This window comes from Phaseolus vulgaris, chromosome 11 (assembly GCF_000499845.2).
Source record: "Phaseolus vulgaris cultivar G19833 chromosome 11, P. vulgaris v2.0, whole genome shotgun sequence".
Lineage (NCBI taxonomy): Eukaryota > Viridiplantae > Streptophyta > Magnoliopsida > Fabales > Fabaceae > Phaseolus > Phaseolus vulgaris.
The window spans coordinates 48,287,083-48,431,261 of NC_023749.2; the positions used below are offsets into that span (position 1 = coordinate 48,287,083).

Below are 144,179 nucleotides of genomic sequence, written 5' to 3' on the forward strand. Positions count from 1 at the left end.
TTGTTGAGTGTGAAGCCAGGACCAATAGGGTTGGGCTGACTAGACACCATGTTTTAGTGAGTGGGCTTAATTATTGTGTCCCCTCTATAATCTCTATTTAAGATATCTTTGTGCTTGTAATAAAAGTGTAACAAACAGAATGAAAACCTAATTAGTTGCCCATGGACGTAGGTTGCAGATTGGCGACCAAACCACGTTAAATCCTGTGTTGTTTATTTTCTCCGGTTGATTCGTGATTGTGTGTTGCTTTCGCTGCGTTGTTTCCCATCAACTGGTATCAGAGCTTGGTTTGTTTACACACCAGAGATTCGATCAGCAGAAACTAACAAGAACAAAATTCACCTGAGTTCTTGGAGAAGAACTGTGCGCAGCAGCTGGAGCCAGACAGAGAGCCGCTGCTACCAAAGCACCACCACCGTCGCCGTGTCGCACACCCAGAGTAGAGACACTCGTTGAATCGTTGTCGTCTGGTTAGGGTTCGCGAGCAGAGACGTTGCACGCCCTCTGCGTCGCAATAGCCATCGTCGCCCATGCACCAGATCCGCACCATGTCACAGAACCGTCACGTCGCGACCACAGATCGGTTCCAACGCCGCAAAATTCGGTGGCGGAGAAGAGGCATAAACTGCTCGGCACGTTGTAGAGATGCGACGAGCGTCTCAAAGTGTTCAAGAAGATAATCAAGGTCGTGCATTTAATCTTGTAGAGAACAGTGACAGAGGTGTGCTGGTGTGGAGTGGAATGGAAAGTGCGGGGGTGCGATTTTTTTAATGGTGGGTCCACGCCATGTGTACTGCTCTTTCCGGTAGGAGGATACCTCTCCCTTTGCGGATATTAGTATGAGTTGGTGCTTGTCTAAAAAAACTTGTGTAGATGACCCGCTTGGATAAGTTCTTCTATTATGTCCTTTAGCGCTTGACACCCTTTCGTCATATGGCCGAAGTTACGATGGTACTGACAATGCTTGGACATATTTGCGTTTCTTGGAGTTTGTAGTTTTTTTAAGGCCCTGATCAGTTCGATCTGTAGTGCCTCGTCCAGCATTTTACCCCTTGCAACATTCAATGGGGTGTAATTAAGAAACCGAGGTCCTCGATCTTTTCTAAATCTGTCTGACCGACCAGATGTAGGTCGATTTCCCTTTTCTTTCTCCTTTCCTTTATCTCCTCCATTCTCGAATTGAACACTTATGTCGAAGTCGCTTAATTCCTCTATGTACATGAACTTTGTTGCCCAGTTCCTCAATTCGTCAAGATATTTGGTTGGTCTCTTTATCAAAATTTTGGTGAATCAGCCTGGTCGAATTGTCGAGACCAGGTGATGCATGGTTATTTCTGGCATGAGATATTTGATACTCATACAAAATTTATTGAACCTTTCCATTAATGCCCGCAAGGATTCTCCCTTTCCCTGCTTTATGTTAAGAAGGGCCATTAACGACATATGATGCGATCGGCTCGTTGCCTATTGCATAGTAAATTTAGCCGCCAAGGCTTTGAAACTATCCACAAATTAGGTGGGAGCCGGGTGAACCAGTTGAGCGCCCCTTCTTGGAGAGAGGTGGGGAAAACCTTACACGATACGACCTTGTTCATCGTGTAGAGGTTTATCTGTGTCTTGAAAATGTTCATGTGCTCGTTCGGGTCTGTGGAATCGTCATAAAGCCTGATACTCAGTCTCTTCCATTTGGAGGGGAGTTGTGCTTCCATTATTTCATCCATAAAAGGATGTCCTTTCGAATCCTCATCATCATCGACCAAATGGAACAGATCAGTTCACCTAGATCTTTGATGAGTCTGTGTTCAGGCAATTGTCGTCCTTTTGGTGTGAGTACCTGGAATTGTTGTACAATTGATGACGTGTCAGTGATCTTCTTATTCTTTCCTTTGAGTCTCCCACCGCAAATGCTGATGCTCGGTCAGAGGTGACTTTAAAAAGGTACTCCAACGATCAAGTAAGTACTCTGTGTATGGAGTGTATATTTGTAATTTATAAAAGCGTACCTTATACCTCTGCAAAAGGTTTATTTATAGTATTGGTTATGGGTCCTTGTTGTGATGGGTCGGATATCAATCATTCACTGATGTGTATGGAGGTCCTTGATTAGTACGGAGATATATTAGTATAGAATTATGTTGGAATATCTGAAGAATATATATTTGTACCTTCTTTCAATTAATCAGTATTTAGCTTATTTGTTGAAGATGTTTCCCACATATTTCGAGATATGAATGCGACTCATTTAGTGCTACTATAATTGTCGTTTCCATCATTGATTGCATGTCTTGAGGTGTTCTTGGACTTGGTCGATCGGTCACCATAGCTAAGACCACTCGCTCGGTATCAACCGGTACACTTCCGAAGACTTTTTGACAATAACTTTGAAAATTACGCTCTCTCTAGTTTGGCCTCCATGATGAAGCATTCTAGGTGTTCGATGAAATGCAGCACTAGGACCGCTAATCTTTTGAAGTGGAAATTGCGGAGTCCACATTCATTAGAAGGATGCATGACACCCCTTGATACCTTCAATCTTTGCCCATTTTTTAAAAGTTACACCCTCAATTTATTTCTTAAAAATTAATTAACATAAATTTTAAGATCTTCCTTAGATTACTAAACCGTTGTCGTTTTACTATTGCAAAAATAAAGATTAAAAGGTTATTGATATTTTTCTTAAATTTAAACATTGAAAATAAAATGAAACATAGGATGGAGTAATTTAAGGGAAACAAAAAGAAAGTACAGTAATAATTGTATGCATTCACATAATAAATAGTTTTTACAGTATTATTATATTACATCACAAAACATTGGTGTACTTTTATAATAAGTATTTTAAAAATTCTTTCAACTAGTGTTCCTATTGTTTCACCACTATATTTTACACTAATAAATTCATGGAAATTGAACTTAAAAAATATTTCTTCAAATAAAGGAACTTTAGATTCCACTAAATTTTGACCTTCCTCAATTGCTTCTTGCATCACCTTAATGTCACCTGGTGGGTTACAAGACATATTTACTTAGTTCAACAAATAGTTATGTTTATCATTGCTTTATATACACTTAATAGTTCAATTATTTGTAACATGTGGGCCTAATTTTCAAAGTCATGTGTGTTTTTTTGACTACAGGGATTATTTAAATTTCACATTGTAAGCGACTTCGAATGCATTATATTCTTCTTCTTCCATACTTAAATTGAAATACGGATACGTTTTTTTATAATTAATAATTTTAAAATACATATATTTTCTTTATGCTTGCGGACCTACACACAATTTTTTATACTGGACGAATCAATAAAATAAATTCATACTCCTTCTGCAGGGCGGACTTATGCTGGACAGGTCAGTCTATATTTTCACCTTTAATCAATCCCACTCTAAGTAGAAATAAAATATTATAATATTTTAAATTTATCGTGAGTTTCATCGACGCTAAAAGAAGAAAAAAAAAATTGATAGCATCCTAGAAAACAATATTATTTAAAAAAAAATTGTGTATTTGGCCGACAAAAATGTAAAATAAAAGTATTTTAAATTAAGTTTAGATCACACATAAGCAATGCTATATAAAGTTATAGAAAAAAAAATTGTAATTTGGAGCAAATGAGTGGACACGTGATCATATAATAACATTCAAACCATCAAAATTTAAATTTCAACCCATCAATTTTCAATTTCAAACCTCCGGTTTTTTTTCAAACCATTTAACAATGAATTTAATCCTCCATCTAAATTTAATTCAATTTAAAATAATGAAACTTACGTTTTGGATTAACTTAAAAACAAAAGATTAATCCTGAGTTTCAAAATATGATAAAATAAGTTATTTATAAATAAAAAAAATTATGGTTGAAGCAACATTTAATAGAGGACAACTAAGTAGGGCAGTATTTTCACAAACACTAATTAAGGCTCCACCTAGTACTAGGTCCAATATTGCTTCTTACATCATCTTAATATCTCCACTTGGGTTACAACCTAAAGTTACCAAGCTCGACAATTACGGTTGTTTATCATTGTTTATCAAAATCCGTAGTAGGTATCAAAATCCGTAGTAGGTAACGAAAACAGCATTACCCACCAACTGCAGTCCGTAGGTAATGTTAATATACTTTATTTTTAAAATTTTAATTATTATTTGAATCTTTTTTTTATTTTCAATTATTATTTACAAATATTATTTTTTGCCAATTATAATTAATGTTAGAATTAAACATTTGCAGCAGGTGGGACTCGAAGCCAAGTCCCTTGATATATGTCCATAGAAGTTTTAACCACTACACCAGTCAAGTTTTGCTGTCATGTTGTGATTATTATTATATTTATAAGTATGATTATCAATATTAATATAATTAATAAAATAAAAATTAATAAAATTCTTCATATATTAAATATCATCATTATTATTAATATTATTAATATTGTTTTTAAATATTATTAATATTATTAATATTATTAAATATTACTAATATTATTAATATTATTAATATTATTAAATATTACTAATATTATTAATATTATTAATATTTAATATTAATAATATTAATAATATTAATAATATTATTAAATATTACTAATATTATTAAATATTATTAATATTATTAATATTATTAAATATTACTAATATTATTAATTATTATTAAATATTATTAATTATTATTAATATTATTAAATATTATTAAATATTATTAATTATTATTAATATTATTAATAATTATTAATATTATTAAATATTATTAATATTATTAATGATTATTAATATTATTAAATATTATTAATAATTATTAATATTATTAAATATTATTAATATTATTAAATATTATTAATATTATTAAATATTATTAATATTATTAATATTATTAAATATTATTAATATTATTAATATTATTAAATATTATTAATATTATTAAATATTATTAATATTATTAAATATTATTAATATTATTAAATATTATAAAATATTATTAATATTAATATTATTTATATTATTAATATAATACTATTTATATTATTTAAATTATTATATTAATATTAATAATAGGTATAAATTAGCTATGGTTATTATTATTTATGAATATGAATTATGTTTTTATAATTTTTCATATTATATTAATGTTTTTAATATTATGTATATAATTATTATGATAATAGTTGGTAGGTAATAGAGATCAGTGGGTGATAGTTCGTAGGTAATAGAGATTTGTGAGTAATAGTTGGTAGGTAATAGAGATCCGTAGGTAAAAGTTGGTAGGTAATAAGATCCGTAGGTAATAGTTGGTAGGTAATGTTGAATTTACCTACGGATTCAAAATTCGTGGGTAATAGTTCGTAGGTAATGCTGAATTTACCTACGGATTCAGAATCTGTAGGTAATGTCCGTAGGTAATGTTGTTCGTAGGTAATATCCGTAGGTAATGCTGAATTTACCTACGGACTCAGATCCGTGGGTAAAAATCCGTAGATAATACTGATTTTTTTTGTAGTGAAAAGTCATGTGTGTGTTCCTTGCTATTAGTATTGTTTGCATGGATTTTTTCCTGTTACTTAATTCTCACCAAGGAGCATGTATCTTCCATAGAAAGAAATGTGGAAAGTTATTGCCTTACCTGATTTAAGAACATAATTTTTGTTGCGAAAATGAACTTCACCTCTTCAGACTTTTACACTTAATTCATTATTGCATGTAATTTAAAATAAAATATTTAATTTAAAATATTGAAAAATTAAGTGTTTTAAGACAAATTTTGATGCAATCCAAGAAGATGGATTGGAGAATTCATGGAGTCGCAACAGAATGATTGAAGGTTTTGCACCAAGTTTGAGAGTGAATTGGTGGGGTTTGATAGTGATTTAGGTGCTATAAGGTAGAAAGAGGTGAGACCAACTTTCTAAGGTTTTCATTAGTCTTAGAAGTAGCAAAGAGAGATTGGGTAGAGAATCAAGCTCAATTATAAATACTTCATTCATTTAATGCAAACTTGAATACATGGTCTTCATTTGAGATGAAGGTAGCTTGCCTTGGATGGTCCCCCATTAGGCTCACTCCCTTCAAAAGGATATCCCTCAGATCCGCCTAAATTGATACCTTATTTTTAAACATTGGGTTCAATATCCACCCGATTTGTGGATCCACCTTAAAAAGATAGCAAACATAAGGAGAATGCAAAAGAATAAAAGTGTTTGGGTATGTAAACAAAATGCAAAATTAGTTTGTGTACCTTTATCGTGGTTCTTATTTCCTAAGGCATGTAAATGAGATACCGCAGGGAATAAAATAAACAATGTAGAAGAAAAAAATACATTTCTTACAATAAGATTGTAACATGAAAAGAGGTTAGGTTGAGAATGATACAAGAAAAGTGAGAAAAAGAAAAATACAGGCAAGATATACCCAAGAAATACTCTCTTGTTTTTCAATCTTATGAAGTTGCTTAATATTTTGATTTAATTGTTTTATGTCAAACAATCTTTCCCGAGGTTTTTTAGAAGAATTTATGTTCTTGTCTGATTCAGTCCTACACAAAGATTTGTAAAAAATTAAATATGTTTGTAGTTGGTTTTCCACTACTTGTGAAGGTATTACAAAACTAGCCACAAGTTTCTATAGGCACAATGTGAGTTAAAACATTTTTAGCATAGTGTCCTGAAGAAGGTTGGACTTTCCCTTGTTGACTCAACTAAATTCCTATCATTTGGAAGCCAAAAAAGGTTTATAAGATTGAAAATGGGCATGTATGTTGTATTTCAACATTTGAATAAACAAAGGAATAAATTGATAACTAGCCATAAGAGAAAACCTTTTAAAAATTTAACAAGTATTTTGAAAATCATTTTTCTCCAATGGAGAATATAAGTTGATTAACATTCTTAAACAAAATATTTGTATCTAGGAAAAAGTCATTGGGAATAATATAAACAATACTAGTACTAGACACTTGTCAGTGTGTCTAAAATGTGAGGTACCTCTTGTTGAGTTTCTAGGGATGGAGGTTCTTGTTTCTTTTGAAGATATTCTAATTTTTCTCTAAATTCTTTTTCTCTTTACAGGTATTATCTTTTTGTCCATTTATAAATTTTTGACCTATTGTAATAAATTTCTTTAGATCTTGAAGACTAGGTTTAGAAACAATAGGTTTAGCAAAAGATATGTTGTGATAAGGCTTCTTCCTAGAATGTGGTTTGGATGAGTAACCCTCCCTCTTGAAGTCCTTTCTAGGGTAGGATGAGCTAGGATTTTGATCCATAAAATGGGCGTTTGGGAATACCTCTTCTCTTGGAGTATAAGGTTTCTTATACAGTTCGTTGTTTGGATAATACGATTCCCCCTATCTGCTCCTAGGTCTATGTAAGGTTTCTTCATGTTTAATTTTAGACCTATGTGTTTTACTTTCCTGAGATTAAGCATATTTTATAAGCATTTATTTTATCTCAGGGAGGCTTCTATCGCTTTTGTCCAAAGACGAAAGTATCTTATGATCACCTATAGTTAAATTTGGAAATTGGAAAATTTTCTCAAAAAGATTTAAAATTTGAACTAGGGCGAATAAAATTGTTTTAACGCGTTTAGATAATTTTTGGTGAAGTTAATCAAGGAATCTAAAGTGTGAAGTCTTCAAGTACACTCCAGGAAAGCGAGGTAAGTCACACTTGACTACTTAAATAGCAAGGCTTTCCTAGTCAGATATTTCCTTAAATATGTCTAACAAAAGTCTCCTTAAGAAACTTCAAAACAATTTGAAAGCAGTAAAGTGTGTGTGGATGCGCAGATGAACTTAAGACCAAAGAAAGGTCAATTAATCGTAATAAAAGAAAAAAAAATATCATAGAGACGTAAAAAAGAAATAAAAAAAGAAGAAGGGAGTAATACAGAAAAAATTAATTACGATGAGAGTTAAGAGTAGGGCTGAGCAAAAAATCCTCTTTTGTCAAATTGCTCTATTTCTGCACTGCTCTAAAAAATTAAAAATCCATTTATTTAAATCTAGATTTTAGTTTGATCCAAATTTTATTATATTTTCATAGCAGATCTCCATTTTGTTTATAAGGATCTTAAAACTTAAAAAATCCAGATTTCCAATGCAAATTTTTGAAATTAATCTCTTTCTATTACATCTACCCAAACCATCTTTCTATATTTTCTCTCATTTGTGATTCAAATGTTTGAAGGTGGTGTTTCAATTTTAAACCTGGAGATTCAGTTTGGTAGTACTATACTTCTAATATTCAGTTTCCCATAGTAAACCATAAATGAACATCACTTTGAAATTACCATAAATGAACATCAACGCAATATTTTTTATAGATCCCTTTACCATAAAATCTTCAGATCTCTTTATGCATGGTTTGAAGGTGGTGTTTAGAGAAGTGTAAAAAGGTGACGGTTGAGGCAATATTATTGAGGAGAAGAAGTTAGTGCAACATTTCCTCTACGTTGTGGAGTGTGCGATTTTCGTAGGTGCACACTTCTTATGTCTATTATATCAAAGAGAAACTGTGTCAAAAATATAATATTATTTGAGTTTTTGATTATCAAACGAATTCAAGATAGACAGTTTTCTCCGTTCTCTCTCTTCTTTTTTCTCTTCGTCTTCCTCGCATTCTTTCTGCACAATCTTCAGATGGCTAAAGACTTTCATCATAGAGCACGACAACCGCAACAAGAATCCCGCAATCACACAACGTTCTTCTTCTCTAATTTCCCGAATGGTTGGGGAGAATACGAAATGTTAAAAACTTTTCAGAGATGGGCTAAAGTTAAAGAAGTATTTATATCCCGCAGATTAAATAGATGGGGAAGAAGGTTTGGATTTGTGAGATTTTTTGAGGTTACAGATGTTTTCCGCCTTGAGAAAGAACTGGATCAGATTTATATAGGGCATATGAAATTACATGTCAATCTACCAAGGTACAGGAAGGATGAATATGATTCACATAAGGAGGCACCAAAACACAGAATCTATGATACAAAAGGAATGAGTTATAAGCAGGGGAGGAAGGATAAGGAGGAAGTAAAATATAAGGAAGTATGGAAGGAAAAGAAAGGGAAGAAACTATATGTAGAGGCTGTTAGAGGTTCATCTTCGCAGGAGATATGGAAGGGGCCTATCATCGAAACTCAAAAGCAAATTCTGCCATGGATGGGAAACAGTGTGGTTGGGCATATGATAGCAGATTTAGACTTCTCTCAACTGTGTGAGGAACTTGTGAAGGGTGGGATAAGTAAGATTAAAACAAGGTATATGGGGGATAATATGGTGATGCTAACGCCTGTGGATGGTGAATGCATGGAGAATTTGATAAAGGAAAACAGAGACTGGATGGAGAGTTTTTTTGAAGTCATTAATCCTTGGTCTGATGAATATCTATCTGGACACAAAATAGTATGGGTAAGATGCACTGGTCTCCCTTTATCTCTATGGAATAGAGATTGCTTTGCAAAAGTGGTAGGAGAGGTGGCCTCTTTGATGTCCATTGATGAAGACACTATGAATTGGGAAAATCTGGAGTACGCCAGACTGCAAGTTAGACTTCTTAGGAGCTGTAATGTAAGATTGAGTAAAGCCTTCAAGATCAATGGGCAGATCTATAACATTAATATTGAAGAAGAGGTGCCATACGGTAGGGAAGGGAAATGTGATTGTAGGTACAACCAATGTTACTCATCTGATAGTATTACTTCGTCGGAATCATTTGTGGAGGAAACCATATTTTCTGAAAACAATTTCAATGAAGAATTTCATGGTATAATTGCGGAGGAGGAGATGACCGGAGGACAAGAACGGAACGAGCAAGAACACCCTGGATCACCGTCTGGGGGGTCTGACACAGAAGGTGGGAAGATGCAGGTTACCGTTGAAAATACAATCATGGGAAAGGCATCGTGTGGGCAGGGGGAAAGTGAGATAGCACCAGACCTAATGTCTAGCCCTATACAATCTAAGCCTAAATCAGTCCAAGATGTAATAAACAATCTTTTGGTAGCTGTAGAGGCTGTAAAAAGTATTCAACCCATGTTGGGCTCGGCCCACTCAGTTATCAACACAACCCAATCTCACTCCATCAAGGGAAATAACTTTGTTAGGATAAGCGGAAAAACTGGATTGGGGGAGTGCGAATCGGGAAATGAAGAAACACCCAAGAAGCAGGTCTCGAAGGATGTAGGCGAGGAAGATACTTCTCCGGTAAAAAATCGGGGATCGGTATCATCAACGTCTAGCAATAAAGTGTGTGGTGCGGTAAATCAGAATGCAGTTGAAGCAATTGAAGGACCGCAGACAAGTGTCATTAACCATGGTGAAGTTGGAATGGAAGGTGGGAAAGGAGCTCCGAAAACGATACTGCTGGCTAGATTCTCGGGAGAGGATGAATTGGAATGTGGAGGTAATTACTTAACCCCGCCATATGGATGGAGGCAACGAGGACTATGCGAGATTGGGGAAACAAGCAGAAAACCCCGATGGAAGTATCTTACAAAAAAAGGGGATATACAGAACGAAACCATCTGTGAATCTAGGTTAGTGCTTAACTCTATTAGCAACTCTTTCTCTGAGGATGGTATTAATAATTGTAATAAAAGGTTTTGGAACTCTATTGATATTGATAGACCAGTTAAATTATGGGAGTTAGGCAAACAAATAGGTATATCCTGTGAAGCAAATGAGGTAGAAGCAATTAATGAGATGGTTCTTATGGAGAAGAAGGACCTTAAGGGTAAGAAAAAGGGTGGGAAGGGACGTAAATATATTTGATTATGATTATTATAAGCTTAAATATTAGAGGATTAGGAGGGGGCACGAAGCTTAGATACATGAGAAAATTAATTGCTAATGAAGGTGCAGTATTAGTATGTATGCAAGAAATAAAATCTACATCCTTAACAGAAGCGAAATGTTTTGATTTGTGGGGAGATAATAATATTGGCTGGATTTTTAACGAAGGGGATGATGGTGCTGGGAGTATGTTAACTATGTGGCATAAGGAAGCTTTTACTTATATAAATCATCAAATAGGTAAAGGGTATATAGCCTTTTTTGGTCATCATTTGAAGTCTAAAAAGAATGTCTCGGTGATCAATGTATACTCTCCCTGCATTTTGAATGAAAAGAAGTCTCTCTGGGAGGAAATAAGTAACATTAAGATTTCAAAACAGAACTCTGCTTAGTGTATTCTGGGAGATTTCAATGCGGTCAGGAATGTGAATGAAAGGAAAGGGATTAATATTAGGAACTCCCAAGAGAATGAAATTAAAAACTTCAATCTTTTCATTGAAAATAATCTCTTGTTGGAATTACCATCAGTTGGAAGGAAGTACACATGGTATAGAGCGAATGGTTCAGCTAAGAGCAGATTAAACAGGGTTCTTGTATCTGAAGAGTGGCTCCAAGAATGGCCATTGAGTAAACAGTACACCCAACCAAGGGAAATATCATATCACTGTGCTATTGTGGTGAAATTTGTGGTCAAGGATTGGGGTCCTAAACCATTTCGGTCTATTGATGCGTGGCTACTGGATGGTGATTTTAAGAATCTGGTGAAAGAAAAATGGAACTCCTATAATGTGCAAAGTGATGATATAAGAAAATTTAAAGAGAAGCTGAAACTCCTAAAGGCTGATCTTAAAATCTGGAATAAGGAAGTATTTGGGCATCTGGAAACATCAAAGAATAAAATTTTGCAGGACATAGAGGATCTTGATAATAAAGATGATGACAATATGCTGGAAGATATGACTAGATTAGAAAGATTGAATCTTATTAGACAATTGAGGGTGATTGACAATAAGTTAGAATCTCTGTATCGCCAAAAGGCTAGAGTAAATTGGATGAAGAATAGCGATTCTAACTCAAAGTATTACCATTCGATTATTAGATGGAGGAGACTTAGAAATGGAATTAAAGGTGTAGAAGTGGGGGGTATATGGACGGAGGAGCCGAAAGTGGTACAAATGGAAGCAAAAAAATTATTCGAGGATAGGTTATCGGCTACAAAGGATTTTGGGGTCAAACTGGGGGGAGTGGAATTTCGCTCAATTTCCCCACAGGACAAAGTAAACTTAATCTCGGATTTTACAAAAGAGGAAGTAAAAGAAGCAGTGTGGCAATGTGATGGCTCAAAAAGCCCGGGACCAAATGGATTCAATTTTAAATTTATACAACATAATTGGGAAGTGATGGAAGATGATATCTTTAAGGCTGTTAGACTATTCCAAGTTTCTGGGAGGATACCTAAAGGTTGTAATGCATCTTTCATTACTCTTGTACCTAAAGTTAAGGATCCACTAAAGATTGAACAGTATAGACCTATAGCCTTAGTTGGGGTATTATACAAGATTATTGCGAAGCTGCTAGCGTGTAGAATAAAGAAGGTTCTTCCATCGGTGATTGATGAAAGTCAGTCTGCTTTCTTGAAGGATAGAGGAATGTTAGATAGTGTACTTTTAGCAAATGAAGTACTAGAAGACCTTAAGAGAAGGGGAAAGAGAGGTGTATGCTTGAAAGTGGATTATGAAAAGGCTTATGACTCAGTCAGGTGGGACTTCCTATATGATATGCTAAGAGCACTAGGTTTTCATGACAAATGGGTGAACTGGATAAGAGGGTGCTTAGAATCTGCTTCGGTGTCAGTGTTGGTAAATGGGAGTCCCACAACGGAATTTAAACCGACTAGAGGACTGAGACAAGGTGACCCACTTGCACCGTTCCTGTTTATTATTGTAGCTGAGGGCCTCACAGGACTTGTGAAGCAAGCTATGAAGAGGAATATGCTTAAAGGTGTAAAAGTCGGTAGACTTGAGGTTGAGCTGGGTATTCTGCAGTTTGCAGATGACACTCTTCTTATGTGTGAAGATAATGTTCAAAACGTGCTTACAATCAAAGCTATTCTTAGATGTTATGAACTTGCATCTGGATTAAAAATCAATTTTCACAAATCTAATCTAGCAGTTATAAACATTGAAAAAACATCTTTTGATTGTTATGCAAGGATTTTGAACTGCTCTCAAATGTCTTTACCTTTTAAATACTTGGGTATGGTTATTGGTGGTAACCCAAGGAAAGGCCAGTTCTGGGAACATGTAGTGAACAAGATAAGGATCAAATTAAGTTCCTGGAAAGGGAAACTGTTATCTTTGGCAGGAAGAGTATGTCTTATAAAGTCGGTTTTATCCGCTATCCCTTTGTTTTATTTCTCTGTATTCAAAGCCCCTGAATCGGTATATAAAAAATTGATTAGTATTCAAAGAAGATTCCTCTGGGGATGGGGAAGGGACAAGCGAACAATTCCATGGATTAGCTGGGAAAATATCTGCAAAACAAGAGAAGAAGGTGGGCTTGGTATTAAAGATATTCGTTGTTTTAACTATGCGTTGTTGGCCAAGTGGAAATGGAGAATTCAAGGAGAAGAAAGAGGGAAATGGAAGGAGATAATTGAGTCGAAGTATGGAAGTGGAGTAGATCAGTCACCTATCCCTATTAAATACCAATCGTGGTGGTGGAGAGACCTCATTAAGGTGTGTGGAGAGGAGAATTCGATGGGGTGGTTCCATAAAGAAATCAAGTGGAAGATTGGTGTTGGGGATAAAATAAGATTTTGGGAGGACTCTTGGGTCAATAACAATAGTTTAAAGTCAATTTATCCTAGACTATATACTTTATCAGCTGATCAGGGGTTAAAAGTAAAAGAAGTTGGTAGTTGGGTGGAATCGGTATGGATCTGGAATCTAAGATGGAGACGTCCTGGATTTGAATGGGAAGTTGAATTACAGGAAGAATTATCAAGAACTTTGGCTGGACTTAAACTAGATAGAGGGATGAAGGATTGTATGACATGGAAAGGCGAAGACTTCTCTGTTAAATCTGCATATGAATGTGTTACAAAAAGTGGTTCATGTAATAAGAGTATAATTTTCGAACATCTCTGGATGTCCAGAGCATTTCCAAATGTTCAAATTACAGCATGGAGGGTCTTATTGGATAGGTTACCAATAAGGATAAACCTTTCCAGGAGAGGTGTAGGGGTAAATACATCTTGTGCTCTGTGTCAGAAGTGGCCTGAATCGGCTCAACACCTGTTCCTAGAGTGTGAATTTGCAATACAGGTATGGAACTGGTGTTTTAGATGGATTGGAATTATATATGTACAACAAAAAATCCTCAAAGACCACTTTGAGAGCTTCTATTTGATGCAGATGAATTATAAACAAAATCTTGTGTGGAAAGGAGTATGGACAGCTATAGTATGGAGCATTTGGGATCAAAGGAACAGAACTATCTTCAAACAAGATTGTGTTGATACGGAGGAAATATTCCATATGGCTCAACTTAAGACTTGGTTATGGTTGAGGTATAGAATGAAGTCCTTTAATTATTCTTTCTCTGATTGGCTTTTAAACCCTATATTGTGCATTAAAAGTTGCTAGTAGATGGAAGGAGTATAGGGAAGGAGTCGCTACTTGCATAGAGATGAAAGGAAGATAGGTTAATGGTGGAAGGGAATGAGGGGTTATGTAGGAGGGATGGGTGAAGGGTAATATAGAATTCATTCTAAGATTGTTATAACTGTTCTGTATCAATTTGTATCACTTATATCCTAGCTGAAAGCTAGGAAAGGTTTTCTGGTTTTTGATTGGAACAGGATACCATGGTTTGCGTGGACAGAATGGTACAAGATGGGGAAACTATGGTTAATTGTTATGCTGGAAGGTGTGTACTAATACAAGGAACAGCTTGTGGAGATCATGCACAAAGGACTAACGCATTGCTGCTGCCTTTATTCTTGGTGTGGCTGGTATGGGGGAATGGTGCTGTCAAAGGTTATTCTGCTGCACGAAATTCTAAGTAGCCAAATACAATTTGTGTTTTTAGTGCAGACCTTGAGCTACTATTATTTTGGTTTATTGCGGATGTTGATAATAGTATTAGGAAAAACTGGTACAGAATTTACCTGTGTACACCAGTTTGGAATCATTAGTTGTAGGTTTTTGACATCTAAAGTTTCAGAACCTTTGGGTAATTGATTTTGCTCAATACCACAAGGAATGGAACTTTGTGATTGTGTATACGGGTTGGGTTACCCCTGAAGTAACCCTCTAATTTAATTTATTCATTGCTGATCAAAAAAAAAATATCAAAGAGAAGAAACATTAAATAAGGCTCCATCTTTTTCTTCCTTCAGCATTGCTTCTTCCTTCACCTTATAGCCTCCATTCGGATCACAAGCTATCGTTACCTAACTCGACAATAATTAGTGTTTATCATTGCTTTATATACACTAAATAATTACATTATCTGTAAGGTGGCTAATCTTCAAAGCTAGCGAGCCATGTGTGTTCTTGGGGTTGTTTGCATGGCTTTTGTCATATGCTGTCATTCTCACCAACCTACCAAAGGAATGAGATACTGCATCATCACCTCAAACCTGTCACCGGGATCAAAGCTGTGACAGGGATATAATTAAGAAGCATGGATCTTCCATAGAGACAAAGCATACAAAGTTTAATGTATTCCAGAAATCTGGAAAGTTATTAAGAGGAGAAGAAGATAATTTTAGTTGAGAAGTTAACTTAAGACTTCCGCAGTGAATTTAAAAAAAGTTAATTCGATTTAAGAATATGTTATTTAATATTCTTATTTTTATTTCCTTCGCTATTTTTAAATATTTCTAAAAGAATATATGAAAAATAAATTGTTTTCCCACAAAGTGAAAACTGGGAACAATTCAACGAAATTAATTGTTTACACACAATCATTATAATGTTATGATGTAATATAATTAGTTTTTTAATCCGCTTGTACTATAATACATGCTCTCTGTTATTAGATCAATTAACCATTTATAAGATTGGACAATGATTACCATATTTATGTAAAATATGGTTGAAGCAATATTCTTAATGAGAACATTGACTAATAAAATATTATAAAATGCAACTGTAATATAATATCCAGTGCAATAGTTTTAGATATTTATCCTAGTAAAAATTTAAAAAAAAATTGTTGATAAAAAAAATAGTTGAAGCAATATTAGTAATGAGGATAAGCAGGAAGTGCACCTTCCTCAAGACAAGACTTACAATATTAATTCAATATTGCTTTATTTATCATTAATTTATATATACTTTTTTTTATCAGCAATGAATAAATAAAATTAAAGGGGATACTTCAGGTGTATCCCAACCCATATACAGTAACCAGAAGTGGACTTCCTATACCATCCACAAGCGAAACAATCCTTTATGGTTGGAGCAGAACAACCTTAAAGTGAGAAAACCCTACCAAAAAAAAAAAAAAAAAAAAATAACCAACATCGGCGACCACCGATTACACATATGGTGAACGCCGCTTCATCGATCGGTGATCCTGTTGACATGGAGAACGCCGCTTCATCAACCGGCGATCATGTTGATCTTTGCATACCTACGGCAACCACCGACTACTCACATAAGGGGAACGCCGCTTCAAGTAGCTACGGCGACTACCGACTACTCACATAAGGGAAACGCCGCTTCCTCGATCGGTGATCATATTGACCATCGCCGTTTTATATAACCGGCGATCATGTTGAGCGTTGCCATCTACGATCACTGTCTGCAAGAAATGGAGAGCGTCGCTTCATCAACCGGCGATCATGTTGAGCTTTGCACAATTGGCGATCACCGACTACATACAAATGGGTCATGCCGCTTCACCGATCGGCAACCAAGTTAACCTATGTAAAGCACCACTTCACCGACCGGCAATCATGTTGACTTGCATACCTTCGACGATCACCGACTGTGGTATCATCCTCTCCAGATTTGCTACTTCAGAGACCTACTGTACCCATTTCACTTCCTTTCTCTGACCATAATGGCTATTACCCAGTCCTTACCCTCCTTCTTTCCAGCAGCACCACCATTATCCCGTCTAGCCTGCTATATGCCTCCCCTTGTTATTTGATACTGCAAATGCATGTCAGCGGGTTCATAACCCATTCTGCATAGGAGTAACAAAAATTATTTTCCTTGTGTTTCAACCATAACCACGATTTAAGTTGGGCATTGTGGAAAACTTCTTCTACATCTACAGCTCTTTGATTGAAGACAATGGAGTTTCTATGTTCCCATAGACATCGGACTACGGTTGCCCACACACCTTTCCATACCAGGTTTTGTTTATAGGAGTGTTGGGGGAGGGAAAAACCTTCAAAATTGGTCCTAAGATTGTTGTGTTGGGCAGACCATATACCGACCCATCTAAAGCATAAGTCCCACACCCGTACTGCATACTTGCATTCTATAAAGAGGTGCTGGCACGTTTCCTCCTTGGTCTGGCAAAGGGCACATTCTGTGGTGTTCACCGTCACCCCTCTCTTGCTCAAACACTCCCTTGTTGGTAGTCTACCCAAGAGCACTCTCCACGCAGTGATCAGCACATTAGGAAACGCCTTTGTCTTCCATAGATAGCCAAACGGCGATATTTGTGTTCCTCCGTCGGGCTCTTCAAGGCATTTATACGCAGACTTCACTGTAAAGTTCCCTGATTCGTCCCTCCTCCATACTTGCTTATCCTGTTCATCCTTTTTCATAGTGACCCTAGAAATGAGCATACCAAGCTCGGTTTCGAGGGGGATCTCCCACTCAAATCTGTTGCGTCTCCACCTTAAATTCCACTGCCACTCTGACTCCTCCCACATTCCAACCTCTCCCACCGTTTGGCCCTGATGTAATGACAGGGAGAATAGTCTAGGAAACAGGGCCTTAAAGCTAGTATTCCCAGTCCATATATCCTCCCAGAATCTTGTTTGATCTCCTTTCCCTACTTTCCAGCTAACCTCTTTTTTAAACCAACCCTCTCCCCCTCCCTGCCGGCATACCTTTACTACATCTCTCCACCACCAAGATTGATGTTTCAGTGGGGTATGGTTTCCATCTTGTTCCGTACCATACTTCGACTCCAAGCACTCTTTCCATTTCCCTTTCTCGTTCGATATACATCTCCACTTCCACTTAGCTAAAAGTGCTATATTAAACTTCCGGATATCACGAATACCTAACCCTCCTTACTCCCGCGGTTTACAAATTTTTTTCCAACTTATGCAAGATATCGGTTTACTATCCTTCCCCCAGCCCCACAGGAACCTCCTTTGAGTGTTGATGATGCTTTTGTATACCGACTCCGGAGCTTTAAACAGAGAGAGGTAATAGAGTGGTACCGCAGAAATGACAGATTTCAGCAAACATACTCTGCCTGCCATAGATAGGAATCTCCCTTTCCATACGCTCAGTCTAGACTTCAACTTATTCATGACAGGCTCCCAGAACGTTTTCTTCCTTGGATTACCCCCATTAATTTATATATACTTAATAATTGAATTATTAAATGTATTGTTGAAATATTTATTATTTAAGGTTATTTTGCTAAGTTTTAAAATAAATTTTTTAAATTTTAGAAAACTTATTTGTAATGTAAAAGTTACACTTTCAAAATTTAATGTTGTATAATAAATTTTTGGAATTTAATGAAGGTTAAAATAACCTCCATTATTTTGTTGAGATTTTAGAATAAACCTTTCAAATTTAACAAAGGTTAAAAAGACTTTCATTAATTTTTTGAGGTTGTAGAATAAACTTTTGGAACTTACTGAAAGTTAAAAAAAAAAAAAAATCTCTGTTATTTTTATAAGGTTTTAGAATAAAATAATAATACTAATAATATTTTATTAAACTTTATGTAAATTCAAAAAATCATTGATAAAAAGATGATGCTTGAAGCAATATTATTAAAAAGGATAAGCAACGGGGGTAAACCTTCCTTGTCGAAGGAGTAACAATAGACACCACCATAATCTTAATCCAAGATTGCTTCTTGCATCACCTTAATGCCCCCTGGTGGGTTACAAGCCATATTTACTTAGCTCAACAAATAGTTATGTTTATCATTGCTTTATATACACTTAATAGTTCAATTATCTGTCAGATGTGAGACTAATGTTGAAAGGCATGTGTGTTCTTTGGCTGCGGGGGTTGTTAGCATGCCGTTTTTCCATGTGCTATAATTCTCACCAAGTAATATAACAATATAATTACTTCCTTAAAAATATTTATTGAAACATGATTTATAATAACTTTTTAGTATTTTGCAGCATTTTATATTTCTCGTCGCATTTTATAAATTACCTAAGTAAATCATTAAATATTTCTCTAGTATTAATATACTCCACTGTATGTTTTTTTTCTTTTCCATTTAATGTTAGCTACTTTTCTTATGTACTTGTCATTTTTTCTTTGTAATATTGTTTAAAAAAACGCTAATACTTACAATAAAAAAAAAAAGCTTTTTCCCTAACTTTTCCAAATATACTCTTCAGGTTAGTGTAATGTTTTATAAAATTGTTAACGGTTAATAATAATAATAATAATAATAATAATAATATTTTATTAAACTTTATGTAAATTCAAAATATCGTTGATAAAAAGATGATGGTTGAAGCAATATTATTAATAAGGATAAGCAACGAGTGCAGACTTTCCTCAAGGAATACACTTAATAGTTCAATTATCTGTCAGATGTGGGACTAATGTTGAAAGTCATGTGTGTTCATTGGCTACGGGGTTGTTAGCATGCCGTTTTTTCAGAGATTGTCTAAAAGAGATAATCCACCGTCATGTGCTTCTCTAACAAGAGATTGTCTAATAGAGCTTTGGGGCACACAAAGTCTTTTACCTTTAAAAAGAAACCCATCTTGTATAAAAAAATCTTTGTGTCCTCCCTTAGCACACTCTTGATAGATAAGAGAAAAATCAAAGTTATCATGATAAAGTTCCTTGATGTGATCAAACCCAAGATATTGGGTACCTAAAAGATTGAGCAAGGTATAGCGTCTAGAAAGTGCACCGGCCACAATATTAATTTTTTCTTGCTTGTGTTTGATCACATAAGGAAATTGCTCAAAGAATTCCACCCACTTAGCATGCCTCTTATTGAGCTTGTTTTGGCTTTTCAAATACTTAAGAGATTCATGATCACTATGAATCACAAATTCTTTAGGAAAAAGATAATGTTGCCAAGTATACAAAGCTCTAACAAGTGCATATAATTCTTTATCATAAGTGGAATAATTGAGATGACTACCTTTCAATTTCTCACTAAAATAAGCTATGGGGTGACCCTCTTGAAGGAGAACAACCCCAATGCCTATATTTGAAGCATCACATTCTATCTCAAATGTTTTAGTAAAATTAGGAAGGGCTAAGATGGGAGCATTAGTTAATCTTTCTTTCAAAATGTCAAAAGCCTTTTGTTGCTCTTCTCCCCACTTAAAAACCACATCCTTTTTTACTATGTCATTGAGAGGTGCGGCAATTGTACCAAAGTCTTTCACAAACCTTCTATAAAAAGAAGCAAGGCCATGAAAGCTTCGTACATCATTCACATTTGTGGGTGTTGGCCAATTTTGAATTGCTACAACCTTTGATTGATCTACATGCACCCCTTTAACACTTACAATAAACCCTAGGAATTGTATATGATCAAGTGCAAACATACATTTAGTAAGGTTAGCATACAAATGTTCTTTCCTAAGGGTTTCTAACACTTGTCTAACATGCATCTTGTGGTCACCCAAAGACAAGCTATAAATGAGGATATCATCAAAATAAACAACCACAAACTTGCCAATGAATGGTCTTAAAACATTATGCATGAGACGCATGAATGTACTTGGTGCATTAGTTAAACCAAAAGGCATAACTAACCACTCATACAAGCCAAAGTTGGTCTTAAAAGCGGTTTTCCATTCATTTCCCAGTTTAATACGAATTTGATTATACTCACTTTTAAGATCAATTTTGGTAAAAATTTGTGAACCATGAAATTCATCCAACAAATCATCTAGCCTAGGGATGAGATGCCTATATTTGATTGTAATGTTGTTTATGGCCCTACAATCGGAACACATCCTCCATGACCCATCCTTTTTAGGGACACGTATGATAGGCATGGCACAAGGGCTCATACTATCTTGAACCCACCCTTTGGCAATTAATTCTTCTACTTGTTGGCGAATTTCTCTAGTTTCACTTGGGTTGGTCCTATATGCGGGACGATTTGGTAAAGAAGATCCCAGAATTAAATCAATTTGGTGTTCAATCCCTCTTAAAGGTGGAAGTCTTTTAGGAGGATCTTGAAACACATCATGAAATTCCTCTACAAAATTATCCAAACAATGTGGACTATCCTCAAGTTTTTCGCACTCAAGAGGTCTAGGAATAGCTAAAAGGATAGGATTGTGAGAAACTATTACCTTGTTGACCGCATGGCTAGAGATAAGAAGAGCCTTCTTAGAACTTTTTGTATTTTCACTCTCCCTCTTTTTCTTCATAAGAATTTGGTCCTCATGGACTTCTCTTGGAGAGAGAGATTTTAATATGACCTTGTGTCCATGGAAGTCAAAAGAAAGTTTATTTGTAAAGCCATCATGAAAAACTTTTCTATCAAATTGCCATGGCCTACCCAAAAGAACATATGTAGCTTCCATTGGCACAACATCTCACAAGACCTCATCTTTGTATTTACCAATAGAGAAATTTATGAGGACTTGTTTGTTAAAAATGATCTCGCCCACCTCACTTAACCATTGTAATTTGTAGGCTTTGTATGAGAGATAGTATACAATCCAATCTTATCTACTACTCTTGTACTAGCCACATTGGCACAACTACCCCCATCCACTATCAAAGAACAAATGTTGTTTTGAATAAGACATCTTGTATGAAAAATATTTTCTCTTTGACTTTCATTAAAGGGTTGTAAAACTTGACCAAGAAGACGTCTCACAACCAACAAATCTCCTTCAAGTGGACTTTCGCTCTCATGCTCATTTGATGGCCTAGAAGGTGAAGAATGCCTAGATGAATCAAAATCATGCTCACTAACTACTATGCCATTATGCACATACATATTCCTTTTAGAAGGACAATTAGAAGCAATGTGACCATATCCCAAACATTTAAAGCATTTCTTACTAGACGATTTGATTGGTGATTTAGGAGTAGAAGTTGAAGGCTTAGACTCCATAGGTTTGAAAGAAGAATCCTTAGAAGGAAGTTTTGAAAAAGCTTTTTTATTTTTTCAAGAGTTGTTGTAGTAACCATCATTGAGAGAGTTTTTGAAAGCATTTTTCTTTGCAAGTTGGGATTCAACCTTCATTGCAAGGTGAACCAAAGATCCCAAAGATGAATACTCTTGAAGTTCAACAACATCTTGAATATCCCTTCTTAGACCACTCACAAACCTAGCTATCATAGCTTCCTCACTCTCATCCATGTTTACTTTAAGCAAAAGCGTTTCTAACTCCTTAAAATAAGTATCCACACTTAGCGTGCCTTGTTGAAACCATTGGAGCTTCAACAATAGGTCTTTCCTAAAGTGTGGTGGCACGAATCTAAGGCGCATACACTCTTTCAAATCGTTCCAAGAAACCACGGGAGGTCTCTTGTTATATCCAATGTCCATTACAATGCTATGCCACCATTTCATGGCATAATCTATGAATTCTAAAGAGGCTATTTTCACCTTTTGGTCATCATTGACCTCATAGGCCTTAAAAATTTGTTCACATTTAGCCTCCCAATCTAAATACACATTAGGATCACTATCACCACTAAAGCTAGGTACTTTGACAAAAGGAAGTTGAGGCTTTGCTTCTTGGTGATGTCTTTGGTCACGGTGATAGCTCTCTCCATGAGAATGATGGTGATGCCTCCTTCTCCTATGTTCTTCTCCATGGCCGTGAGCATTGGAAGAACTTTTGGAAGAATGTCTAGGAGAATGATGTCTTCCATGGATGGATGTGAGGATCTTTCGTGCTTCAATTCAAGTTTTGCTAATCTTTCTTCCAATTTTAGCATAACATCATCTTTGATTGCTAATCTATCTTCCAACTTTTGCATAGCTTCATCTTTAAGAGCAAGGGCTCGTTTTGCTTCTTTTAACTCATTAAGAACATAAGCTTTATGAGTAGAATGTGGTTTGGAAGATTCAGCACTTGAATATGTATCCATTGGACAAAGAAAACAACAAACACAATAGCAAACAATATTAAGAAAAACAAGGTTAGCAAAAGGAACAATTATAGGGATGTACTGAAAATTAAAAGTCACTCAAGTCACTCCAAGAAAGAATACTTCCCTCAACCAATCTGCTCTTGAGGTCTTGTAACTCTCAAATGAAATATGTCAAAGCAAAAACACTCTTTCTCAAAGCCAATACACCACAAAACTTAAAGAACAATAAAAGACAAGCAAGAAAAGGTGTAAATAAGAAAGGCTATATCAAAAGGAATACAAGATATATGACAAACTCAAAGAATAGAGAAGAAAAGACAAGCAAGAAAAATAAGGTACTCAATTAAAGGATGGCACACAAAAGAAACCTAAAGAAAAGCATTAGAATAGATGAAGAAAACAAAAACAGAACTACTGGAATTTTTTTTTTATAAACTGTGCGTGACTTTACAGATTTATCTGGAACTTTATAATGCAAACTGGATTATGAAATTTAACCCACAGAAAGTTCAAGATCTTATCTCAACAATGGCACTGGAATTACACAAAAACAGTAAGCCAATTAATTCTAATAAATTTTGCAAAATCACTGCCAGATTACTGTATTTTTGGTGCCAGAATTACACACTGGAAGTATTTCATTTATCATTTTTTCTGTACTTGGAATTTTGATGTACTTCTTTTTTCTACTTTTTTATAACACTTTCAAGAACTCAAATCCAGAATTTCAGAAATTTCCAGTAAGCAAAGAAATTGCAATAAATCGAAACAATCAGCACGTTTTCAAGAAAACAGAGGAAACCTAACTGGAATGAAAAACTGAATTAAGAACTTCAAAAGACATAATAGAAGTGATGTTTAAGAACTTGTATAGGTCCATTACACAAGTATGAACTCAAAACTAAAAAGAAAAGGCACCAAAGGATCAAGAAAGCAAACACATAAAACTGTACTCAACACAAAATCAAGAAACCAAAAGTATCAACAAAAGGACTACATAGAATTGATAACATTGTTTGGAGAAACATGACTTTGACAAAACTTATAAGGATTCAAAAATCAAAATGACAGAAACACAGTGTAATAAGAACAAGAAAACAGCAAGAAATACTAAAAAATAAACCTAAAACAGAAAGGTAACAACAAGAATGTAAAGTTCTTGAATTAAAAGTGCCAAAACAACTCAAACACACACAAGAACAAACCTAAGACTCATAATACCACATGATATGATTCTAATAACATGATATGGATATAATATGAACATGTTATGGATTCAACAAGAGTTGGAATATGATTAGGCACTTTTTAAGAATTGGATCAATGTTCTTAACATTCAAGAAGTCACCAAAACATAAGTAACCAAGCCAAACTCATATAGAAACCCATAATATGGCATATGAACCGATTAAAACAAGAAAGAACACAAATGAACCGATTAAAACACAAGGAAACACAACCAAAACCACAAGAACAACAAACTAGAAGAAACTAACGAACAAAAACACAAAACAAGCAAGTTCTACCGATTGAAATGACTAGAAACATCAGAGACATGTTTTAGAGTTTGTTTAGGAATGGAAATGGATGAAGAAGATGAAAAGAACTAGGAAAATTATGTGGTTGTAGCTCTTGGATATGTGCACGCCACTTGAAGGATGAAAGACTTCAAGATGAGTGTAGTTGTCGCCACTTGAGAGTCCAAGAATGCACTCAAGATAAGACTAGAAGAGAAGAAGACACAAGTCTCTCTCAATTCACTCACCAATTTGGGAGAGGTTCTTTACTCACAAAATCAATTCTATTATTTCAATGACCCAAGCCCTTCTTTTATAGGGAGAAGGACCGGTCATCTATTACAAATAAGCTTACAAGAGAAGCTTTACAAGGTAGCCTATAACTCTTCCACTTCTAGCGCCTAAAATGGAGAGTGAAGAGGCACCTTCTAGATTTTTCCTAAAGCTAACGCCTATAGATGCTATACACAAGAGGTGTCTTAGGTTTCCCTCTTTAGCACCTTCCTAAACACTACTCTATGTATTTTAATTTTTATACAAAAGAAACTACAAAAAGAGAAAACATTTGAAGCCTACTTCCTAACTCTTTAGCTTTGCTCCTTGTAATCCTTTGAGGTAAAAAAGATGATGAGCTAATATGTCTTTGAGCATCTTCAACTTCAACCTCATTCTCTTCTTCTTCTTGATCTCCATCACACATAGGCCAACATTGCAGCCATTCTTCGGATACAAGGACTCTATCAATTCTACTCTTCGTTGTTCCATTTGATCTGAACCATGTAAACTTTTTCCCCACAATAGGCAAGTCCAAGAGTAAGTTTGATTCAATGAACTCATTAAACCCCTTTATCTCACTAGCAAAATCACCCTATCTGCCCCTTGCCTTTCGGTTCGACTTCTTATTGCATTAAAGTCCCCACAAAAACACCACAATTCAATTTGAGAGACTTCTTTACACTTAGACAAATCCTCCCAAAGTCGCTTTTTCTCTTTCAAGGAGCATGTTGCATACACATTTACCACACAACACCTTTTGGCAGATTTAACACGTTGGCCCACCGTAACAATGTAACCCTTCCCCAATGAGTGACTTTCATAGTTGAAAGCATCTTTATGCCACATAGATAGTACTCCTCTGTTTCCATTAGCCCCTCCATTGTGAATCCACCCAATATTATTATCTCCCCATAGTGAAAAACATTTAACGTCCGTTATTTCAACTATTTTTGTTTCTTGAATGCACACGAATTCCGCTTCCTTTTAGCTATACACCTCCTCAAGTACCTAGCTTTTGTTCCTACCCCCAGTCCTCTTATATTTAAATTAAAAATCAGCACATAAAGCATTCAGGGTACCCACCTTTTGTATTCTTCATAACCTCCGAATCTCGCTCTTCCATGCAATGGAATTCTTGAATGACCTCCTCTTCCTCTCGACAGCAAGCTAGCCCAATCTGTTTACCAAGAATCCATAAATCTGTAGGTTCCTCCGAGGGTCCAGAGATTCGAATACGAGTATTACAATTGTTGATGTCACCATCAGAAATAGATATTGCCGCTAGGCCATCGTTTAGTGACAAATTCCTCCTCACCTGAGACGTTCTCGCACTCAATCTAACGGACCGTCTTGGGAGGGTATTTGGTTCCCCTAACTCACTCAGCCCTTTCATCTTGCCCCGCCTTGGGAGAGATATGTTTGAACATCCCACTACTCCACATTGATTCCTAATTTCTGTTTCCGTCATCGGATCTTGTGATGTCGACCCACATTGATTCCTAATTTCCACTGAGAGTCCATAAGGTTGTTCGTGAATGGGGAGGTTCGAATGAATGCCATCCTCACAACCTTCTTCCATGCAATCTGATGTCACCAAACCTACCATATGGCTGCCATCGTCTTCCTTCATAGCGATTTCCTTCGTTCCGTTAGATTGCCTAACAGATTGGGTTCTCTCCAAAGATTCCCCCTATACACGAGTGGGCCTCCTGCACTCGTTCCTGACCCAGAGACCCGTTGGTTTCACTCAGTGTACCCCTACTTTCAATTTCCATTACAAACTTTGCCAACTCAGCATGCACATAATGGTAATTTTGTAAACAAAGACAAACTTTTTCATCCTGAATTGTCAGAGCAGCATCTGCCGCTCCTTCAGGCCCTTTGTTTCCCCTTTTGTGAAACACAAGTTTTCTTTTCTCTGCACGACAGCGCTACCCAAAGCAGAGACCTTAGAAGAGGTATTTTTTGTCTTATTCACACTTGAAACCTCACCTTCCTCCATCTCCTCCTCTACACGGGGATCCTCTCCTCCACACATAGTCACCTTCTCACTGCTACACCTCCGTAGAGCAATTTCCTCTACATAGGTCTCAGAAGAAGAGACGCTATCAGAGGAGTCATATAGATTCCAGTTGCACATACATTGACCTCCAAGTCCTGTAGGATGTTCTTCTTCAATATAAATACTCAACCCTTGATAATTAATATTCATGCTCTTAGCCATTTTTGCGTTACAATTTTTAAGCAGACGAACTTGGAGTCTTGCATACTCCAGGTTTTCCCACATCGTCGTCGAGTCATGTACTGCTACCAATGTTGCTACCTCTCCTACCACTTTAGAGAAGCAATCCTTATTCCAAAACGTCATAACATCTCACTCATACAACTTTGTGGCCTGCAACGTGTTCCGCCGTCCATGGTTCAATGTTCAGAAAAACACTCTCAAACCTTTCCCTGTTAAGTTTAAACAGCTCCTCCATATTTATATTTTCTCGCGGAGTGAGAAGAACGAGATTATCCCCCATATACCTTAGTCTTACCATACTCATGCCTCCTTTCACAAATTCGTCACTCAACTGTTCGAAGTCCAGCTCTTCCCTAAACTGCCCAACCATACTGGATTCCATCCAAGGTGCAACCTGTTGTTCTATATTAATTATTGGCCCATTCCACCTCTTTTGGGGATCATCTTTAACCGCGTCTGCATATGATTTTCTTCCTGGTTTCACCTGCCAAACCTCCTTTCTCTTCTGATAAGTTTTGCCACGACCCTTCTCTTGTAACCACCTTGGATTCCTTGTCTTCTCCATTTGCTTCCCCGTGTTTTCAGTCACCATCCTTTTAGGTTCCACCTCATTCCTCCTGTACCTCGAGATGTTTACATGCAACTTCTTATTACCAATGTATATCTGGTCTAAGTCCCTCTCTAGCCTTCCCACATTCCTCACTTCAAAGAATCTAAAAAACCCAAATCTTCTCCCCCATTTGTTAAGTCTTCTTGATATGAACACTTCCTTGACTCTAACCCATCTTCTGAAGATTTTAATCATGTCTAATTCCCCATACCCGTTTGGTATGTTTGCAAAGAAGAACGTAGTAAAATCATTCTGGTTTGAACTAGATCCTCCATGACCTCCCTACGCACCTTGCCTTTGAGTCATTTGCTAACTCACGATTCAAAGTAAAAGACACTTGTTGATAAGCTCCAAATCACTTATTCATCAATTATTTTGTCGTCCACAACAATTTTGAAAGCATTAAAGTTTGATTGATCAAGGTCGGTTGTTAGCATGCCGTTTTTTCATGTGCTATAATTCTCACCAAGTAGTATAACAATATAATTACTTCCATAAAAATATTTATTGAAACATAATTTATGATAACTTTTTAGTATTTTGCACCATTTTATATTTCTCGTCCCATTTTATAAATTACCTGAGTAAATCATTAAATATTTCTCTAGTATTAATATACTCAACTGTAAGATCTTTCCCTAACTTTTCCAAATAAACTTTATGTAAATTCAAAAAATCGTTAGTTGATAAAAAAGATGATGGTTGAAGCAATATTATTAATAAGGATAAGCAACGGGTGCAGACCTTCCTCGACGGAGGAGTAACAATATGCACCACTATAATCTTAATCCAAGATTGCTTCTTGCATCACCTTAATGCTCCCTGGTGGGTTACAAGCCATATTTACTTAGCTCAACAAATAGTTATGTTTATCATTACTTTATATACACTTAATAGTTCAATTATCTGTCAGATGTGGGCATAATGTTCAAAGCCATGTGTATTCTTTGGCTACGGGGGTTGTTAGCATGCCGTTTTTTCATGCACTATAATTCTCACCAAATTGTATAACAATATAATTACTTCCTTAAAAATATATTGAAACTTAATTTATGATAACTTTTTAGTATTTTGCAACATTTTATATTTCTCGTCCCATTTTATAAATTACGTGAGGAAATCATTAAATATTTCTCTAGTATTAATATACTCAACATTTCTCTAGTATTAATATACTCAACTGTATGTTTTTTTCTTTTTTATTTAATGTTTGGTACTTTTCTTATGTACTTGTCATTTTTTCTTTATAATATTGTTTTGAAAAACGCTAATACTTACAATAAAAAAAAATCTTTCCCTAACTTTTCCAAATATACTATTCAGTTTAGTGTAATGTTTAATAAAATTGTTAACTGTTAATAATAATAATAATAATACTAATAATATTTTATTAAACTTTATGTAAATTCAAAAGATAAAAAGATGATGGTTGAATCAATATTAATAGTTTAATATAAATTGAAAAAATGATGATAAAATTCGAAAATTTTAAAAATTCAAATTTAAAACCAACAACCATCGGTGAAAATTAAAGAAATGAAGATATATTCCATAATTTAAATTAAAAAAACTACTCTACATTCAAAATTGTTTTTCATAATTGTTTAATATATTTTAGAAAAAATAAAAATGACGCAATACACATAATATAATAATAAAATTAAATACAAATATAATAATAAAAAAAATTGATAATAATTAAAGAAGGAAATCCTCTTTATATAGATATAGATTATTTGTTTTAATAATAAATTTTCATAAAAATTTTAGGCGCATTAACATAGTAATAAACTCAGAATTTGATTTTTTTTCATCAATTTTTTTTAAATATAATCATTACTATTATATAAGAAAAATATATTTTTTAACCACCTGTAGTGTCTTTTTTTTTAAATTAACAATTTTACACTTAAGACTGTATTTTTTAAGTATTTCTATATATAATTGTTTAACTTTTCCATCAAATAATATGTTTACATTATTTTTTTTCACTTAAAATAATATAAATATTTTAAATTTATTTTATACCATTATATAAAAAGAGATATGTTTTCTTAAGCACACCTTTAATATTATCTTTTCCTTTGACAATTTTATACTTTACTAAAAGGATGCTTTTTTGGTTTTTTTTTTTTTTTCTAGAATTCTATAACTTTCTCATTTAAAATAATATAAAAATTCATTGCGAGCCTACACTGTTGCCGTGCACCTCCAAGCAGGAGATCCGAACGCGGAACCAAACCGTTAGTTTCAGAGCCGAACAAAAGGAACCACCAACAAGCCAAACACAAACCCCAGAAAGAGGAAGAGAAGGAGAAAGAGAAAGCGAAAGACTTTTCCACAACGCAGAGAACCCCACTTTTGATCACACACAGAGATGAACAGTGATTCAGTGGGAAGTGAAGGGTACTCTCTGCTGAAGGATTTGAGACTAGAAATTGAAGCAAAGGACGCAACTTTCTCTCTCTGCTTTTGGCTTTATTTCACCAGTTTTTCTACATTCCCCGTTACCATTATTCAACAGGTCAAGCATTTTTCCTTCTCTGCCTTTCACATTGTTGCTTTTTTCCTTTTTTCTGGGTTTTGTGTGTTAGTGGGGTATTGAGTTTTTTTCTGAATCTTCTTGATCAACCGTTTTCACGGTAGTGTTGTTTGAGGTTCATATATCGTGGGCTTCAACATTCTGTTTTCCGTGTTCTGTATAATTGGGTACTCTCGTTTGAGAAACTTGTGAGTTCTGAAGTTGGTTCTGTGTTTTCATTGCACATTAGATTTGTTTTGGTTTTGATACTTGATGGACTACTAAACGTGTGGCTCTCATGGCTCACTTTGGTGGTTTAGGTTTTATAAGGGGTTTTCATTTGTGCTATCTAGTCTGAAATCTGCTTTCAATTTGTAAATTTGTTACCTCTTGTTTTGCTAAACCTTTTTGCGTTAATTCAAAGTTGGAGTTTTGATGGGATTAACCCAGTTTTTGCAGAATGTTTTGTTGGTTTACTTCGTACTCAAATCATAATTAGTAAATTGGGGATTTAGAATTTAGAATAGACCTATTCAGTTGTGTATGGCTAAATATATGATGCTCTCATTATATGAATAATGCCTGCTTGCTTTAGAGTTGGATAAAATTGATTTTGATTGAACTTATTTCGAACTGTTTGTTGGATGAAATTAGAGCCGTTCTCATTTTAGTCATAAATTTACATCAGAACATGTGTCTCTTTAGAAGGTGTGAGAATTGATTTTTCATTGCGCAAATGAATAGGGCCAGCAATGGTAAAACATCTCCAATCCACCATTTGAGCCTGTGCCATCTCTCTAGTGCAAGGTTTAATGTTTTGATATTTGATCATACAATTTTAACTGTTTAGCATTGCGGCTTGCTTAGTGATATTGGAGGGGATAATTGTTTTGTTTAATATGTTGTTCTGCTGTCTTGATGTTTAAGGTTGAAAATTTTCACATGCTAGTTACTTCCAGCAGTAATTATTTGTCATTTTCTTACCTTTTGGGGGAATAATACTTAATTTTTTTAATCATTGAATGGACAGAAATATAAATTAATTTGCTTTGCAGGTTTACTCTGATATCTCGGAAAGTGCTCCATTTCTTGTTATTGATGATAATAAGAGAATCCATTTGTTACCACTTCTTCTCTTACACGAAGAAGCTCCTGATACTGGCAATATAAATTCCTGGGCAGAAGTTCCACATGCAACTGTTGATTTTAAGTTCCCTTTGGAAAAATGGGTTCATGTTGAATGTCAGGTATCTTATATAACTATTTGAGAATTACCTTTTGTAAACTACTTTAATGTTTCTTTGTTGATGGCTTTCACTGAGATGGCATCTTACTATGCTCCTAAAAATGACTTATGTTTAAGGCACTGACCCTAATGTGTGTATTCTTCTGTATGGCATCAATTTTTTTTATTTTTAGTTTTTCTTGCTGGAATATAACTGTGGTAATAATAGAATGGAACAGAAAAACAAATTCTTTCTGGTAAGAAAGAACTTGTGTGGCAAACCATAGAGCGCTTTTCTTGCTGCTACTAGTAGAGTCCATTCCTTTCCTTTATATTTTTTAACTTTATTTAATTGAAATATCAGATGGCTACCTTCTTGTGCAGGTTTTTCCAGATTATATCCAGCTTCGGATTAATGGAGAGATTATAGGAGAAAAGTCTTTGTGTTCCTTGTTAAATGAGAAATCTGGTTCAAGTGATTTGAAGAAACTGACGTTGGCAAATGTTGGTGGAGATGGAAATAGTGTACAGGGTTATGTGCACAAGTTTGAAATATTTCCTAATATTTCCTCTACTAAGGATTACCATTTAAAGGTATTCCATGCTCATAATTTTTCAAGTACATGGTAGATTAACATTTCTTTGTGCATCTTTGTTTATAAGAATCAACAAAGATTTTATTAGTTTCTTTGTTGACATTTGACAACTCTGTATCACTGAATGCCAGGACCCGCCTTTGAAGTTATCAATTGATGAATCATCTGTCTCTGAGATTGAAGAAGAAAGTGATGGTGTTTGGGCTGTTGTTGGTGGCAAGGTATGAAAGATGTTTGATAAAGGATACCCTGTTAATCTTATTGTATGTGTTCATCTTTATTGTCACAAGTTATAAAGAGAAAAGTCCAAACTAAGCCCTGCATTTTCTATTGGAGTTTAATTTTGGATATATGTGATGTGATGCAAGTTATATTTAACATTTTAAATGTTCTTGTAAACCAACCATATATATGCAAGTTTGCAAGTGTTAAAGAGTTAAGTCAAACTTCTCTCTTACCATGAAAATAAATATGAACAATCAAAATAGATGATAGAGAGGTGAAGCAACTGCTATGTTTGTAGTATTTGCAGATATACTATTTCTACTTCTGAAATGTTACTATTAATGCTCACTCTTTTCTTTCCAATGCTCATACTTTTGACAAATGCACAAATTAGTTCCAGTGTTAAAATTTTCCTGTAGGTTGAAAATTTAATCTCAAATTCATTTGCATAATTTTGGCACAGGCATCTTGTCGTAGGAACTTCTCTTTGGATGTTGTTCTATCAGATGCTTTTGGACAGCCTGTAGATAAGGATAATGAGGTTTACAATCCTGGCTTTTATTCTGGGCAAGTTAATGCTCTCTGGAAAAAGGTGCTTGAATTTGTAATATTCACATTATCATTGTTGATTGTAGCAGGTTTTTGCTTCACTTTTGTATGCTGATACCAGAGCACCAGTGGAGAATACAACTGATGATGAAGCACCCCTTTTAGCTAGTTATGATGGAATTGAATTTTCTTCTTGTGAAAGACCAAGTAAGCTTTTGCTGGGTCGTGCTTCATTTAAGCTCAAAATATCTCAGGTGAAGATGCCAACAACGAATGTTTGCTTATGCTATCTTCTCTAACTTAAAGTTTTTCTACTGCTACTTGATAACTCCTTCAAAATTTTTAGTCGGAAGGTAACAGGATGGCCTATGTTAAGAGCCATGCAAAACAATTCATACTTTTATATCATTATTGTTAGAATAACTCAAGTTGAGAAAAATACAAAAGGAATAAAGAATGAATTTGTGTGAATTTCCCTCTCTTAGGATCTCACATTTATAATACTTGAGAAAAATAAAAAAGAATAAAGGATGATTTTGAGAGTGAATTTCCCTCTCTTAGGATCTCATATTTATAATAACTTTGGAGATTTCAGATACAATGTATGAGAGGGAAGAGAAGAGCAAAGGAAAGGTCATATCTACAAATTAGGTACTACACAAAGCACACATCAGCTTTTCAATAAATTCTATTTAAGATAATTTATTCTAACACTCCCCCTCAAGCTAGAGCATAAAAATTGTATGTGCCATGTTTGGAACAAATGAATTCATCTGAGGTCCTCTCAGGGATTTTATTAATACATCTGCAAGTTGGTCATTTGATTCGACAACTCAGTGAATATTTCTGTGTATTTAGTCATCTCATGAAACACTAGATTAGAAGCAATGTAGCTTGGTTATCACAATACATCTTCATTTACTTAATCTCACAAATCTAATTCTTGGAAGAACTGTTTTGCCCATAGAAGCTCACCAATGAGAGATGCCATTGCCCTATATCAGCTTCAGCAGTTGATCGGGCAACAACATTTTGTTTCTTGCTTTTCCAAAACAACATTTTGTTTCTTGCTTTTCCAAGAGATAATATTTCCTGGAAAAAACAATATCCTATAGTAAAGCATTTGTCCATTTACCAGCCCAATCAGCATCACAATATCCAAAGATTTGGTTGTTCCTTTCATCTTCATAAAGTAGTAGTCCTTGTCCTAGAGCCTTTTTGAGATACCATAGTATACAGATGACAACATTCCAATGATCAATACAAGGATTTTGCATGAATTGACTTCTCCCTACATGAATTTCTGATTTGGATCCATAGGACAAACCGACTAATTTACAATCAACCATGCGTTTTTTAGTATTTCAAGAGCATATTTTATTTGAAAGATTACTTTTCCTTCCTTTGATTGGCTACTTCCATGCACAAAAAATATTTGAGACTTCCTAGATCCTTGATTCGAAAATGATCGTATATCCTTTCATTGAGATGTTCTAGCAACATCATTCTCTATAATGACTATATCGTCAACATACACTATTAAGTACATAAATTTTCTAGGGGAGGGGTGACAATAGAAAACAAAATTATGTGCCTCACTATATTTCAGCCCAAAGGATTGAACAATGTGGTTGAACTTTCCAAACCAAGCACGTGGAGATTGCTTGAGACCATAGAGAGAGTTGTGCAACTTACAAACCAAAGCGGACTCTCCCTGAGCAACAAATTCAGGAGGTTGCTCCATGCAGACTTCCTCTTCTAGATTGTCATGGAAAAACACATTTTTAAGTGACCTTCGCCATGGGTCAATTGATGCAACCTACAACAATTTCTCTCTCAACAATTTTCCCACCGGAATCAAACTCATGACCTTAGCTCTATTACCAATTGTTGGATCCAACGCTAATCACTATACCAAAAGCTATAGCTAATAGTCACAGCGCAACCCTTTCTACTTGAGATTGTATTGTGTCATGATTCAATTGTGACTTGACCCACCTGACCTATGCCACATGACAATTGATGCACTCTACAAGATTAAGTTGTAGACATTCCATGATAAAAGAGAGAATCAGGGACAAATAATAGGCTGGAACTATGAATCTAAATGACACATTGCAACTAGTTTATATGGTGATTTTGTAATAATTAGAGGATATTTAGTTTCTTCTAATGTTAGATATTAAATCATATCAAATCTCTTAAGTAGAATTTAAGTCTAATTCAATTTCACAAAATCGGCTTAGTAAGGTGAGGTTTGCACCTACATATTATAATTTGGTCATTTCTCAAGACGATGTGAGATCTTCAACACACCCCCTCACACCAAAGACTGAACATCTTGAGCATGAGACAAAATATTTGTGAGCAGTTCGATAGCGATCTGATAGCAGGTGACACGATAAGTCTAACAAATCTTGCTAGGATAGACTTGGATACCATATTAAGAAATGGACTTAAGTAAGAAGATATCACGGTCATAAAGGCATACATCATTGAAACAACGGTGGGGAGAACCTCAACACCCGACTGAAGATATTCCACATTATGCATAGACTGAAGTTTAACTCAATGGTCCACTAGTTTGTCTGGAGCTAAACATTAGCCTATACCTAACATTGAATATATCCAACCAGGCACTGAGATTCTCCCTAGTTGTTTCAGTGATGCATGCGTGCCTCTATGACTACTGCATCTTCTAGCTTAAAGTCTACTTCCTAATATGATATCAAAGTCTATCCTAATAAGATTGTTGGACCTATCGTGCCACCTGCAATGGGGTTTCTATTGGATCATCCACAAATATCTAGTCCCGCACTCGAGATGTCCATTCATTGGTGTTAGGACATCTTGAGCGTGGGACTAGGGGGGAATCCGATAGCTAATGACACAAGGCTCAACACCTTGCGAGGATAGACTTTTGATAGCTATGATATTTAAGCCATCCTCACAAAAGTGTCTTAGTAAGGTGACATTTGCACCCACCTATATATTATAACTTGGATATTTCTCTAGATGATGTGGGATCTCCAACAAAATCAATCAATAGTACTTGTATCCAATGTTATCACTTTTCCAACTTTTAACTAATAAAACCCTAAAACTCTAATTATTCAAATAAAATTTGAATATGTTGTGGCTGCATGAACTGTTAAACGTAATTAAGAGTTCAAAACCTACTTAAAATTAGTTTTTTTTTGCCCTATTTTTGGCCCAATTAAAACATTATACCTATTGCAATCCACATCACATTTTTTTTATCTCTGCCACAACACCTTCCACCATAACCCGTTATGATTTCCATTATAACTTTATAAAGGATTTATGGGGTCTCCGATATGATTTGTTATCCGATATCGATAACACTGCTTGTATTACACATCTAATGCATGGGTCATTTTGTTTGTTTCAATGGCTTGTGCAACACAATGAGGCACAATTCTTAAGGTGAACCAATGAAACTATGATCTCATATTTTTGCTTTGCCTAGGTCTTTTATGTCAATAATTTTATGGTTTTCTCTTTGTGATATTGTTTTCCTTGAAAATTTAGAAAAACACTAGATCTTGTAATAAGTATAATATGATGATATAAAATTATTATATTTATCCATATCAATGTTGCTCGTTGGTCATTTTGGAAGTTGTACATGGTGTCATGCTCTCCTTAAAACCAAAGATGATAATATGTTAATTTTATTGACATGGGGTTGTCCTTGTATTTATCAGCAATTTCGGATCATAACATATAAGCATGTTTCATTACGAATTCATAGTGTAGTATGCTTGAATTAACTCTGCTCCCAATCTGATATTTATGCACTTGTAATTTCAATCCAATATTCCTTGGCACCATGTAACTATTCTCCCATTTGCCAGCTTTCATCCAAGTGTGATAACAGGTTCTTCCTCATCAGATTTTGTGTCCCAAAATTAGGAAATTATCCTTTTCTTGAGACATACTCCCATCCAATTCGATGCATCTCCAGAAGCCGTAACACAAGATTGTCCACTCTGGTGTGGAAGAGGTCAACTGCTCATAATTGCTCTAGTGTATCTCAATCTTCAGCTTTGGATGATGGGTCCTTGGAACTTCAGCATTCAGGTCATGACGCACAAGCCAATCCACTAATGAAGCGGTTTAGATTTGGTCAAGACAAGATATCTGTATCAGTGAAGACTGACCCCACCACCTTAGAACAACCTGACGAAGAATGTAACTCTCATGTCCAGACTGCTAACCAGGTGTTTTATTTTTCAATATTATTTGCTATATACATGGATGCTCTGTTGAATAAACTTTAAATGTTAGTTTGTGTGTTTTAAAATTAGAAGTTACTAGAATATTATAGAATGAAGGTTTGGATAGTTGAAAGGTCAAAAGTTGTAAGTGGGTTTTTAATTATGTTGTTAGTGGGTTTTTAAGGTCATAATGTAGATCTTTCTAGAAGAGCTTCCTAAAGCCTATAAAAAGGATGCTCTCTCATTTGTAAGATGCACCACAGAAAGAAATACAATAGAGAGAATTACAAAGAAGAGTGTTTCTTTTAGAGAGAATTTAAGTGTGAGTGAGTGTCTGTTTTTTTACAATTTGGTATCAAGAGCCAATGGCGAATGTGACGGGTCAAATACCGCTACCACGGTTAACGAAGGCGACCAGATATGACAACTGGAGCATTCAAATGAAAGCTCTTCTCGGTTCTCAGGATTCATGGGAGGTGGTCGAAGAAGGTTTTGAAGAACCAACAAATACCACGGGTTATACGGCAGCTCAAACCAAGGCATTGAAAGAGATGCGATCGAAAGATAAGGCAACTTTGTACATGTTGTATAGAGCTGTTGATGAGGCAATTTTTGAGAAGATTGCTGGTGCGTCCACTTCAAAGGAAGCATGGGACATATTGGAGAAGGTGTTCAAAGGAGCTGACCGAGTTAAGCAAGTGCGTCTACAAACTCTGCGTGGCGAGTTGGAGAACATGAAGATGATGGAGTCAGAAAGTGTATCTGACTACATCACGCGTGTACAGGCTGTGGTGAATCAACTCAACCGAAACGGTGATACTCTGACCGATGCACGAGTTGTGGAGAAGATTTTGAGAACATTAACAGACAATTTTGAGAGTATTGTGCGCGCGATAGAACAGTCAAAGGACCTTGCGACACTCACAGTCGATGAGCTCGCCGGTTCTCTCGAGGCACACGAGCAACGGAAGAAGAAGAAGAAGGAAGAAACACTCGAGCAAACACTTCAAACCAAGGCGTCAATCAAAGACGAAAAGGTACTCTATTATCAAAATTCTCAATATAGAGGGCGTGGTCGTGGAAGTCGTGGAAACGGTCGTGGTGGAAAAGGCAGCAACCATGAAGGGTACTATAAGGAGAAGGAACAGTCGAGCCAACCAAATTGGCGTGGAAGAGGACGTGGTAGAGGAAGAGGCGGCCGATCGAATTATTCCAACATCGAGTGCTACAAATGTCACAAATATGGTCACTATGCGAAGGATTGTAACTCTGACAAATGTTACAATTGTGGTAAAGTGGGGCATTTTGCAAAAGATTGTCGTGCTGATATAAAGATAGAAGAAACAACCAACCTAGCCTTGGAAGTCGAAACGAATGAAGGTGTTCTCTTGATGGCTCAAGATGAAGTCAACATTAACAATGACACTTTGTGGTACCTCGACTCAGGAGCAAGCAACCATATGTGCGGTCACGAGTACCTATTCAAAGATATGCAAAAGATTGAAGATGGTCATGTTTCATTTGGAGATGCATCAAAGGTGGAGGTCAAAGGGCGAGGTACGGTTTGCTACTTACAAAAGGATGGCTTAATTGGGTCACTCCAAGATGTTTATTACGTACCAGACCTCAAGACCAATATTTTGAGTATGGGACAACTCACGGAGAAAGGTTACTCGATATTTTTGAAAGATCGGCTACTACACTTGAAGGACAAGAAAGGGCGTTTGGTTGCTCGAATCGAGATGGCAAGAAATCGGATGTACAAGCTGAATTTGAGAAGCATACGAGAAAAATGTTTGCAAGTCAACATAGAAGATAAGGCATCATTGTGGCATCTCCGTTTTGGTCACCTACATCATGGTGGACTAAAAGAGTTAGCGAAGAAGAATATGGTGCACGGGCTACCCAACATGGACTACGAGGGAAAATTTTGTGAAGAATGTGTGCTCAGCAAGCATGTGAGAACCTCGTTTCCAAAGAAGGCTCAATATTGGGCTAAGCAACCTCTCGAATTGATTCATACCGACATATGTGGACCAATTACTCCAGAGTCCTTCAGCGGTAAAAGGTATTTCATTACCTTCATTGATGATTTCTCACGGAAAACTTGGGTTTACTTTCTGAAAGAAAAATCCGAGGCATTTGAGGTGTTCAAAAAGTTCAAGGTGATGATGGAGAGGACAACTGATAAACAGATCAAAGTTGTACGATCTGATAGAGGTGGCGAGTATACTTCAACGGCTTTCATGGAGTATTGCGAGGAGCAAGGCATAAGGCGATTTCTAACTGCACCATACACTCCTCAACAAAATGGTGTGGCCGAGAGGAAGAATCGGACCATTCTCGACATGGTTCGATCAATGCTTAAGAGCAAAAAGATGCCAAAGGAATTGTGGGCGGAAGCTGTGCAATGCGCCATCTATGTGCAAAATCGATGTCCACATGTGAAGTTAGATGATCAAACACCACAAGAGGCATGGAGCGGACAAAAGCCAACAGTTTCTCATCTCAAAGTGTTTGGTAGTGTGGCTTATGCACATGTACCAGATCAACGAAGAACGAAGCTCGAAGACAAAAGCAAAAGGTATGTTTTTATTGGGTATGATGAGAAGACAAAAGGGTACAAGCTACTTGATCCAATAAGCAAGAAGGTGACGGTGAGTCGTGATGTGCAAATAAATGAAGCAAGCGAGTGGGATTGGAACAATTCTTCAGAGGTTATGATTGAAGTTGGAGAATCATCACCGACAAGTATAAATTCCGAAACAACCGATGATGAAGATGAACCACGACAACCTAAAATTCGAAGTTTGCATGATTTGTATGATTCGACAAATGAGGTACACCTAGTATGTCTTTTGGCAGATGCTGAAAATATCAGCTTTGAAGAGGCGGTGCGAGACAAGAAGTGGCAAATTGCCATGGATGAGGAGATTAAAGCGATTGATCGCAACAACACATGGGAGCTAACAGAATTTCTAGAGGGAAGTCAGCCCATTGGTGTGAAGTGGATATTCAAGAAAAAGATGAATGCTCAAGGCGAGATAGAGAGGTACAAGGCGCGACTCGTTGCGAAGGGATACAAACAAAAGGAGGGAATAGACTACGATGAGGTGTTTGCTCCCGTTGTAAGAATGGAGACAATTCGATTGCTCATTTCCCAAGCGGCTCAATTTAAATGGCCGATATTTCAAATGGATGTCAAGTCGGCATTCTTGAATGGTGTGCTTGAAGAAGAAGTCTACATCGAACAACCACCTGGGTACATGAAAATCGAAGAGGAGAAGAAGGTGCTAAAATTGAAGAAGGCACTTTACGGGTTGAAGCAAGCACCGCGGGCATGGAATACTCGTATCGATACATACTTCAAGGAGAACGGGTTCAAGCAATGTCCTTACGAGCATGCTCTTTACGCAAAGAACAATGGAGGTAACATGATATTTGTTGCTCTTTATGTTGATGATCTCATTTTTATGGGTAATAATAGTGAGATGATAGAAGAGTTTAAGGGCACAATAAGACGGGAATTTGAGATGACAGATTTGGGATTGATGAAGTTTTTCCTTGGCTTGGAGGTTAGACAAAAAGAAACGGGTATTTTTGTATCACAGGAGACATATGCAAAAGAGATTTTGAAGAAGTACAAGATGGAAAATTGCAACCCAGTATCAATACCAATGGAACCAGGTGCAAAACTCTCAAAGTTCGATGGAGGAGAACGTGTCGATGCAAGTAGATACCGGATTTTGGTAGGAAGCCTTCGTTATCTCACATGCACGAGGCCAGATCTTTCATTAAGTGTCGGCATCATAAGTCGATTCATGGAGGAACCAGTTTACTCACATTGGAAGGCGTTGAAGCGAGTCCTATGGTACATCTAAGGTACTGTATCACTTGGATTGTTCTACTCAAAAGCAAAAGATTACAAGTTGGTGGGTTACTCTGACAGTGATTGGTGTGGAGACATAGATGATCGGAAAAGTACATCGGGATATGTATTCTTTATGGGCAACACAACATTTTCTTGGCTTTCAAAGAAGCAACCGATCGTGACGCTATCAACGTGTGAAGCTGAATATGTGGCAGCATCTTGGTGTGTATGTCATGCGATATGGCTGAGAAACTTGTTGAGTAAGATGGAGCTAAAGCAACTAGATGCAACTGTGATTCAAGTTGACAACAAATCAGCAATTGAGTTGGCAAAGAACCCAGTGAACCATGAAAGAAGCAAACACATTGATGTTCGTTTTCACTTTATTCGTGATCATGTGAAGAAAGGAAGTGTGGAATTGGTGCATGTGGCAAGTCAAGATCAAGTTGCTGATATCTTCACAAAACCGCTACCGAAAGTTTTTTTTGACAAATACAAGAAGATGATTGGCATGATGGATAGTAGAAACATTTAAGTTTGTGGGGGAGTTTTGTTGAATAAACTTTAAATGTTAGTTTGTGTGTTTTAAAATTAGAAGTTACTAGAATATTATAGAATGAAGGTTTGGATAGGTGAAAGGTCAAAAGTTGTAAGTGGGTTTTTAATTATGTTGTTAGTGGGATTTTAAGGTCATAATGTAGATCTTTCTAGAAGAGCTTCCTAAAGCCTATAAAAAGGATGCTCTCTCATTTGTAAGATGCACCACAGAAAGAAATACAATAGAGAGAATTACAAAGAAGAGTGTTTCTTTTAGAGAGAATTTAAGTGTGAGTGAGTGTCTGTTTTTTTACATGCTCTACCTAGTAGGTTTACTACTGACACCAGAGGCTGAAGTAATCATCATTGAAAAAATTAGTTTTAGTGTACATGATTGGACTTCTTAGATTGGTTTTTTTAATTTTCTCCATTATCCCCCCTCGTGTGAATACCAAAGTATTGAAAAGAACAGACCAATTCAAACCTGCTAAGATTTATTAGTCCAAGAGAGTAAGAGGCAGTGAAAGTCATAGCCTTGAGCAATAGGTCTAGTATTCTTTTATATTGTATCAAGCAGTTGGCTATCTTTACCGCTTAAAAATTAAGGAAAATGCCTTGGAATGGTTTTTATTTATATCCAGCATTGAATATATAGGCCAATTTGATATTGTCAGCTAGATAATGTTGTAATCTAATACTTCAGATTTTAACGATACTGGTCTAACCTGGACTTAAGTGTAGACAAGACCAATTTGTCAACCTTTGCAGATGTTTCCTTAAATTATTTTCTTAAAGATTCTTGTTCTTAAGTAGGCCCTCTTTGCTCTCATTTTCTTTTAACTAGCTCTGCAAACTTATTGTCACTAGGTAGAGAATGAATTTCCAAGAAGCTCCGATGGAAAGCCTGCAAACGTCAATGAAGCATATGATTCTCCATCTGATTCAGAGAGTATAGGGGAGGGAAATTCACCTTTAAATAGTATGGCAAGTAAAAGATATCCAATATCTGATATGACCATTTTCAAATACAGCCTTGCGAGCTTGGCTGAGAGATCTCTCATACTTAAGGAAATTGCCACCTCTGCTTCTGACAAAGAAATTTTAGAATTGGCTAATCATGTGTCACACTATTCAGGATGTTCGCATCACGGGTGAGTGGTTTTTCTAGCAGCAATTATATTACTGCATTAGTGCCCCCATTAAGGATGGTTAATGGGTGTAATTGCTTGTAAATATAAAAATTGTACCAAGAATCTAAGATATTTATGGGTAATTATTTTTCAAATTTTATATCTTTATAAATTCTTAGCTTAAGCTGTTTTGTCCTTGTCAGTTTCAAACGTAATACTCGCTTCTGGTATTCATCTTTTCATGTTTGACTACCGGTACTGCATATGATAGCAGTCAACAACCAACTATTTTAATGCTTAACGGTTCATGAATGACTTTATTATGAGTGGGGGTAACTCTCTGTATGAGTTAGATTTTGGTATTGAGTTAGGCTTAAACCAAAAGTTCAAGACAACCTAGCATACAACCGTTGGAAAGAGCCTTTCAGCTTTAAGTGTGGACAATGCAAAGACCCACTTTTTCCATGTGCTTAAATATATATGTAAGAGTGGAGAGTGAAGAGGGGAGAGACAGCAAGGATCAAACTCTTCTTGACCAGTTAATTAGAGTCTGTTATATACCATGTCAATGATCAAGTATCCTGAGAGCTTAAACAGGCAAAGGCTCGTGAATGGCTTTGTTACATTCTCAAAACAATAGTTATAACATCTATAGCAACTTGACATCTGGAACTATTGCTTGGTTTCAGTTGATTAAAAGATTTAACGCAATAAACTCTAAATGCAAGTTCAATGTTATGGCAAATACATTTTATTCTTGTTCCTAGATTGTATCCTAATTATTTGATTCTCAAAGAAATGTGTGTTAGTTTCTTAAAGGTTTTGTTTTAGTATAATTTATTTCATCTCCTGCAATCACCTAGAACGTTTTCTCCCTTTTAACTACTGGCTCTGTTTCTATATCAGAAACCAAATATTAATTGCCAAGAAATTGATAAAAGATGGAACTAATCTATGGAAGGTGATGTCACCAAACAATCATCACATTCCTTGGGAGAATGCAGTGTATGAGATTCAAGAGCAATTCATGAAGATTGCTTGTTGCGGTTCAAGGTCTCTCTCACCTCAGGTTTATATCTTTTACTTATTGGAGGAAAGTTACTGTTATGTTTTATGTAAGTTACTAAATGTCGGAAATCATTTGGACATCTGGAGAATTGTGTAGTTATCATTACAATGCAAATGCACATATAAAAATGCCCTAAATACAACATTTTGTGAGTCTTATGCATTCAAGCATTTATTGGAAAAATATTGCCTTGATGAGCTTAATTTCATCTAGTAAAGCATGGCCTTTCCTTTCAGGACTAAGTATCACCATTGAAGCCTGTTATTCTTACCACTATTAGAAATCTAAACAAAAATAATAGTAAATTGGAAGAAAAAAAATACTGTTATTAGTTGTCTGAGTTTTTGAAAGTATCAGAACCATAGAAAAATTGCTTGCGAAATATCATAGTTTTTTACATTTACTGTAGGACATAAATCTTCTGAGAAGGTTCACTGGATGTCAAGAGTACCTAACACAAGATAACTTCGAGAAGTTGTGGTGTTGGTTGTACCCTGTGGCATTTACAATATCAAGGGACTGGATAAATCCTATCTGGAATTCCACATCACCTAAGTGGATAGAAGGGTTCATAACCAAGGAGGAAGCAGAAGCTTCACTACAAGGTCCCACAGGATTTCAAGAACCTGGTACCTTTGTACTCCGATTTCCTACCTCACGAAGCTGGCCACACCCAGATGCAGGTAGCTTAGTTGTAACCTATGTTGGCAATGACTACAAACTTCACCACAGGCTACTTTCTTTGCATCAGATTTATGGGTAAGCTTTATTTATTTCTTCTTCATAGAATAGATTGCTGAATGTCAACTTTGTTTGTCATTTCTAAGACTTGAGCAAATTGATAATACTGAATAGGGAAGGGCTGGGGGTTGAGGCCATCTTGAATGCCATCCATTTATGAAGAAGTTGAAGATTTGACCTTAAGAATTATTAATATCCATGCGTTTCTGAAGAGTTCATAGACTGAGAAAAGTGAATGGGGCTTTAGCTTAAAATATGATGTTTCTGTTTACAACCTCAGACCAAATGATTAAATAATTGATAACATTCAACTTAATCACAAAACATGGGATGACAGGGATCAACACTTGGTCATACCATGTCTTGTATCAACTCTCTCAAAAGTTTTAAGCTATTTGGTTTTCTCATCTCCAAAAACATTAATGACTGCTATGTGATGAATCAACTAATTTAATACTTCGCTTGTCCAGTTGAGTATATCTAATTAGAATACATGTCATTGTTCTATATTTTTTCTTGGCCCACCTGTTGCTAATGAAAATTAACTCGCTCATGTACACACAAGATGTATCTAGTGAGAAATTTAATCAATGCGAGAGAAATGATAAGAGTAAATCGTGATTATTGCATTTTGTTGAACACTAAACAAAATTATGCTTATCACTTGATGATTTAGAAACTCTACATAGTTTATATCTTACTGTTCTTTATTTAATGATCAAATGAACTCATCTCTTTCTCAAAGTCAGCTTTCATAACAGCCTATGTAAATTCTCACAAGGACAGACACAAACACTTTCAATATATGCTATCCTTTAACTAAAACATCAATCACTTTTCTTGTAATTCTTATAGCTCTGGTGATAAACGAGTTGACATGAAACCGCTTCAAGATATGCTATTGGCAGAACCTGAGCTCTCTCGATTGGGAAGGTAATAATTACATAAAGCATTTTCTTATTGTTTCTTATACACTGAATGCTTAACAAATCTCAAATATTTACTGTATTTGATTAAACTGTTCAGGATAATAAGAAGTCATTAGGCAAACTATAACTGTTGCAGAATGTGCCTCAACATCCCAGTTAAAGTTGCTTTCAATTCAAGTCTGCCTTTGTTAGAAAGACTCAGAAAAGTAGATGGGACTAGTGGCCTGTGAACTATGATAGTATATTTTACAGTTTACTTGTATATTACGAAAAGTAAGATTTAGGCGTATTATTGTAAGGATTAGTGGATAATGATATTTTATATAAAAGATATCCCCATTCATTTGTATTCAATACCAATCAAAGCATCTCTTATGTTGTTGAGTTGGCTTCCATAGGAATCTCTCCCCATTGGTTTTGACCCCTGCAATAATATGCCAAATTATTGTGTCCTGCAGAGGTTACAACCATTTCGAACAATGTTTTACATGTTGAGGGATTAACTAATGTGAACCATGGGAGATATTGTGTACCCATTACTAACCAATTAGACTACTGAGATTTTTAAGTTCTTTGTCACATGAATATGTCTAACAATTTGTTTTCTAAAATAAATTAAAAGAAAAAGTTGATAAATACAATAATGACATGAGAATAAAAGCTCTTAGTTGAATATCACAAAATTGTTGTTTTATCCATTACAAAAGTTGAGTATGCAACAGTAACAAGTTAGTAAAGAATTTATATAATTTCAAGGTTTGTTAAAAAAAGTTGAGATTCATCAAAATAAATAGTGATTTTTACATATAAGAACACATTGGTCTCATTCTCTTCAATAAATCTTTGTTTAAGGACGAGGTACTAGCATTGAAAAGGATTATAGAAAAGAAGAATATATGTTGATAAAGGTAGTAATCATTAACTAATGGAAATTATGATTAATTTCAATTGTTTTGTTAGAATGACAAAAAAAAGTTATTGAATTTATTAAGGTGTGAAGACAAAGTGAAATTTGTCTTTTAAGTGGAGAGATTCTAGATTTGGTCATGCAAAACAAAATCCTTTAGTGAGAAAAAATAAAAAAACAATAAATTAAAAAAAATGCATGAAAATATAAAAAAATGTATGAATTAGAAATTTTGTGTGAATGCATAATTAACCTTATGCTATAGCTATGTAAATAATATTCCAACTAAGAAGATGAAAGGAGAGAGAGAAAAAATAAGAGTTAAAAATAATATTTTATTTTCTAAGTTATTTGGGTTTTGAGTTGAGTATTTATAAACACTTTTTTTTTCTTCTTTATCAATATATACCAGCCACAATCAAAAGATGAAAACATAATTCACTCAACTTTGTCATCAATTTTGTATGTAATTATTTCTCATTTATTTTATTTTTCATAAATGTAACTATTGAAAATTTAGATTATTTACTAGAAAAAGGAGACTACCCCTAATTTAAAAATAAAAGCAAATATCCAAACAATACTAGGGTTTTTATAACTTAAATTAACTAAAAGTAAATCTAATTTAGTATTGAAAAATACATTTCCAATTAGCATCAAACCAACCCAAATTTACAATTAAAATAGGTTCGTAAATACCTTATAAAATATCAGTTTGAAAACCTGTAGTTGTAAATTCTCTTGTGTCTGAGCTTTTGCTGTTTTAACCAGTTTTACATATTCAGTAGATAATTTTACTCTTCGGTGTTTCTTCTTGCACCCTATCAAAACTCTTTCTGCACCCATCAATTTTTTTAAAAAAATATTTTACCATTTCTTTAAATGATTCTTGGATTATCTTATCTGCAATCTTTTTCATAACACCCCTTTCTGGAATTCTTAGGAAGGTTGGAAGAAGATTAAGAAGAACCTCAAAAGACCTTGCTTTTATTATTAATGATTATTGATGTATCTTTTTCTATTCCACACCCAAAGAAACAAAGTAGATAAAGTGATGATTTCATTATGAGACTTTGGAGATTTTGCCTTGTAGACTTTGACTTTCGATTGGTTGCCTCCATCATGCTTCTTTTGTTCAAATTCTACAACAATGTCAAAGCTAGAAAATGGAGAAAATGGATTCAAAATTCAAAGAATAGAAGAGCTAAAGGAAAAAACAAAATGAAAGAAATGCTATTTAGAATAGTTCAATTTGGGTTTGGATAATCACAACACATTTTAGTGTTTTTTTTTAATCTTTTAAAATATAAAAATGTTACTTTGACAACTATAAAGTTACTTTGACAACTGCAACACTAATTTACTAGGATAATGTGTCACTTTTAAATGAACAATTTCAGTCAGAAAAAATATTTCTATTTCCGATTACAATATGATGCAGGATTGTCAACATATTAATACATTTTGAACAAAAGAATGAAAAAAAGTCACTAAAATATAATGTGATTATAAAAAAAATGATATTATAATTAAACAAAATTATATCATAACTGAAACAAACCTTTTTAAATAATGTATGGATTAATCATAGTTAAAAATTATGATTAATATTGTTGCAAATCTTGAACAATGTAAGATGAATAATAATCTCATTTGAATCTGATTTATTTTATACATCCAAAATGGAATCACCAAGAATTGATAATCAAACCAATTTGCTAAACTACCATAAAGAAAAAAGATATCAATTAACATTACCTTGATCTTGAAGAAGATTCCCAAAGAAATGTCAAGAATCATCCAAAGGCAAACTATAAGTGTAACAACTTCAAGAGAAGCTAGTTTCCAAGATTAGGGTTTTTGTTGGATTATGGTTGTTTTTGGCTAACTATAGGTTCAAAACCCTAGAAAGACCACCACTAGAAGCTTTTATGAACTACTTAGGGTGGTTCTTATTGTGTTTGATTCTTGGGAGAAAAAAAACTATGGTTTGTATAGGAACTGTAACGGGCCTCTATTCAGTTTGAGCTATTCATGAGGCACTTCAAACGGGGTTAACAAAGCTTTATAATTTGCCACATTGTTATGTTTAGTAGTGGAAGCTATTTAATAAAGGAGAAATCAAGTCTCATTATATTAAATTAGTAGTGAAAACTTTCTTATTTAATAATAATAATAAGTCATTTTGATTAATAACTATCCATTGTAAAAAAAAATTCATGTTTGGAACAGTCAGATGTTAAATAAACTTTTATTAATAGTTTATGGAAAACAAGAATAGACCGAATTCTTCAAATTAAAAACATAATGTTTAATAATAAACAGGTCTAATTATTTAAAAATGACATTTTGGTTGAATCCATCACTTGTTAAATATTCATAGGTAAAAGACATAAAAATAATTAATTATTTTCATAAAAACATACCTTATATTAACTAGATTTACAAATTTGGTGATATTTATGGACTTGAGATTTACTTTTAATAAAAAAAAATTAAATTGGTTAAGTTAATAATAAATAGTATTGTAAGTTATTAATGATAGTAATTTTACAAATAAATAAAGTCATTTTAAATTGATATGGGTCAATTTTAGTATATAGTTTATTTAAACTCAGACATTAATAGCTAATAACAACAAAAAGTTATAATTATAACACTAATAATAATATAGTAAAAGTAATAATTGGAGATAAAACTCATTTGTACACTATTTTGTCAGTCAATTTATAATAAAAACTTCATGTTAGGACTAATTTTTCTATAAATTTTTTTATCAGCAATTTTTCTATAAAAATGAGTAAAGAATTAAAATTAATTTATATACAAACTAATTTATAATGTACATGGTTGCATAAAACCAATGGTTCAAACGATCAATCTTGTCATAGACCACTGTACACTATATTTAAGGCTTTAAGCTAAGTAATGTTGCAATCAACAGATAAATATGCTTCTCACATTTCCTGAGATGCAGCAAATTTTAACCTGCCAACTGAATCCAACTACTACCAGGTTGCTTAGTAATGCTCCCTTCTACCATTTTGTTTCTCAACTCTATGCAATTTTTCCACATTGATGCTGATGCATAAATGTTAGACAGAAGAACATAGGTTGAGGGTTCATTCAGTTCTAGATCAGCAAGGATGTTTGATATTCTTTCTCCTATTTCAGCATTCTCATGTTTAGTGCAGGCACCTAGCAAAGTCTTCCATAAAAGAGATTTTGACTGAAATGGAGCTTCTTTTATCACAGCCTCTGCTTCTTCCAATCTTGCTGCCCTACCAAGAAGATCAACCATGCAGGCATAATGATTTATAGTTAATTCACTGTTGTATTTACTTCTCATGTACCTAAAATATTGGCAACCTTCTTCCACTAATCCAGCATGGCTACAAGCAGCTAAAACCCCAGTGAAGGTGACACCATCAGGTTCCAAACCAGCTTCTTGAGCTCTGTTAAACAGGTCAATGGCTTCTCTACCAAACCCGTGATAAGCATAACCATATATCATAGCCGTCCAGGTTAGTAAATTATGGTCACTGATAGTATTGAAAAACTTGCAGGCATCCTTAATGTTTCCACATTTACTATACATGTCAGTAATGGAAGAAGCCACATGAAGATCAACCTCAAGGCCAACTTTGATAGCCCAGGAATGGAAACATTTGCCTATGTCCAATGCTGCTAAGCCAGCAGCAGCTGAGATACAGCTGGATAAGATAGACTCGTCAACCTGAAAAATGGGAACAGTTTGGAATTCTGCAAAATGCTGAACTGCTTCTTCATGATAACCATTTTGAACCCATGCTGTTAACATGACACTCCAAGAGATAAGATCCTTCTCCTTCATGGACAAGAAAACCTGTAAAGCATTCAAAGTTTCATCTTTAAATACTGCATACATGTTAATCAGAGCACTTCCAACAAACGGATGATATTCAAATCCTACTTTCATGATATAGGATTGGACTTGTTTTCCTACATTTATTGCCTTTATTTCTGTACAAGTCTGAATAACACTGATTAAAGTGAACTGACTTGGTTTTGAATATAAAAGCATATCACAGAAGATCCCTAAGGCTTCTAGGAAGTGCCCTGATTCACCACATCCAGATATGATAGTAGTCCAGGAAAACTCATTTTGTGTTGGCATGTTTCTGAACACTAATTTTGCATCATCAATAGCTCTACATCTAATATACATCTCAAGAAGAGCATTTTCTAAGCCCAATCTACTGTCATCTTCAAAAGGAATTTTAATCACAAGAGAATGAAAAGACTGTCCGTCTTTAAGCATACAAAGGTTCCCACAAGCCCGCAGAACATAACTGATTGAAGAACTGCTTTGTGCAATACCAACTTCCCTCATCCCACAGAACAGCTCTATAGCTTTTAAATCATTTGAGTTGAAAATTAAAGTGTTCATCATGGCATTTACACATATTTCATTTTTATTGCAAACGTCAAGAAAACATCTATAAGCATCAGACATCATCCCAAAATTTCCATACATGTTGATAAATGCACTGCCAAGATATGAATCCAACATGAAGCCAAGTTTGATGACACCACAGTGAATTTGACTACCACAAAGCTGTGTCTCCAAATTTGAGCACAAACTGACAACACTTGCACAAGTAAATGGGTCTGGTTTGTTGCCTCCAGAAAGAAAATCAACATATACAGCAAGTCCTTCCTTAGATTTTCCGACTTGATTAAACCCAGAAAGTAAAGAACATACTGCCACGTTATCCTTATCATCGAGAACTTGAAAAATTTTACGAGCATCATCTAATAATTGCAGTTTAACGTAGCAGTCAATAAGAGTCCCACCCACGACAACATCATTTTCAATCCCAATCTTCACAATCTGGCCATGAAGAGACCTTCCAAGTTCAACATCCAACACATCAGCACAGAGTTTAACAATGATTGTGTAAGTAAAGTGGTTCCGCGACTCAGAAGAGTGCCCCATCTCATGAAACAACTTCAGAGAACCCTTCACATCAGACACCTCCACATAAGCATTCAGCAAAGTATTCCACAATGCCTCAGACCTTTCATCATAACAAACCCCATCAAAAACCTTCCTCGAATTCTCAATATCCCCACAATCAGCATACATGTGAAGAATCAAAGCACTGCAAAAGCTATGCGAATCAAAGCCACTTTTGATTACCAACCCATGAATGAGCTTTCCCATCACAGCATCACACATCTCCTTGCAAGCCTTGAGCGCCACAGAGAAACCAAATTCATTGGGGCGCACCCCAGACCGACACAAGCCACGAAACAAGCTCAGACCCATTTCATGTTGCCCCACGTGAACATAACAAGAGACCAAGCTGGTCCAAGAAACCAAGCTCGGCATAGGAATTTCATCAAACAACCTACGTGCATTATGAACTTCTCCAATATCTCCATAAAATCTAATCATATTGTTTTGTACAAAGACATCCATGAAGAGGGCACTTTTAACTAAAAGAGAGTGAAGGATTCTTCCACAGTTTACGTCTTTGTGCTCCCGCAGGTGCTGCAAGAGGAAGACGCAGTCTTGGAAGCAAAATCCTCTTTTGTTCTGAAATTCTAGCGATGCTTGCGAATGGAACTGCTGTGTTCTTGTCAACATTGGTTTGATGGGCCAATTTGAGAATTGGGTTCTGAAAAACAAATAAATCCTGGTGAGAACATGATTGGTTGGGAAAAAACAGGGGATAACCATTTTTGAGAATGGGTTTTGGATTGTTCAGCTATCTTTCCAATTCCACATTTTTGTATGCTTTATTCAACAAGCTTTGATTTTGCATTGACTCAACTGTGATGTGAAAGCGTGAAGACAAGGTGGTGAACAAAATCCCTTCCATTTCACGTCGTAAACGAATTCTTTCAAAAGGGAAAGTTGGGAAATTTTCTCATGAAAAAATTCTGCCAGTGAGAAGAAGTTTGAATATTGGGTTGCCAGAAGTTCCCTTTCTAGTTATGAAAAAATGGCGGGTGGGCAATATTTGTTCACAATGTTTTGGTTATTTTGTAAAAATCGAATTTTTCTTCTTCTTTTGCTTCGATCGATCTATGATATTCCCACACTTATCAACACTATTAGATATCGATATTTGTAGTAAAATTTTTATTGTTAATATAATTTATAATTATATAATATATAGATTCGTAATTTTGTTCTATATTTTAGAGATTATGCGTATTTTTGTGTTTGTACTCGTATCGTATTAATGTCTGTGCTTATATCTGTATCCGTATAGTATTAATGTTCGTGTCTATGTTACATAGATTTGGATGGAATAATTAATTTTAAAAAATGAGATAATTTGATGATTTTTAATTTTACATAATATTAAAATTTAAAACTCTTGATTTATTCCTTTTTATATTAAATCAGATATAGCCAACTTATATTTATTGTAATTGATTACTGTAGAGACATTTGTTTTCCAAATAATCTTCCTATATATAATCAATTATAACATAGAGTGTTATTCTTTTGGTAAAACAAAACTCTTATATAATTTTACAAAAAAATTGTTATCCATTATAATACTGAAAAACGTCTTTAACCTAAAAAACAATCATTTACTTTAAAATTCAACCAAATTGATTTAACTATGAAACACTATTTCACTTTAACTTCTTTAATTTTGTTTGTTGAATCTTGATTATTTAGAACATGTTGCGCATGACCTCCGAGACTTAAAACCCTAAGTATTAAGCCACCTTAATATGATTTTCAAGTTTGGCATTGTGAGAAGTAAAAACAATTTTTCAAAACATGTAGCTTTCACTTCTTTTCAACACATGTCATTTTGTTCATTTATATCCAAAAAAAATTAAATCAAAACAATTCAAATTCAAGTATTTAAAACTTTAAAACTCTTCATAACACAAGGTTGAAATGACTTTTATAAGATCACATATTTATTCTCTGTTCATTAACCTTTGTATATATATAAAAGTCTTCAGTTCACAGTTATTTCTTAGTCTCGACCTTGATCTCAAAGGTGGAAGTACCTACAAAGATACTATGACTCTCAAGTCAGTATGTGTGAGTAACAATTAATGCAGTCATAAGATAAGTCATAGTACTCGTGTTCAATACCTTGGGTAGTGTCTATTTATACTATTCTTGACGGTGGACTCGTATCATTCTTAATCTTGGTTTAGTTGTTGTTTAGTCATGAAGATTTGTTTTAAATGCATATTATTGTTTGATTGGTTATGTAAACATTTTATGACTATCGTGAGGTGTTCTTGACCTTGTCTAATACTTATTGATAAGAACAATACTTCTCGATCTTGCCTGATACTTTTAAGTTTTACTTGGTACTTCTCGACCTTGTCTAGTAGTCCTTCTAACTCGTGCTTAATACTTCTCGCCTTGTCTAGTACTTCTCAACAAGACTGGTATATTCCTAGTTTATAAGTTCATTTAATGTTCGACCTAAACCCTCTCAGTTATGAGTTGTGTGGTACATTAGCCGCTTAGGCCCGAGTCTATTACGATGAGTCTCAAAAGAAAATTTCATTTTTTTCCTAGAAGTCATCATATAATTATGGTACATTGAGCCCCCAGACTCGAGTAGATGAAATCCTATTGGTCACATCCTCTTCTTCTAGCATTGTTTTAGTTTGGATTTTTTAATGGAGTTGCAGAAGCTTGATAGAAATGGAGGAATACAAATTTGTGTTTGAAGTGGATAAATGAGTTTGGGAGAGTGAGAGACAAGGCCAACTCATTAGGAAGGCGTCTAGGTTAGGCTAACTAAGAGACAACCCTAGAGAGAGCTCAAGAACAAGTGTTTATGGAAAAAAAAATGGACAACATAACTCTTATCATTCAAGCTTAATTTTACATGAGTTGAGCACATTTATTTATAGTTCTATGGTCAGCTCAAAAGAGAGCCAAATTCAAAAATTCAAATTAAAAAATAAACCCTAGATTTAGAAGAACAAATGAGAGTGTGTCATATGTCTAGTCACACATTCCTTCCCATGTGTCATTTTTTATGTTCAACTCCATGGTGTGCTCTCCTTTTCAAAGGAAGCCCAATTGAAATCCTAGGTAGGTTTAGAACCCTAACCCTAATCTATCCTTGGTCAAAATACAAAACAAAAAAACTTACTCTACTTGGCCCAAATTATTTAACAATTACAAACTCAAATAAATCACATTTTACTCTATACATTTATACAAACTAAAGTTTGGCCCAAAAAAGATAAGAGTTTAGTCCTGCTAAGCTCAATTGAGTTCCACTCCTCATGTGGTGTGTTCTTCAATGCTCTATTTGTTTTTCTCTAGAATGGAGATGTTTTGGGATATATTTTGTGCATACTTTCTTCCTATACTTCCTTTTTATTAGGCCTAAGAGATAGATAAAAGCTTAACTAGGTCCATTTGGCCAATAAGTCTCCAAACAAGGTTTCAAGTCTTCAATCTCCTTATTTTGTGGATGTTGTGGTTGGATGAGTTTCCATCACCTATGAAGAGCCTGGTGTTGAAATAATCGCGAACCAAGTTCAAGAAGGGGATTGAATTGACACTTAAATATTTTCACAAATATCAATTTAACTTGAAAAATAGTGTTATTTTAATTGAATGATTATCCAAAACCACATTTTAATTTTTTTTATCAAAAAGTTGTTAGAAATATAAATTTGTTATTTCAAAGAAAACAATTGATTCAAATTTAACAGGAAGTATCACAAAAAATTACTACTATAATTTTTTTGTGAAAACGGTTGATTAAAATGACAAGAACAAATTAATATGCAACAAATGAAAATGCAGAAAGTACTAGAACAAAAATACTTGTTTCACTCTTTTTCAAAAATTACATCTAGTTACCACTTTACACATAAATGGTTTTCACTAAAAACACACATTCTTGTACAAAGATCACAAATCTTGAACCCTACAAAATCGGTTCTACCCCTATAACAATCTGTTATAGATTACACCTGAAACGGAAAACTAAGAAACTCAAAATAGGTTTTTGGTTTTCCACACAGTAAGGAACCCCTTATAAAAAAAAATGATGATTCAAATCTTCCAAGAATTCAGAAATTTTTTCTAACACTTGTAAAATCAATATTGAAATCACACTTTCACACGTTCAGCTTCGAAAAATTCTCTCATATATCTTTCTAGATGTTTAAAGAAACTTTGTATAGATTCTGACAAACATAAAACTAGTTTAAATATACAACTATCAAAATCAATTTGTTAAAGCTGGAATTAACCAGCTAATTTCATTTAAAGTGAAATTATTAGTGTAACCCAGTTTTTCACACATGTTAAAAATTCAAACTTAAAAAATCATTTTATCAAACACATTAAATCAGAATTTTGAAAAAATTAAAACATTTTACAGAAAACATAAGTGTTTTCAATCAGTTGAGTTATGAAAATAAAAAATTAAAAACTTTAACTTCTATAAAATCTTTTAAAAAATAGTTTCAAAAACATTTTAATCATTTTATAACATTTTTCTTAGATTCATCGTCTCATTATGCAAAAGATAAATTGTATACACAAAACATACTAAACTAAAATAAGACAAGACATACTAGGATTCATCAAACACAACTTGGACCTAAGATGTCTAACACCTAGAACATTTTGGGAGCATCTTGAAGGATGTGCATAATAAATGTTGGTATATAAAGCAAAGTGTGAACAGATGCGTTGCAGAAGAAGCAGAGGAATAAGTCGAGAAGGCTTTTCCCTTGAAGGATGGTTATGACTGGGAGGACCCTTGGGTTTATGCGTATTTTTTCAAGTATCGTAGGTCCTATGTGTTTCGTTCGTTTGACAATGTCAGAATTTTTTGCTTTTGTGGCTAAGCATGAAATGATTTGTAAAGTTTTTCAGGCATGTTAAATCAAGTGTTCTCAAGCTCAGAGGTACAATTTGAACATGATAAATTGTCGTAGTTGATATGCATAAATACTCATGGCTACCAAGACTAAGATGTTGCTTCCTTATATTTTCTTGGTAAAGTTCACATAGAGTGAATTGTTCTGAACCAAGTTGATAACTTAGAAGCCTTTTTGGTAGAGTTCACATGGAATAAATCATCCTCCAACAAAGGTGTTGCTTGAAAGCCTGTAGGGCTCACATGGAGTGAATCATCTTGCAACGAGGTGTTGCTTTGGGAGCCTTTCACGACAAGGTTTACATGGATTAGCTCTAAGAAGGTGTGGTTTTGGGATCTTTCTCAACAGGTTTACATGGAGTGAATCATTCTGCACCGAGATCTCAGTAGGGTTCACATGGAGTGAATCGTCCTTCACCGGGAAACTGTTGCTTTGGGATCTTTCTCGACAAGGTTCACATGGAGTGAATCATCCTCCACCGAGGTGTGACATTGGTAGCCTTCTTGGTAGGGTTCACATGGAGTGAATCATCCTGCACTGAAAAGGTGTGGTTTTGGGAGCCTTCTCGGCAGGATTCATATGAAGTAAATCATCCTGCATCAAGAAGGTGTGGCTTTGGGAGCCTTTTCGACAGGGTTCACTTGGAGTGAATCGTCTTGCATCAAAGTGTGGCTTTGGTAACCTTCTCGATAGTATTCACATGGAGTGAATCATCCTGCACCGAGAAGGTGTTGCTTTGGTAGCCTTCTAGGTAAGGTTCACATGGAATGAATCGTCTTGAACCAAAAACATGTTGATTTAGGGGTCTTCTCGGCAGGGTTCACGTGAATCATCGTGCACCAAGAAGGTGTGGCTTTGAAAGCTTTCTCGACAGGGTTCACATCGAGTGAATCATCTTGCGCCGAGGTATAACTTTGGTAGCCTTCTCGGTAGGGTTCACTTGGAGTGAATCATCCTGCATTGTGAAGGTGTTGCTTTGGTAGCCTTCTCAATAGTGTTCACATGAAGTGAATTGTCCTGCACTGAGAAGGTATTGATTTAGGAGTCTTTTCGGTAGGGTTCACATGGAGTGAATCATCACGTACCAAAAAGGTGTTGCTTTGGGAGCCTTCTCAGCAGGGTTCGCATGAAGTGAATCGTCCTGCACCAAGGTGTGGCTTTGGTGAATAGTCTTGTACCAAAAAGGTATTGCTTTTGTATTCTCAGTAGGGTTCACATGGAGTGAACCGTTCTGCAATTAAAAGGTGTTGCTTTGTGAGCCTTCTTGGCAAGGTTCACATGGAGTTAATGATCATGCACCGAGAAGGTGTGGCTTTGGAAGCCTTCTCAGCAGGGTGCTCATTGGGTGAATCATCCAACATCAAGGTGTGGCTTTAGTAGCCTTCTCGGTTGGGTTCACATGGAGTGAATTGTCCTACACCATAAATTGCTGCTTTGGGAGTCTTCTCGGCAAGGTTCACATTTGAATCATCATGCAACTAGAAGGTGTTGCATTGGTAGTTTTCTCGACAGAATTCACATGGAGTGAGTCATCCTACACCTAGAAAGTGTTGCTTTGGTAGCCTTCACGGCAAGGTTTACATGAAGTGAATCATCCTGCACTGAGAATGTGTTACTTTAGTAACCTTCTCACTATGGTTCATATGAAGTGAATCGTCCTGCACAAAAAAGGTGTTTAGCTGCAAAATATAGTGAATTGACTCAAAAGGATGATAAATCGATGAAAATTTTCAAAGAGTGCAATACCTATCCAGGTAGGATTCCATATGGAAAGACATTATTATGGTTCCTAAAGATAGCAATCTGATCTCTTAGATTATGCAGGAGTTTCATTTTTCTAAAGTGGGAGGGCATGTTGGCAGCACCAAAACAATTGCAAGGATTTGCTCAAAGTTTTACTGGTCATGCATGCAACAGGAGATTCGAGCATTCATTAGGAAGTGCAATTTTTGTCAACCGGCTAAAATAGACCAGACACTCTCAGTTGGCTTATTGCAGCCACTTCGTATACCTCAAAATTGTATGAGATGACATTGCAATGTGCACTGTATCACAAATTTGCCTGCTTCTCATGGTTTCACTAACATCATGATTGTTGTTGATAGATTGACCAAGTTTGGTCATTGTGGGGTTAAAACCTGGTTCACTGGTAAGATAGTAGATGATGTTTTTATCAATACTATAATATAGTATCAGAAAGAGACAGAGTTTTCATCAATTCCTTTTGGTAGAATTTGTTAAGGAGCCACACTTTCAGTGAGTTTAGCTTATCATCCAGAGTCAGACTGAGGTTTTAAACAAAACCATAGAGATGTATTTGTTGTGCTATGTTTTTAGCAATCCTAAATCCTTCGCAACAATACCTTCCATTGCCATTGAGTACTTAAAAAGTTCCAAGGTCATATACTGCTTTGAAGCTAAGCTTATCAATCTATATTGAAGCCAAGGAGATGAAATAAATTTGTTACTAATTCAAACCAAATATGTGAACAAAACTTGGTTTTTGAACACTGATTTGACGAAATCTTGAAGACCTCTTCGTCCTTTTATTGACATTTTCTTATCAATCAAGGCTCATTTTTTAATTTACTCTATTTGCAGTGAAGTTTATAACATGTAACTTATAGTACTCAAAATTGAAGTTACTGCAAATATCATTCACTCTAAGTATATGATACCCAGAGGGGACAGCAATCACATTTCATTAGAGTGCATATTTATTTCAAACAAAGTAAAAATATATATGTACCACATGCTCATTTCAACTGCCACATCAATTCATGATGAAAAGTTTTCAAGTGTTATAGCTATGATGAAACCAAAAGCAAGTCAATCAGAAAACAGTGTTTTATCTAATGAGGAATAGGGCATAATGAATTAAAATCTTGTTGCTCTTGCCATTTTGAAAAGTAATGTAAACGTGTTATACTGTTTATATTAGTCATGTGTGAGGATAAATTTCATCGAGTGTGTAAGGAAATAAACCATGCTTGGTCTAATAAGTAAGTTTATTCAAATATGAAATCAACCTCATAAAACCCGCTTATAAAGTGAGGTTTGCACTTACTTATATACTATGAAATTTCCTAATCTCTAGTCGATGTGGGATCTCCAACAATCTCCCGAGTCAAGTGGAGCATGCATGAAGGAGTCAAATTAGTTTTCTATTCTTTTCCTCAACACAGTTGGGTAATCCTAGATTTGAACCAGAGACTTCGTCCGTGAAATAAATCATCGCACCTACAATCCAAACAATTGGGAGAGAATCAATAGATTCATTTTCGGGAGCGATTCATCCTTCTTGAACGCAACATACAACTATTCGTTGTATTGCGCTCTCCAAGTGTGTTTGTTCCCTCTTATTTTTTACCATGGCAAGTCTTTGCGAAAAAACTCCGATGAGAAGAGAAAAGAAGGCATTAAGAGACCCTTTCGGCACAATCTTAGACACTCTAAAATCCTTTTTCAAACCTATTCTCCCTTTTTGAAGATAGATAAATAGACACATCTCACTGATCGGGGGTGTCCATAGTGACTGAGGCGGTCAAAGACCAAGAACTGAGTTATTTAACAGTCAATTGTTGTATTCTTCTTATGGCTAGATCCAATCTCCTAGTCCTTGTGGAAAGGAAAAAGAAATTTCACATTCTCTAGGAAAATCCTATTGATTGCAATTTTCTCTAAAACATGAAGAATGGTACAATTTAGTTCATCTATAATATCATATCACATATACATAGGTTTCTTCTATGTTGTAAACTAATTTTCTTTGTGTTTTATATTCAATTGAATTTGAAATTCATTCTTTGAAAGGTCAAAAACAAAGAAAAAATTATCATATAATGATAAGACTCAATACACCCTCACTTCTACTTTTTTATCGTGTTTTTTTATCACTTCTACTAATTTATCCCGGGCACAGTGAGTTTGTTGGAATAGCACAATAATGATAGCCACACAGGCAAGCACTGATTATGGGGTTACTACGGGTGAAACTTCCATGGAATAAAATCTAACTTCTAAGGAAATACAACTATTTTCTCTATTCTATCTTTTCTTAGTGTTGGTGTTGAAGGAATAAAACAGAGCAAGATATTTGTGAACAGAAAATATATATTTTATTTCACTGCTACTTTTCAAATAAAAATACAATCTCTCTAAATAATCTTACAATAGACTTCTCAAATTCTACCTTCTCTATCATAAAACCTATACTATAATTTACATTTAAATCACAGTATAAATGACATTCAAAACAGAATTAAAGATAATAATTATTGGCTATTCAAATGCTAAAATAAAACTGCTGACGGCTTTGAGTTTAATGCTAACAAATTCCCCCTTAAACTCAAACCTTTCATATTTTTCATTCTGATTGTTATCGCTCACACTTTATATTTTGTCCTTACCCAACTGCCTCCAATATTATATTTTTTCAGTAGCCACCATACTGTCCTTGATTAGAAGCAACTTCAATATTTTCTTCATTGCACTAATCCGTGCAGAATTTTGAATTGAATTACTTTTAATTTTCCAAACAAAATCTTCTCCACTTTTACCCTTTGAATTAAAAGGATTTAAGAAAGACTTTGACTTCAATGAGTTTCGAAGATAATGATTATACCGTATTTCCCTTTCAGATGATGTCTCAACACCATTCCATTTATGGTCTTCTCCTAAATCAAAACCATTATTTTCAAGTAAAACACATGAACCAAAAGGGGCTTTTAATTTGAATTGTAATTCATTCACCTTTTCTTTTTGTGCCAAAAGCAACAAATGGAGTTCTTCAACTTGATTGACTCTACTTTCCTTGTCTTTCTCCATATCAACATATTTTTCTTCCAATTTTGTAAACCTTTTTTCCAGGTTATTAAATTTTGCTTCAACACTCTCCAATAATTTTCCCATACTGAGAATATTATTCTTCAAGTCAGGTACATAAATTTCTGTGACATTTTCTTTGGATTTAAAGGCAATGTGCTCCTCCTCCATTGGATTGAGAGCAAAACTTTTTCCCTTCATTTCAACTTTAAACAAATCGCTGCCATCAACATCTTTGATTAAACAATGTTTATTTTCAAACATCACCTTATAACCTTTTTCCAACAATTGACCAACACTCAAAAGATTTTGATCAATCTCTGGCACAAAAAGAACATTTGTAATGATTTTTATACCTTTATAGCTTGTGATAGCTATTGTGCCTTTTCCTTTTACTGCAAGGTGTTCACCATTTCCAATCCTCACCCTTTTAATATCAGTAGTTCTCAATTCCTTGAAGAGTTCCTTGTCATGTGTCATGTGGTTGGTGCAGCCACTGTCAATTAACCAAGATGCACTTGAAATATTGCTGCAAAACCCAATTGCAACGAAAAGTACATCCTCCTCCTCATTTGCAAATTGAGCATCTACGTCTTTTTGCTCACTTTGGTTTCTACAAATGATTGTTTCATGCCCAAGTTGATTGCACTTGTTGCACTTAGCATCAAGTCTTCTCCAACACTTAAACGGTGGATGACCTAACTTGTTGCAATGCTTACAAGGAGGATAATTTCTACCTTTGTTTTTCCAGCCACCTTCATGTTTGACTAGTAAGGCTCCTTCTATTGCTCCATCTTGTCTCATGGCTCTCCTTTATTCTTGTGCTTGTAAAGCATTTAAGAGCTCTGCAAGAGAAATCTTTGATAGGTCCTTTGTGTTCTCCAGGGTTGTTATGGTGGCTTCAAACCTCTCTGGAACTGTTACAGCAGTTTTTCCACAATTCTTGAATCTTTTAACACAAATCCAAGCAACCTCACTTTGTTGGCAATGCTTAGAAGTCTGTCCGAGTACTCTTTTACGGATTTCGACTCCTTCATTCTCTGCAATTCAAACTCTCTGATTAGATTCAGAGTTTGCATTCCACGAATCCTCTCATCACCTTCATATTCTACCTTGAGGTAATCCCATATTTCTTTTACTGACTTCAAGGGCATTATCCTTGTGAATACCATAGGAGATACAGCTGCAAATAAACATGTTTTTGCCTTTGATTTCTTTATCTTTTTTTCCTTCTGTGATTTTATTTGTGCCACCGTAGGGTTTTCTACAGCTTCCCATAAATCCAATGCTTCTAGGTAGGTCTTCATACGAACAACCCACATTTGATAATTGTCTCCATCAAAGACAGGTGGTGCCATTGCTGAAAAATTTGATCCTCCTTCCATTGGTGCGCTCTACTAACCTCACAGATCCCTCAAGAAAATAGCTCTGATACCAATTGTTGGTGTTGAGGGAATAAAACAGAGCAAGATATTTGTGAACAGAAAATATATATTTTATTTCATTGCTACTTTTCAAATAAAAATACAATCTCTCTAAATAGTCTTACAATACATTTCTCAAATTCTACCTTCTCTATCATAAAACCTATACTATAATTTACATTTAAATCATAGTATAAATGACATTCAAAACATAATTAAAGATAATAATTATTGGCTATTCAAATGCTAAAATAAAACTGATGACGGCTGACGACTTTGAGTTTAATGCTAACACTTAGCTTTCTTTTTTATTATTATCTCATTATTCTCTGTAATTATGAATCAGTCTCTTTTTATTATCTTCTTCTTCCATGGTCCCCATTCAATCGAAGCGGAGAAGGATGCATGTGATTCATTTTCTACTCTTGTATGTGATAACTGACAATTCTTGAAAAATATAAGAAAGGTTATGTACCTTCACTAAATCGTAACCACTCATTCATTCATGCCAATTCATTATTGACAGAGCCGTGGAAACACTCAACACCTATTGGTTGTTGACGAGCCATCAAGGAATAAATGTTCTCCAACCTTAACTTAAAACCATCAATCAAAACTTAGCTTATTACTATTATTTCCATTGCAGTCCCTTATCAGTTTCATTCATCCACTTACCATGGCAGAAATGGTTACCAGTGTTCTTTTCTCTGGTTTCCAAAATAGGACTATTGACACTTTGGCAGTTCTTTATATTTTACTGCAACATCAATTTCTTTGTCCTTTGCAATGTTATTTTCAAATATATACATGCAATGTTAGATGATTCGGGTTTATTTATTGATTAGTTAGCCACCGAAATTCACCATTATTATTGGCCCACTAGCCTTCAAATTTACATGGCATAAGCTTCACTTCAAATTAGTCAGTTCCATTCATCAAACTCCCTTACCTATTCTTACCATGGCAGCAGAAATGGTTACTGGTGCTCTTGTTTCTACTTTCGTAGAGAGGACTATTGACACTTTGGCTTCCCGTTTTGTCGACATATTTCGTGCAAGAAAACACAAAAAGAAGCAACTCAGCGACTTGAAGATGAAGCTCCTGGCCATTGATGTTGTGGCTTTTGATGCAGAACAAAAGCAGTTCAAAGATCAAAGTGTGAGAGATTGGCTTCTCAGGGCCAAAGATGTTGTGTTTGATGCAGAAGATCTCTTGGATGAAATAGATTATGAACTCTCCAAAAGCAAAGTGGAAGCTGAGTCTCAGAGTGCTACTTACAAGGTGTGGAATTCTCTCAAATCTTCTTTTGTCACTTTCTTTGAAAATCAAATTGAATCTAGGATGGAACAAGTCATTGAAGACCTAGAAGATCTTGCGACCCGAAGCGATATTCTAGGTTTGAAAAAGGCTAGTGGTGTTGGGGTTGGATCAGGATCGAGAAGTAAATTAACATATACATCTTTGCCAAATGAAAGTGTTATTTATGGCAGAGATGAAGACAAAGAATTTGTCCTTAACTGGCTCACATCTGACACTCACAACAACCTTTCTATACTTTCTATTGTGGGCATGGGTGGGTTGGGTAAGACCTCACTTGCCCAACATGTATTCGATGACCCAAGGATTGAAGGTAAATTTGATATTAAAGCTTGGGTTAGTGTTCCACAGGAATTTGATGTTCTCAATGTATCAAGAGCAATTCTTGACACGATTACTGGTTCAACTGATCATAGTATACAACAGGAAATGGTTCAGAGAAGACTGAAAGAAAATTTGAGGGGGAAGAAATTTCTTCTCATTTTGGATGACGTTTGGAACGAACGACAATCTAAATGGGAAGATGTGCAGAAGCCCCTACTTTTCGGAGGCCAAGGCAGTAGGATTCTTCTCACTACACGTAGTGAGAAGGTTTCTGTTACCATGAGATCAGAAAAGCAATTCCTTCAGGTATTAAGCAAAGATTATTGCTGGGACTTGTTCGCAAAACATGCATTCCAAAGTGCTAATCCTCAACCACATCCAGACTTCTTGGAGATTGGTAAGAAGATAGTTGAAAAATGTAATGGGCTTCCTTTAGCCTTGAAAACAATGGGAAGTCTATTACACAATAAATCATCCTTTTGGGAATGGGAAAGCATTATGAAAAGTGAGATATGGGATTTTTCAGAAGACGAAAGTGATATACTCCCTGCTTTAAGATTGAGTTATCTCCACCTTCCTTCTCATCTGAAGAAATGTTTTACTTTTAGAAGAAATGTTTTGCTTTTTGTGCCTTATTTCCCAAAGGTTATAGGTTTGACAAGGAGTGTTTAGTTCAACTGTGGTTGGCTGAAAATTTTCTAAAAAGCCCTCTACAGAGAAGGAGTCCTACAGAAGTTGGAGAACAGTATTTCAACGATCTGTTATCGTGGTCCTTCTTTCAACAATCTGGAAAAGAAGAGAAAAAGCATTTTATCATGCATGACCTTCTAAATGATTTGGCGAAATTCGTTTGTGAGGACATCTGCATCAGGTTAGGAGTTGATGAACCAAAAGGTATACCCAAGACAAGCCGTCATTTTTTATTTCCAGGAACTGATGATTTACATTTTGATGAGTTTGGGAGTTTGATTGATACTCAAAAGTTGCATACATTTCTGAAAACTGATTGGCAAACGTATGAAGCTTTTGGTTCCCCTCAGTGCTCTGGGATGTCGATAGATGACTTGTTCTCCAAATTTAAGTTCATACGCGTCTTGTCTTTGTCTCATTGTCGTAACCTTACAGAGGTGCCTAAATCTGTAGGAAATCTTAAGCATCTCCGTTCATTAGATCTCTCTTTTACTGAGATAGAAAAACTACCTGACTCCATAAGTTTACTCTACAAGTTGCAAATACTGAAGCTGAACCATTGTCAAAGATTGAAGGAGCTTCCCTCATGTTTGCATCAACTGGACAATTTGCGATGCCTTGAATTTATAAATACTGAAGTGAACATTGTGCCTGCACATTTGGGAAAGCTGAAGAATCTCCAAGTATTGATGAGTTCGTTTTACGTTGAGAAAAGTAAGGAATTCAGTATTCAGCAATTAGGAGAACTCAATCTTCATGGAAGTCTAAGAATTCATGAGCTGCAGAATATTGAGAATCCCTCTTAAGCATTAGAAGCAGATTTGAAGAACAAACCACACCTTGTGATGCTAAAGTTAGAATGGAATATTATGGGCAGCTCCTCTATTGATTCAACCAAAGCTGGGGATGTAATTGAGAATCTACGACCTTCAAAACACTTGAAGAAGTTATCAGTAAGGAACTATGTTGGTAAACAACTTCCAAATTGGTTACTCGATAATTTGTTACTGAATCTGGTGTCCTTAGCGTTGATGAATTGTATATGTTGCCAACGTTTACCTCCGCTTGGTCTTTTGCCATCTCTGAAGGAGCTGAAGATTTCAGGGTTTGATGAGATAGTGAGAATTGATGCTGATTTTCATGGGAACAACTCTTGTTCATTTAAATCCCTTGTAACATTGTGTGGATCTCCAATATGAGTCAATGGGAAAAGTTGTTCCTTTGGAAAGACTACAGATTGAAGACTGCCAAGAACTTGAGGGTTCCGCTCCCAGGGCTCTATATGTAGAACTGCGTTACTGTGGAAATAATTAAGTGCCATAAATTAGAGTCTTTGCCTACAAACATGCATATGCTGCTTCCATCTCTCAGGAGGTTATGGATAGAAGACTGTCAAAGACTTGTGTCATTCCCCGAAGGAGGTGTGCCATCAAATCTAAAAGAGCTGAAAATCACTAAGTGCTCTAGACTTGTTGGGTCACTGAGAGGAGCTTTCGGAGACAGTTCTTCTTTGAAAAGGTTGAGGATTGAAAAAATGGATGCAGAATGTTTTCCTGATGAAGGTTTGCTTCCACTCTCTCTTACTTCTCTAGGCATCAATCTTTGTCAAAATCTAAAACAACTGGGCTACAAGGGTTTCTATCAACTCTCATCCCTTCAATCACTCGCAGTTTCGAACTGCCCCAACCTCCAACGCTCACCAGAGGAGGGTCTTCTCAAATCAATTTCTGATCTTCAAATAATCAATTGTCCTTTGTTCAAACAGCCTGGCCAGGAAGAAGACGACGAATACCGACAAAGATTACTGAAATATATGGAACTGGCATGTTGTTTTGAATAATGATGTTTATGATGGGCTACAATTTATTTTTGTTTTCAATTTGTATCAACTCATTTTCTCTTCTGTTCTGTTGGTAGTACTGCAAAATGTTTGCAACCATTCACCCTTCCATCATTTTAAATTAGGAAATATAAAATGCAATATTTATAAAGCTTAAAAAATTGTCAGTCGTGGTATAAATAACTTCTGATATGAATGCGCTGAATCTGTAGAATACCTATTTTTCCAATGCAAGATAGCTGAAAAGGTGTGGCATATGTGTGAGAATTGGGTGGGTATAGCAAGTGTTATCCATATTAATCCAATTATTAACTTTAACCTCTTTGGCTTAAGCCATCTTCATAAGAAAACTAACCTTACTTGGAAACAGAGAAACCAAGTTGATGATTTTCAAGTTCTGGCTGGAGGCAGTGACTACTATACATGGTCTTTGTTATCTTAGTCTTGTGCTATGTGACCAATTCTTTTTTGGGGTTCTTTTCCTAGGTACATGCATTGTCATGCTTCTTTCTGCTGGAGGGTTCTTTTACTTGGTTTTTGTGTTGTGAAGACACATAGTCTATTTCCGATGCATAAGGGTTGGAGTACTTTCCAAATGCTCCAATTAATTTTATTTTATTCTTTGCTATAAAAAAAACACAGCTTAAATATAGCCAAAGCTGGTTTTACTAAGACCATCATTGTATTACTCATAAACTTGATTAGAAAATAAGTTACAATTAGATAAGGGTTCTTTTTCTCCTACAGACGTCCTTTGTCAATTTTAAGGCCTGCATAGACATGCTAGATAAACTTTGGCACAATCACTTCTCAGGAAAAAATAAAAGTCATGCAATTCTCCATAAACATAAACTAACTCTTGCATAACAAATTAATTTGTAGAAGTTGTTCCTTATCATTTTACAAAATTCTTATTTTGAAATTTGGTGTTCAGATTTTATCATATGAAACCTGAACATTGGCATGTCTTCTTGTAAGGCTTTGATACTCCTGTACAAGAAACACCTAAGACATGTTATACTGTTTTGCAGCAGCTTATGATTAATTACCTTAAGGCCTAAAATTACATGAAGCAACAAGCTGATCCTAAGAGGAGGGATTTTCAATTGAAAGTTGTGATTATGCTTTAGTGAAACTCCAATCATACAGACAACACTTTGTTGCTTTACTAAGAAATCAAAAGCTAAGAATGAAATATTATGATCCGTTTGAAATTTTAAGTCACATTGGGTTAGTTGCTTACAAATTGCAGTTACCCCAGTCCGCAAGAATTCATCTTGTGTTTCACATTTCTTTACTTAAAAAGTTCCAAGGTGATCCTTCACAACACAACAATACCTTCCATTACCATTGAGTACTTAAAAAGTTCCAATCTATATTGAAGCCAAGGAGGGGAAATAAATTTGTTACTAATTCAAACTAAAAATGTGAACAAAACTTGGTTTGAGTGCAGATGTATTTCAAACAAAGGAAAAATATATAAGTACCACATGCTCATTTCAACAGCCACATCAATTCATGATGAAAAGTTTTCAAGTGTTATAGCTATCATGAAACTAAAAGCAAGTCAATCAGAAAACAGTGTTTTAGCTAAATGTGAAACACTTTATTCATCCATTCAAGATGTCCTGACAGCTCAGTCTGCACTCTGCATATTGATTTCATGTTGAGAGCTTATTTGTCTGGTATATATTTTCACATGCTTCGAAGTGCATCTTCAATGTCAAAGAAGAACCATATCTCATTCACCCTATTATCATATTCAAAAGGGGCATTGTACTGTGCAACAGTGTAAACAGAATAACCGGCTCTCTTGCTCTTCTCAACTGCAGCACCCCACTTGGTTCCAGCAATACTAGCCTGCAAGGCTGCAGCTTCCTCCCCAACACTAGTATCTTTGACAAATCCACCAAATTGTCTAACTGCTACATGCACAGTCTTCCATCTTTTAATCTTAAGGTCCTTTTCAGTAGGCGTAGGCGGGTTTGCTTGGTTCACTTTCGGCACATAGAAGCCCACAACAAATGAGGACTCACAGAAAGGTCCATCACTGGGTAATACTTCAGAGATCACAGGTGCTGTCATCTCAATTTTCTGCTTGAGGTTGTTCTTACCCTGAATATAATCAAATAGCCTGACCAAAAACAAAAAAGCTTACTCAAATTTAATTAGCTCCTTGGATGGGACTATCCTCTGCCATAATCACTTGCTGAAAAAACCTTTTGCAGTGTAGAAAAACTTAAGCAAAATTATGTTAACAATAAATTCAGAGTAAAGGCGTTCAAAAATTTGAACTTCAATTATCAAAAAATAGAAAAAGACTCGCATCTACTTCACAGAACAGTTAGAAGATACTGTTTTAATTTTACCTTCTAAATTGGGTTCTGACCTTAGAAGATAAAAACAAGTAATAACAGTTTTTGTTTTTTGAAGGAAGGCATAAGTAAATCATAAATAACAGTCAATACCACCCACACACATACAAAATAAATTCTTCAAACTTTAGTTAACAAAATGGAATGTGCTTTTCATTTTTCAACAGAGAATGAACAAATCAATACCCAGACCATCATTGTATTACTCATAAACTTGATTAGAAAATAAGTTACAATTAAATAAGGGTTATTTGTCTCCTGCAAACGTCCTTTGTCAATTTTAAGGCCTGCATAGACATTTTAGATAAACTTTGGCACAATCACTTCTCCCAGGAAAAAAAAAACTCATGCAATTCTCCATAAACATAAACTAACTCTTGCATAACAAATTAATTTGTAGAAGTTGTTTCTTATCATTTTACAAAATTCTTATTTTGTCATTTGGAGTTCAGGTTTTAGCATATGAAAAAATTCATTCAACTTTCTCAATTCTTTTTCTTAGATGAATTTATGGAGAAATCTGTTCTTATCCAAAAACATGTCATTTGGTTCAACAACCTACTTGAGTAATTACAAACATGGCAATAAGCAACCCCATTTAAACATACAACAAAAACATCAATCAATATAACAACTTCATGTGAATTGAGTGTGTTAGAGACATTAAGCACCAAATGGGTCATGATGAAACTCAAAATACACAACTTTCAATCTAGAACATAAACATCATAAGCCAGTTCTTGTGGCTTCAACAAGAGAAATGTCTTGAATATCCAAGAATATTGTGACATGGATGAAAATTACCTTCTGAAGCCAGTTCTCGTGGCTTCAACAAGAGAAATGTCTTGAATGGGGGTGTTGGCAATCCAAACGGATGAATTATAGCGGCGGATTTCGTAGCCATTTCCCAGTTGTATGAGATCATAGCTGGGACATTCTATGCGCTGGCAAGAAGGGGGAAGTGAAGCAGAAGTTACACCCAGAAACCAAACTGAGAAGAGACTCAGAAGCAGTGAAAGCTTGCATGTGATGGTAGCTGCAGCCATGGCTACTGAGCAAAGGATAACGCTACTGAGCAAAGGATAAAATGTGAATGAAATTGTATGGCTAATGTCCACAAATTTTATGAACCCTCTCTGTCATGATCAGAAGCCACATGCACACACAGAGATCAATTTTCCTTTTTTTTCCCCTAAAATTATAAATTCATCCTTTTTTCTTATTTTTGCTTAGTCTTTATCATTATATAAAGATGCTTTTATTAAATATTTTATATTATTTTTTCATTGGAAAATTTTATCTTTTAATAAATGAAAAATAAATTATTTATTTATTATTTAATTAAATAACTTCTTTTCATTATAAAATAATTAAATTATATATTTTTTAAATTATATTATTTTTTCTATTTTGAAATAATTATTCTTAAAATATCTATACCATTATTTTCTACTTGATAACGTTTTATTGTATTACATTTTAATGGAATAATTTTATTTTTAATAAAATAATAATAATTTTTTTATTTATTTAATAAAATAAATAATTAAATAACTTGAAATTAAAATTTATCATTACATCATAATAATGTTCAAAATACAATATATTAGACAAATATAACAATATAGTGAAAGATAAACCAATTTAGAAAACATTATTTACCTAGAGAGCACTTGGCTCACCAAGCGAATTAAACACATGTTGCAATTTGTTCAATCACCATTTTACTCGTCTAGCCAAAGGCATCAACATAGCCAACCATTTTTTAGTCCAGCGACTACTCCATTAGATGTTTTTCATAAAAACATTTCATCAAGTAAGAATTTGCTTACCCAACAACCAAAACACTGAAAGTTTTTATTTAAAACACTCGCACAACGAATTTGGCTCGTTCAACGACCAAAACTCTTAGGTTTTTAATTTAATAAATTTCTCCTAGCGAGCATATACTTACCCAATGAGTTTGCATAAAAATCAATATTTCCTACATAATATAACATGGATCCATTGTAGTCCAAGATGAGTTTTTCAATTCATTTTCTATCTATAATTGAATAAAGTACTTCCAATTAACCACAACTTGAACCCACTTTTCATGTCCAATAGTCTAACATAAAACTAATAAAAGCACACAACAATTCAAAATCATTCAAAAATCAACAAGTTCATTTCAAGCTCAAATCAAATCAACACTAAAACCCTGCCAAACACAAATAGTGTGACCATGTCACATTCACATCCAAATCTTATACGCTAAAGTCCTATTGGAAACGAAAACTAGTTTCCTTTAACTTTTTAGCTTGCTCAACCTAAACCACAACTCCAACTCCACAAGACTCACAAGAAAGTTGATCATGTCCATATGAAGTCCTAATCAACGATCATAACATACTCCTATGATCTTGGACTAGTAAAGACTCATCCTAACTCTAAATGCAGTACATGCAACACATTTTTCCCCAAGTTATGCACCATTTCTCAAAACTGACTCAAGAAAAAATGGGTGAAGAAGAAATTACTCCAAAGAAGATTCTGATCGGATAGACTAGTTTTATTCTCCACTAGGATTTCTATGACATGCTCTGATCTTCAAAAGGATGAACAATGAATAAAAAAATTATTGCAAATCTTGTAGGACGAATTTGGGGCTTAAATCTTGGTTAAAACTCAATAGACACAATGACGAATGTCTAGTAAAAAATTCATATCAAAATACCCTAGGAGTAAGGTGTAGTAAGTCCCAGACCGAGAGTGAACAAAATTGGTTTTCCAAAAAGAAAACTTCCTTCCTTTTCTTCCCCATATCTTCTTTTTGTGATTTGTTTATGGATGTTCCTCCTTACCTGAGTGCAAACAATATATGAAAGCACTTGTGTGAACTTTTTCAACGCAATACGGACCCAAAATAAAATTGCATAAAGTAGAGCAAAATTTCACAAATTTTGGATAGCCTTGGTTTGCAAAAAAATTCTGAAAAATTCTCCTAAAATAGTTTTTTTTATTAAATTCAAAGTAAGAATCTCAAGTGAATTTGGAACAAAACGAGACAAATTTCAGGCCAAACGGATGAGTATTCACCTAGGAAAAAATTCAAACAGTTTCACACACAAACTAACCTTTCTTTCGGGCCCTAGCAGTGATGAATAAAATATTTATCACAAATCTTGTGGGACGAATTTGGGGCTCAAATCTTGGTCAAAACTCAATACACGGAATGACGAATTTCTGGTAAAAAATTCATACCAAAATACTCAAGGACTAAGGCGTAGTAAGTCCCATAACGAGAGTGAATAAAACTGGTTTTCCGAAAACATCACGTCCTTGTTTTTCTTCCCCGTATCTTCTTTTTGTGATTTGTTTATGGACGTGCCTCCTTACCTGGGTGCAAACAACATATGAAATCACTTGTGCGAACTTTTTCAACACAATACGGACCCAGAATAAAATTGCACAAAGTATGGCGAAATTTCATAAGTTTCGATAGAGGATGATAGTCTTGGTTTCCTCAAAATTTCTGAAAAATTCTCACAAAATAGTTTTTTCCTGAAATTCCAACTTAAGAATCTCGACTGAATTTGGGGAAAAAACGCGACAAATTTCAGGCAAAACGGATGAGTATTAATTAGCCTTGGAAAAAATTTAAACAGTTTCACACACAAACAAACCTTCCTTTCAGCCCTGACAGTGATGAATAAAACTAATTGCAAATGTTGTGGGACGAATTTGGGGCTCAAATCTCAACCAAAACTCAATAGACACAATGACGAATGTGTGGTAAAAATTTCATACCAAAATACCCAAGGAGTGGGGCGTAGTAAGTCCCAGACCGAGAGAAAAAAAAATTAGTTCTTCGAAAACAAAACGTCCTGGCTTTTCTTCCCATATCTTCTTTTTATGATTTCTGTATGGACGTGCCTCCTTACTTGGGTGCAAACAACATATGAAAGCACTTGTGTGAACTTTTTCAACGCAATACAAACCCAGAATAAAATTGCAGAAAGTAGGACGAAATTTCATAAGTTTTGGTAAATGATAGTCTTGGTTTGCACAAAATTTATGAAAAATTCTCCCGAAATAGTATTTTCCTAAAATTTCACATAAGAATCTCGACGAATTTCGGACAAAAAGCGATAAATTTCAAGCCAAACAGATGAGTATTCGCCGAGAAAAGAAATCAAAAAGTTTCACACACAAACGAACCTTCCTTTCAGCTCTGACAGTGATGAATAAAAACTTTATTGCAAATCTTGTGGGACAAAATTGGGTTTCAAATATCGGCCAAAACTCAATAGACAGAATGAAGAATGTCTGATAAAAAAATTCATACCAAAATACCCAAGGAGTAAGGCGTATTAAGTCCCAAACATAGAGTGAACAAAATTGGTTTTCCGAAAACAAAACGTCTTTGCTTTTCTTCCCAGTATCTTATTTTTCTTAATTGTTTGTGGGAGTGTCTCCTTACCTGGGTGCAAACAACATATGAAAGTACTTGTGTGAACTTTTTCAAGACAATACGGACACAGAAAAAACTTGCAGAAAGTAGGGCGAAATTTCACAAGTTTTGGTAAAGTAGCCTTGGTTTGCACAAAATTTCTGAAATATTTTCCTGAAGTAGTTTTTTCCTCAAATTCCTCGTAAGAATCTCGACTGATTTTGGGACAAAACACGACAAATTTCATACCAAACGGATGAGTATTTGCCTAGAAAAAAAAATCAAACAGTTTCATACACAAACGAACCTTCCTTTCAGCCCTGACAGTGATGAATAAAATATTTATTACAAATCTTGTGCGACAAATTGGAGCTCAAATCTCGGCCAAAACTCAATAGAAAAAATGACGAATGTATAGTAAAAAATTCATACCAAAATACCCAAGGAAGAAGGCGTAGTAAGTCCTAGACCGAGAGTGAACAAAACTGCGTTTTTGAAAACAAAACGTCATGGTTATTTTTCCCGGTATCTTCATTTTGTGATTTGTTTATGGACGTTCCTCCTTATCTGGGTGCAAACAACATATGAAAGCACTTGTGTGAACTTTTTCAGCGCAATACGGACCCAAACCAAATTTCCAGAAAGTAGGGCAAATTTTCACAAGTTTTGGTTGAGTATAGCCTTGGTTTGCACAAAATTTCTGAAAAATTCTCTTAAAATAGTTTTTCCTGAAATTCCACGTAAGAATCTCGACTGAATTTGGGACAAAACGTGAAAAATTTAAGACCAAACGAATGAGTATTTGCCTAGGAAAAAAACCAAACAGTTTCACACAGAAACGAACCTCCCTTTCAACCTTCCTTTCAGCTCTCGCAAAGATGAATAAAAAATTAATTGCTAATCTTGTGGGACGAATTTGGGGCTCAAATATTGACCACAATTCAATAGACACAATGACGAATGTCTCGTAAAAAATTCTTACAAAAATATCGAAGGAGTAAGGCGTAGTAAGTCCCAAACTGAGAGGGAACAAAACTAGTTTTCCGAAAACAAAATGTCCTGACTTTTTTCCCGTATCTTCTTTTTGTGATTTGTTTATGGATGTGCCTCCTTACCTGGGTGCAAACAACATATGAAAACACTTATGTGAACTTTTTCAATGCAGTACATACCCATAATAAAATTGCATAAAGTATGGCGAAATTTCACAAATTTTGGTAGAGAATAGCCTTGGTTTGCAAAAAAATTCTGAAAAATTCTCCTGAAATAGTTTTTTTATTAAATTCAACGTAAGAATCTCGAGTGAATTTGGGACAAAACGAGACAAATTTTACGCCAAACCGATGAGTATTCGTTTAGGAAAAAAATCAAACGCTTTCACACACGCTAACAGTGATGAATAAAAAATTTATAACAAATCTTGTGGGACGAATTTGGGGCTCAAATCTTGGGCAAAACTGAATAGACAGAATGACGAATGTCTGGTAAAAAATTTATACCGAAATACCCAAGGACTAAGGCGTAGTAAATCCCAGACCGAGAGTGAATAAAACTGGTTTTCCGAAAACAAAACGTCCTTGTTTTTCTTTTCTGTATCTTCTTTTTGTGATTTGTTTTTGGATGTGTCTCCTTACCTGGGTACAAACAACATATGAAATCACTTGTGCGAACTTTTTGAACGCAATACGGACCCAGAATAAAATTGCAGAAAGTATGCCGAAATTTCACAAGTTTCGGTAGAGGATGATAGTCTTGGTTTCCTCAAAATTTTTGAAAAATTCTCACGAAATAGTTTTTTCCTGAAATTCCAACTTAAGAATCTCAACTGAATTTGGGAAAAAACACGACAAATTTCAGGCAAAACAGATGAGTATTAGCCTTGGAAAAAATTTAAACAGTTTCACACACAAACAAACCTTCCTTTCAGCTCTGGCAGTGATGAATAAAAAACTAATTGCAAATGTTGTGGGATGAATTTGGGGCTCAAATCTCAGCCAAAACTCAATAGACACAATGACGAATGTGTGGTAAAAATTTCATACCAAAATACCCAAGGAGTGGGGCGTAGTAAGTCCCAGACCGAGAGAGAACAAAACTGGTTCTCCGAAAACAAAACGTCCTATATTTTCTTCCCCATATCTTCTTTTTGTAATTAGTGTATGGAAGTGCCTCCTTACCTGGGTGCAAACAACATATGAAAGCACTTTTCTGAACTTTTTCAACGCAATACATATCCAGAATAAAATTGCAGAAAGTAGGGCGAAATTTCATAAGTTTTGGTAGATGATAGCCTTGGTTTGCACAAAATTTATGAAAAATTCTCCCGAAATAGTTTTTTCCTAAAATTTCAAGTAAGAATCTCGACGAATTTCGAACAAAAAACGATAAATTTCAGGCCAAACAAATGAGTATTCGCCTAGGAAAGAAATGAAAAAGTTTCACACACAAACGAACCTTCCTTTCAGCTTTGACAGTGATGAATAAAAAATTTATTACAAATCTTGTGGGACGAATTTGGGTTTCAAATATCGGCCAAAACTAAATAGGTAGAATGAAAAATGTCTGGTAAAAAATTCATACCAAAATACCCAAGGAGTAAGGCGTAGTAAGTCCCAGACCGAGAGTGAACAAAACTATTTTTCCGAAAACAAAACGTTTTTGTTTTTCTTCCTCGTATCTTCTTTTTGTTTTTTGTTTGTGGACGTGTCTCCCTACCTAGGTGCAAACAACATATGAAAACACTTGTGTGAACTTTTTCAAGGCAATACGGACCCAGGAAAAAGTTGCAGAAAGTAGGGCGAAATTTCACAAGTTTTGGTACAGAGCCTTGGTTTGCACAAAATTTCTGAAAAATTCTCCTGAAGTAATTTTTTCCAGAAATTCCTCGTAAGAATATCGACAGAATTTAGGAAAAAACGCGACAAATTTCAGGGCAAACGGATGAGTATTCGCCTAGGAAAAAAATCAAACAGTTTCATATACAAACGAACCTTCATTTCAGCCCTAGTAGTGATGAACAAAAATATTTATTGCAAATCTTGTGGGACGAATTTGGAACTCAAATCTCAGCCAAAACTCAATAGACAAAATGACGAATGTATAGTAAAAATGTCATACCAAAATACCCAAGGAGGAAGGCGTTGTATGACCTAGACCGAGAGTGAACAAGACTGCTTTTTTGAAAACAAAACGTCATGGTTTTTCTCTCCGGTATCTTCTTTTTGTGATTTGTTTATGGACGTTCCTCCTTACCTAGGTGCAAAAAACATATGAAAGCACTTGTGTGAACTTTTTCAGCGCAATACGGATCCAAACCAAATTTCCAGAAAGTAGGGCGAAATTTCACAAATTTTGCTAAAGGATGGCCTTGGTTTGCACAAAATTTCTAAAAAATTCTCCCAAAATAGTTTTTCCCGAAATTTCACGTAAGAATCTCGACTGAATTTGGGACAAAACGTGAAAAATTTAAGACCAAACGAATGAGTATTTGCCTAGGAAAAAAACCAAACAGTTTCACACAGAAACGAACCTTCCTTTCAACCTTCCTTTCAGCTCTCGCAAATATGAATAAAAAATTTATTGCAAATCTTGTGGGACGAATTTGGGGCTCAAATCACGGCCAAAATTCAATAGACACAATGACGAATGTCTCGTAAAAAATTCATACAAAAATGCCCAAGGAGTAAGGCGTAGTAAGTCTGAGACCGAGAGTGAAAAAATTGGTTTTCCGAAAACAAAACGTCCTAACTTTTTTCCTGTATCTTCTTTTTGTTATTTGTTTATGGAAGTGTCTCCTTACCTGAGTGCAAAAAACATATGAAAGCACTTATGTGAACTTTTTCAATGCAATACGGACCCATAATAAAATTCCAAAAAGAATGGCGAGATTTCACAAGTTTTGGCAGAGGATAGCCTTGGTTTGCACAAAATTTCTGAAAAATTCTCCCGAAATATTTTTTTTCCCGAAATTCCACATAAGAATCTTGACTAAATTTGGGGCAAAACAGATGAGTATTCGCCTAGGAAAAAATCAAACAGTTTCACACACAAACTATTCTTCCTTTCAGCCCTAGCAGTGATGAATAAAAAATTCATTGCAAATCTTGTGGGACGAATTTGGGGCTCAAATCTCGGCCAAAACTCATTAGAAACAATGACGAATGTCTGGTAAAAAATTCCTACCATAATATACCCAAGGAGTAAGGTGTAGTAAGTCCCAAACCGAGAGTGAACAAAATTGGTTTTCCAAATAGAAAACGTCCATGCTTTTCTTCACCATATCTTCTTTTTGTAATTTGTTTATGGACGTGCCTCCTTACCTGAGTGCAAAAAACATATGAAAGCACTTGTGTGAACTTTTTCAACACAATACGAACCCAGTATAAAATTGGAGAAAGTAGGGAGAAATTTCACAAGTTTTGGTAGAGGGTCTTGGTTTGCACAAAATTTCTGAAAAATTCTCCCGAAATAGTTTGTTCCCGAAATTTCACGTATGAATCTCGACTGAATTTGGGACAAAACGCGACAAGTTTTAGGCCAAACGAATGAGTATTCGCCTAATTAAAAAATTAAACAGTTTCACAGACAAACGAACCTTCCTTTCAACCCTGACAGTGATGAATAAAAAATTTATTGCAAATCTTGTGGGACGAATTTGGGTTTCAAATATCGGCTAAAACTCAATAGACAAAATGAAAAATGTCTGGTAAAAAATTTATACCAAAATACCCAAGGAGTAAGGTGTAGTAAGTCCCAGACCGAGAGTGAACGAAACAGGTTTTTCGAAAACAAAACGTCCTTGTTTTTCTTCCCCGTATCTTCTTTTTGTTATTTTTTTGTGGACGTGTCTACTTACCTGGGTGCAAACAACATATGAAAGCACTTGTGTGAACTTTTTCAATGTAATACGAACCCAAAAGAAACTTGTAGAAAGTAGGGTAAAATTTCACAAGTTTTGGTAGAGGATAGCCTTGGTTTGCCCAAAATTTCTGAAAAATTCTCCCGAAATTCCTGTAAGAATCTCGATTGATTTTGGGACAAACGCGATAAATTTCAGGCCAAACGGATGAGTATTCGCCTAGGAAAAAATCAAACAATTTCACACACAAACGAACCTTCCTTTCAGAGTTGTTGTTTGATGGCATTAAGTATGAAAAGTCTATCTTTAACGGAGATCATCTAGCTTCATTGATGATCTAAGTCATATAGACTAAGATATCAGGTGGTGAGAATCTGAGAGGGAGTTCATACACATAGGGTCCCGTTGTAGACACTCGGTATTGGATGTTTGAACTTATCACGATCCTTTCTCTTGGATTCGTCGGTAATCTTTGGATTAGGTGTTAGTCTCTGGTAGGGACATACTTAATGAGTCTTCCGAAAGACGAAGTGGGATTGAAATGAAATCCAATGATTGTTATTGAAAATAGATCCTTGTGTGGTCTAAATGAAGTATGAAATTGATATTGAAATTTTATATGACAACATTTAGAAAAATGTTTATAAATGATTTGTTTGTTTGGTTCTTTTTGCAAGAATTAGATATGTTATGGAATTTCTTTTCATTAGCTTACCTTGCGTTTCTTGTTGTATTTAAACTGTGATGATTGTACTACGTACACGAACAGATGACCATACAGGTGTCGGAGGGTTTGGAGAGCTTTAGAGTGTTGTTTTGAAACTTATATTGTAAATATTTATATTTTTATAAGCTTTAATCATATATTAGAAATGTTTTGAAAAACTCTAAACTTGTATAGAAATATATAGAACTTGTATTGTAATAGTTAGAAGTATTTTTTTATAGTGTTACATGTAAAGAAATATTGGTTAACAAAGCATGTCAGTAGATTGATATATGAAACAATCGGTAGAAAATACATGGTACATGGAATGATTTATAACTAATTTCATATATTTTTTAATAAATGCTACAACTACTTTTTCTTCTTATTATGAATAATGTTTAACTTTTTCTAATCTAACAAATTATTAACAACCTCTTCTTTAATTTCAAAATTCTACTTAAAATTTGTATGAATTTTTTACTTTCCAATGCCATTAAATTTTTTAATTCAAATATTCATTTAAAATTAATAATGTGATGTAATTTTTGCATTTTTTTCTGTTTTATTAAATTTTTATATCATTCATTAATAAAAATAATAGTTTATATTAAAAATAAAATTAAACAACACCAATTAATATTCAGTTTATTAAATTGTTTTTATTTTAGTATGAAAACTACTTTGATTTTATTTATTATTTCAAAATCCAAGAATGAAACATAAGTATGAATTTTTTATTTTTTTTATTAATTACGTTTTAAACTCTTTATTCTCTATTTTCTTAAAAGAAAAATTATCTCAGAAAAAAAAAAATTTCAACCAGTTTTTAGTATTCATATATATCTCTAACCGTTTGAATTTATTTTATGTAAAACTAAATTTTAGTAGTGGATGAATAAAGCTTTATGAGATTCGGACACTCCTCTTAAATTGTGTGTTTGTGTCGGATACACGTATCGAATATTGACATTTGTAGGACACGTATCGATGCAGTGTCCAATTCAAAAAATATTTGTTGGATTTCTGACAATTCTAGCACGGTTTCAACATGTTTCTGGTAGGGAGAAGAGACCTAGAGAACTATTGAGAAGCTTCGTCTTCCTTCTTCTTATCGGGTGGTCGATCTATGCTTCAGCTTCCACTTCCAGACTTCCTGCTACTCCTTTGAGTTTCGGTTACTCAATCACTCGGTCTTCTGAGGAATACCAAAAAGGGGGTACCTGCAAAAGGCACTCCGACGCTCAAGTTAGCAAATGGGAGTTCGACACTCAGATGTCAAAGTACATTAATTAATGACGTACCTACTTCTTGGAATGTGCGCTATTTATATTGTTTTAATGGGCTTACCTTGTTGGGTCGGATTAGCAAGATGGATCGTGCTTAAGGTATATTACCTAATTCTTAATGATGGTTTAGCTGACTTTGATTGAGCGTAATTGGACCGAAGGTATCGGTCGGCCCATACGGGCGTGTATCGTTCGGTCGGCCCGACTGTGAGAGTTGGGTCATGGTATTGACCGTTCAACCCATACCAGTACACAACATAATTTTAAAAATAAAAAATACATAAATTTTCTAAAAACTCAAACTTATTATATAAATTTTTATTATGATTATAAAAATAATGAACAAATCATTTTGAACCAGTCATAAAAAATATCTTTCTGCTCCAAAAAAAAAAATCTGAAACATACTTGTGCACATAAATCTTTATCATCAATTGATATAATTCATAATTATATAATATATAGATTCGTGTCCTCGTATCCTATAGAGATTATATGTATCTCCGTATCTGTATCCATGTCGTATCACTGTCAGTGTTTGTGTTAAAGTTGTTCAAATTTATTTTGAATTTTTTTATAATTTTTAGTTTGAAAATATAACGAAATATTGTAATTTTTAGAACATTTGAGCAGAAAAGGTTGATTAGGAAAAGTACCTCCAAGTGTAAATGAATCTAACATAGAATTCTGTTCAGATTCATTTTTTATTGTCATTATTTGGAAAAACTTTTATAATCAATAATTGAGGTAATGTGTATTTTAAAAATTCTTAAATATAAATATATGAATTCTTAAATTTTTACCATAAATTAATTTATATACCCCTAGAAAAAAAATCTATATGAATTATAAATATTTTTTGTCGAATATTTTAATTTTATTCATTTATGAACTTGTGGTATTTAGAAAAGTTTATGAAGGGAATAAAATTATTAAAATAAATTAGTTACTATACAATTTTGAAATTAAAGAATCGAAATATTTCTATATATCATGAATACTTCTCAGAATTTAATTAGAATTTGAATCATCGTTTTAATTTATGATTATAAGAAAATTTTAATGGTTAAAAAAAACAAAAACATGTGAATATATAGTGTTGGAGTCGTTGAAGTTTGGTGAAAAGTCAGCAACTGTTGAAATTGTGCTCCTCTGACAGTGCCGATGGAACCACCGCCGCCGCCATCGTTGTCGTCGTCGTCGTCGGAGAACCGAAGCTACTGGCGGTGGAGCAAGCGGGACTTCTTCCCGGAGAAGTCATTCGAGAACGGGAAATCCTACCGGGAGGCGCTGGCTGCCACGTGTCCGCGTCTTAAAGACCGTCTTCTGAACCGCTCGAGCGACTCGCACGAGCTGCTCGTGCTCCCACGCGCCAGCGAGCACCGTATGAACCGCTGCCTCACCTGGTGGGACCTTTCCTGGTTGGCCTTCGGCTCGGTGGTCGGTTCCGGCATCTTCGTCGTCACCGGCCAGGAGGCCCGCCTGCACGCTGGCCCCGCCATCGTCCTCTCCTACGCCGCCTCCGGCTTCTCTGCCCTCCTCTCGGCTCTCTGCTACACCGAGTTCGCCGTCGACGTCCCCGTAGCCGGCGGCTCCTTCTCCTTCCTCCGCATCGAGCTCGGCGACTTCCTCGCCTTCGTCGCCGCCGGCAACATCCTGCTGGAGGCTCTCGTCGGCGCCGCCGGGCTCGGCCGCTCCTGGTCCTCCTACTTCGCCTCCATGGTGAAATCCGATCCGGACTTCTTCCGGATCCGGATCCCCGGGTTCAAACCCGGGTTCGACCAGCTCGATCCTTTAGCCGTGGCGGTTCTACTCATCACCAACGGCATTGCCGTTAGCGGCACCCGCAAAACCTCGATCATAACCTGGCTGAGTTCGCTGATCACCACATTGGTGATCGGGTTCATAATTATAGTCGGGTTCATCCACGGAAAGGCGTCAAACTTGACGCCGTTTATCCCAAACGGCGTGGACGGCGTTTTCAACGCCGCCGCCGTGGTGTATTGGTCGTACAGCGGTTTCGACATGGTGGCGACGATGGCGGAAGAGACGAAGAAGCCTTCTAGGGATATCCCTATTGGTCTGGTTGGGTCAATGAGCGTGATTACTGTGATTTACTGCTTGATGGCTTTGTCCCTTGTGAGCATGGTGAAGTACACTGAGATTGACGTTGACGCTGCTTACTCTGTGGCTTTTGTTCAGATTGGGATGAGTTGGGCTAAGTACCTTGTGAGCATTTGTGCGTTGAAGGGAATGACCACAAGCTTGCTTGTTGGGTCCATGGGTCAAGCTAGGTACACCACTCAGATTGCGAGGTCGCACATGATCCCACCTTTCTTCGCCCTCGTGCACCCCAAAACCGGAACCCCTGTGAATGCCACTCTCTTGACCACCATTTGTAGCTCTGTCATCGCTCTTTTCTCTAGCTTGGATGTTCTCTCTAGTGTGTTCTCTATCAGCACGCTCTTCATTTTCATGCTTATGGCTGTTGCGCTGCTTGTGAGGAGGTACTGCTCCAGGGAGAGCACGGGAAGGGGTGAGTTATCCAGAGTAATGATTTGCTTGTTTCTGATTGTTGGTTCTTCGGTTGTTGGGGCTGCGTTTTGGCACTCACAGAAACTCGGTTGGATCGGTTACACGGTTGCTGCTTGTGTTTGGTTTTTGGGAACCTTGGCTTTGAGTTTACTTCCCAAGCAAAGAGCTCCCAAGGTATGGGGGGTCCCCTTGGTTCCCTGGCTCCCCTCCTTGTCCGTTGCCACCAACCTCTTTCTCATGGGCTCTTTGGGCACTGAGGCTTTCTGGAGGTTCATCATTTGCACTGGTGTCATGTTTGTTTACTATTTTTTTGTCGCTGTCCATGCAACTTATGATGTCGAACATCAAAATAAAGATAATACTCAAGAAGGAAAGAATGATGAGGGAGTGCAAGATGCTACTAATCAAGAGGTGGTTGTACCATAGCGACCTTGCAAGAACACTTCTTTTTTTTTATCAGCAAGAACAATTCCTTATTGCTGCCTGCTGCTTTGTGATATTATTAGTCTGTGATTTTTGTATTTATACGTGGGAAAGGGAGCAGAAGTTGCGATTCTTAATTATTTGGAAACTTTGTTATGCTGTTGGAAGAAGCTAAGAGTAGAACAGGGAGTGAGATGCTTTCAATTTAAGTTCCAATTCCCATGCAATCCTAAACGGTTCGCCTCCATTAAGTTAAACTGATGCTACATTGAGAGGGATGAACAACTTCTTGTTTATGAGTATTCAGAGAATGGGAACCTTGATAAGCTACTATTTGGTAAGGGCATGGTGCATTTGTTTATACGATTTACATGCCCATTAGACTTAGAATTGATTTCTATTTGGATTTTGTGAATAATGAAAAGTAGGTTCAGTCCTCTCTATCATCTGCAAGGGCATTGCACTAGGCCTATCTTATCTGTCAGAATCATAGCTACTTCACCGTGATTGCCAATTTGTCACTAGAATATAAAATTTTGGTTTGGGTAAGCTATTTTATTAGGAAAAAAAATCATCCAATTACTAATCTTTCTAGGACAATGCAAATATTGTTGAACATTAAGGTTCTGAATTGTGATTGTGATCATATAGAGTTCATGATGTATATGAGATGCTATACAGCAGCATTGCAGTTTGAAATTTTAATCATTCTCTGACATTGTAATTAAATATTCATGAAATCATTAAGTTTTGCATGTGATTTCAAGCAGGATTATGACACCTTGTAAAACTTCCCCAAACTTTTATCCTTTTTCAATGACAAATTTTGAATAACTTTTTAGTTTTAGACGAAGGCACAAAAAGCTTAAGTTTGTTCTAAACTTATAATTAGCAGTGGTCTTAATTGTAGCAAGACATGAGACGAGTCTCTTCCTGTATTGGCAGGCATCAACTTGTCTTACAGCCCTAGAGACATTTATATTCCCTTTTATACATTTCTATACTTTGATTTTTTGTCCTAACTTCATGTTAAAAAGCTGTAAGTTACTCTGCTATTAATTGCAGATTCCATGCTTCACCACTTTCTCCTTGCATACTTTGGTTTGGTTTAATTAGACAGATTGAGCTGTGAATTGGGTGAACAATTCCAAACAGTACTACTTTACTCATTTTTTAAATCTTGGTGTTTCACCTATTTAGAGAAGTGCTCCTTAAATGTAAACTTCGTGTTCATGGTAATGGCTAGCTAGTCACTTGCACAAAGTACAGAGGCATGTGCTTATATGCACAATATAAAATTTTCATTTTACTGACAGACTACACAAACTAATGCTATTCATCATGTACAATACATTATTAATTCCCAGGGAGATTAAGCATACCCACTTTAAAAGTTCATTTTCTTTCTTCAACTCCCTAGTCATGCCAATATCAAGATTATGGCAAACGGTGTTGGCAAAGAATATTTATGGAGACTTTTAGACCTTGTTCCTGCTTTAAAAATGAAAGTGATAGAATTCAGATGAATTGTTCTTGATTAGAGTAAAAACTAAGAGGAGTTCTAAAATGACCAAGTAAAAGTAAGGTTAAATACTCCATATATTTTAAGTGTATGATTCGTCTTTTATGTCAATTCTCCAGTTGATGGAAGTTAATTAACATGGTTAGCTTACTGGTATATCATACTCTGTGACATTATCTTTCAACGTGTTTTTGACATGACTCATAGGTAAGTAAGGATCAAGCTAAAGAGTTCTGAAAACATAATTTCACTTTACAAGTTACTGAAGAGACATTGTTTTATGTACTCTGTTCATGTATAAAAGAAAAGACAAGTGAATATCTGATAATAGAGTACGTACAATGTGTAAATATGTAAGTTTTCATTATGAACAAATAACCAAAGTTGTTCAGATATCTTATATTTCTTTTCCGTGCATTAAATTATGTGCACTCTTAATTCTTCATATTTATGTTTTTCCAGTACTTCATTTTTATCGTTGTTTACTTTAAAGTCAATGTTAAAATTCTAAATTATTTTTATTTCTGCTCAAACTTTTTATTCAAATTTGAACATTGTGTTCTCAATTGCTCATATTATCTGCATAAATGTCTGAAAATATTCAGATCAGAAGAGTCAGTTTGCACAACTAATCAGTTTAATTATCATTTAAATTTAATAAAAAATCATTAAAAAGGTGGAACTTTTATTTTCACATTGTGAAAACTGATTCCTTCTCAGAATAAATATAAAGTTGTTTCACTATGAAATAAATTGCTGTATTTATAAGATCATTTTGTTAATTATTGTACTTTCATCAATTCAAATTGAAAAATTAGAGATTGCTAGTCTAGATAAAAAAAAAAACATAAATAAATTAAAATGTTTAATTTTCAAGTAAAATAGGATGTAAAATATGTTCATAGGAAAATATATAATGGTATGCTTATAAACATTAAAACTGGTTTGGTTACTACAACTTTGTACTTGCATATATAGCAGCAAAAACTGCAGTACACAGCAGTAAACATTTCCTTATAACATGGATCATGTTTTCATTTTTTGGTACATTCATTGCTGTGATGACAAAGTTGTCATGTCCTTGAGAAAGACAAAACTAGAGGCTAACCAACCTACACTACTCAAAAATTTTAAAATTTCTGTGACAGACCTTTTTTAGAATTTTAACAAAGATACAAATTTGAGGTGTCAACCATTGGATGGTACACGGTAATATTTCCCTTTACACATGCACCTGTAAACTACAGGACAAGACTCTGCAATCATGCACTTGTAGCTCACTATCACCCTCTTGCAAGGAAAACATGAACCACATGCATGAGAACAATCTGGCAATGCAGACCCAGTTGGGTAGAGTTCCATTCTCATGTCTTTCTTTGCTCCATTCTGCAAATTGCAAGTAGGTAAACAGCCATTAATCTTTCCAATCAGTGTACCTAATGGTTAACTTCTGAGTTCTAATCTCTTTTCAACAACATTAAGAGTCTGTTTTCATAATCACTTTTAAAAGACAAAAAAAGTCTTTATGTTATTCTTTCATTTTCTAAAAATTTGCATGGATAGGTTTATTCAACATACCTGAATATATATATGGTTAGATTCTATGAATAGAGAAATGAAATTACTGGAAACAAACCTCCTCAGTTGCTGCTTTCTGTTGTTGCAAGTTGATAGACTTAACTGGAAACAAAAGTAGAAGCAAATATGACTGTTCTACACTAAAAATGTTCATTTAAGCAGCAACATCATCATAATGAACAAATAAATCTATTTTAAAGGGACATTTACTGCTAAAATATTAGACATTCCTTCTAGAAAATTTCAATTTCATACCTCCTCATGCAGAGTTCAGTGAGAAGTATTATGTGATTTACACAACCAATTCAAAACATTGTGCTGCCTTTAAGGTTTTACTTGTACATTTGATTGGAGCATGTGTGCATAAAAGTTGTGCAACATTCAAGTAGATGTTAATATATTATTACTTACCATGAGTAGGGATCATCCCAAGGCTCCACCCATTAGAAAGTAAAAGGAAGAAGGAAAGTAGAAAGAAAAACTTGAAGGCCTCAAATGACAAAATGCTCATATTCTCTGAAACTATATGAAGAGTTGAGATTTATTTTCATGAGTAGAATAGATGCATGAAAGTGAGGAAGAAGGAGGAAGATGAAGTTGTTGATGTGAATGTAGAATTATATATACATGAAGATGCAAAACTCCTTTTAAATGTACTATCAGGTACACCTGCTGCATTTCACATGATCCACGGCCTTCTTCTGAAGCTTTCTTACTTACCCAAAATAAAAACATTATTATTATTATTATTATTATTATTATTATTATTATTATTATTATTATTATCATTTAAAAATAGTGAAAGATTTTAAAAAACAAATACAAAAAATGATAATGGTGATTAAATTAAATTAGTGAGTGATTTGTAATGTGATGCTTTGTATCAAAACAATAATGTGTGTGTGTGTGTATATATATATATATATATATATATATATAAATCTAAACCTTCTATTTATTATATATACTATTATCATTTTTTGGAAACATAGAGATAAAAAGTGTTTTTTTAACTAGTAATATATAATGAAATTAACATCTGATGTACATAAATTATGTTTTTCTTTTTATTTTTACTTGTAACAATTTTATTATGCCATATGAAAATGTAAGTCTAATGGGTGAGATTCATTATCATATTAACAATATGTGATATGTTGTTTTAAGTTTCAAATTTTAGAAACTGTTTTATTTATATATACAGATTAAAATTAATATAAATATTAAATTTTAACTCATATATATATAACAAAAAAACTTTTTGTTACATAATAAAAAAGTAGATATCGCAATATTAACAAAATTGTATATATCAATATCAAAATGGCATAACCTTCATATATTGAAAGTAAAAATATATAATTGTTACACTTATTTATCTACATTTTATTTCGTATTAAGAAACAATTATCACGGTATAAAGTAATTATTCAAATGAAAAAAAATAGTTAACATAATAGTAATTATAACATAAAAAAGTATTTATTAGAACGTTGACCTAAGAATAAAATTGTTTGGAAAAATTGTTGTAAATAAAAATTAGTTACCAAAATTTATATTCTATTTACTAGTTTACTAGTATATGTGTATTTTTATATATAAAAGACATAACTTTGAAAAATAAAATATAAGTAATTTTGCAAGAATTGGAATTAAGGAGTTATTCAAATTATCTTTTAGTGGAAAGGTTATACAATTATTTTGGTTAGAAAGACTTGGTGGTTATTCATTTTATTAAATAATAATTTTTTTTTAAATTATTGTATCAACTTAGTTTATAAAATTACAATAATTAATTAAATTAAAAATATTAAGATATCAAATTTATACGTATTTACTATTTTTATTTCGAGTAATAAATCAATAGTGCTAATAGTTTTATGAATTAGCTTCAACTATTGCTATAAAAAGATACACAAAAGGTTCTTGTGCATGTCAGAGCCTGTTGTACCTTTTTTTATACTATACTTTTTGCCTTATAAAATATAAATTGATAAAAAAAATTGTATTTAATTGCATTGATCATCAAGTATTAAAATTGTACAATTTGATTTTCATGTTTCAATTCTTCAAATATTTCGGTAATTCGAGTTTTTAAAAAAATATTTAATAAATTTTGCTGATGTTACATAAATATATAACATGAGATAGATATGATATTATAAATTTTGTGACAACTGACATTGATAATTTAATTTTGTATATCACATGATTTACTATAGTCTCATGTTAATATGTGAATGATGCATTACAATGTATTTATTATTACATCATTTATCTCTCTCATAATCTTTCATAACATTTTAAAAATTCACTACAATGATTTTCTTAACATCAAATTCATGCAAGTAAAAAAATAAATAAAGAATCAAAATCTTATATATTTATGTGTATCCTTTTCATCCTATCATATATGTGCATTAAAACTACATTTGTCATAAAAAATTCAACCATAGAAAATGCATTATCTTGACAAAATTGATTTGATTTCACTACCCAGCATAATAGATATTTTGTATAACAAATGCAATGTTTAAGTAAAAAAAAATGAAATTTCAATGATATAGTATAAAAATAATTTTAAAATTTACTAAAAATCAATGTGTTTAATTACATAAAAATGGTTGGTTATACAAAGTGGTTAACCAATTGTTTACAATATATACATACAAAATATTACAATCAAATATGTATTTTATCATCAGAAAGATGAAAATAATATAAGATTTTTAATTTATTTAAAATTAATTGTATACTACCTCTTTTATTAATGTTTACAAATGCAATTTTATGCTTATGCTTATGTCTCATTATATAATACTTGCACTTATAGCTTCTTAGATGATGCAAGCATTACAAGTTAAAAACAAAGGTTAAATATGTTTTCTTTATCATGCATTATGATAATTTTCACTTTCATCCCACTATTTTGAATTTTCTTAATTTAGCCTTTCTTTTATTTAAAAGTGAGTCAATATAATCACTTTCGTCAAGTTCATGGTGACTGTGTTACTTTGATAGAGATGTTACGTTTTACAATCATCAACAAGTCAACTTTGACAAATAACCTATCATTTGTCATTTATTATTTATGTCATGTCACAATGTTGTAATACAAAGTCGTTACCATTAATTTGATGGAAATGATTATATTAACTCATTTCTTACAAAATAGGACCAAATTTAAAAATTCAAAATAGTGAAACGAAATTGAAAAAACATCGTGATATTCTTATAAAAAATCCTATTTAACCCAAAAACAAATAATTATAATTATAATAATACATTTGATGTATTTAGCCTTTCCTAACAACATAACAATCCCCACAACCTCAAATTTTTCATAACTCTATAAAAAGTAATGCACATTAAGATAGTATTAATTATTAAATTTACTAGTATTAAATTATATAACATGGGAAATACAATAAAAAATAATTATGCACTTAGTATATTTCTAATTATCAAATTGTTAGCTTTCTTGTGTAGTGTACATAAGAGAATCATAATATGTGGGTAAGGAATATTAACTATCAGTTTCTAATGACCCTACAAATTAAAATAATGTTAGTACCAATTAAATTTCACATCAATTAACATTAATTTATAAAGTGCATGTTTATTTATACAAGGTACTAACTACATGTGAAAACGGGTCAAATATATAAGGGTGGTTGAATTGTGTATTTAAAATTTTTGAAAACTTTTCGCAAAGGTTTGCCTGATAGACGTGAATAGACAAATTTTAATGCTAAATAGACACACTCTCAAGTAAGTTTTTGAATGGATTGTGTATGATGTCTGATGACTCTTCATTAGACGCAACTTTAAGATGACAAAACGCATTGTCTAAATACTTCTCAAAGTTCATTTTTATAAATCTCTACTTCTTATATTAGTTACAGATTAATCATATGAAATGTAAAAATATAAGGATTGGGAGATATTTACATAAAATACTTTTATATTGGTTCGTCTGATAATTCAAATTATTAATTCTTAATCAACACTATCAATGTTCCACTAATGTAAACTAATGTGGTACGATATTAGACAAGTATTATTTGAACTAAACTACAAGTACTTTTTTACACAACCATTCATGCCTAAACACGAGTATTCTTTGGACCAACCATTCTTAGCTAAACACGAGTATTATTTAGGCACAACCATTCCTTATGTAAACATGAGTATTCCTTAAAATACAACCATGCCTAGTTAAAGCTGGATTTTCTTTGAACCCAATGACTCTTGACTAAAACACTTTGATTAATAAAGATTGTGATCTACGAGATCATGTGGTTTTGCCCACTAAAAGTGTATTCAAACTTTCATCTCTCTTAGGACATCCTAAGAGGGATACGTTTGAACACACATTTCTAAATAGTATGAACAAAAACAATTTTCTTCCTCACAAAAAGAAGGCTAAAGATTGCTTGAAAACTTGAAATCGTTAAAACAAATTCATAAGTGTCGTCAACCTTTCTTTTTTAATGAGATATTCTCTATATGAAGTTAAAAAGAAAATAGTTATTGCAAATCCTTTCATAGTCATTGTTTACAATTCTTCCATATTTTATAATTTGGAAAAGATAATATCTCAATTTTTTTACTTTCAATTGAACATTATTAATATTATTTTTATTTTATTCTTTAAATTTTTATTTTTTATTTTTCTATTATTTCAAAATATCATTTTTCACATATACTTAATTGAAATGCTAATAACTTATTTTGTAACACACTATTTTAAACACATTTTTTATTTTTATTTGAATTTTGTTTCAGTATGTTCAATATAGTCTCATATCGCTTAGGAGTCGATGTCAAAGATAGTTTATGTACTCCTTTCTCCTTTAACCTACTAAGGTTTTTAAGAACAAAACTATGACAGAGCTCCGGATAATACTTCCTGGTTGTCTCTGCACCTCTACCTCCTTTATCACTAAAAGGTCATTTATGAGCCTTAGCTGGTGATCCGGGTTGTTTTCCTCTTGACGATCAAGCTTATGCCCCATCGTCTCACTGGCCGACCTTAACCCTTGTTATTTTGAGGTCATATCTAGTATTCAGAGTTTGCATCGATTTGGTACCGCTCTCGCGGTCCGCACCTAGATTCAATTAAATTGCAACGAAATCTTTCATAATTTTTCAATTTATTCTTTTTTATTTTAGTTGTTTTTGTTTTTTTCTTTTTCTTAGATTCAAATCCGAAAGGAGTTAAGTAAATTAAAAATCCAAAGAAGGTTATGTCCCAGGTAAAGTAAAGATATCTGAGTAAGCGTTGATTGATTGAGTCTATAGATGCTATCCCAACTAAATTGGGATCCAAACAAATTTATCTAAAATAAAAAATTAAATGAGTATATTTTTATAATGGTCCATTAAATTGCCACCAATAGTGAAATATCTATTAGAAATAATGCGTTAGAAAATCTTTTGTTACCATTGCTCATCTACTTAATATAAAAAATGGGTATTTATCTTATACAATTCAATTACTTAAATACATTTATTGAAAAATGAGAAAGTGCTTCGTGGAAATAAAAAATAAGTGAAAAGTTAACCGTGTTTACAGAAAAAAGATTTTGTTTTCTAATTAAAATATTTGGAAAAGAAACCGTATATAGATGTTCCTAACCATTTTGTGTATATTTTTTAGGTATAATTAAATTTTAGTTTTTCAAATTTAAGATAATTTTTTTTGTATTAAAATTTAAAAATATTATTTTAGTCGCTCAAATTTAAAAAAAAAATTAATATTTGAAATTTATTATTAGAGAGTAAAATAATTTTGAAAATATAATTTTCTTTCCAGGAATTTAGTAATTATGGACTAAAATTGTTATTTTTTTATATTTTAGAAACTAATTTTTCAGGATAAAGATTGAAGGACGAAAACAATATTACTCTCAAAATTTAAGAGATAAATAACTCTTTTTTTAATATTAATTATTTCGCATACATTTATGTGGGTGTGTTGTTTATTTTGCTTAAAAATTATGCATTATTTCACCTTTTTGAATTATTGTACAAATTCACTAGGAATAGTATGAAAATTAATTACCAAGATGAGAGTGGAGTACTACACTAATACTGTTTGTAAAAGATGTTTACCAATAAAAAAAAATTATTATAAATTCATTAAATATAGATTGCTTAAAACTAAAAGGGTTTATGTTTATAATTAAAATACATCAATAATCAACTTTATAAACATAATTCTTAATAAAAAAAACTTAAAAATATGTATTCTTCATTTGGTTGAAATGAGGGAAGAAATTAAGGAATTAAAAATACGGAATTAACACTACAACAAAATCATTTAATAGAAATCAATTTTAGAGACAAAAAATAATTAGTTATTGTATTGACTAAATTAGAGACCATTTTAGAAGAAAAAAAAATTGGTTTCTAAATTAATTTATATTATTCTTAAAACCAAGGTTTTAACTGCCAATTAGAAAAATCTTAAAAGCTAATTAAATACTAATTTAAAAATTATTTAATAGTAATAGAAATTAATTTTAAAAATTTTAAAAAAATAGTCTCTAAAATATCTTTAATTTAATCATTATAGTAACTAATTATTTTTTGTCTCTAAAATTGGTTTTATGATTTTCTTTATAGTGTAGTGAAAATAAAAAATTGGAGGAATCCAGCATATATTTTATCATATTTATCTTTCTATTTCTATATTTTTTTAATTTTTATTTTTTTTTTAAATTAAACATCTTTATTTTTGTATTTTATTTCACAGTTATTTATAGTTATTAATTTTGAAGCAATGAGAGTAGAGAGGAAGTGGGGACATAGAAATAAATAAGAAGGAAGAGATGCAGAGGTGATAACTGAGATAAACGTGAGATCATGATTTCAGAAATAAATGAACACCTTTTATTGTACCTTTCACTTCAAACTTCTTATGACCTTTTTAATTCATGCATCAATTTCTGTCTCTTCTTTCAATGGGGATTTTAAATTTAGATTCACATCAACTTAATTTTAATACTTTAATCTTTTAAATTTATATTTGTTTTTATAAAACGAGTTTTTAAAATTTAAATAAAATTATTAAACTTCAACTATTTCTGTAATCCCTTTCATATACGACTTTAAAACTAGTATTTAAATTTATATTAATGTACACATTACACTTATAATAAATTATCACACAAATAAATTATCATAATGAAACAATTCTATTTAAAATTCATCATAATTACAAGCATAAATACATATACACTACATATTGATTCATATCAAATGATAAGGAAAGCATTCTAAAAAATTCGTATTAAGCATTTATTTAAAAACTAACATTTTAGTACCTTAGATATATAGGTATTGACTACATGGATTGGGGTAAGCTTAAGGTATATTCATATCTAAAAGAAACTCACAATAGATGTTTTGGTGATACAATAAACTTTATTTTAACTTCTCATTACCTGATGTCTTAGTTTATATAACTTAGACCATTAGTGAAATTAGGGATCTTTGCTACAACATATCTCTTTGCTTAATACACCGATTACAAATCATTCCAAATTTGTGACTTTAAATTCATACATTTCTTATCATTCTCAACAACTTTTTTCATACAACAGAATTCATTTAAATAAATACACAATTCAATATTCTATTTACATTTATATTTAACATTCATATTCAATCAATTAAAAAAAAAAGGAGAAACAAATTATTTGAGCAAAAATTTCTGCAATTAAGCGAAATTTCCTTCGGTTGAGCCAAAATAGAGCCAAGAACAAATATTACATTTTTGCTCTATTTTTCACTTCAACATGCAATTAATTTCATATTTTTAATTTTACTTCAAAATCAAAATCTCAAAGTGCAACATAACAATTAATTTACCAAATTATCACAACTAAATCAAATGCTATTTCAAATCCATCATCAAAAGATCTTCAAAGATAGTTTCCCTTACCTATGTTCTCAAGTAATTTTCAGTTCAAACAAGAGAATCAATCAAAATCTAGAAACCTAGAACAAAGTACCCAAACATAACAAAATTTCAATATAAGTTTAACTAAGTTGAGAGGATCACTTTTGACAGTTAACCACGACAAATCCAAAAGGAAAAATAAAGTATTGCAATTGCGATCAAACTTCAAAATGAGATTTGAAGAAATGGAGGTAGAAAGAAATTAGAAGAAAAGCTTTGTCATAAGAATACGCATATGCAACCTATGTTTATGTTAGTTTACAAGGATTGAGTTTTGTCGTTTTTCACTTTTAGGCATTATCTATATATTTAGTTATTTTGTTTAATACATCAAATTTTATGAAACTTTATACATCTTCGGTTCCAATACCATTAGGATTCCATAATGTGAGGCTCACATGACACTTTGGTAAACAAAATTTTCCATAGCAAATTAGAAGAAAGCTTGAGATGGGCATAATTTTCTTATGCAACCCATAAATATGAAAATTCTCACATTGTCATTATGGTTTAAGAAAAATCAACCTTCAAATTATGCAATCGATAAGTTATTGCTTAACTGTGCAATCTAGAGAAGTCATTTACAAAGTGTGTAATCTTGGAAGTATTTTTTAATACTGGATTGCACATTCTAAAAACATTTTTTACTTCTAAATGGTACAATCTGAAAGTCATATTTTTGCATAAAATAAAAAAAATTTAGATTACATAATTCATAATTATTTTTTACTTGCAACCTAAAAACTTTTTTTACTTATGAATTGTAGTTTTAAAAGTCATTTTTTACATTAATATTTTTTTTTCAAATTGTACAATTCAAAACTCATTTTTCCAAAAAAAAAAATTAGACTGTCACATTCAATAATATTCCAAATTATACAATCCAAAAATCCAAAAATATTTGACTCTGAAAATTGTGTAACTCAAAATTGCATTTCATACCCAATCTGAAAGGTTTTTTATGCAAAGAAAGATTTACAAATTGCACAATCCAAAACATTTTCTTCCTTATCAATCACAACACATAAACAAGAGTAGCGTCGATGGCAAGGAGGCAGCAGCAACAAGGGTACAATTTAGTCTTTTAACACATAGAAAGAGGCAAAGATATATGAAGGTGCAGGAAGAAAGTCTGAACAACATCGTAGTAATCCACCAAGGAAACCAAGACAATCCCAACAAGCACAAAGTTGTTATTGACATGAAACTTGAAGGAGGTAAAGAAGTTTTTAAACTTTTCTTTTTTACTTTTTCAATTTCTTTTCATTTAAAAAACTTCTATTCACAGATCTTTCTTTTCTTCTCCAATCTATTTAATTCCTCTCTACCTAACAGAAAATTTGAAATATCAACAATGAGAATCTTTTCAATAATTTCATCTAATATTTTCTGTCATCATCTATTCCTTTTTGGCCACCAAACTGACATTGCTTCGTTGGTCACACAACAGTCAGACTACTACTACTTGCATGTGCAGATCATCTTAGAAAAATTCCCATCGCACTTGTTCCATAAACCAAAATCTTGCAATATTCATTCAACATTTTAACTATATCTGCATGCCATTTAGAAAATGACGAGTTTATATATACACAAGCAACGGGGAATAAAAAAACAAACAGAATGCCTACATGAAGTATATATTCTCGAATTCAATGGCTGATTTTGATTACTGAATCAGGGAGGAAAGAGTCAATTTCGGTCCAAGAAACCCAAGTTGGGTCAGTAACCTGAAATCAGTCAATTACACAATTAATCACTACAGTTGAACAATCTTAATACATTAATAGACGACAGTGTGGTTATTATATCAAGAGCTTAGTATTTATCATTAATCAAGGCATAAAACTAATATCAATAAAATGAATGGTGGAAAATTAGGACAATGGAAAGTTGTTTAATTTAATTGTCATAAACTTCAAAAATTTCAAGTCTGTTGAGATAACATTAAATCACCACATCCAAATTTTGCTTTGAAATTCAGAGTTCTATCATGGTTTTGTTCTTAAAATGTACCTTGAAAGATTAAGATAAGAAAGTGTATTTATATTGTCTTTGGCCTTAACTACTAAATAATGTGGAACTATATCTCATTACTAACAAGCTTGGAAGATTCTTTTTATATATTAAGACATATTGTTTAAACTTAAAATAAGTGTATATGAAATAAGCAACTTTCAAAAAAAATAACTTATTTAATAAGCAGATAAAATTTGATTTTTAAAGAAGCAAAAAATCTGCTTATTTTATTAAAAAAGAAAATTTAAAAATAAACAAACAAACAAATCGTCCATTGTAGTTAGTGATCTAAATGAAATTGCAAAGAGTTGATCACATTATCACACAAATACAGCTCTCCATCTATGGTTTCTCAAAACCGACCAAATCATGGGAGATGCGGATATTATTTTACCAAAATGGGGCATCTATAAACTATAGTCAAATGTTGAAGGAAAACAACTTCCCCTTCGCTACGTGTTTGTGTTACAACTAAGTGCTACTGTAAGACTAATCCATTAGATGGTTGAGCCTCATCACTTCAATACCATACCAACTCTTATTTCATTAAATTTAGACCTCCTCACATTATCATCTCTTAACATTCATAGAGAAAGTCACTGAGACATTCACTTGGGATTGGTGAGATGAAAGGGTTGGATATTATGAGATGCTTAAATCTCACATCAAATAGTATCAAATGTTTGATGAAATATTTGTGTTTAATTCTCGCTACTTTATAAGTAGCTTTTAGCCAGTAGGTTCCACTAGTGCTTGGGTGTTTATTAGATTCTCAAGATTTTAATCACATCAAGTCTTTTATTCACTCAGTTTAGGACTGCTAACAGCTACATATTTAAAAATCCAAAAATTGAGAATGAGGTTGTGGCTAAAGTGATTCCAAGGAATGAACTTCAATATATCAGGTCATTTGTGTGAAATCCCATTATCAAAGGCAGCAGTAGCAAAATAGCAGACAACACAATGCCAGATTTTTTAAGACAGTAAATACTGGCTTATTAAGAATAAAACTTATATACTGTACTAACGTGACAACTGATGTTATTCTCTTATCAAATTTGAAGCCTCATCTTGGTAATATATAATGTATTTATGAAAATGAAAATTTCCAAAGTGAATCTCCAAATATGATTGAAAAACAACATCAACTGTACAAATAATAGTACAGTATGCAAGTTTCGTCCCCTTATTAATAGAATGCAAACAACAGGTGCAACTTCATCCACAATTCAAAAAAGAAAAGATGCAGAAATATTGACACAAAAACAAGAACAAAATTTATAACCAGCGATTTGGATACTGACTCATACAATACCCAGCAATGCTGCTTTCAGTACTGGCGTGCATTTCGGTTGAGCAATCCTTGAAAAGATAAATAAAGATCTTTGTTATCTGACCCAAATATCTCATCTGCTTTTCTTAAAGTTTCCTAAAAGAACACAGAACAAGTGGAGCAATGATTACTTGGAAAAGTTTCAGTTCCAAATCCAACACTACAAATATTCAATATTTATTTACCTCCCGTGTTTGCTTCTGAGCATTTAATTCCTTTATGTTGGCAAGGAATGCACTGAACTGCTCATATGAAAGACGACTCCTGAAAAGGTGATACATTGAATCAACTAACTAAACTTCTAAAATAAATTGAGTCATAGTTTACATAGACATGGAGAAAGAATTCACCTGGCCTGACGAAAAAACTCCTTTCCATCAATCTTTGGAGTACGACCTAAACAATTTTTTACACATAAGTAAACTACTGAGAATATCGAAATACTGAAACACATTGAAGAAACACCAGGCGCTCTAATGCTTCAGATGGAACAAAGCCCTAACCAGCGGCATAAGATGGATAACATTTTAATCAAGAACTGCAGTAAGAGGTCTAAGAGCAAAGAAATATGACAAGCTTCAAGGACCAGAATTAGCGAGATGGGACAACAAATCAGTTAACAACGACAAATCATATAAACCTGGAAGTGCTCGTCCCCGAGGTGGAGAATTTGCTGCTGATGACTGCTGACTAGATGGATACCATGAAGAGAGAGATGCACGCCCATCATATGGAAGTTTGGTCGGAGAGGTGGCACCAGAAGTTTGCTTGGGTGATCCAGCAGCAGAATACCCTCTAGGAGACCCAGCCGTTGAAATCACCTTTGGAGTTCCAGTTGGTGTAAGACGTGGTGTGATATATGGGGTCAAAGAAAACCTTTGCCCTGAATACCTGGAAGCTATAGGAGCAAAAAGACAAGAACAAAAGGGAATTACCATGCCTGTAAATATTAAACATTTTTTTCCAGTTAAATTCAATTGTTTTAGATCAAAAGTCCAAATTCTTAATTTTCCAGTACAAAAGTTTATTTCAACGTTTTTGGTTTGATTAAGTAATATAACTTTCAGTCTTCACTATACAAGAACTTTAAATAAGCATGCCAAGGATGACAAATAATACTCAAGGAAGTGGAAGATAATTCATTTCCCAATGCTATATATTGACTATTAAAGTTAACTTTCATACATAATTTCACACGAATGATATAATACCTATATCAAGAAATAGTGTTAGTTGATTATAATAATTGAGCAACAACATTATCATGTTTGAAATCAATGATCTCTGGAAAATTCATCTACCTTCATCATTTGTTTTACCAACATCTGCAGGGCCGTTGTATGAATGATGTACCGTATAACCATCATCATCTGCAAGCAATACGTAAAAGAAATGCAAGTAAAATAACTTTCAACAAGCACTTTTATAACAATTCACATCACCAGGAAGAGATACGTGCAAAATTGATAATTAAATAATCAATGAGGTAGGGACTAGAGAGTACCCTTATCAGGATATGCCTTTGGAACTGATTGATCACAGGTTCCAATATCTATGGTTTCAGCAGCATGCTGTAACAAGAGCAAAGACTTTGTTTAGGAAATAATAATAATACAGGTCATTTTCAGCAACAAAAGCAAATGTAATCATTATAACTTATAAGTATAGCTAGATATACTGAAGCCTTACCGATGCATTGTCATCAGTTAGCGACTGCATCAGTTGTTTTTTAAAAGTCTCCAACTAGAACATAGAACAAAAGAAAAGATGTCAGATCTACATAAAAGTAGGCGGGAAGATTTAAAGTAATATCATTTTGACAATCTAGTCAAACATATGTGCTCTTACAATGAAAAATATGCATGCAGTAAAATAAAATAAATGCAATTTTGTATATACATGGAAACATACTTACCCACACCAATCATTGAGTTTGAAATCATGACATAAAGAAAAGGATATATTAAGCCTATTAGTGAATAAAAAAAATGTACAAACTCTCCTCCTTAAAGCTACTTTAATTACACTTTTCTTCCTTCTGTTAAGAAAATTGCACTCCTCTCCTTCAAGTTTACAATTCATTTCTTCTCCTTAAGTCCTAAAATCAGTAACATAGTATTCAAAATTAGTTGTCCATGCATGATATTGAAATTAGTGGAGAGCAGAGAAATGACCGTGGAAGTCATTGAAATTAGTGTAGCCCAAAAACGTGATTTTAAGTTTGAGAATATCCGAGGTGCCCCCCATAGCAAAGTCATGGAATTATTTTTAAATTTTGGAGTTTCTTAGTGTGGAAAACATGTGTAGGTAGTAAACAATAATTACGGAATTACTTTTCTTGATCTCAGAAACAATACATTGGTAATTAAAGGAAAAATGAAATCCTAATAAAAGGAAATAAATCTCTAGACATAAAGACTCTAAATCTGGAGTAAATAAACTCCTAATCCCAATGCCTTTAGGGATTTCTTACAAACAAATCTATATTTATTATCCAATTAATCTATATTTATTGTACAGTAAATGTGCAATATTTACATCCATATTTCAACACCCCTCTCAAGCTGAGGAATAAAATGTCCTCCATTCCCAGCTTGGTCAGCCACCTATTGCTTGGACAAAATGTATGGCATGCATACTAAACCTCCTATTTTTTCTGTAATGAAGTGTTGAATCTATTTCTATATGCTTTGTTCAATCATGCTAAGTGGGGGATTATGTGCAATGTCTATTGCTGACTTATTACCACGATAGAGCTCCATGGGTCCCTCCAAATTAATCTTCACATAGCCCTTGTGCCATGGACCTGAATTCTGATTCAGCATATGATGTTATGTTGCCACCACATTCTGTTTTTTGCTTCTCCATTTCACCAAGTTCCCACCTAGGAAAGTACTATCTCCAGTCTTCTATCAACAAGAGAACCTACATAATCTGGCATCAGTGTAGGCTTGAAGTGTTAGGCTTCCATTTCTTTTGAACAGTGTTTCCTTTCCAGGGCTACCCTTCAAGTAATGTAGAATTCTATAAGCAGCTTGAAGATGAGATTCCTTCAGTTGGTGCATAAACTGACTAATGACACTCACTGAATGAGCAATGTCCGGTTGTTTGTGAGCCAAATATATTAATTTTCCAACCAGTCTCTGATACATCTTTTTGTCTGCTGTTGATTCCTCTTCTGCCTTACATAACTTGAGATTAGGATCCATTGGAGTTGAATCTTGTCTGCACCCAATTTTCCCAGTTTCTGCCAACAAATCAGTTGTTGCTGAATCTTGGAAAATTATAGCTACTCCAACACACCCCCTCATGTCGAGGAATGAATATCTCGAGTGTGGGATTAGATATTTATGGACGGTCTAACAAGAGCCCAACAACAGTGGCATAATATAAACCATGGGGATCACCACTTTGGTTGTGGTAGACCAATTAATCAAGTATGCTCATGTTATCTTGTTGGCACATCCTTATCCAGCCAAAGTTTTATGGCCCTTATGAAGTGATGGAAAGGATAAGTCCTGCAGGATACAAACTGAAATTGCCTGAAGGGAGTGAAGAGCATCTGGTATTCCATGTCTCTACTGAGAGATTCTTGTCAATTGGAAGCACCAACCAGCCTGTGAAAATTCACGGGAATTCATTGGATGAGTTCCAGGAGGAATTACCAGAATTTCACCTTGAGGACAAGATGGATTTTGAAGGATGAAGAGTAAATGTGGACCTAAAGACCTAGTGTAACTAAAGTTTATGTGAGAAGGTCTAAGAAGGAAAGGGTGCAGGACAGTGGGCAGCACCATACCTAATTATAACGAAAAGCACAAATATTTAAAATAATTGCCAAGGGCAGTTGTGAAGTAGGAGGTAGCTAAAGTAAATGTGTGGGTATCATGGGGAAGATATGAGAGTATATGTGGAGGATAGAAAGAGGCAGATGGGTATGGGGAAAATTAGTTATGACTTGTGGGAGAGACTAGGCACTCTTTAATTGTCTAGAACTTGCAGTTTATTCTGCAATTTCTCACTGTAAGAGAATACAAGAATTTGAAATCACACTGATTCAGAACAGAACTTTCCTAAATTAATCCAAGAAATGTTCTGTTTTTAACTTCGTCTAGTGGTACCTATCAGAGTGTAAGCTAAAGAGTGAGTTTGTTAAACATATGGGATGAGCTGGCAGTTTGTTATGTCCGTTTCATTGAATGGATTGAGAGAATATTCAAGCTGTTGGATAGTCATAAAAGGAATGGAGATAAAAAATGGAGGAGATAGTTTGTTGGTGGGCTAGACCCTAAGGGTGGACAGGGAACTTACCTCAGAGGAGCCATAGGCACCGGGCATTGTATGCATTTCTCTCAATATCAGTATATTAAAATTCTGCGCTTGAGTTTTTTAGATATTTGTGCAATTTTTCTGGTTTCCTAACAGTATGCAACACATAATGATACGATTGGAACAAAATATTGAGGCAGGTAAAATCACAACAAAGAAGTTAATATTGCTTAACTATTTTCTTGATTGATAACTTGAAACAAACGCCCAATAACATTTCACTATCTCACCAAAATGTAAAACATAGGAAGGGATTAGGAAACTGAGCATGGTTCTAGCACAAACAATGGCAGCAGCTGAAAATTTCTGAAGAGCATAGGCAGGGCGGATATACATACAGAAAATAAATAAAGTTAAAACGACAAAATCAAATAAATATTCACCTTGGCAAAGTCTCGACTCAGCTTCTTCACCGTTGCTGCCAATTGGTCTCTTTCCTTCGTAAGCTTTATCTAAAACCAAAAGGCAGAAGACATAATCACTCACCATCAACTCTAAATAACACTATCTTGTTAACTTGTGCAAAATATTCAAACACATAAATTCTCTCTAAGCAAGAGCGTCAATGCCAAGCTTCTCATTCATCCTCTCTTCTCCTCACCTTATATTTAGTTCCTTAAAAATATATTATCCGACATCAATTACTAAAGACTCACACTAGAAAATAAATCATTTTTCCCTTTCATTGCAAACAACCAAACACAACAATTTATGATAACCAACCAGCACCAACAATCAACAATAACCATCCCACATCCACTACATCCCTTCCCCATTTTCATCCGCCTCCACTCTTCTCAATGCTTATCTCACGCGAGTACAAAAGAAGCCAATTTTACAAAATGGATAATCATCATTGTCAATCAGGCACAGGCATGCCAACAGAATAGTCTTCTGAAATAATCATTTTTGTCTCAAAATCAAAATCGCTACAACATATAATCTCCCATGTTTAACCCAGTCAGTCTTTTAAAAACCAAAAACTAATTCTTTAAATTTAATCAGTACACACCCAATTCAAGTAAAATCAATTTTTTATTCTTTGCTGATAAAAAAAAAGTAAAATCAATTTTCATATCAACAGCTGGTTCAACACTAAATATCAGTCACACTGATTTCCTCTCTCAAGCTTTTACAAAGTCTACATTTGGAAGAGCTTATTTAAACTCACCTTAGGACATAGCATACTGACTTGTAAAAGCATTTGAGAGAAAATATACAAAATAGGTGATAATTCATAAAAGTTGTTTTCAGTTTCCCTTTAATAAATAAGGTGATTTTTATGTTCATGAACACGGTCAACGCAGCATCCCAAAACCGACAACCAAAAAAAAATAGAGGTTTATATATGTATTAAGACCCTAATTATGTGCATAATCATTTGTAATTAACTTTTTTTAAAAAAGAAGGAACATGCGAAGTGAGAAGGGATAAGAAGGCAACGTTTTCGTTGAGGGCGTTGTTGAGGGTGGATTCGGACTGGTGGCAAGCGCGGGTGAGAGAGGAGAGGCGTTCTTCGAGGTCGAGGATGATTCGGTCCTTCTCTTGAAGCTTGTGGCGGAGGCGAGAGGAGTCGGATTCGAGAGCAGAGACACGGGAGGCGATGGCCATGGAGGTTATCTTGCGAGCGAGATCGAGCTGCTGGTAGGGGTCGGTTGGGATGACGGTGAGAATCTCGTCGGGGAGGTCGAAATCCACCGCATTGCTCACTGAACCCGTGCTCTGCGACATGCCACTCAACCCTCGCCACCACGATTCCAGAGAAAGGGTTTCGTTGAGGTTGTTGCAGAGGTGGGAATCAACGAGAGAGGGAAAACTATAATATTCTCAATTCATTCATATTATTATTATTATTATTATTATTCCATTTCTTTCTTCCTTATTTCCTCATTCTTACTTTTTTTTAATAATAATCATTTTTAAAAATTGAAATAGTTATTAAAAAGTAAAATTATTTAATTACCAAAAGCATATATCTTTTCATCATACAGATTTGTCAAAAAAATAAAACTGTGTAATTAGAAAATGTTAATACTTATAAGAAGCGTGTTCTTTCAATATAACGCGCGTTATTTTATTTTAATATATTTAACATATATTAAATTTCAATATTTTATATTAATTTTAATTTTATATATATTTTAAATTAAATAGTTCGTGTTTTGCTATTCCAAAGCGACACCCATTACATTATTTCTTAAATATAACTATTTTTCTGCTTTTGCATTATATTAATATAATTGTGTTCCATTTTTTAATATTAAATTTATAAATTTTGCTAAAAATAAATAAAATAATTTATATATATTGATTATTACAATATGTTTTTGACCTTAAAAATAAACTGAATTTTTTTTTCTTACCACAGTATTAATATATTGGAGATTTTACTCTTTTATTATCACTAAGTTTTTATTTTTACGTTTTATAATCAAATCTTAAATTTCTGAACATTTTATTACTTGAATTGAATTTTTGTAAATAAAATAAAGTGATTTTTCAATCACTTTTATTCTTGGGTTGAAATAATATAATACAAAATTTCAATTTCTCCTATTTTTGTTTGCATTTTCATAATATATTTATTTTAATAGTAACGCGTCTCAATGTTGTGACGAGAGATTAAAATATTTATTTTATTTTGAATTTTGAAAAGTGGAAAAATTTAAATTTAAAATTTAAAAATAATATAAGACAGCTGGTGTCTTTTTCTTTGGATGGGTTACTTGCGGGTTTTGTGCTTTTCTTGTGTCCTTGTCTTCGTTTTAATTTTGAATTGTTTCCCTCCAAAATGTGCTTTTTTTTTTGTTAATTTCCCTATTTTTATGAATTAATTCAAACTTCAAATATAACCGCCATTTTTTTTCTTTCAAAAAATAATGTTTATTATCCCTGTTGGTTTTTTTCCTAAATTTTGTTTTTTCTTATTTTTTATTTTTAAATATATATATAAACTTAATTATATTTTAATATCACGAACATTCTCTTGTTCCATGGTAACTTTATTTCGTGAGGATAACTGGTAAATTTTATAACATACCTGCTTTATTATTTTAATAATTTAAATTTCAATAAAAAAATCTAACATTTTTAAAACTTTTAAAACTTTAATAAAACTTTATGACAATTTTAAATTGTTTCAAATGAATTAATTTATTAATTTGGGTTTTAATATTTAGTTTCTCTCTTTTTTTATTTTTTCATCATCTTCTTTTTTTTGTTACTCCCTATTCTTTTACTTGGTGAATTTTATCTTGTAAACATGATTTGCCCTATTTTGGTTTGTTCCTGTACGAGTGTAATTTTACAATTGGGTCTGGAAAATATTTAATTTATATAATATTTATCGCATTTAAAATAATTTTTTAAAACTAAATATTGGATATAAGATTTGATCATGTCTAACTAATTATTTTTATTATACTATTATTTTATTTTTAAATTATTAAATAATAAATATAAGATTATTTGTGATGTCGTACAAATATCTAAAATTTATTTAAATACAAAGTTCTCATATTAATATATAAATATACACATACTTTAATTGATAGAAACATTTTAGAGTTTGAAGAAAATATATGTTCAAACGGTCTCTTGTTTCAATTTTAGTATGCCTAAAAAAATGTGATGATTGAGGAACTTTTACCACACCTTGTACTATTGGAGAATTAATAATTGGTAATGCTTTGTTGGATTGGGAACATCTATTATGTAGGAATGAGAGAGGTTGCATGCAGCATGAATTCAAATCATGAATGGAAACATCTAAAAAAACAATGTCTAACACACTAAGAAAAAAAGAAAAGTGAAATAGAATTTTATAGTGGTTCATCCTAACTTTTAGACTATGGTTTCTATTGGCCCATGATTTTCAAAGACGCGTGGAAGATCTCATTTACATGTGAGCAATGTCAAAGATCATGAGTTGTTATCTCTCGTAGGCAACAAATGCCCCAACAACCTATATTGTTCTATGAAGTTTTTTATGTGTGGGGTATTGATTTTATGGGAAAGTTGCAATCGTACAAACTAAAGGAAATTCCTCTAGAGGCATACGAAAACTCTAAGTTTTGTAAAGAGAAGACCAAAAATCTTCATGATCAGTTCATTGTTAGGAAAAAGTTTGTTTAGGTCATAAATTTTGTTGTTTAATTCTAAATTGAAGTTTATGCCTTGCCATTTGTCACGTTGGGTTGGACCCTTTTTGGTTACTCATGTTTATCCATATGATGTTGTGGAGTAAATCATTCCGACCTCTAACAAGACATTCAAAGTCAATGGTTACCATATAAAGTCTTTTCATGAGAATCCTCCTCTTTTGGATGAGATGGTTAAATAATTTGATATGCAAATTCCTATCTATCCTCACACTTGACAAAGGACTCTTTCTTCTTCCCTTTTATTATTTCATTGTTTCTTTTGATATTTGATTTATTTGTTTTTACGTTAAGGACAATGTATAGTTGAAGTTTTACGTTAAGGACAATGTATAGTTGAAGTGTGGGGAGAAGAATCATAGTTTTAGTCTTTTGTTTTTTTGTTTTTGTCTTTGTTTCATTTATTAGAGTTTTTTTTTGCTTATGCTAAAATAAAAATAAATCTGTTTTCTAGGATTGTTTATGGATGACCTTGTTCATAACTATTGAAAAATTTGGTTTCTTGATCTTTGTTGTATGTATTTCCTTAAAATTGATAAATAAGTGGGTTTTATTTGAAGTTTTATTATAAAAATGCCCCTTGTGAGATTGTGAGATTTATCGCTTGAACGTCTAACAAACCATCCAATGGATCGTCCAATGGACTGTCTGATGTTCTTTTTAGTATGTTTTCACTCATTTTTACCTATACTATAAAACTTGAGTTGATTCTTTATTTTGTAACTGTGTTTTACATGTATGAATTGATATGATTGAGACATTCTTTGTTTAAGATACTAGACATATTTGTTAGAATTATAGGCCTTAAACAAGAAGGGGGTGAATTGTTTATGAAAGATTTTCGTAACTATTGAAGGTAGATTGAAAGACAATGAAGAATCAATTAATTAGAAATCAGTTCAGCCAATTAGAAAACTGTTTTTAATTTGATTGCAGAAAATCAACTGCTCGGTGGTTTATACCAGCAGTGTTGAAAATCAAAGCAAAGGCAATTTTAAAGAGAATAAGGATAGAGAGATTAACACAAAATGTTGATATTAGTTCACTCTTTACTAAGAGCTACATCCAATCCTCAACAACCATTGAGAATTCACTAAGTAATCAAACATTGATTACAAACAAAACACCAAAGTGATGATGATCTTGAACCCTTCAATAACACACACCACCGTTGGCAAACAACACAATGTTTTCATAACAACCTCTGAAACTGCACAACACCAATTCACATAGAATTACAGCGATCACAAGAGAAAGGAATAGAGTACACCTGGGTGTAAACTAAGATTAAAGCACAGTGAATACAAGAAAAACTTATTCTACACTTGAGAATGATCCAAAGCTCTTTGAAATCTTGACAATCCGATTTGAATGATTTCTCTTAGTTAGTTTTTTAACCAGAAGCGTAAAACAACTTATTTAAACTGCAACAGATGGTCAAAGCATTTAATTCAAGAACCAAAATCAGTTTTAATCATTTAAAATAGATTAAAGTCACTTAACAGAATTTTGTTAAGGTTTTTAGAAAATCAATCGATTGAAAACACGAATCAATCGATTGAATTGGTTTGACATCAAAGTTAAACAAAGTCAAGTTTTTTCAAATCCTTTTCAAAATACACTAAGTGTAAAACAACCGGTTGAATCGACATTTCAACAGGTTGAATTTTCACTTTCTTTAGAAAACATATCTTTTCAAAAGGATTAAGATTCATTAAATCTTGGATCATCACAAGAAGTGGATTTGGAGACATCAAAGCACCTTGTTCAACAATATTAGCCTATCTCTTCATAGATATTATACTTCTTAGCCCCTTTAAGCCTATAGTCTTTTTCTTGTTTTTAACTCTCACTATAAGCCTTTAAATCAGGATTGTACTTACGTCTTGTAATTACATAACATGAATAATGAATATAAAATTTCTTTTTAACCACTATAAAAGGATATATATATATATATATATATATATATATATATATAAAATAAGTAAAGCTCTACGTACGCGAAAAGAAAAACATTACTTGTGCATGATTAAATTGTCGCATATGGATCATATTGTAGTAAGGAAGAGGATGTAAAAAGATTTAGTCAACTTTAATACTTCATCAATTCATGTACTGAGGAGATAATTTAGTCCTTCTAGTTCACACATAAAAGAAAAATAATTGTGAGAGTCCAGAAAAAAAAGAAGTACTAGAGACAGAGACCATAAAACAATCCAAGCCTAATGATAATAATAATTTTAACAGAAGGATTGATTAAATTTTTGCTTCCTTCAAAATTAGTTGATATATAACATTAGGATCTTGATGTTTTTTAATACTAATATCTCTTGATGTTCTCCATGGGTAGAGGCACAAAACTAACAATGTGATGTAGACGAAAGTGAACAATGAAAAATGAGGAGAGAGAAAACGATGTGAGGAAAATTTATTACGTTGCATGCATTAAACGTGGCCATGCAATTGTTTATATTCAGAGAGAAGAAACAAAATATTGCGACATTGGGTTGGCCCAATTGTAAGGACCAAACCACCAACCCCCCTTCCCCCCTCAAACTAGTGGGTGAATAATCATAACACCAAGCTTGAAAATAAGCCTATGAAAAGCTTTACTATTGAGAGGCTTCGTGAGAATGTCTGCAGGTTGATTGATTGTGCTTATGGGAAGCAAATGAAAGAGACCTTGTTAAATTTTCTCTCTTATCGCATGACAATCAATGTCTATGTGCTTGATTCTTTCATGGAAGCTATTATTCTGGGTTATGTATCTCGCAAACTGGCTGTCGCATAAGAGGCTTGTGCAATAACACAAAGATCATCAAGCAAGTAGTTGAGCCATTGAATTTTAGAGCAAGTAGATGTTAAAGCTCGATACTCTGCCTTAGAAGAAGACCTTGATATTGTGCTCTGCTTTTTGGTTCTCCGTGATATCAAGGATTTTCCAAGGTAGATGTAGAACCCCATAGTGGATCCGCGAGTGATGGCACAAGAAGCCTAATCAAAATCGCTTAAAGCTTTAATTTGAATATCGATATTCTTAGGATATAATATACCTTGCCCAAGTGAGGATTTTATGTATCTAAGAATTATTTGAACAACTTGGTGATGAAGCTTTGATGGAGCCTAAACGAGCTGATTGAGGAACTGCATCGAGAAGATGATATCAAGTATGGTGTTGACCAAATATAGTAATCTTACAATGATTCTTCGATATCGAGATGCATATTGTATAGAAAAATCTTGATCAAAAAGTTTGTCATTCTTCTTAACCATGGGTGTGATAGCAGGTTTTGCACCCAACATAAAATATCAAGAGCATATTTCCTTTTACATACGTGTCTTCCCTCTTTAGTTCTAGCAATCTCTAATCCTAGAAAAAACTTTAAATGTCCTAAGTCCTTTATTTTGAAGGTTGCATTTAAAAATCTTTTAATAGTTTCTATGTCTTTCATATTATTTCCAATAATAAATATATCATCCACGTATATAAGAAGTGAAATGAAAGATGTTTCATATTTTCTAATGAAGTGAGAATTGTCTACTTTAGATTGAATGAAGTTAATAGTGTGACGAAAATATGTTAGTTTGTCATACCATTGCTTACTTGCCTGTTTTAGACCATATAGAGATTTGGTTAAATGACAATCTTGGTAATTTTTTGTTATGGTGATCACTATGCCAAAACACGTTATTCACTTCAAGTTGTTCCAGGTCTCAATCCATGACGGCTACTACAACTAAGATGATGTGTATGGTAGTAAGTCTTGCCACAAGTGAGTAAGTGTCCATATAATTGATGCTTTCATGTTGTGTGTAGCCCTTTGCTACGAGTATGGCTTTGTATCTCTCGATCTTTCCATCTACCTTATGTTTGATTTTGTAAACCCATTTGCAGCCGATCAATATCTTGTTGTGGGGAAGATTCATTACTTCCCAGGTTTTGTTGGGTTTAAGAGTTTTTATTTTTCGTAGCCTCCATCCATTTAGGATGTTGTTTGGCCTCCTCATAACATTGGGGCTCAGTTTGAGAAGAAATCGACAAAGTGTATTTTAATTGACTTGTTTATAACCTTTTATAAGACATAATTGAATCGAGAGGGTAGCATACTTTTCTGTTGCTTTTCAGTTTTCCATCATATGGTGATATAATGAGTTGATGATGGTAGTCTTCTAGAAATGTTGGTGTTTTATTGATTCTGGTAGAACGTCTCAATCCTTCTTGTTCATCATGATTCCTACCTTCGCCTTGCATAGGAGCATCATCGTACACTTATTTTGTGAAGTTATCATCTTTTTACATAATAATTTGATCATCTTTATCATGTAGTTTACAAAAAGAAAGATTCATAGAAAACTAACATCCCTAAATTTTTACCCATATATATAATAAAATAAAAGTAAAACAAACACTATCTACTTAACATATGAATATAAAACAAATATCCCTCTTCATAGGGATTTTAATATATACATCAAAAGTTTTAAAAACAAACATAGCATTCAAATTAAAACTATCACATCCTCCAGCTGCTCACTTAGGAGCTCTATTACCTGCAATCTCATCTGCTCCCGTGTACAACACGATCATCACAAATAAAGAAACAAACTCAAACAAATAACAAGGTAAGCTAGCTATAACAAAATTTTCTATATAATTTAAATTTCAAATTAATACACAAAATACATAAATTCTCATTCAATTTCTCAAACATTCCACAGAACCATCAAGTGTCTATCAACAAATTTCAATATTCATCTTTCTCATGTCAGTCATCTACTGACTCACAACCATACACATTGACTCTACTTCCGGAAGACTTGTGCGTTGACTTAAACTCAGAGATCTGCACCTGTCATACTATCTCATTGTGAAATCCACACAGCTATGCGCTTAAATAATCTCAATATCATCTCTTTCCTAGTATGACATGGTTAATTCATATAACAGGTGAAGTTAATTATCTTTCAAACAACTTACCCATTCATATGAACCTCCTTCGACTCTCACCACCTGAATAACTTCATCTATATGATTCGATTATCTCAGGAGAGTCAGGATATCTCCTTCTAGACGAATCCCTAGTCAATGCACATCCTAAACAATCTTAACACGGTATTTTCTTTCCTGAAAATACTATGTCTTGATTAAAATTCATATTCTGACTCTCACAATATCCAAATCACACTATCAAATCATACTAAAGTTTAGAATTTCCAAATCACACAACAATTTATTCACTAATCATATAAATATTTTAAACTTTTCTAAACAATTCAATTATATCTAAAAATTCACTTAAACACATAATTAAGTTCCAAATATATGCTTTCTAAATCAATCATCATCTAAAATCAAACAACCACTTCTCATCAAACATCTCATTTAAGTAATTCAACAAAATATTCACAAACATTTCAACTCATTTATATTATCATTCAAACATTTTAAATTTTCAAACACAAACAATTTCAACAACTTATTCACCTTAAAATCAATATAAAATATTCAGAATTAACCATTTCAATCAATATATTACTTTACTTTTCAAAAGAGACAATTCTGCAAGTAGAAATTTGAACTGGTGACCATGTCACTCCCACATCCAGATCTTCTAACCTAGGGTTCTATATAAAATATAAAAACTAGCTTCCCTTACATGTATAAAATATATGTACTTGAGCAGATGCTCACTAAGAGCTCCAACCCACCAAAAGCTTAAAGATAACCTAACCTGCACCACAAAGTCCTGATCACAAATCTAACTATATCACTAGGACCCTGATCTAACATAGACTAATTCTGAAGATAAAAACCTCACATGCAAACTTAAACTAAAAGGCACCCTAACCAGATGAAAACTAACTCAAAGAAAAATGAGCCAAAAATGAACTTACTCTATCTAAGATTCTGATCGGGCAATCTCGTAGAGTTCACTGCCAGGAGTCCAATGACAGACTCCGATCGTCAAACTGGTGAGCGAGGAGATCAGAATCTTAGAGAGAAGGGAGAGGAAAAGGAAGAGGGGAACAAAAATGAACTTACTCTATCAAAGATTCTGATCGGGCAGTCTTGTAGGTTTCGCTGCCAGGAGTCTAATGGTGGACTCCGATCGTCAAACAGATGAACGAGTAGGTCAGAATCTTAGAGAGAAGGGAGAGGAAAGGAAAAGGAAATTTCTAGAGAGATGGTGGTTCTTTTAAAATGAAACTTGAATAACTAATTTTCTATTTATATAGCTTTTTCACTTTAATAATAAAATATTCAGGTGTCATTTTAATTGTACCATTTCTACTCTAAGACTATTTTTCTCAGTCCTTACAAAAACAACGTTTCTGGATATGAAAACTTCTTTAGAATGAACATCTACGACAATGTAACATTTTGTACCCTATTTAAAACCAATAAATATACACTTTTGTGCCCTTGGATCAAGCTTATGTCTATTTTGTTTGAGAGTAAAGGTAAAACAGAGGCATCCAAATATTCTTATATCAGAGAAACTAGGAGTATAGTCATACAAAAGCTCATAAGGACACTTGTTTTTAATAACTGGAGAAGGTAAACGATTTATCAGATAAATTAAATATACAGGTGTAAGACAAAAGGGCTTTCGGTAACTTAGACTAGAACATAAGGCAATGTGTGATGTTAAGAATATGTTGATGTTTCTTTCTATAATGGAGTTTTGTTGTGGTGTTTCATTGCAAGAAGTTTGATGAATTATGACATGTTTATCATAAAACTCTTTCCAGGATAATTCTTTTCGTTATTGATTCTAGTAGCTTTCATGTATTTGACAAACATTGTGAGTGAAAACAAGTTGGCATTTCAAAGACATGAGATGTTGCACAAATATTATGTATAAAGTGAATTCTGGTATGTATAAGACATTATGCAGTATAATGCTTTTGGATAGAAAAATTGTTTCGACACAAATAATAGTAACACTCTAATTATTAGGTAGCTTGACTTTCACTGGTTTTATCTTATGATAGCTCATAAATAAAGATATAGAATAAGCTATGTGTTATGTAACTCTTGTGTCTAGAATCCATAAACACTTACCTTTATTACCTTTGTTGAGGCTTTGCTTCAAGCATTCTCCCAAAGTGTTGTTTATCACCTTTTCTTTGTTTTTAGAACTCTGAATCATGTCCACGAGTTGTTGAAGTTGCTCAGAATGCAAGGCTTTAAGAATTTGTTTGTTGAGCGTTTTACTGTGTGGAGACTTTTCATTCTCGATCTTGCCTTCTTCATCCTTTTAAGGGAATTTTTGGTGTAATTGGTTCTCTATTTCATCCAGGATGGAAAACCATGTTTTGAGTAACATTCATCAGTCGTATGATTCATTGTTACAAGAAGAACATTGTTTTCCATAGTTCTTCCCTCTTCCTCTTCCATAATTGCGCCATCCATGACCAACATTGTTAGTTTTGTTATTTGTTCTTTGATTCTATTGATTAGCGCTGTTAATCAAAATTTTGGTATCGATACCTATGTTCTCCTTGAGGTGTCTTTCTTGTTATAGGACTAAGGAAAAAACGTGATTGATACCTGATAATGGCTCCATTAGCAGGATTTGTGTTTTGACAACACTATAAGTTTCTCCCAACCTTTTCAAAAAACACACAACGTACTCAGAATCTTTGTAACTTGCTATAGTCTTCATCATGTTGTAGTTGCATTTCACCATGCAAACACAAGTAGGTAAAAGCCGTAAGAATCCAGTTCTTCCCACAGAGTCTTTTAGTCTGTGTAATAGTTTGTGATGCTCCTCTCTCACTTTTTAACGGAGTTAAACTCCTGCAGAAGATTCGAAACACGAAAATGGTTACTCTTTGAGAATCTTTCTTTAAGGTCTTCCCTCAATTCTTTTTGCGTTATCAATATACATCATGCTCTGTGTCATTTGTGTTATCATTATGCAACAATTCTGATATCTCTCCATTGACGAATTTGAATTTGTTCTTTGAAAGCAACATAACGATCGACTCTAATACCATCTCGATGCTCTCCATGGATAGACGCAAGAAACTAACAACTAAATTTAGACAAAAATAACTCGAAAAACGAGGAGGGAGAAAACGAGAAAAAATTCATTAAATTTTGCTTGCATTAGACGTAACCATGCACTTGTTTATATACAAAGAGAGAGAAGAAAGAAAATATTGAAACATTGGGTTGATCCAATGCTAAGACCCAAAACATGAAAAAAAAACTCCAATATCTGATAAATATGTTTAGTTCGATAATAATTCTATTCATTTCAAAATAATAATAACATATATATAATTAAGATATTTACAGACACATTAAGTATGAAAATTAATCCATCAGTGTCGTCCATTCAAAAGAAAACCCTATTAAACGTTGGAGAAAAAAAAGCTGAATAGTTTTTGAATGGAGTCGATGATAAACTTATTCAATCCCTTACAAATAAGGGCACGTAGCAATGCATGCCCAATGAAGAACAATAGCTAACATGACCACAAAGACTCGCCCATGTTGGGGTGATCAACGACCATGTCCATGGAAAAAAGGGAGTTGGTGGTGGCCATGGCAAGTCTTCTTGGTGGAGACAGGTTTTGTGAGGATGAATTGGAGGGTGCAGGAACTGGTTTTGGTTGGTGAGAGGAACTTGAAACCTGGCTCATTCTCATCTGCACCACCTCTGCTTCTGCAAGTGCCAACTGGGTTCGTAAAACATCAACTTGTTGCTGCAGAGAGGATATGGCTCCCACACATCCATACACGGGATCTCTCACCCTTGCATTCGCTTCATACACCATTGAACTCACAGCATCACTTCGTTGGTACTCTGCTAGCTCCTGAAACAATGTTATAACCCATTCAATCCACCTCAGAAACTTCTTAGCACTCACTTCAGTTAGTATTTTAACACTTTGTTGTTGTTGTTTTTATACAAATTAAAGCATTTTTATGAATGTTCCAACTCTTGTGAAAACATATGTTTGAGATCAAAATGTCTCTTGTTTTTTTGTAGGATTTTATATAGATCATTATGGAAACTGTAGGTACCTGTAATGTAACACACCACCATGTTGAAGATAATACTGAAAGTCTTATTATAATTAAATTATAAATAAATTGTAAATTTTATTTTATTATTTAATTTTTCAAAGTTGAATAAGATTTAAATTCATATTATAAAGCATTTGGATAATTAATTATGTTAATTCATATTAAAGATCCATGCCAATTAAAAATTAGAATTAAATTATACATATATAATTATAAATGAAATATAAATCTTATTTTATAAATATAATTTTGTAAATTAAGTTGAACCTAAAATATATATCATTTACCATTACAAAAGAATCATGAAATAGAAATAAATTTTAGACACAAAAAATAATTAGTTGATATATTGACTAAATTAAATATTATTTTAAAAATTAAAAAAATTATTGGTATCTAAATTAGTTTTTATTACTCATAAATAATTTTTAAATTAGCATTAATTAACTATCAAATTTTAACTATCGAGATTTTATCTATTAATTCTGAAATCTAAATAATTGATAGTTAAAACCTTAGTAGTTAATTAAATATCAATAATTTAAATACTAATATTTTTTTAGTTTTTAAAATAATATAAAATCTAGTTAATATAATAATTAATTAATTTTTATTTTTAAAATTGATTTTTATTTAATAATTTTTAAGTAGTAGTGTATTATTAAACTTGTCTTTATTCTAAAGGTGGAGATTGAGTTATACTTGTAATCAAATAATTAACATTTAGTTAACAGATTTGGAGGTTAAGAAAGTATCTTATATTATCATAGCATGCAAGAGAATATATCACAGAAAAGAATGGAGAATGGGTTTTTTGAGGGTGTTCTTGTGCTGCTAGAATCTTAATGAAGATGGTAGATTGAAAGTGATGTCCCACTTCATTTTTGCATCTGTTGAACAGGTACAGTGCAGCATGAAAAAAGTAAAAAAGAAAACACTTTAACATAAAGAACTCTTCCATGATTGGATGGAAGATTCTAAGTGAGGTGTCTGATATGCAGTGCATGTGTGTAACATGGCTTTAGCAATGATTATCAGAACAAATTGGGAGGTGAGTGAAGAATTTTGGTTGCTTACAAAAAGCTACACATCACACTCAATTAGGTTACAATGATTTGTGTGAACATGTGTGAAAAAGTGAAGTTATTAGCCTTAACTTGAGTACAGGTGAAAGGAATATTCAGGTGGAAGTTATGGGTATGAGATGTTGACCTAATTGCATGTGTAGACTGGTTTTTTGAAGTTAATCCATGGTAAAATGATGAAAATCATCTTTCTATATGCTTGGTCAAAAAAGAGTTGCATGAATAATAAGGTGTATGTGGACACTTTGTGCTTCATTGGGGAAAACAAAACATGAAGTTTTGTTGACTAAAGAGAATATATAATAGTATGAAAATCATAACCATGGCTTAAATAAAGGATGCAATAGACTAGGACAATAATATACACCATGTGATATCATAATATGTATCAAAATTTTGGCTGCTAGTAAGAATTTAAAATAATAGTTAATACTATATTGTTTACCACTCATGGTTATTATATATATATATATATATAAAGAATTATTAAATAATAATTAAATTTAAAAATAGAAAAAATAATTAGTCATTATATTGACTAAGTTAAATATCTTTTAAAAATTAAAAGATTATTAGTATTTAAAGTAATGTATTTTCTATTATTAGTAAAAAAATTATAAAATAATTTTTAAATTATATCTAATATTAAAGTTTTAGTTATTAATATTTTAAATTAATTTTAAAAGATTAATAGAAATTAATTTAGAATATAAAATAATTAGTAAAAAAATTGGTTAGATACTAATTTAGAATTTAATTTTTAAATTTTTTTAATAATTAAAACTATAATTTAAATATTAATAATTTTTTTACTTTATTAAATGATATCTAATTTAGTCAATAACTAATTATTTTGAAATTTAAATTAGTTTCAAAATTTAATAATTTCTTTTGTAATGTATTTAATCAATTTTAATTTGGTTCAATATTACATTTCTAAAATACCAAAATAGAATTTAAGATGAAATTTGCATCGTGTTCATTTAAGATCGAAATTTTCAATCCAATAATGAGTTGGCAATGTTTTCTAATAATATAAGTATCTATTAATAACTATGCATTGCAAAATTATAAACAACATTTACATGTCACTATTTAACTAAAGAACTAAATAAAAATATATAATTTCTTTTATAAAGATTGATGTTAGATATTATTATGCAACTTGACATTTCAGCATAGCTGACACCTTAAGTAATAACAATAACATGTCTTTAACATTTCAGCTATGCTAAGACCTTAAATGATAACAATCATATGTCATCACACTATCACATGATACAAGATTTTCTTTCATTACTTTTTTTTATTCTCATTGTTTTTTCTTTCATAGCATTTGGTATATATATATATATATATATATATATATATATATATATATATATATATATGAATATGATGAACATAATTAGTTAGTTAAAAGAGATATGATGGTATGTCATGAATGTGTCATGCTTACAAAAGAACATTTCATATATAATTAATTTAGCCAGCAGTTGAAATATCTTGATCTGGGAAATCAAAATCACTTTCAGACATGCATAAGTCTCCATCAATGTAACCCATGATTTTAAAGAGAAAAGAGAAAAAGATGAACTCTATAAGCTTTTTTTTCTTCTTCTTTCTTAAATATCATTGATTAAACGAACCCAGCATTAAAAAAGGTAACTGGTGGTCATAAAGAAAGAAAAGAATACAAATTACAATTCATGGCCAATAATAATAATAATAATAATTACGTTTCATATCTTTTTAACTTTATCTTCTTGACACTGGGTGTAGCTTCTGAGCACTAAAGCTAATTTATATATACTTCATCCTTTGTCTTCTTTATATATATATATATGCTAAGGAATCATACTTTAATAAAGAAGAACGATTATTGTAGATTTTGTCAAATTTTTTCATAGATGTTTTTAAAAAAACAATAATAAAGTTTTTTCATAATGAATTAAAATTAATTTATGTATTAATTAATATTAATTTATAGATTTATTTATTTATTTTAAAATTGTTTATAAAAAAAGTTGTATAAATAAAATATATGTATTATTAAGTTTACACAAAAAAATTATTAAATAAAAACTAATTTTAGAGATAAAAAAATAATTTATTATTATATTGACTAAATTAGAGATTAAAAAATTATTTGTATTTAAATTATTTTTTATTATTGATAAATAATTTTTAAATTAGTATTTAATTAATTATTAATTTTAAATTTAAGTAATTAATATCTAAAACATAGATAATTAATTAGATACTAATTAAAAATAATTTATTAATAATAAAAACTAATTTAAATATCAATAAACTTTTAATTTTTAGAATAATATTTAGTTTAATCAATATAACAGTTAATTATTTTTTTTTTAAAAATTAATTCTTATTTAATAATTTTATAATAGTATTAAATAACTGTAATTAAGTACTACGGAAGTTAAAGCGGAAAAAAAACAAAGAATGAGTAAGCCCTTTAAACTTTGTTGGAAGACTACTTTCTTCTTCCATAATAACTATAATTTAGTAAGTAACTTTATTTAAGAAAATTAAAGGCATTAAGGAAATATCAATATTTTTCATGATAGTAAGCAGAAACAGAAAACCCTAGAGCAAGTACTGATTTTTCTCTGAGAAATATCATAGAATGAAAGTATTGCATAAAATAGATGAAGATATGAGTATATGCTGTTTTTCATTTCTTTTTATCTGATCAGCACGTGACTCTGTGTGTATGTTATGTTAACCTTGCTGATCAGATTCTTCCCAATATAAATAAGCTACTTTTGGCAAAGCTGCTAAAATCTAGCAAGTGGATCTTCTATTCCATCACTTTCCTTGCTTAATACACTGATCTCTCTCTCAGACACTCACTGCTTAATACATCACTTTCCTTGCTAAATCACAGAATGTAAATCCAAGTAAACTATGTATATAGAATACACATCATATATATATATATATATGTGTGTGTGTTAGGTTAAATTATTGCTATGGTGGTTTACTATAGCCATTAGTTACTTTGCAGTTTGAGACCAAAAGTAGCTGCAGCTTCTTGTCCAATACTTTTTCCTTATGTTGTATCTATTTTACCATAACTATTGCAGAAGTAAGAATTGTGTATGATGTTTTAATGTCTGCTTTAAAAAAGTGCAACCTATAGGATCCAAGTTGACCAACCCTAATGAAAGTGATTGGGAAGTTCTTTAGTAGATTTGACTGCTAAAGAATGATAAATATATCATGAGCAGATAGTATATATCATGAGCAGATAGTTTAGGTTCTTTACGGTAGTTGTAGGGTTATTTTTTTTTCAGAGTAGTTATTTGGAAGAATTTGTGTTGTTAGGTTTTTATCGTTGTTTCGTATGTATATATTGTTTATTATTGATAAAAAAAATGAAAGGGTGTTTGAGAATTGAACCTGTAACATTTTGTTGACATTGCTAGCCCCAAAAACCTTGTGCACACTGGCAAACTTATGGGGCTCATCTGCAGGAAAATAAGGAGCAAAGACACAGTCCTGTGCGCATCTCCTTCGAAGAAGCTTGCATGCTGCACATGGTGACAGTGTACCTTGTTTTCTACCAGCATCCTTCATTTCTTGAGGGAGAAGAAGAATAGGTCAATATGATAAGCACTTTGAGCTGAAAGATTCAGTTGGAACCTGGAGAAAGCAAGTTGGGTAGGGTAAGTTATTGTAGGATTGAAAATGAGCAAAGGAAAAACTTGATCGATGGAAAGGGGAGAGGGGGTCTTAAGGAGTGTGGACATGATGTTATATAGAGACGTTTTGGGACAGAAAATCTTGGAAGGGTCCCATGAAAGACGAGCCTCTAGATTTTGCTAGACAAAATCATGGATGTTGATAAGATCTTTTGCCCCCACATGTACATTATTTTTTTTTTGACACTTTGTTTCTTTTGTTTTTCATGTTTAACATATATATATTCTCATGTTTTGAACAAACTGCTGATTTTTATTCAAAAGGGACATGTTATTTCCCTTTCTTCATCTTTTTATTGTTTACAAGGTAAACATAGAATCAATCACTTTGTAGAATATTAGTAATCAGTTTGTAGAATATTACTATTGTTGCGGTTTCTTATTTGGCGTTTTTTGTGGATCGGATACAAGAGTTAATTGGAAGGGAAATATGCCTTCACACAGATTGAGAATCATTTTATTACTAATAGGAATGTTGACTAGTGCTAAAACGGTGTTTAATGAAAATTATAGACATTGTTTGAAAGTCACATATCGTAAAAAAAATGGATAATATTTTCTTAAAATATGAACATATAAGTGGGGACACACTAGTACAAAATATCACTATAACGACACTATATAAAGACAGTTTAGTTAAAACCATCGTTAAAAAAAACGATGGCAAACTTGTAATTATAAAGCAAACAGAAGCATTTATAATGACGATTTTTTGGGAGGATTCGTCGTTACTTTAAGGTTCAACGAAAATAAGGACGGTTCTGGAAAGGAACCGTCGTTACTTTTTAGGGTTTCAAAAATTTCGCGCACTCATTTGGCAGCAGACTTCATTTTCGCTCCTCCTTCACTCTTACACACTTCACTTTTTCTCCGTCTTCACTCCTCCTTCACTCTTACACACTTCACTTTTTCTCCGTCTTCACTCCTGGCCACTACAATAGCGCCTCTGCTCCTCACTCACTGTGTTGATCGCCATTGCTTTACGTCGCTGTTCTCACTCATTGTGCAGTGGATTATGCTCGTCACCGTAAACCCAACACCACCGACCAACTCCCATTTTCACTTTGCTACGCTCATCGTGCCCACGCCATGAACCAGTTGCCACCGCGCCACCAACTAACTCACCAACGCCGTGTGTCGCACCAGTGACGTCACGTGTTGCCCTAGCCGTCGTCGCGGCGCCACGAACCAACTCACCAACGTCGCGTGCTGCCAACCTCCTCCGCGTGCCGCACTAGCCACGCAACATGTTGCCCTAGCGGTCGTCGCGGCGCCATGAACCAGCTTCCACCACGTCACGAACTAGCTCACCAATTGCGTGTCGCCATCCTCCTCTGCGTGCTGCACCAGCCATGTCGCATGTTGCCCTAGCTGTCGTCGCGTCCCGCGCCCTCCATCGCGTGTTGCCCTAGTCGTCGTCGCATCCAGCGCCCGCTCTGGAAAACTTCCCTTTTCCTCAACTCCACCGTGCGCGCTAGAAAGCAAAATGTAAAAAGGTTACTCTCTCCTTCATTTCACTTCTCATTGCTTCTCATTCTTCTTTTTTGCTAATTCAACATGGCAGAGTCAATTTGGGTCTTCAAGGTGTGGTTTTTAAAATCAATATTGGCTAACATGTGATGTATTATTGTATCTTATTAATGTGGAAACCCTTGTAAGCGAAGAAAAATAAAACTAAAACATTGATCTTCTTACTAGCATAAACAATATATGTATTCCATTTCAGTATTTTCCATTTATGATTACTTGTAACACGATGATGTTTTGATTGTGTCCATGAGAGAATTTGATTTCTCCCAATAGAAATATTTGGAGATGATATTTGTTTTCTGGGGCCACCTGCGCTGTGAATATTTGATCGTTACCCATGGTGGTGTGTGAAGGGGAAACCAGAAGGATGAAGAGAACTAAAACCACTGGAATTAATGGGTGTTAGGTAGGAATTTAAAGGCAATTTTTGCATAAGAATGTATAATATTTTAGTGTTATTAATGTGTTTTAATTGGAATTGTTTATAGCATTTTAAGGATGTTATTATACAAATTAATAGATTAAATAATAGATGATAATAGTTCATGAAATGTTTAATTCTACAAATTATCAAAATAAAACTTCAAATTCAGATTGGATAAAAAACACTGTATTTCATATTGGAGCCGTCTTTAAAAATATTTTTTAAATTGTTATTTACTAGTCAAAGTAACGACGATTGATTACATGTGTCGTTATAGTTCATTTATAACGACGGTTCTCCAATTGTCGTTATAAGTGACTTGTTTATAACGATACTCAGAATAACAACGGTTTAGGAACCGTCTTTATATGTACTTTTTAACCGTCGTTAATGTCTATTTCTGTAATAGTGAATAATTGTTACCTATGGGCTATTTTAATCACCCTCCAAATCCTCTTTCATGTGTGCTCATTGGTTTTTCCAGTTTTAAAAGCTTTGAACGTTTTGCACTACTACTGGTACATCCTTTGCCACTTATTTGCATTATTTGTTTGTTTTTTCTTCCATTTTTAATTATTAATGTTGCGTTTTGGTTGTCTTAGGTTGTTTGTCTCCAATTAAAAATTCATACTTCTTTGTTCCTAGCTTCCCCCACTGTCGTTGTTGGTTCCTCCATCGTTGTCATTGGTTCCTCCATTCTTGCCTCCTCCTTGTTGTTGCAGTGTTTGTATTCCACCACTAGGTTAGTTTTTTATTTATTTGATTTTATAATTAGTATTGAAGTAATTTTACAATTAATTTTAGGATTTATAATTAGTATTGTTTTAATTAGTATTATTTTAATTAATATTATTTTAATTATATAATTAATAAAATTTTATGATTAATATTAGGGTTTATAATTAATATTATTAAAATTTTATAATTAATATTAAGGTTTATAATTTATATTATTTTAGTTATATAAATAAGATTAATAAAATTTAATAATTAATATTAAGGTTTATAATAAATATTAATGAAATTTAATAATTAATATTAGGATTTATAGTTAATATTATTTTAGTTAATGTTATTTTATTTATATAACTAATATGAATGAAATTTTAGTTTTATAATTAATATTTTAGTTAGATTATTATTTAAATGATTAACTTGATTATTAGTTGTAATTGTTATAATTTAGAATTGATTATTTTTTAATTATATGTATAATTAGAATAGATTATGTTTTGAATTGCATGTATAATTAGAAGTGTTTATTTATTGAATTGCATGTATATTTATAATTCTTTAAGACGTGTTGGTATTGAGTCCCGAAATATCCGACCCTCGACAAATTGTTAAATTTGGATTGAGATAGTCAAATTTAGTAGACTTTCATTGAGATATCTTTAGTTTCTCGTTAGAGATTTAATATGTATATTTGTCTATTATTTCTTCAATTGTAAGTTTTTTGAAAGCATTTTATAAAATGCAGAGAAGGTTGTAGTGACAGTAAATGTATTGAGTCTTGAATTGTTCGATTGGACAGTTTGGGAAGAGCAATCAATTTTTATTAGTTCATTAGTATATAACTTGTAATCTACATCTCATATATTTTACATAATTTTGGTTAATTGCATTGTGTTGTTTTTCGGGTGCATACTCAAGAACAATGCAAAAATGGTACCAAAATTTCGTGAAATATAAGGGATGATGATTAAAGTGTATGTCTATTCAAATAATAAAAGTGAATCTTCTCGAATGAGATATTCATACCTAATAAAAATGTGAGATTTTTCATGCATTAGTCAACACCTCAATGACTATTACAGAACATACATATGGATCGAGATTGGATTAGTTAAGCCCGCAAAAGTGATGAGTATGAAAGAGGAGTAGAAGAAATTATATAATTACGTAATGCCAACAGTAGTGGTGATGGAGTAAATTTAGGTGTTTGTGCATTAAATGTTTGAACGGGAGAAAATTGGATGTTATCAAAATCACAGAGTACCTTCTATGTGATGGGTTTCTACGATCATATAAAACTTGGACATGGCATGGTGAATTATTACATTTACCAAGTGTGTGCATATCCCAAGAATATGTTCAGTCTATCATGGATGATGCAGTGGGTGATGACTGATTGAAGGACATGATTTGTGATGTTGAAGTTGAGTGTTTGAAAAAGTGCATGGATACAAAAGTATGTCAAACGATGCGAAGACTCCGTTGTATCCTGGATCAACTAACTTTACACGATAGTCGACAGTGTTAAGATTGATGAATCTAAAGGCAATTAATGGATGTACTGATAAAAGCTTCACATAATTTCTTTTGTTGTTGGAGGAAATGCTTTTAGAGGGAAATACTCTACCTAATCGTAATTATGAGGCCAAAAAGATTCTTTGTCCGATGGGTATGGAGTATAAAAAGATACACGCATGTCCTAATGATTGCATATTATACAGGAATGAGTTTGAATTCTTGAAAATTTGTCTGAGATGTGGGTTATCACGTTACAAGTTGAAAGATAAAGATGAAGATAATATCCAAGAGATGACAAAGCATGGATCCACAATGAAGGTTAAGTATGAACACATTTTATGGTCTGTTTTACTAGTTATTTACATCTTACCTCCTACATTGTACATGAAGTGAAAATACATGATGCTGTTTATGATGATATCCAGTCCAAGACAACCAGGAAATTACCTAAATGTTTATCTAAGCCCCTAATTGAAGATTTAAAGTTGTTGTAGGATCATGGTATTAAAGTTTTTGATGAGTTTGCTAATGAAACTTTCAAAGTGCATGTCATGTTATTTTGCATCATCAATGACTTTAATGCATATGGGAACTTATTAGGGTATAATGTCAAGGGTCATAAAGAATGTCTAATATGCGAAGAAGATATCATTTCTCAACAATTGAAACATGGAAGGAAAACAACATATCTTCGGCATAAAAGATTTCTTAGAAGTCATCATCCTTACCGGAGGTTCAAAAAAGACTTTAATGACCATCAAGAGAATGACAGTCCACCAACTCCATTTACTGGTATTAAGATTTATGAAAAGGTAAATAATATACACCACACCTTTGGAAATTCGAAAAAGAAGTCATCTATGACAAACATATGGAAGAAAAAGTCCATCTTCTTTAATCTTCCGTATTGGTCGAAGTTAGAAGTCAAACATTGTACTGACATAATGCATGTAGAGAAGAATGTGTGAGATAACTTAATTGGTACATTTTTTAACATTAATGGTAAGACGAAGGATGGTCTAAATGCTCATTTGGATTTGCTTGACATGACCATACGAGGCAAGTTGACACCAATACAGGTGGGTAAGAGTACTTATTTACCCCAGCCTTTACACCATGCCAAAAAAAAAAAAGTTTTTGTTAATGTCTAAAGGGTGTGAAAGTGGCACAAGACATTCATCAAATGTGAAAAGTCTAGTATCTATGCAAGATTTGAAGCTAATTGGGTTAAAGTCTCATGATTGTCACATCTTGATGCAACAATGGTTGTCAGTAGCTATTGAATTCGTGGGATTTTACCGAAAAATGTTAGACACACCATAACCCGTTTGTGCTCATTATTCTTTTCCATTTGTTGTAAAGTCATTGATTTGGTAAAGTTTGATGAACTTCAAGATGAGATTTTTGTTATATTGTGTTAATTGACGATGTTTTTTCCTCCGTCCTTTTTCGACATCATGGTTCATTCAATTTTGCATATGCTAAGAGGGATTTGATTTTGTGAACCAATGTACATAAGATGGATGTATCCTGTTGAACAATATATGAAATTTTTGAAAGGGTATGTAAAAAAAAAATTACCATCCAGAAGCTTCAATGATTGAAAGGTATATAGCAGAAGAAAGTATTGAGTTTTGTTCAAAGTACATGTCAAAAGCCAATCCAATAGGCCATCCAACCAACTCATGACACACATGCATTCTATAAGTAAGTGTTTACGTAGCATACATGTGGTAAGCAAATCTCGATCAGAAGTCTTGAAAGCACATTTATATATATTGAATAAAATTGATGGGGTTATCCCTTATTTATATGTTCATAAAGTCATTGTGAAGGCAAACAACCCAAATCAACAAAAGCAATAGGTGTTAATGGAACATAATAGAACTTTCATGCCTTGGTTTAAAGACGAGGTGTTAAAGGATTCAACGACATTTGAAACCTTGATCTGGTAGGCAAATGGATTGAAGTTTGATGTCCTTTGTTGTACAGGTTACGAAATCAACAATTGTACATTTTACACAAAGTCTTTAAATAAAAAAGTATAGTTCAAAATTGAGGAGTCACTTTTGAGACCTATTCGATGCAATTTTCCACTTCAAAAGATGAAAATCCTGTAGTTTGATTAATGTCATACTACGATGTTATAGAAGAGATCTGAGAGGTTAGTTATACTATGTTTTTGGTATAATTACCTTTTTGGTCCCTACACTTGGGGTCAATATTCAATTTAATATAGTAGTTTTTAAAAAAATAAATTTGGTCCCAAGGTTTTTAAAAAGTTTCAATTTGATCCCTTTCGTTAAGTTTCCACCAACAACGTTAACGGTTGATGACGTGACGCACGCAGTGGCATTGGTTTGCACATGTGGACTGAAGGAAATTTTAAGGTTTGGAAATTAGGTAAAGAAGATTGAAGAAGAGGAAGGTGAAGGCGGCAGCGACTGCGATGGTGGAGTCAAGGGAGGGACGACGACTATGAAATGTTGACAGCATTTGATCCCAACACTGACTTCCATTGATTATGCCTCCACCAGCTCCACCTCTTTCGCAGGCTCGTTCCTGAAGCCCTACTCTGGTTGCTCCTCTCTTTCTATAATTACCTGCGTGGTTCGTTGATTGTGTTCAATTATAAGTCCAATTTCATGCATCCAGTTGATGGACAAATGATTACTAAGATAGGGACTAAATTTTCTTTTTTGTAATATTCACGACCAAGTTGGTTGTTATTTACAAATTTATAAACTAAGTTGGTTGTTTTTAAGTAAGAGATTAATTTTTTTATTTTCTTAACTTGAACTGAGTGATGTGATTAAGGAGCTATGTTGTTTTTGTTGTTCAGGTGTATGTTAGACCAGATGGTAGTTATGTGATGGGATTGGTTGGAGCTGACGAGTTACGTTGTACCCAGGAGATGCAGATTCAAAGACCATTGTCATTCTTGTAGGACATTTTAATATTCTTACAGGCTTGTGTGTTGATGAGGCCACACTTTCAAATTTTCAAGTGTGCTTATTATCTTGAGCACACAATGTGTTTCTGCTTCTAGAATCAAATGTTGTCAACATTTCATAGTTGTCGCCCCTCCCTTGGCTCCACCACCACAACCGCCATCGCCTTCGCCTTCCTCTCCCTCATTTTTTTTTCCAAATTTCCAAATCCTAAAATTTCGTTCAGTCCATGTGTGCAAACCACCGTCACTGTGTGCCACGTCATCAACAAATAATGTTGTTGGTGGAAACCTAATTGTAGGGACTAAATTGAACCTTTTTAAAAAACTTGGACCAATTTTTTTTTTAAAACCACTATATTAAATTGAATATTGATCCCAAATATAGGGACCAAAAAGGTAATTATACTTATATTTTTTGTACCAGTTTTCAAGTGTAAGTGGGTTGACAATAAGAGTGGTGTAGAAATTGATGAATTAGGATTCACACAAATTGGTCCTAACATAGAATGATAGGTGGTTTCTTCTTCTTGCATTGTTTTGTTTTGTATCTTTGAACGGAGTTGCGAAAGCTTGTTGGAATGAGGAAAAGAAATATGAATTTGAAGTTATGGGTTTGGGAGAGTGAAATGTGAGGTCAACTCACTAGGAAGGATTCTAGGGATGGCTACACAAGAGACTATCCTAGAGAGAACTCAAGAACAAGTGTTTATGGAAAAAAAAATGGGCAACATAACTTTTCTCATTCAAACTAAAAATTACAAGAGAGGTGCACTTTTATTATAGGAGACTTGGATGTCTAAAATAATAATCTTAACCTAAAAACTCTTCATTAGCAAGGTGATAAGTGGCATCAAATGTTCCATGCTCATGATCCTCTTAAATGAAAACATAACAAGTGTCTTCCTCTCATTTGAGAGAATCCTCTCAAATGAGAGGTTGAAAAATGTCACCTCTTAATTGGTATGGATCCTCTCCACTGAGGAATATCCATGTGGATGTTCATGCTTCTCATGCCACACTCATTCTTCCCATGTCAAGTGGTGGTCACTCTTTTCTAACTTAAACGAGTTATTACTATATGCACCCACTCTTCTCTTAGTCGAAATACAAGGCTCAAAATTAAACCAATGCCTAACACATGGCCTAAATAAAATGTCCTAGTATACTTTTTACAAATTATTTAAACTAAAGCCTGGGCAAAAAAATGTTTGACTTGGTCTTAATGAATCTAGTTGAGTCCTAGTCTTCTTGTAGTTCTTTGACCAAGGCTCTAGTATTCTTTCATGGTGTGAAAGTCTTCTCTGATGTGCTTTCTACATTTCTTCCTCCTAGATTTATCCTCTTTAATGGGCCTCCTTATTTTTGTAGATGTTGTGGCTGGACGATTTCCATCATCCTCTCCCTCTTCAAATCTGCATTGTTGTTTCAAGACAACAACCTTATTATTGTTGGAGATTCATGTTTTTTCTCCAGGATCAAACACCCATCTGAAACCAAACAGATGAAGTGGCATATATATAGAAAAATCAAGAAGAACAAGATTCTTCAAGCCACAATTTTCTCTTTCTGATTATTATATTTTATATATAATCCCACAATTAATTGAAGAAAGCTCTCATGTTTAAGTCTAATTAATTATTGCATTTAAAATTGTTTTTTTATATGGTAAGAAAAAAAATTGGCAAAGTATATTTCTTTTGTAAAAATTGAAAGAAATGTTGATAGATGTTTTATTTTCTCCAGGTTGCAACCGTGTGAACAATTATATAATTTGTTTGTAAGTTTTCTCTGGTGACTTGGTGGTCAAATTTGTCATATTACCTGTTGTTATAACTTTATGTTCTTTTAAATTTGTATTACTTTTTTTATATATTTATTAGTCTTAGACCATAAAAATATCTGATTTTTACTTTAATAATATTAAATATTTAATTTTATAATTTCAGTAATTTATTATTTAATATACTTATCATATTTGGGTAACATATTTTTTATTATTATATTCTAATTTAAAAGATGAAAAGAAAGAGTATACTTTCAATAAAAATAAAAATAAAAATATTTTCATTATAATTTTTTTTATATGTTATCTAAAAATATTTTTCTTTGTCAGAAAGTAAAGAGATTGATACAGATAGTGAAGAAAGATGTAGCAGCCAAATCAAACACACTTTTGTTTTTCCACTGGAGATGCATGCATGTAGAACATTCATGATTGCAAAAGGACATGGACATGTTCTATAATATTAGATTTTGTATTCTTTTTTATTTTATTTATTTTATTTTATTTTTATTCAATCATCATTGGCAATATTTTGTGTTCTTTTGAAAACATGATTTTTTTAACAAAATGAGTATAGTTTCTAATGCATTTGCCTTTATTTTAAAAAAGTTTACCCAAGTTTTTAGTTTCTGAATTTTGGGATAAGTGGTTCTCAAATAAATAAATAAAAAGTCTTTTAATCTCAAATTTCATAAAAAAAAGGAAAGAGAAACATGAATAACAAGTTTTTTTCAGATTTAAAGTTTATGATTTGAATTTAGAGTTTAAGATATAAAATTTAAAATTACTTTTAAACTAGCCAGTGCAATTTTGAATTTTTTAAAATTAAACTAAAATAAAATAAATAATTCTTTTACATAAAATTTATATTAAACAGCAAGATTAGCCACATGAAAAATAACATAACATAAAAATAAAATAAAATATGATAAAATCACAATAATGTGAAACCCACAAATATTTTAAAATAATGTTTATTTCCCACAAAAAAATATTTATAATATTTAGAATTGGAGAATTTGGTTGTGAAGTATAATAAAAGCACAACTACTAAGTATTTATTTTCCACACTTTGTTTTCTATTTCAGTCACTTCAATTCTTTTTCATCCATAATCAAATAATTAACGACCCCACTGCTTACACTAGTCGGCAGCTATACACAACAATTTTGATTTTTCTACGAAAATTATTTTCATTTTTTCTTCTTATTTCTGTATCCTAAATATTTTTTGTTGAAAAGTTTTATGTTATATATTGGTCAGAGTTATTTCTTTTATTAGTGTTAAAAGAAAATGTTATTTTTAAAAAAAGTTGGAAGATATGTTTCTTTACCTTCTAACAAAATATATTTCAAGAAATCAAACAATGTTTTATAATATAAAAAATTTTAGTGTTATTGTATGAGTTTTGGATTATTAGGGTTTAGGATGAATTTTCTTTTTTATAAAAATTTGAGAGTTTTTTTTCTCTTTGTTATTGATTTAGAAAGAATAGAGACCGTACAAGAAAATTATTAAATAAAAATTAATTTTAAAAATAAAAAATAATTAATTATTATGATGATTAAATTAGATATTATTTTAAAGAACAAACAAATTATTGATTTTTAAATTAATTTATATTATTAATAAATAGTTTTTAAATTGATATTAAATTAGTTATCAAGAAATTTTTTTATCAAATTTAAAATTTAAATAATTGGTAGTTAAAATTTTTGTCGCTAATTAGATACTAATTTAGAAACTATTTATCTAGAAACTAATTTAGAAGCTAATAATTATTTTAGTATTTAAAATAGTCTCTAATTTAGTCATTATAACAACTAATTATTTTATTATCTTTGAAATTAATTTTTATTTAATATTCTTATAGTGAGATATTGGTAAAACTTTCTCAAACACACTCAAGTTAGTGACATGGAATTACTACAAAAAACAGTGTAAAAAATGACGGTTTTATTATGGCGGTTATTAATAACCGCCACAATTTTCAGTATAATATGTCATTTGACTAACCGCCACAATTATCTTTGTATAATACATCATTTCAGTATAATATGTCATTTTTAACTGTTGCAATTATCCTTAAAAAAATAAATTCCCATTTTTTTTCCCTCCATACACCATTTCTCATTATTCATTTTTTTAAAACTTGCTTTCACTTGGAAATTGGATTTTTTTTAAAACTTACTTTTCCTTGAAAAATAATTTGTTTTTGAAAATTTGCTTTGAGTTTGGAAACCAAACCCTAACACCTCTTCCCTCTCTCTGCTCCACACCCCTAACGTCTCTTCCCTCTCTCTGCTCCACACAAACGAAACCCTAACGCCTCTTCCATCTGGTTGCTCCTCACGAAACCCTAATGCCTGTGTCCTCTCACGAAACCCTAACGCCTCTGTCCTCTCACAAAAGTAACGCTCACTCTCGGGTCCGCCATTGCCACCTCCGCGCAAGGATTCAACGTTTGTTTAGGTTCGTTTCGTTTCGTTTCTTCTATCTGCAACTAAAACCCTAACTCGTGTTCAATTTCGTCTACCATTTTTACTCGTTTCAACTGCATTTCGGGTATCTCTGCCTCTGGTCTCTGTTATCTCCAGGAACTAAGTCTCTTGGAGATCACTGCCTCACCCTATCTTAGGTGGCCTCTGCTTCTCTCATGTTGGTTTGGCAATCTCTGCCTGTCACTAAGAATTTTTATTTTTAATTGTGAATATCATCATTATTAAGTAATTTATTTTATCATTTTTGAGAATTTGTATGTATATTGTATATGATATATAAACAATTTAGGTTGAATTGTTAGCTTGAAGCAGTTGATAGATTAACATGTTTTCCAAATCCTACTTTCCTCTAACATATAGAGGTTGCTATTATTAGCTAAATTAGGCTCAATGTCTTATTAAATATATTTTTGGGTTTTCGGTTTAATGTCTTGTTATCAGTTAAATTAGGCTTCAACAGATTAGAATAAAACTGTTATACTGCTTGAGGTACCTCATCTCATGTGCAAATTAACTTAACTATCATTGTTTGTGTATTTATTGCGGGAGAAGATTCATAAGCTAGTTCTTTCTTGAAACTATATGTAAGTTGTATTCTGATTGCAAGTGACCATGCATTTGGTGTGATTTTTCATTCTTTCTGGGAATCAACTGATGCACAGTCATCGTCTAAGACTAGACTTATATTAGTTGAAATGATTAAATAATGTATTAGTTTCACAGAGGTTTATACCATTTAACCAAATTTAAATAAGAAAAATGATTTGAAAAAGAACATGTTAAAAAGGATGTTGACATTCAAGACCTTGGTGAAATATCTGCAGAAGCTCAACAATATATTTTCAATTTGCAATCTCGTTTGTCTTCCATGAAAAAGGTACTTTGTAAAAATTAGGGATCGTCTTGTTGATATTTGAATTGAAAGGAATAACCATGGGATTCATGAAGTCTTGAATGGCCTGTGAAATGTTATGCTTCATGGACACTGTTAATTCTTGATTTTCGCATATTTTATGGTATGCTTCATCCTTTGATTCATGTTCTGTTTTATTTTTGTGCTTGATAATGATTGATTTGCATTCAAGATCCTTAATTGCATATAGGTCTGTAATACATTGTTAATTCTTGATTGTCGCAGATTTTATGGTATGCTTCATCCTTTGATTCATGTTCTCTTTTGTTTTTGTGCTTGATAATGATTGATTTGCATTCAAGATCCTTAATTGCATATAGGTCTGCAATACATTTAGCTTGTTTTTCTCATTTGGATTTCTTTTTTGTTTTGCGGGACACTTTTAAAGGAGTTACATGAAGTAAAGAGGAAAAGTGTTGCTATTCAAATGCAACAGTTTGTCGGAGAGGAAAGAATGATTTATTGGATTACTTGAGATCACTTCAACATGAACAGGTTTTTCCCTTTTCTGGAATTTCTGATTTTCCTTGCATTTGGACCTATTCTCCTTTGGTGCTTTTTGCTCTGTTACATCTGTGGCTCATTCTCTTAACCATGAATAGGATTCTTTCTGATATAATTTTTCTGATAGATGCAATGATACAGAGCATAACATAAATAAATAACTAAGCATTTGTGTTCTGTTCTGCACAATACTTTTTTGCTTGTGTGCAGTGCAATTTTGTACGATTTTGGTGAACATTTTATATGTATAATAAGAAATGATTCTTTGTCTCTGTCCCTAGAGCTTTCCCTATGCCACATCTACAGAATAAAACTTAGTGTGAACTATACTGACTAGATGAGTATTTTAACCTTAAAAGTTCCAAGATTATACATCTAGATGGGGAGAGCAGGACTGTGCTTTGCTTCGATTGCTCCTTTACTCTGGAGAAAATTAATCAGTAGGTTTTTATCTAAATAGTAAAGAGATTGAATTGAAGCCTGCTTATTCTAAACAACTAATCAAAACTTCTATTCTTAGAATGAAACATAGTGTGGTTTTGATTATTTTTCACAACATGAAAGGTTATGGTCACTGAGCTTTTAATACTGGAAAATGAATGCACGGTTCTCTATCCTGCTTCTGCAAAGGCTAGCCATGAGATTGGGACATTAGATATCTTATTGCTTTGTTAAAAAGATAATATTTAGAAGTTTAATGCTCTGGTCATCTTGTTGTCTTTTTGTTTTCCTATTCTTCTACACTTTTAAAGAATTAAAGCTAACCAACTCATAGGAGTCAATTAACTGGACCCACAAACTTGATGAGTTAAGAAGAAATATTTTTTTTTTCTCAAAAACTGGACTCAGTTTTCTTAAGTAACACAAGATAAGCCTATCCAAGTAGGCTCACACATTTGTCTCTATCATGTTAGGCTATGGAGAGATGTAAGCTATCATAAAGGTGTATATTTGAACAAAATTTTCCATAAAAAAAATATGTTAAATGAATTTCGTTATAAGTTAAAAATTAACTTATACAAAAATTAAAAAACAATAATTTAAAGAAGTTATATTAGAGAATTATTTTTTACGCATGAGTTAATTTCAAATATTGAAACATAGATTTTGAAATATTAAATTAACGTCTCACCAAATTGATTGATTGGGTCGAATACGTAGCGATGATGGGCCTACAGGACAACTTACAGATTGTTTTGTTTGGATTGTCTTTATTTACTGCAAATGTGAAGTTCTTGCATGATTTATTGGTGGTAAAGTCAAATTTCAAGTTAAAATAAAATTTCAAAATTGTAGCTATAATTTTGCTAAACTGAAGGTGAGATCATGATGATGTGGTGTAGTGCGATGTCATAGTTGTACTCTTGCGTCTTCACTTGAAAAAAAAAGGTATCATGTGCCAGTAGGGCAAATTAATACTTGACTATTATCATGCTCTTTACAGAAAAAATCAGTAAATCAATTGAATCTTATCGATGAATTTTTCTTGCAGGAGGTTTCAATTAATAGTATCATCATTTGAAAATTCCAAAAAATTCATATCCCTACTCTTTTAATACAAGCTATCAATATAGTGTGTAAGGCGGTTATTGTATTTTATGCATTAATCTGAATCATTTTGTGAATCAGGACTTCTTTGGAAAACCAACATTTTGAGTAGAAAATTCCAACACTTCTAGGCACCTGGCTGAATTTTGGGTTGGTGATTTCGTTTTCTTGTGTGTTCAATTTGAATTAAAAAGAAGCTGGACTATGAATCCCTTTTTTCTTATTATGAATAATCTATATGTTTTTTTTTCTGCTTTGATTGCTGAAGTAATCTAATGATAACATCTATCTTTGATGTGTCTAATGGACATTTTTCAGCTTCACAATCATCTAGTTGCTTCTCAGCTTCACAACCATCACTCTAAGTAAGTTTGTTTTAGTTAACTTTTTTTACTCCAGTTTAATATATAATATTCATTAACTTAAAATTATTTATTTCAGGCATCAGATTATGGAAGTGGTGCTCCATCACCTAATCAAGTAATAGGATCAAGTGCCGGAAGCAAAACTAATTAGGGATGTGTTTTTAATTTTAAACTTGATTAGGGATATATGAACTTTTGAACAATTGTGTTGTAATTTTGAACTTGATTAGGGATGTATGAACTTTTTATGTGTTTTAATTTTCAATTACATATAAACTTTTGAACATTACTATGTGTGCTTTAATTTTCAATGAAATGAATGAATGATTATAACTTTATACATTATTTTATTTTATTATGAAAAAGTGGTGGTTAAATTTTATAATTGTATAAAACAGATTATAAAAAAGTGGTGGGTAAATTTTATAATTGTATAAAACAGATTATAAAAAAGTGGTTAAATTTTATTTATTCAGTATTAAAATTACGTCAGTTAAAAACGCCACTACTTACGTATATTATGGTGCCAAAATTTTCTTCAATGATTGTAAATTGTGACAGTTATAACTGACACTATTTACATATAAAAACCGCCACTATTTACACTATGTTTAAAGTGGCGGGTGTTGCGGCGGGTAACATAAAACCGCCACATTAAACTTTGTGGCGGCTAGATCTATGGCGGTTTGGGGAACCGCCACAAGTGTATATTGTGGCGGTTATAAACGCCACTTTATACGAAAAAAACCGTCACAATATACGCTTTTTTTTTAGTTAAATTAAGAAGTATATTAAACACGAATTACTGAATTAATCTTAAAATTAAAATGAGATTTCATATGTTTAAATTATGCTTAATTAATTGATTTAGACACTTCAAAAATATTCAACCACGTAAGATTTCGAATATACATGCCAATTGGTGGCCAATACGACACACTGCACTTGGAATATAACTTTTTTTCTCCTTAAAATCTTATATTTTTATTAAAAAAAAATACTCTTGTTTCATAATTTGATATAATAATAAAATAAAGATTTGAGTAAAAATCGCTTTACTCTTTGAGAAAACTTATATAAATATTTTTAACCATCCAATAGAATTTAATTATTCATAAGAATTATACTTAAGATTTATCATTCCGAAAGCCTTGATTTTCTAGTATAAAAAAGTTATCTCACATCAAATATCATTAAGATTGGTCTGGAATGAATGACGAAAATAAATAAGCAAACAAATTAAAGATAAGTAGTTATTAAAATAAGTGGATGAATAAAGAAAAAAAAGTAAAAATATATTTTTAACAGAGATTATATTCAATATTTTTGACCATTTTAACCTTCATTAAATACGTTTTTATAAAAGATCCTAAACTAATGAATTATTGACGATTTTTATGAATTTAGAAAAAATAATTACTTTCTAATGATTCTTTAAGTTTCATTATTTTCAACAATTTCAAACCTCAAATTATTCCTGATAATTTCAATTTTCTATTATTCTTGACGGTTTCTAAACCTTCATTATTTTCGATAGTTTCAAAATCTCATTTGTTTCACACCGTTTCATACAAAATAATATGCAAAAAATATAATATAATTAATTCTATTATTAAATTATAGGTGTTTTTTTATACATAATTAATTGTATATATTGATTATTTCTTAACTTTATTATTTTTATTAAAATGAATAAACAGTATTAAATACAAATAAATAAAACTATTAATTTTCACTGTCTTTTTTTTCGTTAAACATGTTTTTACTAATTATTATTTTTTCGATTCTTTTGTTTTTTTTTTCTCTTTCCACTCTATGAAACTAGTTGAATTCCTCTCGACATAAATTTTAAGGTCATAAAAAAGAAAGATGATTGATTTGATTTGTGCATGAATGGGAGAATTAATGTGGAGTTTGGTGTTGCACGCCGATTCATAATTAAAGTGTTGGCTTGGTTAGCACGTGTCCCATTTATACGATTTAGACTCTCTCTTTTTTATTATAAATTTTAATCAATTCCTATTCATTATTTAATGTATACTATTCAAATAAAACACCTACATTTATTAACACTTCAAAAAGTTACTATTTCTTTCAATTTCAAGTCCGGAGAACGGATTAATTATCGCATCCGAAGTATTATTCATTTTGGAGGTTGGTGTTTCGTCACGATTTTGTTTTTAAAGAGAGAAAAGAGTATATAAACTGTCATTGACTTCGATTCCTGAACGATGTAAGACTATATTAACATACGAGAACACTATTCATTATTCAAGTTATATAGTAATTCAAAATCTAAATTTAAACATACATATAATATCACTATAAATACAAATATTTAAAAAAAGTAAAAAAAAAATAAAAACATAATTTTTAAATATCGTTCATATTTTTATAAATATATATGCTCATGTATATAGTATAATTGTTACAATTCATAACAAAGGTAAGTTATTGAAATAAAAAAATTTAATATACAAAAACATATATATAAAAAAAAACAATTAGATTAGTAATTAAAAAAAATACATTTTTTTTTCCAATCAACATAAACATACAAAATATATGTACCAACTACAATAATTTCATTCTAATACTAATATACAATAATCATATAGACCACACAAGGATATAAACATTAAGGATATTTAACAAGTTGAATATCAAGTGACATCTCTCGGAATACTCAAATTAAGTAACCCCTACCAAAAATTAACATATGATTCAATCCAATACTAAAATTTACAAGCGAATATAAGAATCAAGGTATCAGGGTAAGTTCAATACATCATAAATTGTGTATCTACAAGGGATCATGGTGTGTATGAATTTCATCATCAGTTTCTCACCACCTAATGTTTTAGTTTATGTGATCTATATCATTGAAGCTAGGGGATCTTTGTTACAACATAGGAGTCGATACTTAATACATAAATCAAACAATGGTTCATACATTATCCCAAATGTATGACCTCAATACCATACATTCATCATTCTCATACGATACATATCATTTAAGAATTTCACAAATCAATTGAATATACAAACTAATATTCACTTTACATTTTTAAAAGCTTCCATACATAATCCAATTCATTGGAAAGAAAAGAAAAAAAAAAGAATGAAAGAAATAAGTTTTGTTTTTTAGGTTTAGAAAGAATTTTTAGCTTAAGTGAGAATGGACTCCCTTGGGCAAACATATTTTAGCTTGAACGAGAATTTGGTCAAGAGGGTTGATTTTTTAGTGTTCTTTCGCTAGAGCGATTTTTTTTTTCAATTAAGTGAGAATTTCTTCAGTTGAGTGAAAAAAAGGTCAAAAATAAGTTTGTGTGAATGACAAATAAGTTTGTGTGAATGACTATTTTCGCTAGTGGGAGAATTTGCTTGCTTGAGCGAAAATATCAAACAATCAACCTCTACAACATCACAACCCATTTTTTTAAGTTGTATCCAAAACCATTTCATCAAATACAAGCATCAAAGAGAGCAACTTATTACAAAAGTGATGGCACACAACAAATTTCATTTCAAACTCAAACATTTAAAAAGATATTCACCTACACACAACCTCACATCGAACATCAAACCATAATCAAAATTCATTTATACTTTAACATTCATAATCCAATTACTATATCAATTTCTTATCTAAGTCAATTGTACTAAGATTCAATCAAAAACATAAATAGGTCCCCTTACGTGAAATTTCTTATTCCAAGGAATTTCAACTCAAGTAGAGGAGTCATTAAAAAAACTAGAGACCTAGAACAATGTATCCAAACATCACTAAATTTTAATATGATCTTAACCAAGTTCAGAGGAACACTTTCCTCAACTAACCCCATCAAGATGGATGACAAAAACATAAAAAGAAAAAAGAATCTTTAAAGTGAATATAAACTTACTTTGTTTGAAAATATGATTGGATGGATTTAGAGAGAAAAAACTAGAGAGAGAGAGAGAGAGAGAGAGAAAGAGAGAGAGAGAGAGAGAGAGAGGATAAAGAAGGAAGGGAGAGTGAGGTAAGGGGGTGGGAGGGTTACAATTATCCCTAACAACAAAAATTTTTGTCCTCTAAAATTATGTTACAAAGAAAAGGATTAGGATATGGTACTCATATTTTCTCTTTTGTTTCCCAGGTGGAATCACGTGATATAAGATCACATAACACTTTGACTATATCGATATTTCTACCACTGAGTTACTATACTTGAGAATCTAAAATTCTAAATGACTTCACTTTAAAAGACAACTTTTCTTGTACTTGTACTAAATCAGGCATCTAGAATGTGACTAGGGTCAAGTACATACTTCCTTAGTTGCAATACATGAAATATATTATGAATGTTGGTTAACGAAGGGGACAAAACAAATTCATGTTTAGCAAAACCTATTCTCTTGAGAATATAATAAGGACCTATGGATTTAGGAGTCAACTTTTTAGATTTGATTTCTTTTCCTATACTACTGGATGGTGTAACCCTCGAAAAAGACAAATAGAGAAATCTATAGGTCTTCTTCTTTGATCTATATCAGATTTTTGCCTACTTAAAGATGTTTTCAACCATCATAGTTTTGGAAATTCGACCACTGTTGTTGATAACTGAAGTGATGAAAATACCCTAGGTTTTTGTTGACTAACTTTCCTCTTGGTGTATACCAAATTAATGCTCCAATGTCTCTCTTTTTTCATCTCAATCTAGGTCAACCCTACATTCTTCAAACATTTTCACAATATTTTTGCAAAAAAGGTTCTTGTCAGCATGCCTAAGAGAATGTTGATGTGACCAAACTTGAGAATCCATATCTTCGTTATATTTCGACATGAACAGAGACATTTCACAACAACCTCTTGAAGACTTTTTTTACGACAAGTGTACCGAGTCAAAAGCAATAATTTGTCCATAAGGACAAATATCGAACCCACAAGGAACAATTATTTAAAATCCTAATGTTAACATTCACTAAGTATAAGAATATGTACAATAATTTGATTTTAGTTGATATTGACGATAGTTTGCATGAAAATTAAATAAAAGCAAAGTAAATAGTTGTTGATTCAATTGAGAAAATTAGGATTGGGGTTCATCTTTCTTACACTTTTGTATTTTGAAAATCATAGTAATATTATATCATTTGATTGATATTGATGCCCATATAAAAGTCATTTATATTGATTCCTCGCATATAAAATTATTAAGAAAGTCTCCTAAATATTGATTCCTCGCATATTTATAAAAACTCCTTAGCATTAGGATTAGATGTTGATAGCAATTAACATTTGAAATTTATTCCCAACATTTAAATATGTAAAAAGGTTTAAATTCATAAATTAGTGGTTATATTATAGTTATTTTATCAATTAATATCCATAAATGTTTGTATTTAAATATGAAATATTACTGAAATATGATATTTGTCACCTCTTCATAAGCAAAGTCTAAATATCACTTATGTTATTTGAGCCATATTTGCGCTCATATACCAAAGAAAAGGAACCCATAGAACCTTGAGATATGTACTACTGAATCAAAAATGGAAATACTTTCATGCTTATTGGAAGCACCACTTTTACTTTCTAATAGACATAATTTGTGACCAATATCACTAACTCATTTTGTTCTTCTTATCGAGAAATAATCTTCTCAAATTCAGAAGAATGTGCAATCATGTTAATCACCTTAGTGTCATTCATGTGGTGTTTTAACATTTCATTGTATGTTTCAACACTGAAATATTGATTATAAAATTGGCTTGCAATGCGGCTAAGCTCGGTACAATAAAATTTGCCATTTTTTTGCATTGAAGGGCATCAATTTTGCTTTAACAAGGGCTATGTGCAACATCAGTTACTAAAGACCTCTTCTTAGAACTAAGAGTAGAATCCGGCATCGCCTCATTCCACCCAATACCATAGTCTAAAAAGTTCATCCTCATCCTTATGAAAAGATAAGTATAGCTTAGCCAATCACAACTTCCTCCACATTAGTTAGAGTACCCAATGCCACCTCTTTATCACTTTTGTCAAACTGAGGTCTCTTAGCTCGCCCAATTATCCGCGTAACATCAAGCATAACATTCATTTCAATAGAAAATTCTTTAGTTTCATTTATACTTAATAGGCTAAGATATTCTTCAAATTGGAGTGTACCAATTGCTTCCCTTTCACTTTTTTCTAGAAATTCTTTAGGTATAACAAGCATACGACAGATAATATAAGTTAAAGATACAAAAACCTCCAAATTTAACCTTCTGAAATCCTCAATCCACTCCAAATCTTTAATCATAAGTGCTAACACTTGTATATTATTGTGACTTTAAACATTTGCAACATCATTTCCTTTCCTAGGATAGTACCTCAGTTAAAAATCATAATCTTTCAAAACTCCATCCATCTTCTCCAAAAAAAATTATACATTATTCATTGTTCGGTCTACCACAATCTAAATTTCATTATGTACTCTCATTGCTTGTGGAAAAGAAACCACACGTGTAACAATACTTCTCCATTTATACTTAGTCATGTCCAATTGTTATAACATTCACCCATGAATTTTATGTTCCACTTCAATCCCTAACAAGTCAGATAGACAACAACATACTCAACTACTTCCTTCTGTATGTTAAACCATTAAAAAAACTTCTTAAGATACTAATATATCTTAGTTATGCTTAATGCACATTAAATCATTCTTATAACTTTTATACTAAACTATATTCTCTAACTTCTTGTTTGTAAGTACACAAATCTTATCCTAAACCTTGGAATCCCTATTTACTTCCATCATGTAATTCTTGGTCTGTTTAGTATTGACACTCCACTAACTTGGGTCCTTAACCATTACATCTGACACTTAAAATATCTCCTTACTCATGGCGTCTTTAACCTGATTCGCCTTCCCCAAATGATACATAAACTTTAATTCTTAATCCTTTAATAAACTCACCAATATCTTTTGTCTCATTCTAGTTTCTTTTGATCCAACAAATACTTAAGGCTCTTACGATATTGAACATGTGAAACTAAGTACCATCAAGGCAATTCTTCTAGATCTATAAAGAAACACCACTACCACCATCTCTATTTCACGAGTAAAGTAATTCTTCTCACAAACTTGTATTTCCTTTCAAACCTAATATATCGCCTTGTCTTCTTGCATCCACACATGACCTAACCTATATGCGTGTCAAATATTACCATTATTGGTAAACTAGTCAATCTCTACTTCAACTTTATAAAATCTTGTTTTTATCTATTTAGCAAAAAAAAGCTCAATCATTGTAGTTTAGTTGTGTTGATTACATTGTTATCCTGGAAAACTCTAACATCAACCTTTTGTAACAGTCAACTATATTCAAATAATTCTTGGTCCCATAACATTCTATGGACATTGATTCACTAGACTCATTAAGTTGATATGACATATACTAAATTTTTCATATTCACCAACCAAAGCTCCCATTTATACTATTTTTTTTCAAGAATGTTGTCATTACCCCTATGTGTTCCTCATGTGCCTCTGAAGTACAAGATAAATATACATGTCATCTATATAAACTATAATAAACTTGTCCAGGAAGATATGAAATGTCATATTCATGAAATCCATGAATATGTCTGGAAAGCTCATCACATCGAATAATATCATTACATACTCATAAAGGTTATATCTAGATCTATAGGTTTCATTCTATGCATCTTCATTCTTCACTTAAACTGTAGACATCAGGATCTTATATATATTTGGAAAACATTGATTCTTCATGTTTTATACATCAAATTATCCTTCCTCAACAATCTCATTTAACTTTCGACAATCTACACATAATTTAGAATCCCTTGTCTTTCTTCTTTACCAACAACATTAATGCTCCTTATGTTAACATACTCCAACAAATAAATTATTTTCTCCATCCAAATACCCAATTTATTTTTCAACTTTACTACTCACTTGGAGCCATTTTATAAGATGTCACTAACACTAATCTTGCTCAAGCACCAGATTAAAGAAAATTCTACTTATATCTTGTTTTTTTTCTCCATCTTCAATATATTCCTCTCAAAACCTATTTACATCAAAGGGGAAAAGGAGAAATTGGTTTGATGGAATTATCTTGTGGAAGATAGGAAAAGGAACACAAATTAGATTCTTATAAGATTGGTGGACAAAAGATAATATCTTTTACATATTCCCGAGACTATATAATAAATTGATTTTTAAAGACGCCAAAATTGTAAAGCTATGCATATGGAATGATAACATTTGGGAATGAAATTTGGTTTGAAAAAAATGAGTAGTTTGAATGGAAGCTACCCTAAGTAGCAATATTGATGAAAGAGATAGCAGAAAACCACCTAACAAGTTGAGATAGGACACATGGTTATGAAACAACAGTAGAACACAAATATATAATGTTAAGTTGACTTATGATAGTTTACAACACATTTGAATAGAGAACAATGTTGAATTCTATAACTTCTTAAGGACAATTAGAGCTTTATCATCCACCCAACATCTAGCTTGGAGAGTGATTTGTAAGTCAAAACATGAATAAACATAAATTGAACACATACAATTTATGTTCACAAATAGATCTTATCATATCATGATTCTCACACAATCATATAATCAAGAAGGAATAGGCACTTACATTGATCCATGAGTGATCCTAATTGAGCAGTTACTTTATCTCCTTTATCCCAATCTATCTCTTGCAATTCCGTTCTTGTCTCACACTTTCGTGATGGTTAACAGTGAGACAACTATTATTTGCAGAGACAGAACCCTATAGCCTTTAGTACCCAATCTCCATCAGATGTAGGTTTTCATTAGGTATATCATCAGATATATATATATATATATATATATTTCTCACATTAACCAATGGGCCTTTATTCTATTATTATTATTAAATCATATTTGGGCCCAAAGCCCAAACTCTAAGTCATGTGAGTCACTTTATAGAAATTAATTTACATAATTTCTTACATTCTCCCACTTGACTCATATGAGTTATAATACTTTCATGATTTAATAATTACATAAATATGCGCATTTAAAAGGCTTTACATAAATTGGTTCTATCATTATTCATAATCAAGAATACAGAAATAATAAGAGTCATGACGGTTACATGTCATTTGAATCAACACATTTCCTTCCATGTACTACTATATCATTCTTTCTCCTTAATATGACTTTATAGTAAGAAATCCAAATAGGTTTAAACATAATGTCATTGTCATCAATAACAACATAATTTGTTTTCCACACCATAATAACATAATTTGCATGCATATACATAAAGTAGAAAACAACATAAATTTCAGAAACTTTATTTATCAATGAGCTCAAAGTGTCAAATAAGCATTAACAGCATTCATAATTCACTAGTAAACATAATGCCCATATTTACAACATGACTAGTAAATGTTTTGGGCGGTAACCCTTTTGTTAAAGGGTCAGCAA

General features: G+C 33.0%; 9 protein-coding genes and 1 pseudogene across 12 annotated transcripts; 3 read left to right on the forward strand and 7 right to left on the reverse strand.

Annotated features, from left to right (window-relative positions):
- Positions 1–29,892: 29,892 nt before the first annotated feature.
- On the forward strand, positions 29,893–45,729 carry LOC137820864 (SH2 domain-containing protein B-like). Of its 2 annotated transcripts, none has more exons than XM_068625166.1 (12): positions 29,893–30,224; positions 31,277–31,468; positions 31,831–32,040; positions 32,174–32,263; positions 32,731–32,808; positions 32,906–33,070; positions 36,695–37,060; positions 42,333–42,616; positions 43,502–43,664; positions 44,074–44,423; positions 45,261–45,338; positions 45,432–45,729. In XM_068625166.1, exons 1-12 carry the CDS (start codon positions 30,078–30,080, stop codon positions 45,448–45,450), a joined length of 2,142 nt encoding a protein of 713 aa, XP_068481267.1. In that variant the 5' UTR covers positions 29,893–30,077; the 3' UTR covers positions 45,451–45,729. The 2 variants fall into 2 exon arrangements, with proteins under 2 accessions (XP_068481267.1, XP_068481259.1); XM_068625158.1 differs by having other exon boundaries at positions 29,906–30,224; positions 32,903–33,070.
- A 3,495-nt stretch (positions 45,730–49,224) lies between these two features.
- LOC137809173 (pentatricopeptide repeat-containing protein At5g27110-like) lies at positions 49,225–51,705 on the reverse strand. The gene has a single exon (XM_068610311.1). The coding sequence runs from the start codon at positions 51,703–51,705 to the stop codon at positions 49,225–49,227; it is 2,481 nt and encodes an 826-aa protein (XP_068466412.1).
- A 7,908-nt stretch (positions 51,706–59,613) lies between these two features.
- On the forward strand, positions 59,614–66,619 carry LOC137829109 (putative disease resistance RPP13-like protein 1; annotated as a pseudogene).
- On the reverse strand, positions 60,558–61,760 carry LOC137809179 (uncharacterized). The gene has a single exon (XM_068610318.1). The coding sequence runs from the start codon at positions 61,758–61,760 to the stop codon at positions 60,558–60,560; it is 1,203 nt and encodes a 400-aa protein (XP_068466419.1).
- Positions 61,877–62,341, reverse strand: LOC137809183 (uncharacterized). The gene has a single exon (XM_068610324.1). It carries the CDS (start codon positions 62,339–62,341, stop codon positions 61,877–61,879), a length of 465 nt encoding a protein of 154 aa, XP_068466425.1.
- Positions 66,620–68,027: 1,408 nt separating the features above from the next.
- LOC137810620 (uncharacterized) lies at positions 68,028–70,147 on the reverse strand. The gene is made up of 2 exons (XM_068611999.1): positions 69,731–70,147; positions 68,028–68,685 (listed from the first exon to the last, which is right to left on the reverse strand). The coding sequence occupies exons 1-2, from the start codon at positions 69,970–69,972 to the stop codon at positions 68,247–68,249; spliced, it is 681 nt and encodes a 226-aa protein (XP_068468100.1). The 5' UTR covers positions 69,973–70,147; the 3' UTR covers positions 68,028–68,246.
- An 11,087-nt stretch (positions 70,148–81,234) lies between these two features.
- Positions 81,235–83,898, forward strand: LOC137819372 (cationic amino acid transporter 8, vacuolar-like). Its single transcript, XM_068623196.1, has one exon. The coding sequence runs from the start codon at positions 81,376–81,378 to the stop codon at positions 83,170–83,172; it is 1,797 nt and encodes a 598-aa protein (XP_068479297.1). The 5' UTR covers positions 81,235–81,375; the 3' UTR covers positions 83,173–83,898.
- A 1,768-nt stretch (positions 83,899–85,666) lies between these two features.
- LOC137819377 (protein EPIDERMAL PATTERNING FACTOR 2-like) lies at positions 85,667–86,866 on the reverse strand. The gene is made up of 3 exons (XM_068623211.1): positions 86,681–86,866; positions 86,328–86,371; positions 85,667–86,077 (listed from the first exon to the last, which is right to left on the reverse strand). The coding sequence occupies exons 1-3, from the start codon at positions 86,778–86,780 to the stop codon at positions 85,880–85,882; spliced, it is 342 nt and encodes a 113-aa protein (XP_068479312.1). The 5' UTR covers positions 86,781–86,866; the 3' UTR covers positions 85,667–85,879.
- An 8,855-nt stretch (positions 86,867–95,721) lies between these two features.
- On the reverse strand, positions 95,722–103,752 carry LOC137823418 (uncharacterized protein At4g15545-like). 3 transcript variants are annotated; one of them, XM_068628540.1, is made up of 10 exons: positions 103,363–103,752; positions 102,303–102,371; positions 99,280–99,333; positions 99,095–99,161; positions 98,892–98,960; positions 98,231–98,488; positions 97,941–97,986; positions 97,776–97,854; positions 97,562–97,686; positions 95,722–95,968 (listed from the first exon to the last, which is right to left on the reverse strand). In XM_068628540.1, the coding sequence occupies exons 1-9, from the start codon at positions 103,648–103,650 to the stop codon at positions 97,588–97,590; spliced, it is 1,029 nt and encodes a 342-aa protein (XP_068484641.1). In that variant the 5' UTR covers positions 103,651–103,752; the 3' UTR covers positions 95,722–95,968; positions 97,562–97,587. The 3 variants fall into 3 exon arrangements, with proteins under 3 accessions (XP_068484641.1, XP_068484655.1, XP_068484650.1); XM_068628554.1 differs by having other exon boundaries at positions 97,573–97,686; positions 103,363–103,748; XM_068628549.1 differs by having other exon boundaries at positions 97,568–97,686; positions 103,363–103,744.
- Positions 103,753–114,347: 10,595 nt separating this feature from the next.
- Positions 114,348–119,968, reverse strand: LOC137833208 (LOB domain-containing protein 4-like). Its single transcript, XM_068641571.1, has 2 exons — positions 119,634–119,968; positions 114,348–114,911 (listed from the first exon to the last, which is right to left on the reverse strand). Exons 1-2 carry the CDS (start codon positions 119,808–119,810, stop codon positions 114,561–114,563), a joined length of 528 nt encoding a protein of 175 aa, XP_068497672.1. The 5' UTR covers positions 119,811–119,968; the 3' UTR covers positions 114,348–114,560.
- Positions 119,969–144,179: the final 24,211 nt, after the last annotated feature.

Excerpts from the sequence above, each read along its gene's own strand:
- LOC137820864 (XM_068625158.1), top strand. The coding sequence starts at position 30,078 with ATGAACAGTGATTCAGTGGGAAGTGAAGGGTACTCTCTGCTGAAGGAT. Across the intron at positions 30,225-31,276 it reads CCGTTACCATTATTCAACAG|GTTTACTCTGATATCTCGGA; the intron begins GTCAAGCATTTT and ends TTTGCTTTGCAG. Across the intron at positions 33,071-36,694 it reads TTAAGCTCAAAATATCTCAG|CTTTCATCCAAGTGTGATAA; the intron begins GTGAAGATGCCA and ends CCCATTTGCCAG.
- LOC137809173 (XM_068610311.1), bottom strand. The coding sequence starts at position 51,705 with ATGGATGTCTTTGTACAAAACAATATGATTAGATTTTATGGAGATATT.
- LOC137809179 (XM_068610318.1), bottom strand. The coding sequence starts at position 61,760 with ATGAGACAAGATGGAGCAATAGAAGGAGCCTTACTAGTCAAACATGAA.
- LOC137809183 (XM_068610324.1), bottom strand. The coding sequence starts at position 62,341 with ATGGAAGGAGGATCAAATTTTTCAGCAATGGCACCACCTGTCTTTGAT.
- LOC137810620 (XM_068611999.1), bottom strand. The coding sequence starts at position 69,972 with ATGGCTGCAGCTACCATCACATGCAAGCTTTCACTGCTTCTGAGTCTC. Across the intron at positions 68,686-69,730 it reads ACGAGAACTGGCTTCAGAAG|GCTATTTGATTATATTCAGG; the intron begins GTAATTTTCATC and ends GTTTTTGGTCAG.
- LOC137819372 (XM_068623196.1), top strand. The coding sequence starts at position 81,376 with ATGGAACCACCGCCGCCGCCATCGTTGTCGTCGTCGTCGTCGGAGAAC.
- LOC137819377 (XM_068623211.1), bottom strand. The coding sequence starts at position 86,780 with ATGAGCATTTTGTCATTTGAGGCCTTCAAGTTTTTCTTTCTACTTTCC. Across the intron at positions 86,372-86,680 it reads TGGGATGATCCCTACTCATG|TTAAGTCTATCAACTTGCAA; the intron begins GTAAGTAATAAT and ends TTTTGTTTCCAG. Across the intron at positions 86,078-86,327 it reads AGAAAGCAGCAACTGAGGAG|AATGGAGCAAAGAAAGACAT; the intron begins GTTTGTTTCCAG and ends TGCAATTTGCAG.
- LOC137823418 (XM_068628540.1), bottom strand. The coding sequence starts at position 103,650 with ATGTCGCAGAGCACGGGTTCAGTGAGCAATGCGGTGGATTTCGACCTC. Across the intron at positions 98,961-99,094 it reads AAAGGCATATCCTGATAAGG|ATGATGATGGTTATACGGTA; the intron begins GTACTCTCTAGT and ends TATTGCTTGCAG. Across the intron at positions 97,855-97,940 it reads GAGTTTTTTCGTCAGGCCAG|GAGTCGTCTTTCATATGAGC; the intron begins GTGAATTCTTTC and ends TCACCTTTTCAG.
- LOC137833208 (XM_068641571.1), bottom strand. The coding sequence starts at position 119,810 with ATGAAGGATGCTGGTAGAAAACAAGGTACACTGTCACCATGTGCAGCA. Across the intron at positions 114,912-119,633 it reads ATGTCAACAAAATGTTACAG|GAGCTAGCAGAGTACCAACG; the intron begins GTTCAATTCTCA and ends ACATTGTTTCAG.